At 43.9% G+C, this 124,074-nt stretch overlaps 2 protein-coding genes across 5 annotated transcripts; both read right to left on the bottom strand.

Annotated features, from left to right (window-relative positions):
- Positions 1-18,153: 18,153 nt before the first annotated feature.
- On the bottom strand, positions 18,154-66,587 carry ADGRG7 (adhesion G protein-coupled receptor G7). Of its 3 annotated transcripts, XM_040338683.1 has the most exons (16): positions 66,390-66,587; positions 61,491-61,607; positions 59,756-59,875; positions 57,497-57,606; positions 53,309-53,455; positions 50,576-50,670; positions 43,409-43,545; positions 42,128-42,244; positions 40,296-40,453; positions 37,671-37,829; positions 35,905-36,014; positions 31,627-31,958; positions 28,096-28,180; positions 24,564-24,722; positions 21,322-21,481; positions 18,154-18,440 (listed from the first exon to the last, which is right to left on the bottom strand). In XM_040338683.1, exons 1-16 carry the CDS (start codon positions 66,499-66,501, stop codon positions 18,222-18,224), a joined length of 2,337 nt encoding a protein of 778 aa, XP_040194617.1. In that variant the 5' UTR covers positions 66,502-66,587; the 3' UTR covers positions 18,154-18,221. The 3 variants fall into 3 exon arrangements, with proteins under 3 accessions (XP_040194617.1, XP_040194618.1, XP_040194619.1); XM_040338684.1 differs by lacking the exon at positions 66,390-66,587 and having other exon boundaries at positions 61,480-61,566; XM_040338685.1 differs by lacking the exons at positions 28,096-28,180; positions 31,627-31,958 and having other exon boundaries at positions 66,390-66,584.
- A 15,346-nt stretch (positions 66,588-81,933) lies between these two features.
- Positions 81,934-119,494, bottom strand: TMEM45A (transmembrane protein 45A). Of its 2 annotated transcripts, none has more exons than XM_040338686.1 (6): positions 119,353-119,494; positions 101,129-101,337; positions 96,244-96,456; positions 86,719-86,903; positions 83,883-84,028; positions 81,934-82,586 (listed from the first exon to the last, which is right to left on the bottom strand). In XM_040338686.1, the coding sequence occupies exons 2-6, from the start codon at positions 101,316-101,318 to the stop codon at positions 82,493-82,495; spliced, it is 828 nt and encodes a 275-aa protein (XP_040194620.1). In that variant the 5' UTR covers positions 101,319-101,337; positions 119,353-119,494; the 3' UTR covers positions 81,934-82,492. The 2 variants fall into 2 exon arrangements, with proteins under 2 accessions (XP_040194620.1, XP_040194621.1); XM_040338687.1 differs by lacking the exon at positions 119,353-119,494 and adding an exon at positions 107,356-108,291.
- Positions 119,495-124,074: the final 4,580 nt, after the last annotated feature.

Below are 124,074 nucleotides of genomic sequence, written 5' to 3' on the forward strand. Positions count from 1 at the left end.
ATCAGAAAGCTAGACAACTATGATTCTTATACACGGTCGTTTTTTGTGATGAAAAAAAAACGAAATTTTTAAAAACGTCATTTAAAATGACCGTGTGTGGGAAAAACGTTGTTTTATGTCTTCTGAAAAACGTCCAAAAAAAATTCGAACATGCTTCAATTTTTTATGTCGTTTTTCAAAACGTAGTTTTTTGTGTCATAAAAAATGACCGTGTGTGGGCTAAAACGACGTTTAAAATGACGTTTTTAAACCCGCGCATGCTCAGAAGCAAGTTATGACGTGAGCTTGAATGGAACAGAGTGCCACCGTACGTGCTGAACGTAACCGCGCTTTGCTAGAGCATTTTGAAAAAACGATGGTGTGTAGGCAACGTCGTTTTTTAAAATGAAGTTTGAAAAACGTTGTTTTTTTTCATGAGAAAAAACAACGTTTTTTTACAAGACAAAAAACGACCGTGTACACGCGACATTAGGCCTCATGCACACTGGGGGCCAGATTCACAAAGAGATACGACGGTGTATCTCCTGATACACCGTCGTATCTCTGAGTTCTGCCGGTCGTATCTATGCGACTGATTCATAGAATCAGTTACGCATAGATAATGTGTTACACCATCGGATCTTAGGCTGCAATTCCAGGCCGGCCGCTAGGTGGCGTTTCAGTTTATTTACGCGACAGATATGCAAATGAGGAGATACACCGATTCAGAAACGAACGACCACTCGGCGCTTTTTTTTTACGTCGTTTGCGTTCGGCTTTTTCCGGCGGATAGTTACCCCTGGGTCTATGAGGCGCAGCCAATGTTAAGTATGGCCGTCGTTCCCGCATCGCGATTTAAACATTTTACGTCGTTTGCGTAACTCGTCCGTGAATGGTGCTGGACCCCATTTACGTTCATGTCGAAACCAATGACGTCCTTGCGACATCATTTAACGCAATGCATGCTGGGTAAATTTGCGGACGGCGCATGCGCTGTTCGATCGGCGTGGGAACGCGCCTGATTTGAATAGTACACTCCCCCTAGCCGCGGAATTTGAATTCCGCCGGGGGATTTACGATACGCCGCCGCAAGTTTTGAGGTAAGTGCTTTGTGAATTACCCACTTGCCTCAAAAACTTGCGGCGGCGGATCTTAAATCAGATAGGTTACGCGGATCTAAAGATCCGCTAACCTATGTGAATCTGGCCCTGGATGTTTTTAACGCTGCTCCTAGGGGTATTTGTGTCCATGCACACATAGGCATTTACAGGAGTTTAAACATGGAAGTGTTTAGAAGCAGAAAAAGAGACCCACTGCCAGCATGTCCAATAGCATCAGAGTTTAGGAGCAGAAAAAATTATTCTAAACACGCGTTAATGCTAGGCACGTTTGGCGCTTAAGTGTGAATTCATATCAATGGGCAGAATAAATTATTGTCCTAGCCAATGCAATGAATTGATGCCCAAGAACTTGACGCACCTAAGTGCGTTACACGTATTTACAAGCATTTTTTCTGCCAAAACGTTTTTTTACAAGACAAAAAACGACCGTGTACACGCGACATTAGGCCTCATGCACACTGGGGGCCAGATTCACAAAGAGATACGACGGTGTATCTCCTGATACACCGTCGTATCTCTGAGTTCTGCCGGTCGTATCTATGCGACTGATTCATAGAATCAGTTACGCATAGATAATGTGTTACACCATCGGATCTTAGGCTGCAATTCCAGGCCGGCCGCTAGGTGGCGTTTCAGTTTATTTACGCGACGGATATGCAAATGAGGAGATACACCGATTCAGAAACGAACGACCACTCGGCGCTTTTTTTTTACGTCGTTTGCGTTCGGCTTTTTCCGGCGGATAGTTACCCCTGGGTCTATGAGGCGCAGCCAATGTTAAGTATGGCCGTCGTTCCCGCATCGCGATTTAAACATTCGTTTAACTCTCAAATTGTAATGATCACCTGTGCACAATCCTGGCAGATCCACGCTGAGTACATGGCAGTGCCTCTCTCATACAGAGAGAGTTATCTATCATTGGATCAAATGACACACGGATCACCAATAGGAACAAATGAGATTTGTCCATCTATGCATGACTTTCACCCAAGCCCTATTCAAACTGTTAACTAAATGTACCACTCTCCACGCTTTACTATATAAGGCCATACAAAAAGATGATATCAAGGAAGGAGGAACGGATGTGCAGAAAATCAATTGTTTTGTCCCTGTTAAGCTCCCGCATGGATCTAAGACCTAGATCATTACCCCCTGTGTGCACAAGCAATATGTCAGGGACCCAGTCAAGGCACGGAAAGTAGTTCATAAAGGCCACCACAGACTACAAAAATTACATAAACAAGAACCACCCTCCAGGGTATTCACACCAGATGAGGATGGATATACAATCAATAACATAGAAATTCCCATCTGCCAATACACTAAACACCCCCCTCACCTAATCTAGCCACCTCCGTTGCTGCCCTAATATGAAAACAGTGAGATGGATGTGTAATCAGAGACAAAACACCCCAAGACCGACAAACATTTCCATTAAACAGAAATTAACTGATAACATGGGTCAAGGCTGACCCATTTGCATGAACAAGGAGAAGTCGCACCCCGTCGGACCAAAACAATTCCACCCTTGCCCCGCTACCCAGTTGATCTGTTCTTGAACACTAAATCCAAAAGACAATGAACCCGTTAGAACACTGAATATTTCAGAACTGAAAACCATCAGTACCACACGTATTGGTACTAACCAACTCACCAGGGCACCAAAGATGGCTAATGTGAAAGCTGCCCAGATCAACACTACTTCAAACGTTGAACCAATAGACAACAGCACCAGCAACAAAAAACACAACCAATCGAATGATACCGGCCCACACCCATCCAAGTGCTGCCAATCCCATCTGTACCAACGCATGGCATGCCTAACCTTCGTATGATTCAGGGAAGACACTGATACCCAGTCAGCTACATTACTACCAATAAAATAAGGAACCAGTAGCGGTTCCACTTCCTCCCCAACCACACCACCTACTCCTCTTGCAAAACTGAACCAGCCTTCCCACACCCAGGCATTAACCAAACACGTAGACTCGCTCACCAACCGACAAATAAGCTCCAATGGCAATCCAAAACAATCCACCACAGCCATTCCGGACAAGGAACTCCGCTCCTGACGCCAACATATGGAGCTTGTTCCACTGAAACTGAGAGAGTTAAATACAAAGCATAAACAAAAATATTGAGATGCAAACAAGACAGGACTAGATACTGCAGCATGCGTACAACCAGCGAAGAAGAAGTCAAAACACTGTTAATGGCTACCATCACGCCCAAATTATCACAATTAAAATGGACCCTCTTATTACAGAAATACTTACCCCACAGCTCCACCACAAGCACAATGGGGAACAATTTCAGGAGAACCAAGTTTCTTGAAAAAACCTGCCACTAAGCACTCCACAGGCCAGGGGCCAGAATTGTAATGACCTTGAAAATATGCACCATAGGCTGCTGAACCTGCAGCATCTGTTACCAGCTCTAAGTTAAAACCGGAAGTCACTTGCTCCATCCACACTGACCTACCATTTTAAGAATCCAAGAACCTTTTTTCACACCAAAATATCCTCCTTGTGCGTCAGGTTCAACCTAATGTGGTGACTTGATGTCCACACGCCCACAATGGCCACCATCAAATAACGGTTAAACACTCTGCTCATAGTCATGACACTAATGAAAAGTAAAATTAAGCATTCCCAATAGAGGCAGCAGCTGTCTCAAGGTAACTTTTCTACTGCAGAGTGGCCTTCATCGTATATATCTCAAGGCCACAAGCTTATCCTCTGAGAGTCAACATTCCATGACCACAGTGTTGTAAAATATCCCCAGAAAGCTGAGAACCATAGACGGACCTTCCATCTTGTCAGGAGTCAAGGGAACTCTGAAAATCTCAGCCACATGCTGAACTTTGACCAACAAGATGGCTCACTGATTAAAGTCCACCAGACCTATACAGAGAAAGTCATCCAGGTAATGCATAATCAAAACAATCCCAGATGCATCACGAACAACCCATTCCAGAAAGGAACTGAAGGTTTCAAACAATGAACATGAAATTGGCTACCCCATCAGCACATCAGCCACTGTCAGGATAAGAATCCTGACAGTGGCACCCCAATAAATTAAAACTCGGGGGATGAACAGGCAACAACCGAAAAGTGCATTCAACATCCATTTTTACCAAGAGGGCATCCCGAACATAACAGCGAACCCACCAACTGCTGCATCAAAAAAGACATATGCCATACTGAACACAACCCAAGGTCAATAGCTTTAATATCTGATCTGCCCTTCAGGTAAGACAAATAATGAAGCAAACAGCTTTTCAGCTTAGCAGAAATCACTGCAGGGTGTAATACTGCCAACCATAAATTGTCAGCCAGGGGAGGAACACAATCAAGCCAACAAGGAATTACAAAACCCTCCAAAAAATCCCTCACAAGCAACAGGGCCACCCTGCAATGCGGATATCTACTTAGAAAAATATGCATCCCTTCCACCTTCACTGACATCCTCCTTTTTTTCCTCAAGACTCCCCTGAACATCCCTTTCCTTTGTTATAGAACCTACTGAATGAATGGGAGCCCCCGCAGCCGAAGCACTCATTTCTAAAACAGTTGGAAGTCCTCTTGTTGAACTGCCAGAAATACTCGTTCCTTTTAGTGGCCAGTTGTCCAGAAGTAGCAAGACCCCCGGCCCCAGCCTGAAAAAAATGGTTTCTAGCCCACACGGACGCCATGAGTTTTGTTCAAAGACTGATGTCTTTCTGATCCCAGTGCAAGGACAGCTGCACCGCCTTACTCTGCCAGAATGGCTCATCACAAGCAAGCCAATCCACCGTAAACCTGATGAGCCTCTCGAATAACATCCAAATTACAGAACATGTGCAGTCTACTTTCCCCACTGTAGGTAGTGCTGAACTGCAATGGCCTTGCAAAGGAAGCGGCAGTCAAGAGGAACATGGTTCCTCTATGGTTTCCTGGGTCACTGGGGAAGCTATCCAATTGGATGCTGCTGCCCCATTTTACTCTGGTGGCCATATTGGGTCAGGCAGAGTCTATTAAAGACCCTGGCTCCCAGGCTTGGCGTTCATTTCACGCGTGGGTAGTATAGGTACAGGTCACCCATCTGTCACTGACAGTATTAGCGATAGGGAAGGGTTACAGATGAGTAGAGAAACAGAAAGGACACACTATCCTTCCTGGAAAGCTCCCAATTTGGACACTGACCAGCCAGGCTGCATTTTATCCCTTTGAGACAGACACTGTTTGTCAGGAAAGGTTCCATCCGGTGGTGAAATATATTATTATTGTTTGGCTCGCAGTACTGCGTTTCACCAGCAGGTGTCTCCTGGCAGTTTGGAACTGTCAGGAGAACTTTTTCCTGCTGGTGTTATATCACCTTTGGGACACAGTCCTGGCCTCCACCAGCGGATGGATCCTGGCAGTGTGGAGCGTAAGGCTCTTGCTGCGCTCAGGTGTGACTTGAACCTAATCACTGACATCTCTACTTATACCCGGCGAGTACAAGCATACCTCGCCTTAGTATCTATCTATCTTCCTGACCCTGCAATCCTGACCCTGAGCCTGCTTCTGACCCAACTAGATCCAATCTGATCCTTATCCCAAGCCCTTCCTGGACCTGTACCGTCTGCATCCTGGTTTCCTTTGGATCCCTGACCCACAGCCTATCCATCCTTGCTCTGCCTGTCCGTCTGGCTCCTTCCTGCTGATATCCCCTGGTGTATGACCTTGGCCTGGCTTGTTACGTTAATGGTATCTCCCTTGCATTTGTATATATTATTTGTTGTGGGTTGTGCACTGGTTGTTTTCACTTGTTTGTCACCTTTTTAATAAATACCTTTTTCTTTCACTTATATGTGTTTCTGGTCTCCTCTATGCAGTCACACAGTCTGGTCTACTAGCTTCCCTGACAGTATACCAAGGCCACTCCTTGACCAGATGTGCCTGCATTGAGGAACCAATGGTGTGGTGCGTTTTTCTAAATATGGATTTCAATGATATTGTTTACTTTTCTCTGCTGGCAGAACAGGATTAGGAATATTGTCGCCAGGTTTTAGAAGGGTGGACTAGTGACCAGCTGATGGAAACCATCTGATCAGCTCATTCCTTGGTGGATCAGGGCTATATGTCTTTTAATGATGTTCAGCCGTTAATCCGGTTATGAGTAAAGCCGGCCCTGTCGTTTATTCCCGATGGTAGTGATGATTTCTCTCCCCCCTTTAGTCGTGACCAAGTTGAATCCCTGGTATGGTTAATAGAGGATGATCCGGCTTCTTTCAATGAACATTATTTCTCTTGTCCCCAGCAGAAGTTATCTGATTGTATTGGTTCAGTGCAGTCTCTTATTAGACATGGTGTGTGTGTGTGAACCAGCTTTTGTTCAACCTGTGCTGCAGGCATGGTCAGATCTCCTGAATTCAGCCAAGCCACTACATTCCAGCCCTGCCTCTAATCACCTGCCTTCCCAAGAATCTATCCGTCCATTGCCTATGGCAACCCCAGCTACAGCCCAGTTTACCCAGCTTCCTGACAAATAATATTACCCAGTATCTACTGGTTGCACCTACCCCGCCTTCAATCCACCTGCTTCTTCCCTTCCACCTGTAACAACTCCTCAAAAACCTCCTCCAGTCACGGTTCCTGTGTCTCTACCACATTCCAGCCCTTCCTCTTACTCAATTCCATCCTTTTCATACATCCCTCCCGTTATTAACAAATCTGCAGTGACTAAACCTAAAAAGAAGCGGAAGTACTTCCCGACCCACACAATCTTGCCAGCTACCGAGCCTGACGTCCCAGTGCCAGCTACCCAGCCTGACATCCCAGTGCCAGCTACCCAGCCTGACGTTTCAGTCCCAGCTACCCAGCCTTACGTTTCAGTGCCAGCTACCCAGCCTGACGTTTCAGTGCCAGCTACCCAGCCTGACGTTTCAGTGCCAGCTATCCAGCCTGACGTTTCAGTGCCAGCCACCCAGCCTGGCGTTTCAGTGCCAGCTATCCAGCCTGATGTTTCAGTGCCAGCTGCCCAGCCTGATGAGCCACTGTCTGCTGCCCAGCCTAATGAGCCACTCTCTGCTGCCCAGCCTGATGAGCCACTGTCTGCTGCCCAGCCTGATGAGCCACTGTCTGCTGCCCAGCCTGATGAGCCACTGACTGCTGCCCAGCCTGTTGAGCCACTGTCTGCTGCCCAGCTTGATGAGCCACTGTCTGCTGCCCAGCTTGATGAGCCACTGTCTGCTGCCCAGCTTGATGAGCCACTGTCTGCTTGCCCGGCTTGATGAGCCACTGTCTGCTGCCCAGCTTAATGAGCCACTGTCTGCTGCCCAGCTTGATGAGCCACTGTCTGCTGCCCAGCTTGATGAGCAACTGTCTGCTGCCCAGCTTAATGAGCCACTGTCTGCTGCCCAGCTTGATGAGCCACTGTCTGCTGCCCAGCTTGATGAGCAACTGTCTGCTGCCCAGCTTGATGAACCACTGTCTGCTGCCCAGCTTGACGAACCACTGTCTGCTGCCCAGCTTGATGAGCCACTGTCTGCTGCCCAGCCTGAGGTGTTCCAGTCTGCTGCCCAGCCTGAGGTGTTCCGGTCTGCTGCCCAGCCTGAGGTGTTCCTGTCTGCTGCCCAACCTGAGGTGTTCCTGCCTGTCTTCCAGCCTGGTGTCCCAGTGCCTGTCTTCCAGCCTGGTGTCCTGGTGCCTGTCTTCCAGCCTGGCATCCCGGTGCCTGTCTTCCAGCCTGGCGTCCCGGTGCCTGTCTTCCAGCCTGGCGTCCCGGTGCCAGTCTTCCAGCCTGGCGTCCCAGTGCCTGCCTACCAGCCTGGTGTCCTGCCTTCCAGCCTGGTGTACTGGTTCCTGCCTTCCAGTCTGATGTGCCCGCTTTCCAGTCTGATGTGCCCGCTTTCCAGTCTGATGTGCCCGCTTTCCAGTCTGATTTGCCCGCTTTCCAGTCTGATGTGCCCGCTTCCCAGTCTGATGTGCCCGCTGTCTGCCCTGATGTGCCTACTTTCCAGTTGGATGTGCCCGCTGTCTGCCCGGATGTGCCCGCTGTCTGCCCGGATGTGTCTGTACTCGCTGCTCAGCTCAAGCCTCTTTTTGTTCGGTTTAAAGCCATGAGCCTTCCTTATATCCAACCTGATGTGACTTTACCTGTTGCCTAGTTTGTCACCATAGACTTTCCCCGGCAACAGATAGTTGGAGCGTCCAGAGGCTGCTCCTTTGAGGGGGGGTACTGTCAGGAAAGGTTCCATCCGCTGGTGATATTTATTATTATTGCTTGGCTCGCAGTACTGCGTTTCACCAGCAGGTGTCTCCTGGCAGTTTGGAACTGTCAGGTGAACTTCTCCCTGCTGGTGTTGTATCACCTTTGAGACGCAGTACTGGTCTCCACCAGCGGATGGATCCTAGCAGTGTGGAGCGTACGGCTCTTGCTGCGCTCAGGTGTGACTTGAACCTAATTACTAACACCTCTACTTATACCCGGCGAGTACAAACATACCTCACCTTGGTATCTATCTATCTTCCTGACCCTGAGCCTGCAATCCTGACCCTGAGCCCGCTTCTGACCCAACTCGATCCAATCTGATCCTTATCCCAAGCCCTTCCTGGGCCTGTACAGTCTGCATCCTGGTTTCCTTTGGATCCCTGCCCCACAGCCTATCCATCCTTGCTCTCCCTGTCCATCTGGCTCCTTGTCCCCCATCCTGCTGATATCCCCTGGTGTATGACCTCGGCCTGGCTTGTTACGTTAACCGTATCTCCCCTGCATTTGTATATATTATTTGTTGTGGATTGTGCACTGGATGTTTTTACTTGTTTGTCACCTTTTTAATAAATACCTTTTTCTTTCACTTATATGTGTTTCTGGTCTCCTCTATGCAGTCACACAGTCTGGTCTACTAGCTTCCCTGACTTCCCTGTTGGTGCTTCAGAGACCTGTTGCTCCACCCCCCGCCACCGATGGCATCGCCACGCCACTCCTGTTGCCTCCCGCTGCTGCTGGCACTGCCCCCCACGCCACTCGCATCGCCTCCCGCCGCCGCTGGCAGCGCCCCCCCCCCCCCCCGCCAATGGCACCACCCCCCCACGCCACTTGCATCGGGATCGCCTCCCGCCGCCACTGGCAACGTCCCCTGCTACCAATGGCACCGCCCCCCGCACCACTTGCATCGCCTTCCGCCGCCGCTGACAACGCCCCCCCTCACTGTTCCATCAAACGTCACTACTGTGCCCAGCAATTGTCACCACTGCACTGTGCCCAGCAATTGTCACCACTGCACTGTGCCCAGCAATTGTCACCACTGTGCCCAGCAATTGTCACCACTGCACTGTGCCCAGCAATTGTCACCACTGTGCCCAGCAATTGACGCCAGATTGCTTCCCGTCCCCCAGCACTTACCTTTCTCGGGTCAGCCATCCTCCCTCGAGGTCTTCTCCCAAGTCCCGCCCTAAATGTCGCTTTAGCCAATCAGGTTACCGGTAACCAGACCCGGTGAACCAGGCTGGCTCTGATAGGCACTTCCAAACACCAACAAACTGCTGTTATTCAGATGGCCGGCGCTCACCAGGGGGCAGGTCATCTGAATAGTGGGCGGCAGCAGAGTCAATACATAGAGATTCATGCATTGCATGAATCTCTATGTATTGTACACCTGACAGCGCAGGGGAGAGAGGGCGGCGCTCCTGCGCCCACTATGGACACACCGGCACTGCAAGTTTCTATTTCTCTTAATTTCAATATTAACAAATGGGCTTATTGTCACAATACTTTTCAGACATATAATCAATTCTTTCTATATTTAACCTTGTACAATAGTCTAACATGACTTTGTATGCTGCAGCATGCCCAGCCTTCCCTGAAAACATCTTAATGCAATCTTTTGGAGGGTGCTCACATAGTGTTGGCCATATAGGAAAGCTTATTGGTAAAGTGTCAACTTGATCATATAGTGTACAGTTATAAAAATACAGGAAAGCAAACACAAAAGGTAAAAGTCACATCCAAAAATTCTCTTAGGTGCTGGTGCAGTGAGGCTCTGGAGTTAGATGCTGAAGACTGGGAGGACATCTGGAAGTACCCTATACAACAGTTGGTCTTTACTTGGGACCGGGTAATACAATATAAAACTCTTCATAGAATATACTTCACTCCCCCAAAATTGCATACAATTTTTCCATCATACTAACTGTCCGGAAGACCTGGCAACATTTATGCATGTCTTCTGGGAATGTACTGTCATCCTGTCCTTTTGGGCAGCCTTGTCCAAGTGTATATGTTCTGTAGGCTCTATATCTGTATCCTGGGTCTGGTTCACCTTTTGGCTATGTCTGGAGCCATTAAAACATTGCTAGGCTTGCTCCTGTTTTACGCACGTAAGGCCATCCTTTTCAATGGTCTGGGATCTTTGGATGGATTGTACTGATACAGTCGCGTCTAATGATACACTGGATTTGTTATAATGATTATGATAAGCTCCCCCCCCCCTTTTCTTTTCCTTAATGTTTCTATTTTTTTCTGTTGGAAAATGTGTCACTTTACCTATGACAATTTTTTTTCACTACTAAACGTGAAAGAGGTTTTTATTGTATGTTTTTCCTTTTACATTGTTACTTATGCCAGGGTATGCCCAATAGGCTTTGTTTTATAATATATATCTAAATACTGAATAAAGAGAATTTGCACACAAAAAAAATACTCTAAGGCCGAGTACTTAGGAGCAGACATGTCCGATGAAACCGGTCCGCGGACCGTTTTCATCGGACATGTCTGCCCGGGGACTGTCCGGGGACTTCTGTTCGATGGCTGTACACACCATCGAACAGAGGTCCGTGCGTAAACAATACGCGGGGCGTGTCCGCGGTGTCGCCGCGTTGATGACGCGGTGTCGCCGCGACAATGACGCGGCGACGTGGGCGGCCTGCCTTTAAAATGCTTCCACGCATGCGTCTAAGTTATTCGACGCATGCGAGGGATGGCGGGCGGCAGGACATGTACGGTAGGTCTGTACAGACGACCGTACATGTCCGGCCGGACAGGTTTCCAGCGGACTGTTTTAAAGCAAGTCCAGGAAACAGTTGTCCGCTGGAAACCTGTCCGATCCGCCCGAAAATGGTCCGCTCGGGCCTACACACGGCCAAACATGTCTGCTGAAACTGGTCCGCGGACCAGTTTTAGCAGACATGTTTGGTCGTGAGTACGGGGCCTTAGGCCTTGTACACACGACCAGTCTAAACCGATGAAAACGGACTGAAGGACCGTTTCATCGGTCCAAACCGACCGTGTGTGGGCTCCATCGGTCAGTTATCCTTCGGTCCAAAAAAATAGAACTTGCTTTAAAATTGAACCGATGGACGCCTAACCGATAGGTCAAAACCGACGGTTAGTATGCAAAAGCATTGGTTAAAAACCTGCGCATGCTCAGAATCAAGTCGACGCATGCTTGGAAGCATTGAACTTCATTTTTCTCAGCACGTTGTTGTGTTTTACGTCACCGCGTTGGCCTCGATCGGTTTTTTAACTGATGGTATGTACGCACATCAGACCATCAGTCAGCTTCATCGGTTAACCGATGAAACGGTCCTTCAGTCAGTTTTCATCGGATGGACTGATCGTGTGTACAGGGCTTTAGGTGAACATTACAAAATAATATTTTTAAAATGGATTTATAGTGTAAAAAAAGCTGGCTTTTCCCCTTTTAAACACAAATACTCTTCATAGACTGTCTTTTATGCAGCAGGGATTATTTAAGAACATCAGAAAAGTCTGCCGTCCATTTTTACATAATACACCTGTGTGTTTTCTAACCCCGTTAAGACAACATTCACAAACACTCCGTCTCCCAACTGCATTCTGCAGCATAACAGAGATCAAGGCTGAGGATCTATTAGTGTTAACAAGTGCTTCAGCTGTCAGGCCCATAGTGCCTCATACCGTTGCTGTAAGACTTGAAAAGTTCACATACAAAATGACCACATAAGGTCCAAAAGACTGATGCAATATTTTCACCTGATATGCCATCCAATACTGAAATAAAAACACTATCCATTACCATCTCCTGTCTACTTGATGTTACATTGTCTTCTTTTTTTTACTGAAAGCTTACAGATAACTCTGTTCTGCAATGTAGGAGTTACTGTACCAAGAGCGACTGCCAAAGATCGTTATGTCCTGTGTACCTGCAAGGCTGGTTTTCTTGCTGGGATAAACTCAGAGAAGCATGAAGGTTACATGCTGACCTAAATTGTACATGCAAGCAAGACAAACCTTAGGCAGATCATGACACAAAGCACTGTGATCTATTGTCTGAAAAAATTATCGCGTTCAGACAGCAGATAGGATGTATTGTTCCATTTTAGGATTATGGATGTTATGCAAGTAATGCAGAAAACAGTAACCCTGGAGGAAAATACATTTTTTAAATCAATTGTTTCACTCATGTTACTTGTCATATTATGCACCTTCTCTGAGCACTGTGAGCAGTAGTAACAACTCATTAGTCAGGCAGCTATGGGTCCTGCCATTTTGTATATGGTACAATAATATACAATAAAATTGAATAAACTGTCTCTCTTCATATACAGATGGATTGTAGCTCTTGCCAACTTGACCTCAGCAACTCAAAATGATACAAAGATGTATAACCACACTTAAGCTGGGAGTTTGGATAAACAGAAGTAGAGTGCCAAAGCTCAGATCAGCTCAAAGGTCCAAATAAATGTATTCTTAACAGTAACAACCAGTATAAAAACAGTAAGGCCGTGTACACACAGGCAAACATGTACGATGAAACCGGTCAGCCGGACCGTTTTCACCGTACATGTCTGCCCGGGGATTTCTGTACGATGGCTGTACTAACCATCATACAGAAATCCGCGCGTAAACAATACGCGGGCGTGTCCGCGGTGTCGCCGCGACGATGACGCGGCGACGTGGGCGGGCCTGCCAGTTAAATGCTTCCACGCATGCGTCTAAGTCATTCGACGCATGCGAGGGATGGCGGGCGCTCGGACATGTACGGTAGGTCTGTACAGACGATCGAACATGTCCGAGCGGGCAGGATTCCAGCGGACTGTTTTAAAACAAGTCCAGAAATATTTGTCCGCTGGGAAAAGGCCTGGCGGGCAAATGTTTGCTGGAATTCTGTCCGCTCGGTCCTACACATGACCGAACATGTCTGCTGAAACTGGCCGGCGGACCAGTTTCAGCAGACATGTTTGGTCGTGTGTACGGGGCCTAAAGAGTTAATAAGACAGCACTAAAACCACTAATGCATCAAAAATAATAATAAAAAAAAGGAAACAAAATATGTGCTATGAAATAGATAAAGAATGTATCCTCATAATGTGACCTATTGCTAAGCACATATTTTGTTTGTTATTTTTTATTACTTTTGAGGCATTATTGGTTTTAGCACTCTCTTATTAATTCTTTACTTTTATTATGGGTATTGCATCCTAGAGAGAGCAGCTATGCCAATTTGTGAGAATATTATCCGTGCGCACTTCAATTTTAAAGTAGGCAACACTTTATTTATTTTTATTTGGATAGAAAAAGGGAGGGTTATAAACCCAGTAAGGTTTATTTTTGCCATCTTCGTCTTACCGGTGAGATTTACCTGTGCCATAGCCAAACAGGATGTGAGAGGAAATCCCTGCAAATTAAGGAAATTTCTTGGGGACCCCAGATCAGATGAGATTTAGTATAAAAAAAAGTCTCCAATGTGTTTCAGGGGCAACAAAATTCCCCTTCATCAGGGCTTGATCTATGTTGCTGGAGTTCTTTTATGGACCGTGGTGAAATCTCCTGAATAGGGATCTTGGTCTGAGAATAGGGAAATGTAGAGGTCTCAGTGTAATTGTGTTAGGAATAGGAGAACCCTACTTGTGGGAGTCTGGGGCTCTGGTAAGCATGTTTATTTGGTGGTGGCTGGAGCAGTTGGTGAAGGCGATTTAATATGCTGAGTTTCACAACTTTTTGAAATGACATTTGGACATTTTCTGTGGACTTTTATTACCACTTCTTGAACATGTATTGTAAAATATGTTAACTAGGAGTACCTGTATGTATGCAGTTGACTAGAATTTATGGGTCATTTGAGGGTCTCAGGTGTTAACCTCCTACGTTAGATATCTGATGTTGTTTGGATTTCAGACATAACCTTGTTAAAGCCATGAAATGGCATCCTAATTCCAACAATGATCCTCTAATACAAAATTCACAAATAACTGAGCAGTCCAGTTGCAAAAAAAGGTAGCAACGCAATTATGGTCTGGTGGGAAGGGAAAATACATAAACTACTGTCTTACAAACATACTATTGGAGTCTGAGAGAGGAATATGAAGACAGAAAATACTTAAACTCACATTGTACCCACCTAAAACTGAAATATCAATTTGAGCTGCTAAGTAAACCTTTACCTTGTAAAACAAATGGGCTCGTAAACAAAGAAAATTTGCATCTGCAGTAATGTATGAATGTGAGCTCAAGACTCTCAGTAATGGGCAAACACAATTAAACAAATTATGGAAACTATCAGGGGGAACCAGAAGGAAAAAGGATAAGAAAAGAAAAATGATGATAGTAGGTTCGAGAGCCAGGGTTCTATAATTGTTTTCGTTAAGCATAATCCATGTTAATTTGTGCTTTAACAAAGATAGCTCACCCACTGCACTCTTCCGGGCCATAGCAAATGCTATTTTAGCCGCTAAGAATATAAAGTGTATCAGTGTTTACGTATGCCTGGGCATATTGTTGACTGGTTCATTTAAAAGGGCAACCCAGGAGTTCTGGGTGATATCTACCATGCTTACTGAATGTATCAGGGAATGAACTTGTATCCAGAATTGCCTGACCTTTGGGCAGTTTCACCATATATGCAGAACTGTTTGCACTCTGTGACATCTACGGTAGCAAGAGGAAGCAGATCCATGGTACATTTTCGAGAGCCTCTCTGGGACTAAGTACCATCTGGAATAAACTTTAAAGTAAGGTGACCAGATTTTTAAAATGAAATCCGGGGACATATTTTTTTTATACTAGTAATGGCAACAATCAGCAACTCTCTGCCCGTCTCCGCCCCCCTCACAGCCTCTCAAGTCTTACTCTTCGGGCCCCCGGCTACTTCTGGATGGGCAGCGGAGGAAGATCAATCCGCCAGGGAAGGAAGGGAGATCGGCAGGTGACTGGCCAGGATTTGAGCCAAGGCAGAAGAACATGCGAGCGACGCTAAATGGGCATGCACCCGAAACTGAAGAAATATTCCCTCCGCTCCGACCAGCACATAATTATCAGAAAGGAGCACAGATAATGGGAAAATACAACCCCCCTATGCTAGTAGGCACGGCGGAGCGCGGGGGGGGGGGGGGGTGTCATTCTATTTTTTTTATTTTAATTCTGCATTCTGATTGTCTTTGAAATTGCCCCTGCCCCTATTAAATCCAATCTGGGGACAAAACCAGGGACAGACTTGGTCCGGGGACAGTGTCCTCAATCAGGGGACTGTCCCCTGAAACTGGGGATGTCTGGTCACCCTACTTTAAAGCCATTCTAGCTTCAATCAGAGCCACATTCATTATTCCTATATAAATATGAGAGGTCCAGGCTTTTCAATCCTCCTCTGCTTCTTCACCTAGATCTCTTTTCCATGCTAACGGACAAGACAGCTTGGTAGGCCAACCAACAAACATCTTGTACAATATTGAGATACCACCCCTCTGCTTCCAAAGCATCTATTTTTAAAAGCTGTTCTCAATCTAATATCAGGAGCCACATTCCTTATACCTTTATGAATACGAATGTTCCTGGCCCTCCCACCCTCCTCTTCTATTTTTCAGCTAGATCTCTTTACCATAGCTTGGCAGGCAAGCTAAACATCTGTTCCTGTGACTACTAAAAGAATTTGTCCGTGCCATGCCAAAGTTTCTGATACAGAACACAGGCAGCAAAAATAAAAAAGAAGCACATTTCAACCAAGATTTTAACCATTTTCATTTTGGCAATACTTTAATTGTTCACGTTCCATTAGGCCATGTTTATGATGCCCCTATATAGAAGAACATATTTTTCTGGTCACACAGAATTGTACTGTATATTAGATGAAAAAAATATACCTGTTAAAGTAATTCAATGGTAATGTTTAAAAAAAAATGAGAGGGCACAACATAATGAATCTAGGAGCAGCATGCTACCCTGTATAATGCTGACACCCTAAAGACCAGTGGTTGTCAACTTATGAGCTAAAAGGAGCCTCAAATGCGGCCCCTGACGTTACCAACTGGCCGCACATAATGTTCAATATACAATATCTCACAAAAGTGAGTACACCCGTCACATTTCTGTAAATATTTTATCATATTTTTTAATGTGACAACACTGAAGAAATTATACTTTGCTACAATGTAAAGTAGTGAGTGTACAGCTTGTATAACTGTGTCAATTTTCTGTCCCCTCAAAATAACTCAACACACAGCCATTAATGTTTAAACCGCTGGCAACAAAAGGGAGTACACCCCTATGTGAAAATGTCCAGATTGTGCCCAATTAGCCATTTTCCCTCCCCGGTATAATGTGACTTGCTAGTTTTACAAGGTTTGAATGGGGAGCAGGTGTGTTAAATTTGGTGTTATTGCTCTCACTCTCTTATACTGGGCACTGGAAGTTCAACATGGCACCTCATGGCAAAGAACTCTCTGAGGGTCTGAAAAAAAGAATTGTTGCTCTACACCCGTAGGCTATAAAAAGATTGTCAAGACCCTGAATCTGAGCTGCAGTATCGTGGCCAAAACCATACAGCAGTTTAACAAGACAGGTTCCACTCAGAACAGGCCTTGCCATGGTCAACCAAAGAAATTGAGTGCATGTGCTCAGCATCATATCCAGAGGTTGTGTTTGGGAAATAGACACATGAGTGCTGTCAGCATTGTTGCAGAGGTTGAAGAGGTGAGGGGTCAGCCTGTCAGTACTCAGACCATACGCCGCACACTGCATCAAATTGGTCAACATGATAACAACCCAAAACACCTCCAAGACGACCACTGACTTGCTAAAGAAGCTGAGGGTAAAGGTGAAGGATTGGCCAAGCAAGTCTTTAGACCTAAACCCTATTGAGCATCTGTGGGGCATCCTCAAACGGAATGTGGAGGAGTGCAAGGTCTCTAACAATCACCAGCTCCGTGATGTCCTCATGGAGGAGTGGAAGAGTGGCAGCCTGTGAACCTCTGGTGAACTCCATGCCGAAGAGGGTTAAAGGGGTTGTCAAGGAAAATTTATTTTTTTCATAATTAGCATCCTTTACCTGCAGACATTCCTCTTTTCACTTCCTCATTGTTAGTTTTTGCTCAGAAGTTGCTCTATTTCTTCTCTGTTCTGTTCACTTCCTGCTTGTCTGATTTTACTGACCACCGTAAAGGGAGGCTTTACTGCGGTGGTCAGTAACGCGCTCACCCCCTCCTGGGAACTACATCTGTGTGGTAGACTTCAAGGAGGTGTTAATTACTGGGCGTGCCGCAATTCATACTGGGAAATGTAGTTCTTACATTAACGAGCGATGCAAACCAGGAAGTGAATGAGAGAACAGAATCTAGAATGCCGGAGGTGATATAGATGAAGGATTTTAATAGGTATTTACTCGTTTTTTAACAGAATCATTACACTATTCTGTCTGTCTACCTTGCAGACATTAATTTTAGGCAAAAAAACTCCTTTAAGGCAGTGCTGGAAAATAATGGTGGCCACACAAAATATTGACACTTTGGGCATTTTCACTTACATGTGAGGGAGTGTTTTCCTTGATTCCCTGTTCTTAGTCTCTCCTCTGTTAAAGGTTACTACCGTAGCCAAAATCATATAGCAAAAATAGGTTATATCTCTTGGGGAACATCAATGCTATTACCCCAACAAACTTCACACTAAAGACTGCTGAAGTCCGATGGCTGCATATCATATACCAAAGGGCCGCAGGTTGGGCCCCAGGGCTATAGATGATGATCTATATGATTTTATCATTATTCTAGGCCTGACTGCACTTAGCAATTTAATCCCACATTGAAAAGTTGCATATATTTTCCATACATCAGACTTTACATTAAAGTATTTTCTATTTTTTATTTTTCCAGAAACAAAATATAAATGAACTCGTATGAAAGACACGTCTCATTCTTTTTTGCTATCAGAAAATAATTGAGCTGTTGACTCTGAGACGTTCCTGAATTGTTCATTATATAACTGTGTTTTTTCCTTTTGGATCCTGTTCACCCAGTATTTATCCGAATGCATGTAAAGCTTGCAAGAGTTAAACAAGCGAATACCCACAGCAACCTTCTCCAGAAACAAGGGAGACTTGAGGGTGTAGAAAATGAAGATTTGAAGTCCCTGGAAGGAAGGAAACATGTCATGTCATGTTGATGCACAAGCAATATACAATAAAGAGATTATAAAGGAAGGGCAATCAAATCTGGTAAAAAGTACATCTATAAAGTATTCCAAGTGGGAAGCACCAGTCAAAAAATTACATTCAGCCCCAAATTGCATATTAGTTATAAGTCCAAGGGTTCTTTTCATCATCTAGGCATAGCTATGAGGAGCATATTGCTTACAATAATCTTTTTTTTTATCAATAATGTGGTGTTCAGGAACACAATATGAGTGTGCAGGCCAAAAATATTGTCTCTTATGATAATTAAGTGTAGTTGTGTCCAGCAACATGTGAGAACATCTAAAGTAAAAGTTTAATAGCATTTCAAATTTAAAAATTATATGTACTGCTTTGTTTGTTTTAAAATGGACCTATCACAGTGGCCATAGTGGGCGCAGGAGCGCCGCCCCCTCTCTCCCCTGCACCCGTCACTGCACCCGTCACTCAAGTCAACAATACATAGATTCATGCATTGCATGAATTCGGAAATTCGAACATTCGGAATTCGGAAATTCAAACATTCGGAATTCGGGAATTCGGAAATTCGAAGATTCGAAGATTCGGAAATTCTAAAATTCGGAATTCGGAAATTCAAGCATTTGGAATTTGGAAATTCGGGAATTCGGAAATCCGAAGATTCGGAAATTCTAAAATTCGGAATGCGGAAATTTGAAAATTCAAACATTTTCTAATTCTAAATTTTTGAATTTCCGAATTCAGAATTTTCGAATTTCCTATTTCCAATTTTCGAATTGACGATTTTTTTAATTTTCTAATTTTCGATTTTCGAATTTTCAAATTCTGAATTTTCGAATGTCCGATTTTAGAATTTTCGAATGTCCGATTTTAGAATTTTAGAAATTCCGATTTTCGAAATTTCCGAAATTCAGAATATCCGAATTTCGATATTTCGTAAATTCAGAATATCCGAATTTCGATATTTCGTAAATTCGTAATTTCGTAAATCCGAAAATTCGGAAATTAAAAAATTCGGGAATTTCCGAATTAACTAATTTTTTAAAATTTGTTAAAAAATTAATTCGGAACTAAACGAATTGAACATGTCTACCGTTGTCCACGGAAAATTTTAAAGCCTGCCATATAACATTTGTCTGCGGAAAATCCGACAACAATTGTCCGATGGAGGATACAAGCGGTCGGATTTTCCCCCAACAGCCTCTCATCACACAATTCCCATGTGTACGAGGCTTAAAGGGTCACTAAAGGAATTTTCTTTTTTAGCTAAATAGCTTCCTTTACCTTACTGCAGTACTGGTTTCATGTCCTCATTGCTCGTTTTTGCTTTGATGTTGCTGTAAAACTGCTCTGATCTCCACAATTCCTGGTTGTCTGGCTCTTTATAACCATCATACTGGGAGCTTTTCACGATAGTCTAAGCCAGTGATGGCGAACCTTGGCACCCCAGATGTTTTGGAACTACATTTCCCATGCTTTTCAACTATACTGCAGAGTGCATGAGCATCATGGGAAATGTAGTTCCAAAACATCTGGGGTGCCAAGGTTCGCCATCACTGGTCTAAGCTGTCATTACTGTGTGTCTAAAACTTAACAGAACCAATCAGATTCATTTTAAAAACAAAACACTGCCCTGGATTTGTTTGTTTTTGTTCTGTGGGTCTCTTTACTTCACATAAACATGAAACCAGTTTAAAAACGAAAGTGAAACTAGAGGCACATTATATGATTGAATTCAATCTATTTTTAATCATTTTTAAAAGGAATCAGTTAACTTTTATGTCTCTATACCCTGTAAACAGTCATTTCAGCAAAAAAAAATGTTTCCTTTAGTGATCCTTTAAGTTTCTTATTCGTATCCAAAAATGTAAAAACTTCCTGGCTAGGAAGCCTTAATCACATGATCTCTGGTGACCAATCTTTACTGTAGAGAGTCTATATTTTAGTCTGCAGTTAGATTACAGGATAAAAAAGGCTGGCAATGAATGATTAAATGGCTTTCCAAAAAATAACGCCATTCTTATGCCTCATACACATTTTTGATTGGTCGTGTGTATGCTCCATAGCAGTTTTCCCGACGAGAAAACTGCCCGCAAAAAAAATAGAACCTGCTCTATTTTTTCCCGTCGTGTTTCCTGGCAGTCTTTTTCTCGTTGTGAAAACCGCTTGTGTGTATGCTTTTTTCGTGGGGGGAAAAAAACGCGAATGCTCAGAATCAAGTATGAGATGGGAGCGCTCGTTCTGGTAAAACTAGCGTTTGTAATGGAGATAGCACATTCGTCACGCTGTAACAGACTGAAAAGCGTGAAGACTGAAAAGCACGTATCGTCTCTCACCAAACTTTTACTAACATGAGGATCAGCAAAAGCAGCCCAAAGGGTGGCGCCATATGAATGGAACGTTCCCTTTATAGTCCCGTCGTACGCGTTGGACGTCACCGCGCTTTGGTTGAACGTTTTTTGACTTAACGTGTGTAAGCAAGGCAGGCTTGAGAGGAATCACATCGGGAAAAACGTCGGGTTTTGGTATGTCAGGAAAACCGGTCGTGTGTACAGGGCATTATAGTAGCACAGGGGGGACGTCACTTCCCGCAACAGTGTGCCCCCATCCTGCTGCTGTCTGCAATGCTTCCTGGAGGAGATCTGACCATAAAATTGCAGTTGTTTACCACAGATGTATTATATCACTGTGTTGCTATACTAGAGTTCTCAGCCAGGCACTGGCGATAATATCTGGAAATGATAGCTTTGAGTTCAGGTAGAACACAAGAACTGCTGGGATCCCTTCCACATATAAACAGGACAAGCAAAAATCGAATTGTTTCTGACACTCTACTAAACGATGTTAGCTCATGCACCATACCTGAGTTGCACAGCATAAGCAGAAGATGTAGCTGAAAATAATCTGTGTGGACTCTCTGGTCTCTATAAGCATTAAGAAGCCAACAATCCAGGTGACACCAAGTAAAGTTGAAACAGAGACTGTAGCCAATGTCTTCTTTAACACTGAATGTTTTTTTGTGCTGAAAATGGCATAGTAATATACAATTTAGAAACAAATTAAACACACAAGCTGTGACAAGAGCGGGGTCAGATGCCAGCCGCTACCACCAGTATAAATATAGGGTAACAATACTTCACTGCCACACTTACCTTAATAGGTGAGTAAATACATAGTGATACACTCTGTCACACCAGACAGGGATATAACAGAGATTGAAAGAAAGTAGTGCTCTTCAAAGAGCAAAGATTAATTTAGTCCTTCAGAACAACAGAGATAAGGCTTAAAGTGGCATTAAAGTCCATTTTTCTCAGCATGTCGTAGTGTTTTACGTCACCGCGTTGGACACGATCGGATTTTTAACCGATGGTGTGTAGGCAAGACTGATGAAAGTCGGCTTCATTGGATATCTGATGAAAAAATCCATCGGATTAAATTCCATCAGATATCCGATCGTCTGTACAGGGCTTTAGACTTTGGCTCAGCAGTGATACATAAACAGCCAGGAAAGTCACCATAAAGCTAATATCTGCTAATAGGCTGATGGCTTTGGAGACATAGACCTTAATCACATCAGTGACAGCATAAACTGGAAAGTTTTCATGACTAATTTACAATATACTCATTCCAACCCCTCAGCGTTTCAGTGTGATTATCTACTGTAAGAACTGATAATGACTGTGTAGATTTCTGTTAAAAGACTTAATAGTTTAATAGTAGTAAAGCTTCAAGCGTTTGTTAACCCAAAGAAATAAAATAAAGATCCTGTTCCTTTAACCACTTAAGGACCCCTTCACGCCAATATACGTCGGCAGAAGGGCACGGCTGGGCACAAGCATGTACCTGTACGTCGCCTTTAAGAGCCCCCTTTAAGAGCCCAGCCGTGGGTCGCGAGTAATCAGTGCATTTTTATAGCACTTTTCGATGTATAAATGACAATGGCCTCAAAATAGTGTCAAAAGTGTCCGATGTGTCCACCATAATGTTGCAGTCACGAAAAAATCACAATAATTTGGTAAAAAAAATCGCAATAAGCGTTTATCGATTGGTTTGCGCAAATTTTTATTTTTTTATTTATTTTTTACTACTAATGGCGGCGATCAGCGATTTTTTTCATGACTGCGACATTATGGCGGACACTTCGGACAATTTTGACACATTTTTGGGACCATTGTCATTTTCACAGCAAAAAATGCATTAAAAATGCATTGTTTACTGTGAAAATGACAATTGCAGTTTGGGAGTTAACCACAAGGGGGCGCTGGAGGGGTTAAGTGTGACCTCATCTGTGTTTCTAACTGTAGGGGGTGTGGCTGTAGGTGTGACGTCATTGATTGTGGTTCCCTATATTAGGGAACATACGATCAATGACGGCGCCACAGTGAAGAACGGGGAAGCTGTGTTTACACACAGCTCTCCCCGTTCTTCAGCTCTGGGGACCGATCGCGGGACTCCAGCGGCGATCGGGTCCGCGGGTCCCGCGGCCACGGTCACGGAGTTTTGGAACGGGTCGCGGGCGCGCACCCGCTACCTACGGCTGGGCAATTAAAGAGGACGTACCTGCAATTGTCAGTTAAAGCGACGCAGTGCCGAATCGCAAAAAAGGGGCCTGGTCCTTTGGTTGCATATTGGTCCGGGGCTTAAGTGGTAAAAGCATGTTATACAGCACAGTGCTTGTGCTGTGTATTTGGCCCCATATATCACCTGAAATACCTGGCTAATCCTGCCAGTTAATACACAGTTTAGGGGTTCTTGGGTTATTCATTCCATAATATTAATAGCTCTTGTGGCTCAAGTGACCAGAGAAAAGTTTATGCACTGTACTATAAGTTGTTGCTTATTTACGGTAGCAAACCTGCAAACTTTGTGGCAAAATTTGTAATTTGCTGCAAATCCATGGTAGCAGCCAACACAAACCTCATACCTATCCAGATACAGACAGCAAACACAAATAAACTGGTGACCATTTTAAACCCTTTCCTACTCCATCCAGAACAATAGAAAAAATGGCTATATGTAATGGATTGTGAAGCATCAATATGTATGTTATAAAAATTTAAAATAAAGACAATTATTTCTTGATAAGCTGGGTCTCTGGTTTAGAGCGCTATTTCTCCTAGGGATCTCTACCCTGCAACCAGGGCCGATCCTAGGCAGGGTGCACAGGGTGCATTGCACCCAGGCGCCTGCAGAGGTGGGGGCACCGAACATCTAACAGACTCTCTAACAGAAGCCCCCTCTCCATCACAGAGGCCCCGCTTCCAGGTCCAAATAAAGTACTCTGCTTCTCATCCTGTATTTTGTTTATTGCTAAGAGATCATGTAAGGATCCCAGGGTAATGAAGACTTTGAGGGGGAGCATCTCTGTGGTTGAGTCATTGCCATAGAAACATTTGTAAAGGGGAGAAGTTAGTAGAATGACAACGCCCATGTGGGGGCGCCAGAAATATTTCTGCACCCAGGTGCCTGTGACCCTAGGATCGGCCCTGCCTGCAACAGCCTTGGATGTACTTGTAAGGTTACTAGAACCATTATCTACCCAGCTGCAAAACTGGATACTAATCGATCAAAAAAATAGATAGCAGAAAGTGAGTTTATTGCATTTTTTTGTGGTGCAGCACTACCAGATACTTTTATAAGTGTTGCAATGGTTAACACGTTTTAACATCCACCTGTATTTTATTATAATAGGAATATATTTATAATTGTTTTTATGCTTTTGGAATGGTTAGTAATTCTTATGCGTTTTTGCAAGCTTTGTTTGAATTTTACAGTATTTAGGGATGGTTCACACCTGAAGCACACAGAGGCCCGGATTCAGATACAATGGCATATCAGGAGATACGCCGTCGTATCTCTTTCTGAATCCGGCCCAGTGCGTTTTAAACTTGGCGCAGGAGATGCATGTGGAACATGGGTTGTGAACAAGCCCTTACTCCTTTTGTTACTAAACTTGTGAAGAATTTGTCTAATTCAGTTTAGCTGCTGGCATTTTGCTTTCAGGGTTATTTTTCCTCTTTGTGTGGTAGGAATACCCCCTTTTTTAAAGAAAATTTAAAAACGTAATTATTCATTTATTTACATTTCTATCATTATTTACACACCTGGTTACATTTGGATTCTTCTTCCAAATTGACACTGCAACTGCTATAAATATGCAAATATTTGCTATAAGGATGATTCCCACTGGCAACAGAAAAGACCACAACAGGGGCTTCGAGAGATCCAATTTGAGTTGCTCGTTTACACCAGCAAGCCAACAGCTACAATGAAATAAATGTGTGAGTTTGTGTTTATCATGTTTTAATTAATACCAAAAGTAGAAATTATTTATTATTATTAATAATTTATTATTATTTAAGTGGCAAACACATTATCATCAAACAAAAAATTCTACTTACCTTGACAAGATAAGTAAGTTTGGTTCAAGAGACAAAAATCAGGATCAGTCAAACTGAGTCATTATCATATACAGTAAAACCTTGGATTTAATCCATAATTAGTTCCGGAAGCATGTTTGTAATCCAAAGCACTTGTATAGCAAAGCAATAAGAAATAATGGAAAAACAAATGATTCGTTCCACAACCATTTATTCATAAGTCCTTCAGTCTATAGTCCATATAAAAAGATTATAGCAATGTGACAGGTTGTGTAACCATAAAATGCCCATCCACAAATGGAAGCCTCCACAAGGGGATTAGAAGCTAAATCCAGCAGGAGCTACAGAGTATAAAAGAGAAGAGAGGCGCCTCTAAGTGTAGCAATATGGTTACATTTAATGAAGGTACAACATTTGGCAACTCACATGGTGGATGATTAAAAAAGGCACATCTAAGTATGCAGGGATCCGGGGTAAAGTTGTCTACATAGACCGTCCTCCTCACCACCGGCTCTCACCGCTGCCAGTCTGCAATCGTGACCAGGGAGACTACCCTGCAGTAGACCGATCTGAAAGCGAGGCTTGAACCGCTCGTGGAAGGGACGACATCAATGGTGGTGCAGAGGATGGTCTATGTGGACAGCTTTACCCCGGATGCCTGCATACTTAGATGTTACTGTTTTAATCATCAACCATGTGAGTTTTTAAATGTGTACAACATTCATTAAATGTAACCATATTTCTACACTTAGAGGCGCCTCTCTTCTCTTTTATACCAAGTCGTGATATGACGCTACTCTTATATCAAGACATCGCTTGTATATCAAGTCAAAATGTATTTAAAAATGTAGCTTGTCTTGCAAAACGCTTTTAAATGAAGTTACTCTAAAAACAAGGTTTTAATGTATGTTCAAATCTGTTAAATATTGTTCCTTTCTTGTCTAGACTCCAATATTTAAAAAAATTTCTACCCTGAGAAAGCCCACCATGTCTTATCTTACAGCTGCTCTATTCTCTGAGTTGTATCTGCTAACTATGAAGATTTTTCGTTTTAAGAGGGTGGACAGACATGAAGGCATATTATTGACCACCACCAAACACAATAGTCGACTGGTGTGCATAGAATTCATGTTTTTACATGGGGAAAAGGAGGGAGGAAGAATATGCCCCAGTACAATGCTGGTACAGTTGCAAATTCACATAAAGCCATATTGGCATACCAAGGCAACGACAGAAAATGGTGGTCCCTAACTCTAATGCCGCGTACACACGGTCGTTTTTTGTGATGAAAAAAACAACATTTTTAAAAATGTCATTTAAAATGACCGTGTGTGGGGAAAACGTTGTTTTATGTCTTCTGAAAAACGACAAAACGGTTAACCGATGAAATGGACCTTCAGTCTGTTTTCATCAGTTTGGACTGATCGTGTGTACAAGGCCTTAGGATCTATTCACACCAGCACACCTTGCTTCAGCATAGCACAGTCTGACACAATTCACTGCATCACACCGGACAGCAGTAGAACTGAATGAAATTAAATGGCACAAAGTTAAATTGCAAATAAAGTTTAAGAAAAAAAAAACTGGCCATGCAATGTTCTGTTTACAGCACATCGGCACTGCAACCTTCTCACCCCACATTCTAATGCAGCTGTTGCTGTGAACCGACACTAAAACTGGAACATACAGTATACAACAATGAATAAAGTGAGAGCTGGCTTACTTTGGGTGTAGCTCAGTACCACCCAGTAACCACTTAGTGACATGAGACTAAAAACTCTTTGTAGTGTAGACCAAAACACGCCTAATGTTTCTGAGGCAGTTGTAGTCATTCAGCAAGCCATACTTTCTCCCCCTGAATGGCTGTTTTTTTTTGGGGGGGTGGGGTTTCCAGTCGAAGAGGGATTTTGCATTGACATTCTGCAACCGAGAGCCAAGTGCTTGGCTCACAATTGCAGTGCACTCCCCATTGACTTTGACAAGCTGTGTTAAAAGCCTCATGGCTTCAGCAATGTGTATGCACCCCAGCAACCAGTATATTCTTGTGGAGATGGGCAGTCGGGGGGGTTGTAAAAATGCTGATTAATACCTGTTTTTTCCTGTCCTTCTGCTGGCCGTGTGAACCCAGTCAAAATAATTGTAATTATAGCAATATATGTACATACAGTAAGAGCCTGTGTTGATGGCCTTTTGTTTGCTTTAAGTGGCTTTTGCATACTCGTACAAGTCAAAGGGAATGCAAAACCTGCTTAAAGCAGGTCAAATGCAAGTCAGAAGGACAACTGCAGGTCAAGCATACTTGTTAATAAATTCTGAATGATCTTACAACAGTCTCAAATGGGTGACAAACTGATGCCATTAACACAAGCCGATAGCCTCTTTATACGTGCCCCAAGGATAGTTGTAAACATAACATGGAAATGTTCTTTATGTTCTTTATGAATTTTGAAATAAACATGCACAATTTTTTTTATCTAAACTTGCATGTATATGCTTCAAACCGACATGGTATTGTACTTATTTTGAGAAAACAATTGTGGGGTTTCATCTGATAAAATCCAGTTTATATAGTCAAGAACAGAGGGCCAGATTCAGGTAGAAGTGCGGCGGCGTAACGTATCGTAGATACGTTACACCGCCGCAAGTTTTCATCGCAAGTGCCTGATTCACAAAGCACTTGCAATGAAAACTACCCCGGCGGCCTCCGGCGTAAGCCCGCGTAATTTAAATGGGCGTGTAGCGTAATTCCGTATTCCCGGACGGCTTACGCAAACGACGTGAATTTTTAAATTTCGACGCGGGAACGACGGCCATACTTTATACAGCAATACGTTTGCTGTGTAAAGTTAAGGCACCAAAAACGACAACTAACTTTGCGACGGGAAACTAGACTAGTGGCGACGTAGCGAACACGAAAATCCATTGTGGATCGCCGTAACTCCTAATTTGCATAACCGACGCTGGTTTACGATGCAAACTCCCCCCAGCGGCGGCCGCGGTACTGCATCCTAAGATCCGACAGTGTAAAACAATTACACCTGTCGGATCTTAGGGATATCTATGCGTAACTGATTCTATGAATCAGTCGCATAGATACTCCGTAGTATCTCCTTTGTGAATCTGGGCCAGAATGTCTGCAGAGGTCACAGTCTGCTCAGGGACATACAAATGCATCCTGATCTGACTGCTATTAGCTGGATTAAGCAATGGTCATGGAATATGCATGGGTAGGCTAAAGGTTAAAAAAGTGACTCACAAATCTTCTCGGTGATAATTGTTTTTTTGTTTCCCAGTTTTATATGTTGATCCAAATGTTATTAAGACAATTATAATTGGAAGCCCTAGTGACAAAACACAAAACAGATTCAAATCAGAAAAACAAAAACTTTTCATGATGCTATTAAAAAATAAATAAAATCTAAGAACTTTTGGATGTGGCTTACGTAGGTTTAACAAAATACAATAGAATGATTTATTAATTCAGTTTTCTTTAATCCATGTTCTCCCACTCTAATAACCATCAATCAACAGTAGTTAGAAGATGTTATTGAGTATTCTAGATGCTTGTTGTGTTTGATTGATTTGGTCTGTTCTGGGTTCTGCAGCTGCACGTTTGCCTGTCTCTCCATCTTACCAGAATGCGCTGGAACATGGTTTCAGCACAACCGCTATGCATGTCTGCTGCGCAGGATTTTTATCATTAGTGATCATTAGCTGAAGTTGGAATGTATTGTACAGGAGAAGATGACAGCAGCAGTAGACAAAGTAACAAGGGAGAGCGCAGTCCTCACAGGGCTAGACAAGGACACACAAATATTCTGTACTAAGAGCTGGGGGAATTTACAGTGGATAAAATTCTGTTTTGTCACTAAAATCACCAGGTTATTATCATAATCATTTTTTTTTCCAACACAAAATACTTCAAGTGGTTGTAACCCCACTCTTGCAACTTGCACCTACAGGTAAGCCTAGATCAGTGATTCTCAACCTGGGGGTCGGGACCCCCTCGGGGGTCAAATGATGATTTGCCAGGGGTCACCAAATCCTGGGCTGTTCCTGAAGCCCGCACTATTCTCCCGGGAAGGGAGATGATAGGAGGGGAAGGAACAAAGAAAAAGGGAGAGAAAGGGAAAAAAAGAGAGAGCAAGTAAAACAGTTAGAGGGAGGGATGTGGGAAAAAACAAGGAGTTAGGATAGAGAGAGATGAAAGGGAAAGAAAGGAGAACAAAGAGAAAGTGGTACATTCTAAAATGTACTATAAGGGGTTTTAATACTGTACAAGTGGAAGGCACTCAGGGAGTGCTAAATGTCCGCGGGTTAGGGGTGCAAATGACTTGTCTTGCCTTGAAAATAATTTTACTGTTAGGGGCCCCCACAACTTGGGAAATTTTATCAAGGGGTCATGGCACTAGAGGGTTGAGAGCCACTGGCCTAGATTAAGGCTTACCTGTAGGTGCAAGAAATAGCTTCTTAACCTACACGGTTAAGGAGATATTTTCACAGAAACGGACACTGCTGTCTACGGTGCATGTGAATGGCTTTAACTGGGTTAATGCCGTGTTTTCACGCATGCGCGGGGACCTGCCGGTCCCGCACATGCGTGGGAGTGACGTCATCTCCGCTCCGGCCAATCACAGCGCCGGAGCGACGATAACAGGAAATAGCGACGAGGGGACATGGCGGTGGACGGGACAGAGGCAGACTTCGGGGGCTTCGATCTCTGGTAAGTAACACACAATTAGCTAGTATGCTGTGCATACTAGCTCATTATGACTTTCTCTTGCAGGTGCAAGAGGACACGGCAGTAGTGGTTGGAACTATCATCAACTCACGACTCGACTACGCAAATTCCCTCTATTTAGGACTACCAAAATACCAGATTTCACGTCTACAAGTCGTCCAGAACACGGCTGCCAGACTGGTAACAGGTAAAAAGCCGTGGGAATCAGTCTCCCCGGTCTTGAGGTACCTCCACTGGCTGCCCGTACAGGACAGGGTGACATTCAAGACACTCTGCCTCACCCACAAATGTATACAGGGGAATGCTCCCCAATACTTAAGCGAGAAAATAAAACCCTACGTCACCAAGCGCGTGCTCCGGTCAGCCAACCAAAACCTTCTCCAAGTTCCTAAATCCCGCTACAAATCGAAGGGAGAACGTAGATTTTCGGTCCAAGGACCATGGCTCTGGAATGCTCTACCCACTGCCATCCGCTTGGAGGAAAACCATCAGGCCTTTAGGAAAAAACTAAAGACTCACCTCTTCTGAAGGACCGGTACGACTCTGGATGTTAAGCGTCTTGAGGCGATTAAGTTCGCATTTGTTGCGCTATACAAGTTACTCACTCACTCACTCACTCACTCTTGCAGGTGCATTTAAAAAAAAAAAAAAGGAAAAACCGAGGGTTTACTTCCTCTTTAACACCAACATCTCAACTCTTAGGCCCCGTACACACGACCAAACATGTATGCTGAAACTGGTCCGCGGACCAGTTTCAGCATACATGTTCGGTCGTGTGTAGGCGCGAGCGGGCCGAATTCCAGCAAACATTTGCCCGCCGGGCCTTTTCCCAGCAGACAAATATTCCTGGACGTGTTTTAAAACCGTCCGCTGGAATCCTGCCCGCTCGGACATGTACGGTCGTCAGTACAGACCTACCGTACATGTCCGAGCGCCCGCCGTCCCTCGCATGCGTCGAATGACTTCGACGCATGCGTGGAAGCCTTTAAATGGCAGGCCCGCCCACGTCGCTGCGTCGTCGCCGCGTCATCGTCGCGGCGACGACGCGGACACGCCCCACGTATTGTTTACGCGCGGACTTCTGTACGATGGTTAGTACAGCCATCGTACAGAAGCCCTCTGGCAGGCATGTACGGTGAAAACGGTCCGACGGACCGCTTTCATCGTACATGTTTGCCCGTGTGTACCGGGCCTTAACGTTCTTCCTAAGAAAGTAATTGCAGAGCTGGCACTGACACTCATTGAAGGCAGACACCCTTATTACTGCAAGTAATATCATCTTTGGGATATGTAAAGGGGTTCATAAATAATTTCAGGGCAGTATTGCTACCCCTTACCTCACCAATATGCTACAAAATAGCTGGGTAGGGAAGTTTGGACTGGCTCTTGTTCCTATCAAAAGGTTTTGGATTTTTTTCAAGTTCTCTACAATGGTCACCATGAACAATAGTAGTTGAATCTCCCCAGCAGGGATAAAGACAACATTAAAAGCCAGACAGAGGTTTTGACCCTTCTGCATTCTGTCTAAAACTAAAATAAAACATTTTGGCTTCACATGCACTCTAAAGTGACTCTGTTATGAGAATAGTGTGGCAACTGTTATTACTGGCCCTTGAAAATGCCAGTTGCCTTGCTATGTCTTTCTTGAATAACTTATGCCTCGTACACACGGTCGGACTTCTGACAAAAAAAGTCTGGAGGCTGCACACGGCCAGACTTTCCAAGAAAAAAAGCCCATCAGACTTTTTTTCTCGTAAAGTCTGGTCGTGTGTACGAGGCATAAGTCACAAACCTGGAACAAGCATGCTGTAAATGAGTGTCAGAAAAGTATCATAATTCCTTTTCCCTTTGTTTGTTTCAGGTCAGAGATAAAGAAAGTAATAAAGTCAAAGTGTCAGCATGGCAGTCATGGAATGTTCTAAGAGGTCAGCAAAAGCAGCAGCCATACTTTTCCTATTGTGTACATTATATGAATATTTTACAGTAACTACTGTTTTGTGTGTGGGTTAAGTTCAGAGACCTCCAAAAGAGACTAAAGGACATTACCCCATCCAATGACAAGTGCACTCCTTGTAAAGCCTTTTGGGGTAAAACGGTAGACAAGAACCAGACGAACATACAGCTCTGCTGCATGCATTGCAGTCAATGTGAACGTTGTAAGGAGGAAATAGTGTAATAGAACAGCCAAGGCTGCACATACAGGTTGTGGAGGATCATCATTTTCATATGGTATAAATGTATTGCTTGAATTGCCAGTGTTTGAATCTTCATCCTTAAAAATTGGGTATTCCATTGTACCAATAAATATAATATAGAAGATTAGCATGGCTGAACAAAGGCTCATCAGTATCCATGATGTTTTCTGTTTCTTTCTAAATCTGAAAGACAGTCACAATGTAAACCATAGCATCCAATCACCATTTACTGCAGACCTCAGAAGTACCCTGTGCTCAAAAAAAATAAGATCTACTTTAAAGAGATCCTGTAACCTCCCCATTCCTAACCAGATAAACATACTACGTGAAGTCAGGGCTATATTAGCGCTTGCAGTTGCAGGCCAGCAGCTACAGCAGCAGAGTTACAGAAGACAGCACCAAGCCTGATGCGGCGTACACACGACCGTTTTTCATGACGTGAAAAATGCAATGTCATTAAAAACAGTCGTGTGTAGGCTCCGGAGCGTTTTTCTCGACGTGAAAAATGAACATACTCTAAATTTTCTCGTTGTTTTTCACGTTGTAGTTTTTCACGTCGTGAAAAAATGGTCGTGTGTAGACGGGAAAAAAACGTGCATGCTCAGAAGCAAGTTATGAGACGAAGCACTCGTTCTGGTAAAACTAGCATTTGTAATGGAGATAGCACATTCGTCACGCTGTAACAGACTGAAAAGCACGAAGACTGAAAAGCGCAAATCGTCTCTCACCAAACTTTGTTTTTTTCTAGGACATTTAAAACTGTCGTGTGTATGCGGCATCAGACTTAACTTTTTTGTGACTATTAGCCAGATTCAGGTAGGCGGGCGCAACGTTAGGCAGGCGTAGCATATGTCATATACGCTACGCCGCCATAAGTTAGAGAGGCAAGTGCTGTATTCACAAAGCACTTGCCTCCTAAGTTACGGCGGCGTAGCGTAAATGGGGCCAGGGTAAGCGCGCTTAATTCAAATGAGGATGGGGGGGGCGTGTTTTATGTAAATGATTGGTGACCCGACGTGATTGATGCGCATGCGCCGTCCGTGTACATATCCCAGTGTGCATTGCTCCAAAGTACGCCGCAAGGACGTATTGGTTTTGACGTGAACGTAAATTACGTCCAGCCCCATTCACGGACGACTTATGCAAACGACGTAAAAAAAAATAATTTTGACGCGGGAACAACGGCATTGGCTAGGCCAGATATTTGTTGGAATAACTTTACGCCGGAAAACGCCTTACGTAAACGGCATATCTTTACTGCAACGGGCGCACGTACGTTCGTGAATCGGCGTATCTAGTCATTTGCATATTCTACGCCGAACTCAATGGAAGTGCTACCTAGCGGCCAGCGTAAATATGCACCCTAAGATACGACGGCGTAGGAGACTTACGCCGCTCGTATCTTAGCCTAATTTAAGCGTATCTGGTTTCCAGAATACGCTTAAATTTACGACGGAGTAGATTCAGAGTTACGACGGCGTATCTACTGATACGCCAGCGTAACTGTTTCTGAATCTGGCCAAATATATTCCTTTCATTTGTTTCCACTTTCTGGACATCCCCAGGCATTTGTGATTACATTCAGCAACAAAAACAATGAAGGAGGTGCAGGGAACATTGAGAGGGGCCACAAGAATCATTACAGTTCAAGAAATGTGATATCATCTCTCCTTTCTCATGTTTGGTGGTCTAATAAATTAAAAGTTAGTTCTGCAAGTATAACAGACCACATGCTGTATTCAATAACTCATTATAGTACTACTAGTAATTTTCTTGCCAAAATAATATAATAACGCAAGGCAAAATTTGTAAAAAAGATGCCACCCTTCATGTGTACCTAGGGCAGCATGATGTCTTAATAAGGCGCTAAGTAAAGGAACTTACATAAAGAAATAATTAAACTCAAAACAATAATCCAACACATTTTGGGGGGCTGGGCTGTGTGGCATAGAATGCTGTGGAGGAACATCACTCAATCTCATGAAAGTTTTTTGATGGACAAATCTCTTTGAATCACTACTGGAAAAATCCCAACTCCAGTGCTGGAGACTTTTAAAAATAAATCAGTGATGGTCGATAGCATAGGCTAACTGGCAGAGTTATCTCAGTGAAAGGTAATGCTAGGATCAATCAAGCATTTAGGATACATTTAGGGTACAATTACTTGCTGGTGCATTGCTCTGTTCACTGTTTTCCTCTTTCTAAACTAACTTTTTTGAAATGTCACTCTGTGACATTTCATTACGTTCTATTGGTCTATGCACAATGCGGGGCAATGGATTGCCTTGCACTGCACTGAACCATTATCCAGTTTCCCTCCCCGGTGTCATGTGACTCGTCAGTGTCAAGGTCTCAGGTGTGAATGGGGAGCAGGTGTGTTAAATTTGGTGTTATCGCTCTCACTCTCTCATACCGGTCACTGAAAGTTCAACATGGCATCTCATGGCAAAGAACTCTGAGGATCTGAAAAAAAAATTTGTTGCTCTACATAAAGATGGCATTGGCTATAAGGAAATTACCAAGACCCTGAAACTGAGCTTCAGCACAGTGGCCACGACCATACAGCTGCTTAACAGGACAGGTTCCACTCAGAACAGGCCTCACCATGGTCGACCAAAGAAGTTGAGGGCATGTGCTCAGCATCATATCCAGAGGTTGTCTTTGGGAAATAGACGTATGAGTGCTGCCAGCATTGCTGCAGAGGTTGAAGGGGTCAGCCTGTCAGTGGTCAGACCATATGCCGCACACTGCATCAAATTGGTCTGCATGGCTATCATCCCAGAAAGAAGCCTCTTCTAAAGATGATGCAAACAGTTTGCTGAAGACAAGCAGACTAAGGACATGGATTACTGGAACCATGTCCTGTGGGCTGATGACACCAAGATAAAGTTATTTGGTTCAGGTGTACCAGGTGAGTAGTACAAAGGCAAGTGTGTCTTGCCTACAGTCAAGCATTGTGGTGGGAGTGTCATGGTCTGGGGCTGCATAAGTGCTGCCAACACTGGGGAGCTACAGTTTATTGAGGGAAACATGAATGCCAACATGTATTGTGACATACTAAAGCAGAGCATGATCCCCCTCCCTTTGGAGACTGGCAGTATTCCAACATAATAACGACCCCAAACACACCTCCAAGACGACCACTGCCTTGCTAAAGAAGTTAAGTTTAAGGTGATGGACTGGCCAAGCATGTCTCCAGACCTAAACCCTATTGAGCATCTGTGGGGCATACTCAAACGGAAGGTGTAGGAGCGCAAGGTCTCTAACATCCACCAGCTCTGTGATGTCATCATGGAGGAGTGCAAGAGGACTCCAGTGACAACCTGGCAGAGGACTCCAGTAGCTGTGAAAATGTGGAATAGACTTCCTGCAGAGGTGGTTCTGGCCCGCTCAGTAGAGTGCTTTAAGAAAAGCCTGGATACTTTCCTTAATGTACATAATATAACTGGGTACTAACATTTATAGGTAAAGTTGATCTGGGGAACATCCGATTGCCTCATGGGGGATCAGGAAGGAATTTTTTCCCCTGCTGTAGCAAATTGGATCATGCTTTGCTGGGGGTTTTTTTTGCCTTCCTCTGGATCAACTGTGAGTATAGAATTGGGTATATGTGATTGTATGATATTATTATTTTATTTCTTATGGTTGAACTTGATGGACGTGTGTCGTTTTTCAACCTGACTAACTATGTAGCTATGTAACCTGTGAAGCTCTGGTGAACTCCATGCACAAGAGGGTTCAGGCAGTGCTGGAAAATAATGGTGGCCGCACAAAATATTGACACTTTGGGCCAAATTTGGACATTTGTACTTAGAGGTGTACTCACTTTTGTTGCTAGAGGTTTAGACATTAACGGCTGTGTGTTGAGTTATTTTGAGGGGACAGAAAATTTACACTGTTATACAAGCTGTACACTCACTACTTTACATTGTCAAAGTGTAATTTCTTCAGTGTTGTCACATGAAAAGATATAATAAAATATTTACAAAAATGTGAGGGGTGTACTCACTTTTGTGAAATACTGTAAGATCTAAAGACCTACTAAAGTATTCAGCAGCACGTATAACCATGACTGAATCACTCTTAAAAAATGATCACAATGAAAGTAATATGTAGTCATGTATCTCACCTGGCATACAACAGAAATACTACCGTGACAGTTAATCCCACCATAGAAAGTACACAGCCAGCGGTTGACACTGTACCAAGCTCTGGATGCGTAATATTTTCTCTGAAATTCTGAAAACAGGAACATAAAGCATTTAGAATGTAAAGAGAAGACCTGCATCAGTGTAAGGCCACCTTTAGATGGAAAAAATGTAGGGCAAAGGAAAGGAGGAAAAGGGGAGAGGTAAATCATCCTGACCTATGGTCTATGTTGAATGTTCTATGCTTCTAATCCAAAGCAGAAAATTCCTTTACAAATAATGCATATTTTAAAATGTTATTAGTAATAACATTTTAAAATATGAATTATTTGTAAAGGAATTTTGTAGTGCAGTTATACAGTATAGTACAGTACAGTATATGGCAGGCCCAGCAAATGCAATACTGTGTACAATTATTAATATCATCATCACACTCCACCTGCCGAGGCAGCAATACTGTACAATATAGATTCAGTGTGCACTGCAGCAGTGTCACTCACACTGCACACTGAATCTATATTGTACAGTATTGCTGGGCAGGTGAAGTGTGATGATGCTGGGCCTGCCTGGGCATGTGGAGCGGTCTGGTGGAGTGTCCCGTGTACTGTGCGGGCGTACCTGTGTGCCTCTCCATCCCCGACTGTCATGTTGATGATCTCCTCAGCGGGCTCCAACGCCACTGTTCCATCCGGGCGGTCCCACTCCCATCTCACTGTCGCCATTCGCCGGGCAGCCCGGGCAGACTCTGCCTCCTCCCGTGACGCTGCTCCCACCCCAAGGTGTCCAGACGCGAGTGTCACGTCTGCGGCCGCGGGCGGGAGACTCCAGGGGCACGTGCATGCGCCGCGCCAGCGCCACCCACCGAGTCAGTCCGACACTGAGAGACAGTCACATGCCCCCCGGCGACCAATCATTAACTTTGGCATCATGTGATGATGACAGACAGTCACCCACCCAATCACAAGTACAATGCCATAATCATGCTCCACCCCGCCGGACCTGCGGTGAGGGGAACTAAGTTAGAACAGACTGAGACATTAACCCCGGAGTCCCGACTGCCCCCACCTGCGCCGCGTGCTCACTGTAACATGGTAACGCCGCCAATGTAATGGCAATGGCGTTCCCGCTGGGGTAAAAGTAATCAGGTAGATTACTAGTTACCCCTTGGTAGACAATCGTTACGTAACGGTGTTTATTTAAACGCCGTTACTTACAACACTGCCCATATATGGTATAAATGAGCCACAATGACCCAGAGGCACTGTCTGCACAGCTGGTTTGTGTGCCCATGTTCTCATACATTTATTAGCAGATAACCTTTATAATCCATATGCGTCCGTATTACAGGAAATAAATTGGCAGTTCTGGTGGAGTTAGTCATTTTTAGAAATGTCTTCTAAGTGCATTATAGAGGTAGTGCTCTGAAGCTCTTACAATTTTACAGGATTACTGATGATACCACCAGAATGATTGGGCTCACTAGGAGAATCATACATGTTTTACCGGGCTCCACAGATATTACGATGTGGCCACCAAAGCATCAAGTTGGAAACTATCCCTGAATGATGATAACAAAGGTATCTGATTGCTTGAGGTGCTATTGCTTCTTTTTCGGACATAAGCAACAGCCAAATTATCTCAATCAATGGTTAAAAACAGGGGTATTATTTCCTTTCATGGCCAGCTGGAACCTTTTCCTTTCCTTTGCATATATGACACATGAGCATGTGAGGATTATGTTTTTTACCATTAACACAGCAAAGTTAGTAGTATGATTGCAAGCACATCGCAGTGCTGAGGCGTCATTCACTGTGGATAGCTTCTTACAGCCTTCGGTATTCCATTCACTCTTATCATAGTCCCAGTAAACACAGGCATATTGTACCAGGATGAACGATGGATCAGACTATAAAGAGAAAAGCAAAATGACATCCTATTGTAGTAGATGTATTCTATTTATATTTTCCTGGTATGAAATTATAAAAAGTATACAGTGTATGTTTGTTGATGCAATGTTTGGAATTCCATCTAGCTTAAAGGGGTTGGAAAGGTTCGTTTTTTTTTTCCCAAATAGGTTCCTTTAACCACTTCCCTACCGCACTTTGCTAATATGACGGTGGCAGGAACCCTTTTTTTCCAAAACCTCAAGGGGGCGCGTCCCCACCGCGTCACTCGGCACCCGATGCCCGTGCACGGCGGCCGCAATGTCTGCCGGGCACCCACGATTGCCCGTGAACACGGCCGGACTGTGGATCTGTGTGTGTAAACACACAGATCCACGTCCTGTCAAAGGAATGGAGACCAATGTGTGTTCCCAATACAGAGGAACACAGATCGGTCTCCTTCCCTTGTGAGTCCCCTCCCCCTACAGTTAGAATTACTCCCTAGGATACACAGTTAACCCCTTCTTTGCCTCTTAGTGTTAACCCCTTCCCTACCAGTCACATTTATACAGTAATCAATTTCATTTTTTATAGCAGGGATCGCTGTATAAATGTGAATGGTCCCAAAATAGTGTCAAAAGTGTCCAATGTGTCTGCCGCAATATTGCAGTAAAGATAAAAATCTCAGATCGCCGCCATTACTATTGAAAAAAAAAATAACAATAAAAATGCCATAAATGTATCCCCTATTTTGTAGACGCTATAACTTTTGTGGAAACCAATCGATAAACGCTTATTGCGAAAAAAATGTAGAAGTATACATATCGACCTAAACTGTGGAAAAAAAAAATGTTTTATACATTTTGGGGGATATTTATTATAGCAAAAATTAAAAAATATTTGTGTTTTTTTCAAAATTGTCGCTCTTTTTTTGTTTATAGCGCAAAAAAAAAAAATGCAGAGGTGATCAAATACCACAAAAAGAAAGCTCTATTTGTGGGGACATTTTTTTAATCAAAATTTCAAATGGGTGTCATTCAAAGTGTAACAGCACTGAAAGCTGAAACTTGGTCTGGGCAGGAAGGGGGTGAAAATGCCCTGTATTGAAGTGGTTAAGCTAGTGCATTGTTGGTTCACTTACCCTTTCCTTCGATTTCCCTTCTAAATGTGTTCACAGCGTCTCCCCGCAGGGATATAGTCCCAAGGGAGGGGGCGAGCACGCTGACTAACCCCCAGCCAGAACGACACGGATGATGGGGGCAAGCTTACTGAGGAGGAATAGGACGTGAGAAATTCAAACAAAGGAAAAAAACATTTAGAAGGGAAATTGAAGGAAAAGGTAAGTGAACTAACAATGCACTAGCTTAAAGGAACCTATTTAGAACCTTTACAACCCCTTTAATCTGTAATAGTCTGTAATAGTTTTAGATCAATTATATTTGAATACAGTATATGACTACATACAATCTTTGATTTACAAATAAACAATTAAAGCCTAAGTTTCCTAATGCATTATTATGAAGGGAAAACCTTAAAGGGAAACTCCAAGCAGCAAGGGAAATCAACAAGGCAACACGCAGCCTGTGATAACATCAGCAAATTCCTTCAAATTCCCACATGTGCTTATGGTTAAGTCTGTAATCTCTTGATTCTGTATAGTTCAGCCTCCTCCCTCACTATATCTTAAAGCGGTTGTAAACCGCATATATAATTTTTTTTTTTTTTTAAACCTGCAAGGCAAAAGGCATAATCAGCTAGTATGCATCGCATAATAGCTGATTATGAAATACTTACCTCGGAACGAGGTGAAGAACACTTACCTGGTCCACGCCGAGCGAGATGTCATCTTGCTCCGGCGTGTCTTCCGGGTATCGCCGCTCCAGCGCTGTTATTGGCTGGAGCGGCGATGACGTCACTCCCGCGCGTGCGTGCGGGAGATTTAAAATCGGCAAGGTCCGGCGGCTGCCGGTCCTTTCGCCCTGCAATCAGCGGCGCATTGCGTGGGGAATATCTCCTAAACCGTACAGGTTTAGGAGATATTCTTTATACCTACAGGTAAGCCTTATTATAGGCTTACCTGTAGGTAAAAGTGAAAAATAAGGGTTTACAACCACTTTAAGGCTCCTTTCACACTGGGGCGGTGGGTGCGTCGGCGGTAAAGTGCTGATTTACCGTCAATTTCGCGGCACTATTCGGCCGCTAGCGGGGTGCTTTTAACCACCGATAGTGGCCGAAAAAGGGTTAAAACCACCCGCAAATCAGCGCTTTGCCCGTGGTAAAGCCGCGGTGCCCATTCATTTCAAACAGTTCAGTTGCAATACAATTCAATACAGGGGGGATCAGAGGGCCCTGCTCATTAGAGTTACAGTCTAGAATATAGAGAGTATGCACCCTACAATCATTGCAAGGTATATTTTTTCAGATTTGATTTGAATGTAGCTTTCAGGCAATGGGACTGTCCATATTTTTTTTACAGTACATAAACATACCCTTTGACTGAAGCTAAACTCTACATTGGCATGTATTCCACTGGAAATGTTGGCAGAGATAACTCGTTTTCTATAGGTAAGGGCTCTTTTATGGATAGACTTAAAAAGATTATCATTCTGGTAGAGAACAAAGCCAACAGCTATGTTAATATCCACACCTGTAAGGGAAAAACAAAGGGTTGTGACGGCATTTTGGAGAACACATTTTATTTATTAATTAAAAATATAAATCCATCATGCAGATCATTTCATGTTCTCTGCTCTGTACAGGCCACTCGAGTTTCTCCATGCTAGTGATGAGCTAAGGGAAACTGTCACATGATAGCATACCTACAGCCCAATCATCTGCAGATGAACTCTCCACCCCACTAGCATTGTTGAAGTATGGCTAAGTGGCTATATTAGGTAAATGATGTCACCAGCATTCCCACCTCTTTGTTACATGCCACTGCAAGGGGAAAAAATTCCCAGCTGCAGCTGATGTGGCCGGTAGCTTTTTTTTTAATTCAGTATTTTTTTTTTATTGTTTCCAACAACATCATATACAAATTAGAGCATTCTACATTCAAAATACATTCGGGGAAAAAAATCCAGATACAGTAGGCATACGCATATTACATCATCCATTAACCCCCCTATACAAAAAAAAAACAAAAAAACTCCTAAAGTAATAAGAGAAATTATTCTCTTCTCTTTCTTCCTTCTTTATTCGATACTCAATATTTTTACATTTCTCTATCCTACCCCCTCCCCCTCTCCCCCATCTCACCACGTCCTCATTTAGCAAGGTCGTTCAATGCTCAAGGTCCCAAACCTCCAACCAATCTTTCCGAATAGCTTCAAATTTCCCTTGATTGTTTCTATGTAGGTAAATATATATCTCCTTTACTAAAGTTTCCCTTAGTTGTGTTCTCCATTCCTCTACCGTCGGGGGATATACGGAGATCCATTTCAACTTACATGCCAAAAACAGGCTTCTCGCCATTGCACTATAAATTGCACTATAAATGTTAGTTGATATATTATGTTTATTTACTATATTTAACAAACATATTCTTGGATTTAATATTAATTTTATACCTAGTGTATTATATTTTGAATTATACCTTCCCAATATCTTTGGAGTTTGGGACACCTCCAAAGCATGTATATAAGATTGGCTGGGGTGCCCCTACACCGAGGATATAGGGGAAATTCCCTATGTTTACACTTAAAAAAAAATTCCGGGGTATAATATGATCTGTGTAAAATAAACAGTTAATTTTTAGGTTGCGAAGAGTGAGATCGCTAAGAGAGTCTCCGACCACTGTGCATCTGACAGTGGGCCAAGGTCTCGTTCCCATTGAATCCTTGCCGATACCACTACTTTTTTTAAAACGTACTATTCAGTATGTCATAAATTTTGGATATTAAGCCCCGTCTTTTTCCCTCCCCTTTAAGCAATAATATTATTTTGGAATACTTTAAATTGAATTCCAACGTACGTGCCTGAGCCTGTACAGCGTGTCTAAGTTGCAGAAATTGGAAGAACCTCTGTCTTGGAATCCCAAACTCCTCAGACAACTGAGAAAATGATTTTATATTACCATTCCAAAACAGTTGCTCAATATATCTAATACCTCGAGTCTGCCAAAACTCAAATCCCTCCAATGGATGGTAGTTTGATATCATGGTACAGTTTTCCATCTGTTTGGATCAACCAAAAAAATGTTTACAAATTTGCTTGATTAGGAACCCAGGACAACATGGGAATTAAACATAGGCCAAATCAGCTGGTGACCATGATTTTAATAGATCTTGTGATCTAACCAGGATAATTATGTAGAACTTACTTTCAGATGGTTTTATGAAAAGTTGAACATCTGCTGTTTCATTATGCACAAACTCTGAAGTATTGTTGTCTACTATGACCCTGTTGGATATTAAGTCTTCTTCACCTCCTGGTAGGCCTGAACACAAAAATAAATGTTGTAAAGTATAGATTTTCATGTTAGATAAAATATTTATATAGTACCCTCCTAGTTAGGTTGTTAGAATGTTAGGCAAAGTTAGTTATGTTTGGCTCCCCTATAATCAGTGGAGCAGTTGTTGAATGCCTTCTAGAGATGTCTGGAACAAAGGAGGTTGAGCCAAGCAAATAGGCAATATGAATATGTATTGTTCTTCAGCCAATCCTTGGGAAGTTGTGTCCAGTAGGAGACTGAAGAGCACATAATTACTCTAAGGCCTGGAGCAGCCATATTCTAGTCCTTGGGTCTAATCCTGCAGGAGGTGTTTACAATCTCAGGGGCTCTTCGTAGAAGATTTGTCTCTGGAGATTGCAACATAGAGACATACTGTGTCCTCTTGTTATTTTTAGTGGTCCTGGAGTATCCCATATCACCCTACACCCTCTCCAAGATTATTCAGCAATAAATCACAAAAATACATTCCCTAGACTGTTCCTTGTGTTAGTGTGCTTGATCTGTGCTCTGTTTGTGCTGGCAGCCTCTGCATTAGTGAGAAAGAACTCTGGACATCATCATCATCTGTGAAGCAGCTATCAGGATGTATGCAGTGACTGTAATCATCATCCAGTGGCCCTTGCAGTGGTACCACTACATTTACATTATCATTGATAGGAATGTTTCATTCATTGTTGGACTAGCCATGATATCTACTAAGGGTTCTTCTGTTGGGTTTTCTGGTCCAGTATCCTTCAGCTGGGTTTCCTGGTTTGGGATCATCCAGCTTTTCAATGAGAGCAACAAATAACAGTCACATGACTGAAAAACTCTCGTGGAAATAATACATGTACTAAATCTTTTGGAATCTAACTAAATGTGTAACACTTTTCATAGCAATCTATGTAGCTGCTATGGAGCCTGGAGGAAGGGGGGCCTGTTGGGGTCTGCAAAGCGTTTCAAAACTCACCTTTAGATGAAATAAAAAAAATATCAAAGTTGGCTTAAAAAGGAATGACTACTTTATTGGCATCTATTCGTCTAACCAAGCCACCTTAGCTGACTTGACAAGTTACTAGTATAATAAAATGGACCATTACTTGGTGTGTTTTGGAATATCGCAGACATTTAAAATGCATGTGTCTTCTATGTAGTACTCATCTACTAGACCTTTTAGTGACATGAACTGGATTCCATTTTGATTCCTTGCAGACAGGGTACGTTTTTCAACTGCAACGCTTCGCTGCACCATTGACACGGTGTCATTAACGACATTCAGAGAATATGCTTCCATTTGTCTTGTTAGACTGTTGTGAGGGAAAAATCACAGAAAGAAAAAGTAAATCTCAAAGCCTAAAAAAAATAAAACAAACTACAAATCATACAGGCTTCCTAAATAAAGCAACTCAAAGCCCAATTTTCATATGAAAAGTGCAGAAAACCATACAGGAGCAATCAATCAGGTTTGATCGTTCTTCAGTTTAGATCAGCTCATTGACCCCTTCAAAGTTTGAAGTGGGCGAGCATGCTTGGCACAAGAGGTGAACACGTATGCATATTATTCCCAGAAGGGAAAGAGTGGAAGGTCACAGACACACAACGCAAAGCACACTGGTAAATGAGGCCAGTAGCAACTAACAACACATAACTTATGGTGGCTGATCATAACAACCCTAGGTAACACTGGCCGCTAGCCACCTCACCTTCAGGACTAGAGTAGAGCTCTACAGAGACCTTAAAAGGTGAATTGACTCAAAGGACCTTTCATCATTTAATGACCACCCCCAGACATTCACTGACCCCCAGACATTTTATGAAACCCTTGGATAGCCCCATTGACCACTTTATGGAACCCTGGTTTGAAGCAATCAAATCAATGGAAGATGGTTGCTAATTTGCTGATATAGATTATTATATTTTGCATAATAATAGAATGTTGTTTTTCTTTATATACTATACAGTGGAACTTAATTCATAAAACAATTGCGTTTCACGAACCAAATTGGTTTTGAACAGAGGCAAATTTTCCCATAGGGTTCAATGTAAATCAGGTTAATCCGTTCTGAAGTATTTTTTTGTTGTTGATTAGAGTTGAGCGGACACCTGGATGTTCGGGGTTCGGCGGGTTTGGCCGAACTTCGGAAAAAAGTCCAGGTTCGGGACCCGAACTTGACCCGAACCCGAACCACATAAAAATAAACATAGAACTGTCCCTGCGCAAAGTGTCATTTCTGAAAGGAAAAAAAGTCATTTAAAACCGGCTTTGCGGCTATAATGAATTGTCGGCTTTGGCAATTCAGAGAGGATTCATTCATAAAAAATAAAAAAAGTAGCATGGGGGTTCCCCCAAATTCAATTACCAGGCCCTTCAGGTCTGGAATGGATATTAAGGGGAACCCCGCCATCAATTTAAAAAAAAAATTACGCGGGGTTCCCCCCAAATATCCATTCCAGACCCTTCAGGTCTGGTGTGGATTTTAAGGGGAACTCCACCCCAAATTTAAAAAAAAAATGGCGTGGAGTTCCCCCCAAAATCCACACCAGACCCTTATCCGAGCACGTTAACCTGGCCGGCCGCAGAAAAGAGGGGGGGACAGAGTGCGGGCCTTCCCCTCTCCTGAACCGTACCAGGCCACATGCCCTCAACATGGGGAGGATGTCCCCATGTTGATGGGGACAAGGGCCTCATCCCCACAACCCTTGCCGGTGGTTGTGGGGGTCTGCGGGCGGGGGGCTTATCAGTATGTGAATTGGTAATGGGGTACACTGTACCCCTACCATTTCACGAAGGAAGTGTAAATTCTTGTAAAAAAAAAACACACAGACACCGTCGAAAAAAGTCCTTTATTAATAAAAAAGAAAAAGAAAAAAACTCCAGCGGTGATAATCCACTCGTTCCCGGCTTCCTGCTCCAACGTTGTCCTGATCCAGCGAGGGGTGCGGGTGATCTCCAGCGATGAGAAGATCCATCCATCCAGAGCGCAGCATCGCCGACCTCCTCTCACCGCTGGACACAGCCCAGCGAATGACGCGACTGAAGCTGTGACATTTCTTATATAGGGGAGGCAGGGCCACCCGTCACGTGACCCCACCCCCTCTGACGCACCCTCTGCTACGTCACTGGGGAAGCCCAGGAAGGGGGAAGACTGGGCTTAGGAAAGGCATTGATCTAATAAGCATGGACGCATTACAACATGCGACCAGAGCTTTCAAGGTCAATATCCCAATACACCACTACATGCAAGTGATTATCAGTAAGCTACCCCAGGCGTCACTCCTAGCAACAGGAGTTTGGGGGTTCTCTAATTCATATCAACCTTAGCATGTAGAGATGTATTAGGCCACTAGGGGAGATGCTATGAAATAGCATCAACCCCTAGCATAGAAAAGTTAGAGCGAACATGTTCAAACAATTAGGACAAGGCCTATAAGGAATTGTACTTATGTCGAGCTCGTAGTAAATAGAAGTTGTAGTGACAACTCTTACTTGCATATGACAGGTACTTTAGTTGAGTAATAGTACTTGCGTATGAGAGTCAATATAGCTCAGGTAATTGTAGTAGTATACTTGAGGTAAATATTGTAGATATAACTATTTGCATATGAGAGGCAGTATAGCTCAGGAATTTATAGATGTAGATGTAATTATAGATGTAGCAATGGTTACATATGAGAGGCAATATAGTTCAGGAATTTATAGAAGCATACGTGAAGCATACGTGAGCTAACTATTGCTGTAGTAATTTAGAGGTAGATGCCCCTTTAAGGTACTCCTTTGCAACAAGCTTTAGCACAATAGTATCTCCCAGAAGATATGTTAATATCCACACTGTATTTGTAATACTACAATTGTAATAGATGATACATTAGCATTAGATCTTCCTATAGAACTACAAATGAAGGAATGACTACTTATCCGTTTGTAGGTATCTTTTTGCAGGAGATGGAATGTCCATGGTGCAAGGTGTTCAAGGCATGAAGGTAGTTCCCAGCAATACTGTTATTGTAGAGGAAGTCTTAGCAGCAAAGTAGTAGTTGTTTCCTGGAGCGGTGTTCCGGCAAAGGGAGCAAAGGCAGCTGCATGTGTAAGGTAGTTGAGCTACAGCTGACAGGCTACGCCTGACAATAATAGAACAAGGCTTGGAAGCCAAGTGAATGCCTTTATAGGGAGCAGATGAGTAGTGCAGGTGCAGTGCATAAGCACTGATTCAAGCAAAGGCTGGAACGCATTACGGCGCCGGGCGATGATGTCATCGCATGAGCGCCATATGCGTTCCAGCATGGAATGCATTACGGCGCCAAAAGCGCCTATTTTGAAAAAGGAACAGCCAGCGAAAGCGGCTGTTACACTCCCAAACGTAACACTTCTTAGCACCACTCCCGCCGGAATGGGTTTAGTGTACCCGGACAGGCCTCTCTCACTGACCTGGCAGCCGGAGTATCACTCGGACAATTGTAGGATAAAGTCTCTGCCACAGACCCTCCTTGGTGAACTTGGGAGAAAGTCTCTGCCACAGACCCCTTTCAATGAGCCTCAGAAAGATACCTCTGCCACAGGTCCCCTCTGGGTTTGATCATTGGAGATATGCTTCCTTAAATGAGTTACGTCTGGATCTCCTTCAACTTGTCGCCCAGGTACCGACCGACAGGTGATCAATCCCTCGGTGTCCGTCTACCTCTATCCCAGGTGGTTTGTCCAGGCCCTTTTGGACTCTCAATGGCGCTCCTCAGACTGACTCCCCACCGAACAGCAGTACAGCTTGGGATCCTTAAAGTGGGAACCCAGTCACTCACTGGGTCCCTGTCGCTGTTCAGACGCTCTGGGTCAGCATGGCCCCAGAACCAGGAACACTGCATGGCACGCACGCCCCGGCCAGGTAGGCCATAACGCCAGGGCGCCGTGATGTGGCCACCCTAAAGGTGGGTGCCACACTGGACGAAGAAGACCCAGAACCAACGGCATCTGCCCCATAAATAACCCTCCCAGCATGCCCAGTGAGGACAAACCCTCTTGATTGGCTGCTGGGAAAGAGCACCCAAACCTTGACTCCACTGCTGCCACCTGCAGCACCGGGGCTGGAAGAACACCCCAGCACAGCAGAATGGGCTCACAGCACAGCCAAGCTAAGACAAAGACCGCATTTAGCTACTAACAATCTGGATCAGAGTTCATCTACTCTTAAATTTAACTAGCACCAGTACTGTAAAGTACATAGGTGCTACACCTGCTTTTACGAGCTTACAATCTAAGAGGGAGGGGCTGGTGAAACAAAAAGTTAGGGACTGTGAGGGAAGAAATGGTGAGGGGAGTAGAAGATTTGGTTGTTAGCAGGAGGCAGTATGGGCCTCCCTGAAGAGATGAGTTTTTAGGGATCGCCTAAAAGTGGACAGGAGAGTAGGAGAGAACGGGACAGATTTGGGTAGTGAGTTCCAGAGGATTGGAGAGGCTCTTAAGAAGTCCTGGAGATGAGCATGGGAGGAGGAGACAAGGGAGCAAGAGAGCAGAAGGTTTTGGGAGGAGCCCGAGAGGATGGTTTGGGTGATATTTAGAGATAAGATCGGTGATGTAGCTCAGGGCAAAATTGTGAATGGCTTTTTACGTTATTGTTTTGAGTGTTTTGAATTCTATTCATTGGGCAATGGGAAGTCAGTGGAGGAATTGGTAGAGAGGAGTGGCGACACTGAATGATTAGTAAGGTGGATGAGTCTGGCAGCGCCATTCATGATAGACTGAAGAGGGTATAGCTTGTGGAGAGGTAGGCCTATGAGGAGGGAGTTACCATAGTCAAGGCAAGAGATAACAAGGAAGTGAATAAGTTGCTTAGTGGTGTTAACGGTTAGAAAGGGGCATATTTTGGAGATGTTTCGGAGGTGAAGTCTGGACGATTTGTATAGTGATTGGATTTAGGGCTGAAAGCACAGGTCAGAGTCTAGGATTACACCTAATACCTTGGCATGAGGGGAGGGACTGATGGTTGTATTATTGATCTCTTGGCTTCTAGCAGTCATCTATGGGTTTCTGATATTTAATACTGTTATGCACTCAAATGCCTTGTACACACGACCGGTTTTCACGATGAGAAAACTGCAATTTTTTATATTGGTCGTGAAAACGGTCATGTGTATGCTCCGTAGCAGTAATGTCGACGAAAAAATGTCTCTCTTTTTTTCTCGTCGTGTTTCCCGTCAGTCTTTTTCTCGTTGCAAAAACGGTCATGTGTATGCTTTTCAGAGGGAAAGAAAACAGGCATGCTCAGAATGCAGCCCAAAAGCAGCCCAAAGGGTGGCGCCATTTAACTGCTTGCCGACCAGCCGCCGCAGTAATACGGCAGCAGGTCGGCTCTGCTGGGCGAGATCACGTAGCTATACGTCATCTCTCTCAGCAGCCATGCGCGCCCCCGCTCATCCCCGATCCCGGCGCGCGTGCCCGGCGGGCGCGATCGCCGCCAGGCACCCGCGATCGCTCGTTACAGAGCGAGAACCGGGAGCTGTGTGTGTAAACACACAGCTCCCGGTCCTGTCAGGGGAGAAATGCCTGACCGTCTGTTCATACAATGTATGAACAGCGATCAGTCATTTCCCCCAGTCAGTCCACCCCCCCTTCAGTTAGAACACACCCAGGGAACATACTTAACCCCTTCCCCGCCCCCTAGTGTTAACCCCTTCCCTGCCAGTGTCATTTTTATAGTAATCAATGCATTTTTATAGCACTGATCGCTATAAAAATGCCAATGGTCCCAAAAATGTGTCAAAAGTGTCCGAAGTGTCCGCCATAATGTCGCAGTACTGAAAAAAATCGCTGATCGCCGCCATTACTAGTAAAAAAAAAAATATTAAGAAAAATGCCATAAAACTATCCCCTATTTTGTAAACGCTATAACTTTTGCGCAAACCAATCAATAAACGCTTATTGCGATTTTTTTTACGAGAAATATGTAGACGAATACGTATCGGCCTAAACTGAGGAAAAAAAAATTTTTTTTATATATTTTGGGGGATATTTATTATAGCAAAAAGTAAAAAATATAATTTTTTTAAAAAATTATAGCGCAAAAACTAAAAACCACAGAGGTGATCAAATACCACCAAAAGAAAGCTCTATTTGTGGGAAAAAAAGGATGCCAATTTTGTTTGGGAGCCACGTTGCACGACCGCGCAATTGTCAGTTAAAGCGACGCAGTGCCAAATCGCAAGAAGTGGCCTGGTCTTTGACCAGCAATATGGTCCGGGGGTTAAGTGGTTAAAAGGAACTTCCCCTTTATTGTCCCGTTGTACGTGTTGTATGTCACCGCACTTTGGCCTGACTTTTTTTGCATGAACTTGTATATGCAAGTCAGGCTTGAGAGGAATCACGTCGGGAAAAACTTTGTTTTTTTTCCTGCCGAGAAAAAAAGGCATTAGGAGCTGGGGGTTAGCAGCTTGAGGTCTAGCAGCTGAGGCTCCAAGCACACAGGGCCCTCAAAAAAGTCGTTCTGGACGTCGGATTGCTGGCAGGAAATGCTGCTATAAAAACACACTTTTAGCAGCATTTTTTAAAAGCGTTTTTGTGTGTTTTTCAGCTTCAGCATTTTTGGGGTGTTTTTTTTTTTTTCACCAGCTTACAGTAAGCTCAAAAAACGATGAACGCTGATATAAGCGCGTTTATGCACGTTTCTTGTGGTCAGAACTGCTCTTAAATGCGATTTTAGGACGTTCAGACAACAGCCCATAAACCCTTGCTGTTAAGCGTCAAAAAACTTCCATGTGTGCATGGACACATAGGATAACATAGAGGGGAGTTTAAGGGCTGTTTAAAAAAAAAAAACTCCTAAACTCCCAAAAACTTCTGTTTATCAGCTTCAGTGTGTATGAGGCTTGAGATTGCAACAACTCAGGGCACCTCAGCCCCCATTGAGTTCTGAGAAACTGTCTTATGCTCAGTAAGTACAAAGTAAATGGAATGTATCAATATTTCATAGATAAGCCCATGCAATTATAATAATTTAATAGTATTAAAATTCTTGCAAAAACCTAATTGTGGAATGTTCTCATAAACAGTTGTATTATTCTAGGTTCCCAGGAGGTGGCAGAAGGTTTCATGCAACTAATTAATCTCTGCTATCACATGGCCATGTAACTGGTTTTACAAACAAATAACTACTTTCTATAGTTTACACTCAGCCTGAACCACCTGATCAAAGGGATCCAATATTTTTTGGGGGGAAATTTCAAGTCAGATAGATATACATCTCACTAATCTTTACAACTGTCGGAACTCTGGCACAGGCTGATCCATTAACTTTAAGTAGACATTCAGATAAGGGGTACTGGCAACACAAACTTTTGATGATTTCATACCTTTCCGCTTCATTTACTTGTACTTCATCATCTTTAAATTCTGTTTCATTAGCACTTAAAATTTGACTAACAGTGGCAACTGCAGACTGGCCCACCTGGGGAATAGAACGAAAGTGTTATATTTGTACACATAACTGGAAATGAGTTAGGAACTGGGAAAATGTGGTCTGGGAGGCTCAAGCAGCTGGAGATATCGCCCACATGTGGGCAACATGGGCAACTAAGCAATATAGAAGCAGAAGAAAAAGCTACAATTGCAATTTACAATATGGGTCATATGACCCATGTTCTGGCGGCTAAAGAGCACACTGTAAGATTTGTGGGATACATAAAAAAAATCATCAAAGCTGTATAATATTGTGTTTTCATAGTTAGGACAGGCGGATCACAGAGATACGACGGTGTATCAGGAGATACGCCGTCGTATCTCTTTTGTGAATCTGGCCCAAAGAGCCTGAAAACTGACAGGTGTTCTAATCCCTCTCCCCTTTATGAGAAACTTTAAATCTTTGTAAACCATATCTTTTAATTGAAATACAAAATGACAACCTACTGACAACACCTTATTTTTTAAATTTCTCAAGTGACTTTTAGGTCCCCTAACTCCAGTTCCAATGGCAGAGACTGAATATGACTTGGTGACTTCTGCTAAGTCGGCAGAATGGCACGGGCAGGCAAAGCAACGTATATATACATTGCTTTGAACCTGCCCCCTAGCGGGCGCACGCGCGTACCCGCCGTGGTCTCAGTGACCGTGCCCATGGGACCCGCCAACTCAATGTCCCGCGATCAGGTCACAGAATGGCAGAATGGGGGGATGCCTTTGTAAACAAGGCATCTTCCTGTTCTGCCTGGTGACATGTCACTGATCGTCTGCTTCCTCTCATCGGAAGCAGAGATCAGTGATGCGTCACACATAGCCATGCCCCTAACAGTTAGAATCACTCCCTAGGACACACTTAACCCATTCCCGCTCCCTAGTGGTTAACCCCTTCACTGCCAGTAACATTTATACAGTAATCAGTGCATTTTTATAGCACTGATTGCTGTATAAATGTGAATGGTCCCAAAAAAGTGTCCGATGTGTCTGCCATAATGTTCGAGTCACGAAAAAATTACTGCCATAACTAGTAAAAAAAATAATAATAATAAAAATGCCATAAAACTACCCCCTATTTTTTAGACGCTATGGGCCAGATCCACAAAAACGGGCGTATATTTAGGCGGACGTAGCGCATCTCATATGCGCTACGCCGCCTTAAATCTGAGTGGCTCGTAGGGTATCCTCAAAGAACTTGCTCCCATTTATGCGCCGGCGTAACATAAATCTACCAGCATAAGGCCGCGTAATTCAAAGTAGGTTTGGAGTGGGCGTGTTGTATGCTAATCTAGTATGACCCCACGTAATTGACGCTTTTTACGAACGGCGCATGCGCCGCCCATGGACGTATCCCAGTGCGCATGCGCGAAATCACAAATTGTCAATGCTTTCGACGTGAACTTACGCAAAGCCCTATTCGCGAACGATTTACGCAAACGACGTAAACAACGGAAAATTCGACGCTGTCCCGACGTCCATACTTAACATTGCGTACGCCTCATAGAGCCAGGGGTAACTTTACGCCGGAAAAAGCCTTACGTAAACGACGCAAAAATGCGCCGGGCGGACGTACGTTTGAGGATCGGCGTATCTAGCTAATTTGCATACTCGACGCGGAAATCAACGGAAGCGCCACCTAGCGGCCAGCGTAAATATGCACCTAAGATCTGACGGCGTACTAAGACGTACGTCAGTCGGATCTAGCCCACATTCAGGCGTATCTTGTTTTGTGGTTACAAAACAAAGATACGACGGCGCATCGATGGAACTTACGCGGCGTATCAATAGATACGCCGACGCAACTCTTTGTGGATCTGGCCCTATAACTTTTTTGCAAAACAATCATCAATATACACTTATTAGGTTTTTTTTTTACCAAAGATATGTAGAAGAATACATATCGGCCTAAACTGAGAAAGAAATTTGCTTTTTTTTTTTTTTTATTGGGGATATTTATTATAGCAAAAAGTACAAAATGTTGCTTTTTTTTCAAAATTGTCGCTCTATTTTTGTTGATACCGCAAAAAATGAAAAACCGCAGAGGTAATCAAATACCACCAAAGAAAGCTCTATTTGTGGGAAAAAAAGGATGTAAATTTTGTGTGGGAGCCACGTCGCACGACCGCGCAATTGTCAGTTAAAGCGATGCAGTGCCGAATCGCAAAAAGTGACCTGGTCTTTGGCCAGCCAAATGGTCCGGGACTGAAGTGGTTAATGAGTCACCATCACTCAAGCGGCAGTAGGGCTGGGTGGAGAGCATAGCAGCATCAATCTGACTATGGGTCAACAGGAATTCCATGCATTGCATCCTGCAGTTCCTAAGTTAGAAGAGATGCAAACTGACAAGGCTAGGATGGATCTGTTTCTGTTCCTAGCATGGTTATAAAGAAACACAAAGGGGATTATAAAGAAGACTGACAGCCTGATCACAGGATTTTGATTTCTCTCCAGTGAGAAAATCTGATGCTAGAGCCTCTCCTGTTTGCTACAGTTTTAACTTTTGACATGTTATCGAGGGCTTGGGTTTAGTGGCAGAAGGCTATGGATCCTAACTGTGACCTGGAAAGAAGAATTTTTATAAAATCAGATCAGGTTAGCTTTAGAAGGAACTCTAGAAAGCAAAACATACATACCTCTTCTGTAGCATTCGATAGAGTCAGTAACCTATTCACAATCCTAATTGCATTTGTGATATCCTCTGCCTGTAGACTTGTAGGCTCTGAAGTCAGGATCTGAGCCGTGGCTGCAACACTTTCGGCATTTTCTGTGTCTATATGTGTCTAAGTGATGGAGCCATGCAGGTTAAAAGATTATATCACATTGTAATCACATTGTAAACACATTGAACAACAAAGTCATGAGCAAGATAGACTTCTTCAAACAGCAGTTTCATTTGTAGTAAAAAAAAAAAAAATAATAAAAATGCAATAAAACTATCCCCTATTTTGTAAACGCTATAAATTTTGCGCAAACCAATCGATAAACGCTTATTGCGATTTTTTTCCAAAAATAGGTAGAAGAATACGTATCGGCCTAAACTGAGGAAAAAAACATTTTTTATATATGTTTTTGGGGGATATTTATTATAGCAAAAAGTAAAAAATATTTAATTTTTTTCAAAATTGTCGCACTATTTTTGTTAATAGCGCAAAAAATAAAAACCGCATAGGTGATCAAATACCACCAAAAGAAAGCTCTATTTGTGGGGAAAAAAGGACGCCAATTTTGTTTGGGAGCCACGTCGCACGACCGCGCAATTGTCTGTTAAAGCGACGCAGTGCCGAATCGCAAAACCTGGCCTGGGCATTTAGCTGCCTAAAAGTCCGGGGATTAAGTGGTTAAATGACCGTGTGTGGGGGAAAACGTTGTTTTATGTCTTCTGAAAAACGACAAAAAAAATTGAAGCATGCGTCGTTTTTCAAAACGTCGTTTTTTACTTCACAGAAATTGACCGTGTGTAGTTTACGACGTTTTTACACCCGCGCATGCCCAGAAGCTAGTTATGAAGCGAGCTTCAATGGAAAAACGTGGTGAACGTAACCTCGCTTTGCTAGAACATTGTGAAAAAACGATGGTGTGTAGGCAACTTCGTCTTTGAAAATTGAAGTTTCAAAAACGTTGTTTTTTACTTCACAGAAAATTTCGTTTTTTTTCATCACATAAAGTGATGGTGTGTATGCGGCATCATGTCCTTCAAAGACTCACAGATAATAATTTATATTTTAGTTAGAAAACAGCAAGTTTATTATGTAATTTCATAGCTTTTCTCCCTGGGAACTCAAGGTGCTTTGGGGATGAGGCATCTTGGGCACACTCAGTTGAGACAGTAAATCTTCAGGCATGTCTTTGGAGCATGGGAGGAAACCAGATGGAACACATGCAAGCACAGGGAGAACATGCAAACCCACACAGATAATGTTCTGGTCAGGGTTCAAACCAAGAGCCCCAGTGCTGCAAAGCAGAAGTGATAACCACTAAGCCAGTGTACTTTGTGTACTAACAGTCACGGGAAGGTCAGACAAGCCAGCCACTGATGTGAAATACCCCTTCACCCTTAAAGCGGGGGTTCACCCGAAATTTATTTTTTTAACATTACATCCAGCATACTAAGCATACTAAGGACATTTCCTGTATGCAGGTCATTTTTTTTTCTCCGTACATACCGTTATATTGTCATTTTTTCCAGGGCCTTCCGGGTTCTGATGACTGCGGAGGCGCCGTATAGTGCAGACTCGCAGCTCGGCTATTTCCGGAAATCTGGTGACGCGCGTTGTGCGACAGGGGAACTGTTTCACAAGCCATCAATCATCTAACCCAAGGATAGGAACGCCCAGTCCCGCAGTCATCAGAACCCGGAAGCCCTGGACAAAATCAGAATATAACGGTATGTACGAAAAAAAAAAAAAAAGACCTGCATAAAGTAAATGTCCTTAGTATGCTGGCTCTAATTTTAGAAATGTGTCTCTAGAGTGAACCCCCGCTTTAAGGAGAAATTGGCTGCCTCCATTATACCTTTTATTATCTATTGCTATAAATTCTTAAATATGGAGGTTCTTATAAAGTAGATCTCAAACCACATTATACAGAGGGGCCTTGATAAGGCAATGTGCTTTCCATACATATACAGTGTCCCAAATATGTATACACAATTTGAATGATTATAAAGTCAGTATTTTTTATAATTTTTTATAATTTTCAAATAAAATACATAAATCTACTTTTTTATACACAGTGCCTGTTCTCAAAATGATGACTATTCTGGTCAAAGCGTTGCTGATAATGCGAAGGGATATCATTACAAACACTGAGAATTTTTTTTTTTGCTATTTCGGCACATTCTCTTTCATTCATTCTCTTAATGCATCAACAGTTGCCGCTCTTTTAGAATACCCCATAAGAAAAAGTTTAGTGGCATGAGGTCTGGTGAGCGCAGAAAATATTCTACTGAAGTCTACTGAACCTCTTTTCCCAATCCATCTGTTTAGTAGATTATCATCAAGATAGACCATTACATCACAATGGAAGTGTGGGGGTGCCCCATCTTGTTGCAATAAAAATTCTAATCTCCAAAATCTTCTTGAATATGTGGCATGGCAGATTCCAGTAGCAAGTTCAAGCAAACGGCACCAGTTACAGTACCATAAAAAAAACAATGGTTTAATTAATCCATGCACTGACAAGCCACACCACACTGTCACTCCTGGTAAATTAACATATTCAACCATAATGCCCAGTGTAACGGAATGACCCGTGACACCCAGAGACTTTTGAAGGATGGGGGGTACTCCTGTGCCAGCGTCACTAATGACTCTTGGGTCTAGGGTCACCCTGTGCCCCTTTTGGGCATAGGGTGACTGATAAATGATAATTAATGTTTTGCAGGATATCTTGGAATATTACAATTGGTAAAGTCTGACTCCAAATGGAGTGTTTTCATTCAATGGGGGGGACACATGCTTTTGAGGTGTTAATTGCGTCTGCTCCTAGACATTCCATTGTGTGATGCTAATACTGTTTTGTGTCCATTGTGCTAATTAGGTCTGCTCCTAAGACCTGTCATTATGTATGCTAACAACACTGTTTTGTATGTGGAATGTACTTGTCAACTGTAGCAATTAGACCAGTGCCAAAACGTCTGACATAGGAAAGTGTATTATGTAGGTGAATCACTTAGTATGGGAGTCCGGACGTCTGGGGGATAATTAACTCCTCTGAATGTCATTATCTAAAAGAATGTGTATGAAGCCCCATTGTGTGATGTTTTGGGGGTGGAGAGTTTCTTTGTTCATTTGATTAACTGTAACATGTTGTACTGTATATAAGAAAGCTAAGGAACCATTAAAGGAGTCATTCATACATTTTGGAACCAGTAACAGAGCTGTGGATCGTGTCTGCTGGATGGTTGGAGTGTCGGATAAGCTGTCTTGGGTTAGTGGAATGGAAGATCGTGAACGGTGTTAACCCCTGACCGTTACACCCAGTAAGTGCAATTGTGGTGGTTAATTGAACCAGCTGCTATGTACAGAAAAAGTATGTATGTATTTTATTTTAAAAAAATGACAGTAAACTGCATTGTAAAAACATACTGACTTTATAATCATTCAATTTGTGTATACATTTTTTGGGACACCCTACATATGTCCAAATGTGCAACTTAATCCTCAGTTTTAATGCAAATTGTTAGACACTAATTCGTTTTTTTCTTTTTGGCTAGCTAGCAAGTGTGGCGGGAAACATATTTTGTTTTATTTTGCTGTCTAAAGACCTTCTTCGATGTGCACCCTACACTAAAAGCTCATTATAATTGGGTTAGTTACCAATTTTTTGTTAGTAACATAGATACAGTAAAACTATAATCAATATCTTTCCAGAAGGCTTGGGAGTGTGAGCTAGTATGCATCAAATGACAACTTTTTACTTCCAGTCTAATCCTGAGTAATTTAGGGTACAAATTTGTATCCATTATCTTAGCTTCTATATCCTCCTTGCAGATGTCAGTGAATAAAAAATTACTGTTGAAAAGAAAAATGATGTCTGTGTGTGCCGCTGCTGCTTGAGCAAACCAAAAGAAGTGTAATGGTACATTAAAAAAAAACATTCAACATCCAGGCTATCTGTGATGTAGACAGCTGTTTAAATGCAAAGATGATAACATTATATCTATTCCTGCTTTTTCATATGCCAGACAAAATTCTTAAATCAAATCCCAGCTTGAAAAAGACCTTTAAAGCTCCAAGTGAAAAACAAACAAACTGAATTAGCAATGGAAATACTCCATGTATATGTTATTTCAGCCTAGTATGTTGCTTTTGGACATTTACCTTGTTAGCAAGTGTCTCCAGATTTTCATCACAATTTTGAAGTCTGATAGGTCCGAAACTTAAAATACCACCATTGTTCACACACTGAACAGTAGCCTGTGGAGTATTCGCTATAGGGACAATAGAAATGTTAGCATTCGACATTAGTTATGGTGAACAGATAAGTGAAATATAGAGATGAATGTGTTTAATGGTAGATACATCTACCACTTCTCTAAATAATTTTTCAAGGCCAGCTCCACAAAAAGGATATATATATATATATATATATATATATATATATATATATATCCTTTTTGTGGAGCTGGCCTTGAAAAATTATTTATATATATATATAACAATTATATATATATATATATATATATATATATATATATATATATATATGTATATGAAGGCCAGAATGGTGGCCTGAGTTTATGGGAGAACCCGGAGGGTATTTAAGCAGCCCACTCGCACATGCTCTTTTTCGGTTCAGTGTGCGGTATTACACGTCACTGGGCCGACTCTTCCCAGCTCACCTCATGTCCGTGAGTCTGCACATTCAATCGCATTCGACACCCTCCCGCCCTTCCCTTTTTCAGGGCACTTCTCAGCATATCCTTCTTCAATTAACTACCCATTACTTACTTTGGGTATGCCCCCTTTTCTTGGCATACTGACCAGACCACCAAGGCACACTTCAGGTCTATATATGTTGTAAGTCTTGTTGCGTGTTTATGTGATCCACATCACTCTTGGTCAGAGGGTAACGACCATAAATATATATATATATATATATATATATATATATATATATATATATATATATATATATATATATATATATACATATATATATATTTAGCTATGCTTTAATTTTGAACACCCTTTGGTGACTTCAGTTTTAACTGCCCAAAACATTACAATGCCTAATGATAGGAAAGTAGCACCTGCATAAGTGAAAACTGTGCATGACCTTCTGGTGAAACAAAAACTGCTGCTAGGAGTCCTGGAGCTTAATAATCAGCTAAACTTTTAAGCCCAGAAGTGGTTCAACTTTTCCCTTATTTCTGAGGCTTTTACCATACCTGAGCTCAATGCTTGGTGCCAATACCCTTTATCCTATGTCCTTCACTCTCTCCCTAAACCATACCAATTTTGGAGAAAATTTTCATCTTTTGAAGAAGTTTGTTAGGACCCGAAGCCATGACACTTTTTATCCTTTTCTTCCCAACTTCTTGTGACTGCACAGTAACAAGCTGGCCCTGGATTTATTACTAAATTATCGGGTGACATTGACAGACGATCAAAAGAGTAGAATACTGTTGTACACCAATAAAGCCTTCATCTGCAATAAATATCTCATATCTTGATCTCATACAAGATGGTGGCGGGGTGGAATAGAACCCAGTCAGTCCTCGCAAAGCTTTTTCTATTTCCATTTTCAATATGATGGCCGTATGGAACGCATACAGGCTCCCTTTTACATATATTCTGGGACTGTTCAATTCTAAAACCCCCGGATACTAAGGCAACTTACAGGATTCTATTGGACTGATAACACGGCCCTCATCCTTCTCAAACTTACGCCCATGCCATGGAAAAGATACAAAAATCTTTGTTACTCCATCTATTAAATGCTGCCAGGGCATGCCTTCCTAGTACCTGGAAACAATCTATACCACTGACACTTCAACAGTGGTTTGCCAGGGTCAATGATATCTAAACTATAGAAAACTTTACTGCAGCCCTCAGGGATGAATCAGTAGACCAGACTAAGAAATAGTATTAATGGGAAGAATTGAAATGCTCCTCCAAATATCAACGAATGTAGTTAAGAGTCTAGTCCCCCCCCCCCTTTTCCATTTTAACCCATGGCTCTTTAGGTTGGAGTCCTGACCTCCACCCCCTTCCTCCATTCCCAAACCCAATTCCCATACCCTAAGCCTTTGGCTTTTTCGCCACTTATAAAATGTAAAAATTTGAGTAGCTTCACTGAAAACTATACACCAAAGTATACAGCTACTCTTTGCTGTATTATCTGTCATTGCATCCTGCACACTGGGATTATAGCATGGTGTCAGCTGTCTTGTGTATTTTCATAGCTTGTTTCAAATATGTTGTTATTTTATGTGGTTCTTAACAGTTCTTTTCTTGTTCTGATGAAACTTTCAACTAAAAGAATGTTTAAAAAAAATATCTGCTAAATAGGTATAAGAACTAATGCCCACCCAAATCTGAATTAGTTGGTCTTTATAAAGAACAAGCAATACTTGCCATTTACAGTTGTATTTTCACAAAGCTCTTTGGAATAGCTATACATGCCAACCAGGATGCTATCAAATTCATAACATTTACTGCTGTTATCACAAATAGAATCGGGTTTGCAAAAATTTTCTGAAAAGGAAAAGTACATTGAAATTATCATTTTTAGATAAAGGGGTCTCTATAAGAGTAATATGTAGCAGATATATATACATTTTTTATTAGGATTTATAAGAATTAAACATTTAAAAACATACCTTCTTTACAGGGGTCCATTTAAAATTCAGCAGGGAAACTTAAATTAATGGAATTTAAAAAAAAAATTGCATATGAATATTTTGTATTTTCATATACAGCCAAAAGATGGAGCGTCCCAGTGAATTCAGCAGGGAACCCAGGGGAGTCGTCTCTCTTGTACCTTAAAACTGTTTGTAGTAGGTATTCTCCTTCATTCTTGAGTTGGAGTTGGAGCATGAATTGAGACCAGGATCGGGGGATTTTGCGCCCGATATGAATTGACAGCACAAGGGGGGCATTAAAGAACATAATTTTAAATAATTAAAAAAATAGAAACAGATTATTTTTTACCAAAATCTGCTAATATGCTCTAAACAAAAAATGTAACATGGTAGGGAGTAATAAATATGTTTACTTCCATAGGCTAAGGAATGAAAGTGCCCTCAGCCTTATTGGTGTTATTAATGCTTGTAAGTCTCAAGCCTCGTACACACGGCCGAGTTTCTCGGCAAAAACCAGCAAGAAACTTGCTGGGAGATATTTTTTTGCCGAGGAAACTGGTCATGTGTACATTTTCGTCAAGGAAACTGTCGAGAAACTCGACGAGCCAAAAAGAGAGCATGTTCCCTATTTCCTTGACGGGAATGGAGAAAATTGGCTTGTCGAGTTCCTCGACAGCCTAACAAGGAACTCGACGAGGAAAACAATGTGTTTTTTGCCCGTCGAGTTCCTCGGTCGTGTGTACGAGGCTTCAGAAGCGCATTCTCTGGGATTACCTGTGATATCACTTAGGTCTAATACCATACTGGGTATTCACATAATTATTACTCTGTGTTACATCACTGAAGTCTACCTCTATGCCCAATAACTCCATAAAATTCAGGAACGTTAAAAGGAACCCCATGCCCAAAGTTCCCTGCATCTACAAAACGTCCAAAAAATTTTTTAAAGTGGAAGATTTCATTTTTTTCACATTTAATAATTTGCTATTAAAGTCTATGTCAAGCAAAACAACGTTTTTGTAGTTTAGGGTAGAACGGGGAAGGATTAGAATCATTGTTAGTTTTTTAACTTCCACCTGGGACTCCATTAAAGAGATTTACCCTCACTCACTGATAATGATTTCATGAGACATGAAGTGAGGAGAAATCTGCAACAGGTACACCGACAGCAGTAAAAACCTCATGGGGTTCTGGTCTTCCCATTTTGCCATGTTGCTTTTATAGAGTTCCCCTCACTCCCTGTCTGGTGAAACATTGCCCGGGTACAGTAAATGACTCTAACAGAGCCAAGGTTAGCAGTAAAAATGGCGGGGGTTCTAATCCTTCCAATGCTTTCCAAAACTAAGAACAATTTTTGGCTGGACATGCACTTAACATCTGTCTGCCCTTAAATCTGAATACTTTTTAGGCAGCCACTCCGAATAAAACATGTAAAAAAAAATTCTGCATGGTTTTCGCTTGAATTGTCAAAGTATAATAAGCATGGGATATACATACTGTAGATATACCTATTGTGCAGAGCTCCCCTGTGTAGTATTCTGAGCAGCGGCAATGATTATTGATACATATTCCTCCATTTTTACATTCCAGAAGGCAGGGAGGTGGAGGTGATGGATCAGTTGGTTCTATAAAAACATAACCATTTTTAGTGAATTAGAAAGACATCATATGCTATAGAACCCTTGGTGTGAATATACCATTGCAGCTTTTTTTTTTATTGCAGCGCCCCCCCCCCCCTTTTTTTTAGTTAGTGGGGCGCTACGCTAAAGTTAGTGGAATGGGAGATTTAAGTTGCTCCCACTCGCAGATGTTTAGTTTGTGCTGTTGCCAGTTTGGAACTGCCTCCTAGGTCGGTCTGCGTGCCAGGGGTGTGTTATCACCCCTGGACGACAGTTGGCGCTAGAGGGGTTCTGATGGACCTATCTGTCCCCAGCAGCCAATCAGAAGGGTTTTTCAATCTTTTGGGCATGCTGGCAGGGGGTATATCTGTGGCAGCTGCCATGGGTAGATGTGCTATCCACCTTCAGGGTGCGCGCATCCATGGGCCCCGCCATCGAGGCTCGCCTGACCGGAGCTGCATACCAGGCAGAGTCTCACTTTGATGCTGAGAGGGACCCCAGCGGCTTGCTGGGTTCCAGATCCTAAGCTGGGAGCTGTACGATGAGAAGTCTGCTCGGGAGAACCTAGATACAGAGGTTGTCTGCGAGGTTGGGACATACCATTGGGGATCCGGTCACTGCTCCACACGACAGGTATATTGCAACTGTCCATGGGTGACCTTAAATTGTGCTTACTGGGAGGATTCGTCAGTCCTAATCTTTAACCATTTTTTTAATACCTATCGGGCCTGTCCAGAGGCCCTGTTTCCTCCCAGTGACTTTAGTTGCAAGTGATCCACCGGCTGCCAGGCTAAAGTTAACTACCTGTCCGGGGACACTTTACCCACTCCGGCGGGAGTGGCGACGTTTGAGCTATCTGTACTGAGAGCATGGTTGCTCTCCATGCTTTGATATCCAAGGCCTGATACCACAGTTTCCTCTATCCAGCGGCTCCTTCGGGGGTGAGCGCTACATTATTAAAAATGATTAGCTGCGATTCCGGGTCAGATGTCCGAGCCTGGACATAGTCTTTTTCTTGTAAATTTAAGTTTTCCAGCCAACCTGTGATAATAGCTCAGTCTCTCTTGTGTACTATACTCAGGGCCGCCATCAGGGGGGTACAGGCAGTACACCTGTAAGGGGCCCGGATGGCAACCCCCTTTTTTTTTTTTTTTTAGGGATCCGGTGGTCCCCAGGGGCCCGGAGGCCCACAGGGCCCCGGATGGCAAACCCCCCTTTTTTTATTTATTTTTTATTAAAAAAACATTTTTTTTCTAATATATTTTTATTTTATTTTTTATTAAAGGGCCAATTTTTTTTTTTTTAGGGGTACGGGGGGCCCGGAGATCCCCAGGGCCCCGGATGACAACCCCCCTTTTTTTATAAAAAATATAATAATTTATATTATTTTATTTCTTTTTTTTCCTTTATATATATATATATATATATATATATATATATATATATATATATATATATATATATATATTTGTATTAAAGGGCTCAGAGGTCCCCAGGGCCCCATGTGGCAGACCCCCTTTTTTTTTATATAAATGTTTATTTTTGTTTATATATATTTATTTTTAATTTTTTTATTAAAGGGCCCAGAGGTCCCCAGGGCCCTGGATGGCAACCCCCCTTTTTTTTTTATAAATGTTTATTTTATTTTTTTTTATATATATTTTTTATTAAAGGGCCCAGAGGTTTCTTTTTTGTTTATTATTAAAGGGCCCAGAGGTCCCGGATGGCAACCCCCCTTTTTTGTAATTTATTTTTATAAAAAAAAAAATGGTATATATATTTATATATATATTTATTTAATTTTTATTAAAGGGCCCAGAGGTCCCCAGGGCCCCCGGATGGCTACCCCCCTTTTTTTATATATATTTTTCTTTATTTCTTCTTTTCAATTCGCGGCGCCCCCCCCCCCCCCCGCTTCTCAATTTCAGACGGCAGCACCCCCCCCCCCCCCCCAGTTCTCTGCTCCAGGGGGCCCATGCCTGAAGCTGTGTAAGGGGCCCCATAATTCCTGATGGCTGCCCTGACTATACTTCCCACAATCCTCTCTTGTACTCCATGTTCCCAGGTGCCCTCTAGTTGATGCAGGAAGAAATAACACTGGCTGTATCTATGTAGAAGTATTTTGTGGATACAGTCACATAGAAGCAGCAAATCACAATGAGACTGCAGCTGCTCCTCTGCTGCCAGCTAAAATCCAGGGTGCAGAGCTTCCAACGAACAAAAACATCCCAATTTTTGTAATGCACAGTGGATTTGCTGTTAGTCTTTGCTTTTGATTGCCGATGAAAGGAAAAGGGAAAGTTATGTTGTAGAGTACATAAAACAAGGGCCACTTAGTATTTAGTGGGAATGCTCTCCAAGCATTCCCAGTATTGTTATTCGTTTTTTATTATTCTTAATTGTATTATTCCATACGTTTTTTGGCTCTGCGTAATTTATGCATACTTTAAGCTATTAAAACCATTCAACTTTTAAAATGTTCAGCTCGTTCAGCTAATGATGGGACTTCTTCGATTTTTTTGTACTATTTATACTTTTCAAAATATTAAACTTTTTAACACTTTTTTTAGCATTGAAGTCAATGAGAGCATGCTTCAAATCCTTAAAATCTTCTTCCGCTCCCAAAAGTTTCAGCTCCTTCATTCTTTCACCTACAGACGCCAAACAAACTTTAAAATGTTCATAAAATATTCAGCTATCCGAAAATATATTTTCAGTTTGAAATCAATACAGTTTTTGTGAAAAAGCTGTTTAAGTTTTGTGATCATTTCAGGAAATGTTATTAATTAAACAGAGTGTGTATTGGGCTGCTTAGAGTGGATGATGTCACAGCTAGAGCACAGAGCCTTAAAAAAATTATCTTAGTTCTTTCTCTATAAATTGCTCTCACATCCACAAGATCTACTTGTCATACACAATTTATACATCAAAACGTAGGTATTTTTGTCTAGTTTCAGGCAATGTTTTGTGATACGCCTTTTACTTCTGGCTGGTTGAGCTTCCAAATGACAAGGGTTCTACACGTTCTTCCATTGACTGTCCTATATGAAAAAAAAATTGAAGACATTTTTTTTAAATATAATTTTTGGGGAAAAGAATTGGGGGAAAAATAATAATTTAATTTGTTTTTAATAATCTTTTTTTGAATTTTTGAAAAAACAATTCAGTTTAGTGTCAGCTTTTCAAAAAACCTTTAAATATTACACATCGTTCATACATTAGTGGTGTTAAACTTTTTTAATTTAATGCATGTTTATGTAAAACCATTCCTACTTTTCCAACTATTCTCACTTCTTCAACTTTTTCTTACAGATTTAAGCTATTCATCCAGTTAGCTTTAGCAATTCAGCATTCCCACACATTTACTGCAGGAAATGCATTTTCTAGTTTTAGTATTTAAAAGAAGTAAAGAAGTGTGGTTGGTGCATCACAGGATGTGCAGTAAAAATGGGAAATTGAGGGAAGTTTAATCCAGTAGGCACTGACATGAGATTGGAAAGCTGAAATGAATAATTATTTATACAGGCTTTGCATAGTTTGCTCTTTTAAACATTATTTTTTATTAATTTACTTCAGTACTATTTTAAAGCAAGAGCATGAAAAGCTGGCGGGCAATGAAAAAGCAAATTCAAAAAGCAGTGCAGAGAGACATTATGTAATGTTGTTCAACAAATCAGACAGTTGATATCAGCTAATTATATGTAACAATTTTCGATCAAGAAGGAAAATAATTACCTTTTCAAGCTAGGCAACCAGATAAAGGTAATGGAAGAAAACATTGTTAACCAGAAGAAAGCAGATAGTCAGCCCCCTGCATTAGCAGCTGCAACATGGCAAGGCCAGATTTGAAAAGATGACAATACAGAAAGACAAGGAGAAGGCGAACATCAAAGATCTAATTTTCCCCAAAAAGTATTTTACAGGCTCCATCAAAGAATGCTGCATTGGCTAAGGAAAGTCATTAAAAAAATAATAGACTAAACAATTATATTACAGAAAAATGGAAAGCAAATGATGACAAGCATCAATGCTCTAAGAACAGGCAGCTAAAGAATTCATAGACTCTGAGTTAGATACTAACATGACCATCAGAAAGTCCGACCATGATGTAAGGCTCTGCCCAACATAAACCTCTGCTTATGTGGTTTTCAACTTTTATGGTTCTTATAGTGGATGTATAAGATATTCTTTCTTTTGATAGTACTTAATTGGGCAGAGGAATACCATAGGAATACTTGGAGACTTGCTGGGTGATGTTTATTTGTAACTTCCATTCAGGGGCAGACTGACAACTCATGGGGCCCCGGGCAATAGGAGATTATGGGGCCCCCAGGCAATAGGAGATTATGGGGCCCCCGGGCAATAGGAGATTTTGGGGCCCCCAGGCAATAGATTATGTGGCCACACAGTATATACACACACACAGTATACATACACAGTATACACACACAGACACACAATATACACACACAGTATTCATACACACAGAATACATACACATACACACACTGAAAAGGTACTGGAGAGGCAGGGCAGCTATAATCCTGGGATTTTTTTAAAAAACACAGATTTTTAGATACTGTCCCTGGTTTTACTGAGGCTGGCAACCCTGATGGGGCCCCCTAGTGGCATGGGGCCCTCGGGCAGTATATAGTAAGCGTTCCTAGTTAATAAATCTGTCACTATGCTTCGTTAAAGGTTCTAGAAACGTGCCTTGTTGTGGTATGAAAAAGCTCTTCTACACCAACATATTTTGCTAATGGAAAATGAATAGTAAACTCCACATACCTTCATAAAACTTCCGAATTAAAAACGTGGTCAGAATTGTGATAGAAGCAGCTATAAGAAAGCAAGCAATAACCTTGAGAAAAATCTTCACATACGGGTGTTTTTCTAACATCCTGGAAAGGTTGATGCATCAGACACAATCACACACATGCCTCTTTCGGTTCAGGCTAATATTTAATCCAACAGCTTTGCTTATCTGACTTGGACGTAATAATAAAATAAAAAAAATGGACTGAAGAGCTGAAGGTTTATTCCCCAGGAGAGAATCACCAGTTATATATATACAGTGGGTATAGAAAATAATCACCCCCCATTAAAATAATCAAATGTTGCTGCTTTGCAGCCTGAAATGAAGACAGGCACGGTTTTTGTTTTATTCAGCTGTACATACTTAGTGTAACTAATAACATCCAAGTGGAATATATAACACCAACATGTCAGAAAAAAATCAAAAACAGAATCATTAGGTTGGAGGATCACCCCCCTCCTAAAAATCCTCAATCAGGTGTAGCTAATCACCATCTTAATGGCACACAAAGCCATTTGACTTCCAACTGTGATCATATGTGGTCATTTTTATTAGCTCAGCATACAAAAAGCTTTTCTGGAGCACTGGAGCATTCAGTCCCTGGTAGTGCAACTGAAGCAAACAATCAAGTATGGGTGGCAAGGCACTGTCAAAAGATCTCTGGATAAAGTTGTGGACAGGCACAACTTTACCGATGCCTAGTAGCTCAGTGAAGTCTATTATTAAGAAGTAGAAGTTATTTGGTACAACACAGACCCTCCCTGGATTAGGATGTCGCTCCAAACTGGATGAAAGTGCCAGAAGGAAACTGGTCAGAGAGGCTACCAAGAGGCCTACAGCAACTCTGAAGCAGTTGCAGGAATGTATGACAAAGAGTAATCATTGTGTGCATCTGACAACAATATCACATATTCTCTACAAATATGGCTTGTATGGGAGGATTGCACCTTGAAGAGGCCACATGGAAATAGGTGAGACTAAAATTGAATTATTTGGTCTCAATACCAAACTATGGCCCGGATTCACAGACAGCGGCGCACCATTTATGCCGCCGTAGAGTATCTCCTTTACGCTACGCCGACGCAGCGCAGAGAGGCAAGCATGGAATTTTACAAAGCACTTCCTCAGGGTTTCCTAGGCGTAAGCCGGCGTAGGTGGAAGTGGGCATGAGCCATGCAAATGAGGCGTGACCCCATGCAAATGATAGGCCGAACGCCAGACAGATACGTAAAACGAATGGCGAATGCGACGTCCCGTGGACGCATCTCAGTGCGCATGCTCACAGTCACGTCGGAACAACTGCCTAAGATACGTGTGATAGGTACAGCGCTAAAAATTATGATGAAGAAACCTCAATGAAAGGTTAGTATGACCCCAATAATGAAGTTAGTAATTGACTTAGTAAGTGAAAACAATTAAGACAATAAACAACAATACATTTGAAACTACAACATTTAATGCCCCGTACACACCATCACTTTATGTGATGAAAAAAAAACGACATTTTCTGTGAAGTAAAAAATGAAGTTTTTGAAACTTCAATTTTCAAAGACGAAGTTGCCTACACACCATCGTTTTTCTCACAATGTTCTAGCAAAGCGAGGTTACGTTCCACCACGTTTTTCCATTGAAGCTCGCTTCATAAGTAGCTTCTGGGCATGCGCGGGTGTAAAAACGTCTTTTTAAACAACGTTTTTTGCTACACACGGTCAATTTCTGTGAAGTAAAAAACAACGTTTTGAAAAACGACACATAAAATTGAAGCATGCTTCAATTTTTTTGGTCGTTTTTTAGAAGACATAAAACAACGTTTTCCCCCACACACGGTCAATTAAAGTGACGTTTTTAAAAACGTCATTTTTTTTTCATCACATAGTGATGGTGTGTACGGGGCATTAGAGTATGTGCAACTCCGTAATATAACGTGTATGTCTAAAATACGGTTTGTGAAGAAATAAATAAAGATGCAAATTATAGAGGTGCAAATTATAAGTCCCAAAATCGCAAATGAATGCGTGCTTATAGATCAATCCTAAAAGTTCATTCATAAGCTGAATCACTCTTTATAGGTTAAAATAGAAAAGACTTCCTTCCACCAATGGAGGAACCCAAAGTGCTGGTAATGTAATGTGTCTTCTTACCCCAAAAAGTGACCACTATCACGGCGGTCAGTCAAGGCGCAGGGTTTTAAGGTCTCCCTATAGACCCACAGCTGGTACCGGTATAAGCAGATGGAAAGGCAATAACTGGTATCTTACTCAGCGATGTTTGTGGATGATCTGTTGAATTTTAATTTTCCATCCAAAGCTTTAATAAATGGTGTTTATAGGTCGGAAACGATCTTCACCCCATAGAATCAGAGAATGCTTTGTAGTATTTTAGATACACACGTTTTCTTATATTACGGAGTTGCACATACTCTCATGCCGCGTACAGACGGTCGTTTTTTGTGATGAAAAAAAACAACGTTTTAAATCATGAAATAAAACAACGTTTTTGAAACTTCATTTTCAAAAACGACGTTGCCTACACACCATCGTTTTTTCAAAATGCTCTAGCAAAGCGCGGTTACGTTCAGCACGTACGACGGCACTCTGTTCCATTGAAGCTCGCTTCATAACTTGCTTCTGAGCATGCGCAGGTTTAAAAAATGTCGTTTTCAACGCCGTTTTGCCCACACACTATCATTTTAATTGACACAAAAAACGACGTTTTGAAAAACGACACAAAAAATTATGTTCAAATTTTTTTTTTGTCGTTTTTCAGACGGTCGTTTTTTGTGATGAAAAAAAACAACGTTTTAAATCATGAAATAAAACAACGTTTTTGAAACTTCATTTTCAAAAACGACGTTGCCTACACACCATCGTTTTTTCAAAATGCTCTAGCAAAGCGCGGTTACGTTCAGCACGTACGACGGCACTCTGTTCCATTGAAGCTCGCTTCATAACTTGCTTCTGAGCATGCGCAGGTTTAAAAAATGTCGTTTTCAACGCCGTTTTGCCCACACACTATCATTTTAATTGACACAAAAAACGATTCCCCCACTCTACTAAAATGTTTTTATTTCTCAGTTTCATAGTAAAGTTTTATCCCTGATTTCCAGTTCTATATCTGTCAGAGGGACAGAAGTGTAGGAAAACCCCTCCAATCAGGACATGAATAGCAATAAAAATGTACAGAGCTTCTAATCCATTCCCACTCTTTCCACTATTGGCCATTAACAATACAATTGCATATAATCTCCGTGTAATCTCCTTTAGATTTGCTAAAAAGATCAAATCTAAACAATCCATTTAATTGGAATCAAATTATTATCAAATGCACCACATAGTTGAAGAAAGATCTAAAGAGGTTTGTACAACCAGACTGTATATTGTGTATTCAGTCTAACACCTATTCTATGATTAGAAACTCTATAATCCAAGTCTGTGTGGCTTATTCAGTAAGGCAGTACAAACACATAAATAATAGCATGCAGCGTGCTGTAACCAACCAACTGGAAATCATAAATAATATGTGTTGCAAAAACCGAAGTGTGGCCGCTATTGATTACCGCTCTCTAGACTTCCTGCTGCTCTTTGCATTACCATTTTCCAGTTTAGATGTTAGTAGAGACATCCCAACAGACTAAAGGCTGTAATTAAAGCAAAAAGGGGTTCAACAAAATAGTGAAACAAGATGGTAATCCTTTTTCCAACTCAGTGATAGTGAATTTTCATATATATATAAAGATCAAACTAAAATGAGGGACAGATAAGGAAGAAAGAGGGACAAAGGGACTTTGAGCTATGACTACAAGGGTTAAATGCTTGTTTTGTCCACAGGGATATCCTCATACCCCTAGGGCTTTCTTCACACTGTAAGACTGGTCCACAAAAGACACCTGACCAGTCACAACTTTTCTACATCATATATAGTGCAGGATTGGCAGTTCTGCATTGCATTGTACGCTGGAATTCCAAGGGCCCACTTACATTCGAAAAGCACCCACTGCCGGGGGGGCCAAGAAATAATTCTATCCTAAACATCACCCCTTCAATTAAATTAACCCTTGCACTGTGGGGGAATGGGGGAAAGAGGAGGGGTGGATTGAAAGGTGAATTTTTCAATACAACACTTAGCTGCCTACTGTATTTATAAAGTCTGGAAGTTCCTGAACTTTAACCATGTTTTATTGCTGAGTGCTATAAACTTCTATAATTATTAGCAGCTTCAAAAGGCAGTTATCATTAGTGATTCATAACCTAAAGAGGTCTGATCCAAATATTAACACAGAAGTAGCTCATTACATTTTAAATAGATTCTGTACTGTTGAGCCTGTACCCAGAAAACACAAAGAAAGGGCACAAGGAGGGCAAAGGATTAATCACCAGTATTGTCTGTAGTCTCCCCGCAGCTGATGCTTTCCCCTTACCATGCCTTGTTTTACAATGCACGTCTGTGTGAAGGTGTAATTCTTGTTATTGTGCAGGGTTTTGTTTCCTCCTGTCAGAGCTGCCACTTGGATTACCTGCAAGGAAATATTTAAAGTGGAGGTCCACACAAAAATGAAGTATTTGTAGCTGCTGGCTTTTAATATTTTTTTTTAGGCGGACCTCCGCTTTAAGAAAGAGCAAGAGAGGTGCAACACATGCAGATCCACACACAATATACAAAGCAAGGAGATCCTATCACTGCAGTTTCCCGCAGGTGCAGATTCCTCTCCAGCACCTCTTAAGAAGCACTGAGAAGATTAGTGACATCACCAAATTTCACACAAAATTTCATGACCTTAGCAGTTAAAGGTAGCAGTGCCTAAAGTCGGCTATCAGTATCTAAGCTATTTATTATCATAGAGTTGTTTGGCTCCTTTATAAACCCTAATGATAACAGAAATCCTCCAAATGTCCCTGATGAAAAGTCCCCCCCCCCCCCTGGAATGTTTGGCCTTGGTACAGACACACAAGGTGACACACACTGGAGGTTCATTTCCCACATCAGTGGTGTCTGTGTCTAAACAGTCAATGGGCCAGATTCACAAAGAGATACGACGGTGTATCTCCTGATACACCGTCGTATCTCTGACTTAGGCCCGTCGTATCAATGCGACTGATTCATAGAATCAGTTACGCATAGATATGCCTAAGATCCGACAGGTGTAACTGTGTTACACCATCGGATCTTAACTGCAATTTAAAAATGGCCGCGGGGGGCGTTCTCGCTGATTTACGTTGAGAAATATGTAAATCAGCGAGATACGCCAATTCACGAACGTACGTGGGCCCGACGCCGTGTTGTTACGACGTTTACGTAGCGGTTTTCCCGGCGTATACTTACCCCTGCTTCTATGAGACGCAGCCAATGTTAAGTATAGCCGTCGTTCCCGCGTCAAATTTGTTTTTTTTTATGTCGTTTGCGTACGCCGATTCTCGAACCCGCTCGTCGCAAGTTACGCTCACGCAGAAACCACTGACGTCCTAGCGACGTCAGTGGGAGCAATGCACGCCGGGAAAAATCGCGGACGGCGCATGCGCATTTAAATCGGCGCGGGGACGCACCTGATTTAAATAGTACACTCCCCCTAGTCGCGGAATTTGAATTCCGCCAGGGGATTTACGATCCGCCGCCGCAAGTTTGGAGGTAAGTGTTTTGTGAATTACCCACTTCTCAAACTTGCGGCAGCGGATCTTAAATCACATAGATCACGCGGATCTAAAGATCCGCTGATCTATGTGAATCTAGCCCAATGAGTTTGTTAGCTCTCATGTAAATGCACTGCGCAGGCTAGATACTGAGCCATGGGGATCAGAAAAGAACTGTCAAAAGACCTGCATAACAAGGTAATTGAGCTTTATAAAAATGAAAAAGGATATAAAAAGATATCAAAAGCATTGAATATGACAGTCAGTACTGTTCAATCACTTAAGTGGAAAATTTGGGGATCTCTTGATACCAAACCAAGATCAGGTAGCCCAGGAAAGAAAATAACTGTCAAAGCCACAGCAGCCACAAATCAACTCTCAGAAAACTTTTTGGGATACAAAGAAAATCCCACAGGTAACCTCAGGAGGAATACAGGCTTCTCTGGAAAAAGCCAATGTGGTTGTTTCAAGGAGCACAATATGACGATACTTGAACAAAAATTAGCTGCATGGTCGAGTTGCCAGAAAGAGGCCTTTAATGAGCCAATGCCACAAAAAAGACAGTTTAAAATATGTCCGACAACACCTTGACACGCCTCACAGCTTCTGGCAAACTGAAATCTGGAGTGACGAGACCAAGATGGAGCTTTATGGTCACAACCATCAGCGCTGCATTTGGAGGGGGGTCAACAAGGCCTATAGCAACAAGAAGACTATCCCCACTGTGAAGCATGGTGGTGGCTCACTCAAGTTTTTTGAGGGGGAATCTTGTGAAAATGTATGGAAGATGGATCCAGCATGTTATCAGAAAATACTAGCAGACATTTTGCATTCTTCTGCAGGAAAGCTGCGTATGGGACGCTCTTGGACATTCCAGCATGACAATGACTCTATGCACAAGGCCAAGGCCAAGGTGACCCTCCAGTGGTTACAGAAGAAAAGGTGAAGGTTCTGGAGTGGCTCCTGGCCTTCATATCTTCGAGCCGCTCTGGGGAGATCTCAGACATGCGTTTTATGCAAGACAACCAAAGACTTTGAATGACCTGGAGGCATTGTGGGCAGCTCTACCACCTGCAAGAATTTGGGGCCTCATAGACAAATATTACAGAAGACTGACTGCTGTCATTGATGCTGAAGGGGGCAATACATATGATTAAGAACTAAGAACCCTTTCACACTGCCAGCATTAGCTAGTTAATTAGCTAGTTTTCGCAGCACTTTTAATCCCCGCTAGCGGCCGAAGAAAGGGTTAAATGCGCCCGAAAAGCACTGCTACCGAAGCATTTGCAGGCACTTCAAAGGGCCTCTGATGACACTGTTTTGTGGATCTTGGAGGCTTCCCATACCTATTGATGGACCCCACCATTCAGCTTTCCTGTGTCACTGCTGACATCTGAATCTCCGTGTGCTTCCCTGCCCCCTTTCTCTTCTGGCTCTGATCACCAATGGAGTGCATGGGCTGGGCTGTAAATAATTTGGTATGAACTAATAATGCATGTCTCTCACCAATGGTGTTTCATTCTCCCCCTTTAAAAGAGGGAACACAAACCGTGTTGGGCATATAAATTTATATATAAATGTTCCATTATACTTGGGGTCTAATTTTCAACCAGCACACTGTGATATGAAAGCGACACCATAATGGATGAGAGCAAATTCGTAATGCTGGATAATCAGCCAATTTCTTTTATTCATTTTAATGTTATATAAAACACAGTTTGTATTACAAATATGTGTTTGTGTTGGTGCCGTAAAAGTCCCATACATCCACTCTAGATTTTCTCTTTGGATATAGGCATTACAGATCAGCTCCCAGTTTCTACCACTGCTATGCTGTATATGACAGCTTTCCTCTTCCTGTCAATGGTTCTTATGGAAACAGCAGATGCCGTCTCCCACAGAATCATTAGCAACCAGTGATGTCACCTGGCCCCCAGGGATAGTTATATTGCCTATTAGACTAGAAAGTGTATAACTGATTTTTAACATTCCAGTTGACTCCCAAGTGGTTCAGATTCCCCTCCTGAACTTTAGCCATGTTTGTCCAACCTGCTCAAACCAAACCCAGGTATGTTCAGCTCATCACTAGTAATGATTAGCCAATACAATACGACCAGCCGCCGCAGTTTTACCCTGCAGAAGACTCTGGGGATGTTTGACACAGGTGCCAGGCTCTAGCAATGCCCATGCCATGTTGTGTAATGTGGCTGCACACTAACTAGATGAAAGCAGATCTCTGCAACTGTAACTCAATATTATTATTAAGGTACTTATATAGCGCCATCAATTTACGCAGCACTTTACATATACTATGTACATTCACATCAGTCCCTACCCTCAAGGAGCTTACAATCTAAGGTCCCTAACTCACATTCATATACTAGGGCCAATTTAGGCAGAAGCCAATTAACCTATCAGCATGTCTTTGGAGTGTGTGAGGAAACCGGAGTACCCGGAGGAAACCCACGCAGGCACAGGGAGAACATACAAAATCCAGGCAGGTAGTGTCGTGGTCAGGATACAAACCAGCAACCCGTTTTACTGCTAGGCGAGAGTGCTACTCACTACACCACCACTACCACCACAGGACAATGAAATATGGTAACATGCAAGGAGGGAAATCATTTTTTTTATAGACAATGTAGATACCATATAACATATATACACCAAATAACTGCACAATGTATCAATAAATTCATGTATTTATTTAATTTGCTGCATCATATAAAAATATTACATTATACATTATCAAGGTACAAATCATAGCACACAAAAAGCAGCAAAATTACTGAAAGTTTACAAAAGGACATCTAAAAATAAATATATTGTGTGTATTAAATAGAATTTGCATCTTAGAAAGTGTGTGGAATGGTGTGGGTGCCCACGTCTGGGCAATCTCTGCAAGAGCCAGACTGTGTGATACACAGCAACATTTAGTCTACTTTGCCAAAATAACGAGCACTTCCAAGAGTGTTCATGTTGGATTTTTTAGCAACTATCCTTTATTCTGCTTTTAGACCATAAAACAGTGGATATTCATATACGAAACCAGAAATCACTGATGTACAAGTATTTGTATTGCCTATAGTAATCAGTTAAATGTTTCCTGCCTCCACTAGAAAGTCTCTCCTGGAATATGTTTGGTTGTTCTAGTTAGCACCAGTCATTTTCCCCCTTCTTCCATTTTTGCTTAGGAGACCTCATGATCTAAATGGAGGCTTTCTCCCTGGTGTGGAAAAAGCCTCTTGAGGGTGGAGGGAGCGAGCGGTCAAGTCAGGACACTCCCTGCTTTGCAGATAGAGAAAGAAGCTGTGTGTTAGTGGGCATCCTGACACTCCTGCTCGCCCCCTCCCCCCTTAAGAGGCTCTCTCCACACCAGGAAGAAAGCCTCGCATTACAGTGGTGAGTTACAGACCGAAGAACAGGAAGTGAGCATTTCTCAGAAGAAATAAGGACATTTAAAAGCAAAATCGAAGGATGATGTAAGTAATGGAGGAATACACTAAGGTAAAGGAAGCTATTTAGGGGAAAAAAAATTTCCTTTACAACCCCTTTAAGGTTGGCTTGCAGGAGAGAAAGTGCATAGGGTGACAATCACTAGTCTGTGGATGTTTAACAATAATCCTCAAGACATGCAGGAGAAAGAGGCATGTCAGAGGCAGGATCTGAAGAACCATATAGCTCAGCAGAACTGTGCAGATTCCTGTGTGTTCAGGAACAAAAGGCACATCAAGCATGTGTTAAAGTGGAACTTCACTCTCTCAATCAACATTGACCATTTTTAATCCTTATGCCGATAGCATTAGCAAATAGATAGGAAAGCATATCATATTTACAAGACAGGCGCCTTCAGGAGGGTAGGAGGGGTTTTCTCAGCTAAGCACACCCACTTGTATGCATGCCTGAGCTAGGGGCAGATGAATTCCAGGAAGTAAATGCTACATGAATTATCCGCCCTTGTTCAAGATGGCCATGACCAGCAATGTTAGGAGGTGTTTTTTCTCTAAAAAATAAAGCATGGAGATGTGGATGGAGGAATGAATTTACTTAAAACGTATTTACCTAAAAATGAATTAAATCGCATTTAGTGTTTGGGGTGCTCATATGAAGCATGATTCCACTTTAAGCATATTGCACATTATGTCATCAAAACAAATATTTTAAAATATGACATCACCATTTCTATAACGCAGTAAACATACTTAGAGGAAACTAAAGCTGAGCCATTTGAAAAAAAGCTGTAAACATTAAAGTGTTTCAAGGCATTCATTATCAAATTAATTAGCATATCCAATATAACAATTTATATATATCCCATTTATACAATCTCACAAAATATACATTGCACTCCCATACACTGTAGCCCTAATTCAATAAACAAAATGCTAAATAAATATCTGAGTTACATTACGATGTCAGCATTTATTCTCACGTTATGGCACATGAAAAAATAATAATAAAGTGTACCCAATATTTGAAGGGAATTCATCTTCAAAAATATATATACTTCTGACTATTCTTTGGCTAGATTTTCCAGCATAAAAAGTGTCTCACGTTAAGGTATTTACAGTAGAAACTATTATGAAATGGTTCCCATATAAGTTATTGATGTACATTTCCTGAAAATGCTTTGTAACGTAAAGACTTAAGACCCTTTAAGCTGTTGTCCAGTTAATGCATTTCAAACTAGAAGAATACAAATAGATTATGATCAGAGCCCAGCCTCACCTCACGTACCATTTAAACTCTAGTAGACAGGCTGCACATTGATTGTTATAAGCATCCAAATGGTCTTATTAGACAAGTAAGTAAATGACAGTACACACTATAAAACCTTCCAATGCATTTCCAACGTTGACATATATATTTTTTTTTAGCAGAGACCCTAGCCATCCTATGCTGATAAATGTGCCCTGAGCAGGGAAATGCCACAGACCACAGACTATAGACCCCCTTCATATGGGTGTCATCCAGTCCATTCAACAGGAGGGATCAGATGTCCTGCTGAATTGGAGCAGAATGGGCCAGATGTCACTTTTGCCCATTAATTTTTTTCCACATTTTAAAATCTGAGGCCTCAACACACGATAGGTTAACCAGAGGACAACGGTCTGAAGGACCGTTTTCATCGGTCAAAACCGATCGTGTGTGGGCCCCATAGGTTATTTAACCATAGGTTAAAAAAAAAGCCAACTTGCTTTAAAATTAACCTATGGATTCCTAACTGATAGGTCAAAACCAATCGTTAGTAGGCACGACCATCGGTTAAAAACCTGCGCATGCTCAGAATCAAGTCGACGCATGCTTGGAAGCATTGAACTTCGTTTTTTTCAGCACGTCGTTGTGTTTTACTTCACCGCGTTCTGAAACGATCGGTTATGGTGTGTAGTCGTGAAGGACCATCAGTCAGCTTCATCGGTTAACCTATGACAAAGGTCCTTCAGACCGTTGTCCTCTGGTTAACCTATCGTGTGTACGAGGCCTAAGACTTTCCAGGCCCTTGTTGAATCTAAGGCCTTGTACACACGACCCAGTTTCTCGGCAAAAACCAGCAAGAAACTTGCTGGGAGATATTTTTTTGCCGAGGAAACCGGTCGTGTGTACATTTTCGTCGAGGAAACTGTCGAGAAACTCGACGAGCCAAAAAGAGAGCAAGTTCTCTATTTCCTTGACGGGAATGGAGAAAATTGGCTTGTCGAGTTCCTCGACAGCCTAACAAGGAACTCGACGAGCAAAACGATGTTTTTTTCGCCCGTCGAGTTCCTCAGTCGTGTGTACGATGCTTAAGGGTGGCTGGGTGAAAACGGACTTGGTCTGTTTACATCAGGCTACCTCAAATCTATTAGTTTAGGTCTGAAAAAATGGAAAGAGCCACAAACCATTTCCATTTTTTCCAGACCTGGAGGTAAGCAGATGTAAACTGATGCACATCTGTTTACATACGCTTGCCCATAGATTTCCATGGAGCTTCCGATCAGGTGACAAACTGGCTGTATCGCCCGTATGAAAGGGGGAAAATTTTGTCTAAATAAAAATATTTATATATCTGCATTATATTGTATATAAAAAGTAAAAAAACATGTTGAAATCAGTTTAAAAAACATATTTGTTTCTCTTAAAATGAAAGGGGTTATAAACCCTCATGTTTTTTCACTCTTATGCACCCTATGCATTAAGGTGAAAAAAATTCAGTTAACAGCCCCCCCAGTCTTTCTCACCTGTAATTCCCACGCCAGAGATGCGCTCTTCCCCTCTGGCCGTTGTGTCGGCTCTTGATTGGATAGTTTGATAGCAGCGCAGCCATTGGCTCCTGTTGCTGTCAATCCAATCCAATGACGGGGGCGCCAGGTCTATGGACGCAAATTATGGACTCGGGAGCGCTTCTCCCAGGGGGTTATATTATGCAGAGTGGAGCTACCAGCGCCGCTGAGGGACCCCAGAAGTCAAGAATCAGGGCCACTCTGTGCAAAACGAACTGCACAGTGGAGGCAAGTATGACAAGTTTGTTATAAAAAAAACAAGCCTTACAATCACTTTAAGATATTGAATTTAGGACAGTACTGTAGTCTGGCAGGGCACAGAGTACTCTTGTTATCTTCTATGCTTTGGTCCTTCAGTGCCAACACTGGTCATCCATAGTCACCCACCCATCCTATATTAATGCAGCTATTAATTCTAATGTAACCAACTATAATGAGCTTAGCATGCAATAGTATATCTTCTCAAGAAGAAAACTACCCCATAGGACCTTGCAGAAAGTTTATTGTTAACTTGAGTTATTGAAGATGCAAACGTTCAAGATGTCTTACATCCCTTCTTCAGAATGTATTAATTTAAAGAAAGTACACTGAGGTGTGGCTTCTATTGATGCATTTCAAAATGTCTAAAGCCTGAAGAAGGGCTCTAAGGTGTCCTGAAAGTGTGCATATTTAATAACTTAAAGGGGTCGTAAACCCTTGTGTTTTTTCACCTTAATGCATCCTATGCCCCCCCCCCCCATTTTACTCACCCGAGCCCCCAATTTCCGTGGGCTTGTCCCTGCCGTCCTTCTCTCCACAGAGTCCTGGCTTTGATTGGATAGATTGATAGCAGCACAACCATTGGCTTCCGCTGCTGTCAGTCAAATCCAATGATATGGGGGGAGCAGGGCCGAGTCATACACTTGGTGTCTATGGACACCTAGTGTATGACTCAGGAGCGCGTCCGCAAGGTAACCCCCTTGGGAGAGCACTTCTCCTAGAGGCTTATCTAATGTGAGGAGGATCCCCCGAGGGCCCCCAGAAGAGGAGGATCGGGGCCACTCTGTGCAAAACAAGCTGCACAGTGGAGGTAAGTATGACATGTTTGTTATTTTTTTTTTATAACAGAGGTTCTATCATTCCCCCACTCTACTAAAATGTTTTTATTTCTCAGTTTCATAGTAAAGTTTTATCCCTGATTTCCAGTTCTATATCTGTCAGAGGGACAGAAGTGTAGGAAAACCCCTCCAATCAGGACATGAATAGCAATAAAAATGTACAGAGCTTCTAATCCATTCCCACTCTTTCCACTATTGGCCATTAACAATACAATTGCATATAATCTCCGTGTAATCTCCTTTAGATTTGCTAAAAAGATCAAATCTAAACAATCCATTTAATTGGAATCAAATTATTATCAAATGCACCACATAGTTGAAGAAAGATCTAAAGAGGTTTGTACAACCAGACTGTATATTGTGTATTCAGTCTAACACCTATTCTATGATTAGAAACTCTATAATCCAAGTCTGTGTGGCTTATTCAGTAAGGCAGTACAAACACATAAATAATAGCATGCAGCGTGCTGTAACCAACCAACTGGAAATCATAAATAATATGTGTTGCAAAAACCGAAGTGTGGCCGCTATTGATTACCGCTCTCTAGACTTCCTGCTGCTCTTTGCATTACCATTTTCCAGTTTTTGCCCAAAAATGTATAAAGATATAAATGATCACATTCTACTTCTGAGACGGAAAAAAAAGTTGTTTGTGAAAAGATTACAAGGAGGTGGGGGGCTCTCCCTAATATTTAATTGCATTATCCACAACATTTGGTAAGAGATTTTTATACTGGGGCATGAACTGTATACTCCTATATCTACCACTCACCAGCATTGCCTCCAATTCATTCACATGGATAAGCAAGGTGGTACATTGAGGAAATACAGCATGTATAGTGGTGCTACATTACTAAAACGGGAGAGTGTAAAATGTTGTGCTTCTGAGTTTTTTCGTCAAAGCATAATTGAACAAGATGAAGTTAGAAGCGGATTGTTACCATGTACAGCTGCACCAGATTTTGCGCCGATTTTGGCAATATAGTGTATCTAGGAATTTGTCAATGTATTGTCACTGCTCCATTCTATGAAAAAATGTGGGTAGTAAGCCTGTGTTACTTCAAAAAACGAGGGCCATAGTGAAAACTCTTTTAGCCCAGGTTCACACTGGGCTGCGGGAGTGTAGCCCATCTGAACTCGCACGATTTCACTCCCGCTGGCAGTCCCGATTTCAGCCGCGATTTAAGAGACATCTGTGCAGGTTTCTGCACAGATGTCAATGTAAATCGCGGCCCGAAATCGCAAACAGTAGTACAGGAACTACTTTTTGAAATCGGTGCAGCGCCACAGATGCGGCGTCGCACCGATTAGGACGGTGCCATTGCCGACAATTGCCGGCAAATGCCGCCGATTTGAGATGCGATTTGACATGTGAAATCGCATCTCAAATCGTACCCAGTGTGAACCTGGGCTAAAGGGGACCATTCACTTTTGAAACGTCAGCCACCAGTTTGTTGCAAATTAACCGATTCTCAAATACACCATAATGTATTTTTTGCCACAAATAGCTACTTTCAGAACTACCCAATTCCATAGGAACAGCTTGACTCTCAGGCCTCGTACACACGACTGAGTTTCTCGGCAAAAACCAGCAAGAAACTTGCTGGGAGATATTTTTTTGCCAAGGAAACCGGTCGTGTGTACATTTTCGTTGAGGAAACTGTCGAGAAACTCGATGAGCCAAAAAGAGAGCATGTTCTCTATTTCCTTGACGGGAATGGAGAAAATTGCCTTGTCGACAGCCTAACAAGGAACTCGACGAGGAAAACGATGTGTTTCGGCCGGTCGAATTCCTCGGTCGTGTGTACGAGGCTTCAGGAGTCCGACCATGCCATCTGTTTTAGGACATTCTTCTTAAATGGCATTTTTCTCCTTTGTAACTAAAGTGGTAATTTCTTAAGTAATGTTAGGCCCCTTTCACACTGGGGCGTTTTTCGAGCATTTTTCGGGGGTTATTCAAGCGTTTTTCAGGCGAAGCCTCATCTGCAATCCCAATGTGAAAGCCGAGTGCTTTCAGAACCCTTTTTTATACTGCCAGCGCCCGAAAAACGCTGGTAAAGCACCGCTAAGACCCTAACGTTTTAGGGTGTTTTTGCAGTGCCTCAGTGTGAAAGGGCAAGGTATTTTTACAGCACTTTCAATTCATTTCAATGGAGAGGGGTGTTTTTGGAGCGTTTTTTTCAGCGCCCAAAAGCTGCTCCAAAGATGCTGCTTGCAGGACTTTTCTCAACGCCCCGCCAGTCCAACGCCTCAGTGTGAAAGGGCAAGGCGTTTTTACAGCGCTTTCAATTCATTTCAATGGAGAGGGGCCTTTTTGGAGCGTTTTTTTCAGCGCTCAAAAGCTGCTCCAAAGATGCTGCTTGCAGGACTCAGTGTGAAAGGGTCCATTGAGATGCATGGAGAGCGTTTTATGAGCGTTTTAATAGCGCTATTTTAATGCTAAAACGCTGTAAAAACGCTTCAGTGTGAAAGGGGTCTTAGTGAGGCGATGAGCAGAGAGATTAAGATTTGAACCCGGAAGGTAGTTTCTTTGCCAGGAATGTTGAGAGAAGTTAGTAAAATGACTGATGTACAACATAGGTTAGAAAAAGGGGTCTCCTAAAACTGATACTCTAGGCCAGACTCTCCCCTGAGAATCCAAGCCATTTGCTTTTTTTGGAACGATATACTCCTAAAAAAAAAAAAAAATTAATAAAACATTTTATAACCTAAATTAAGCTGATTAAAAAAATAATTTTCCAAAAACAGTAATTCTACTTTAAAAATGAGATTGAGAATGTTCAAATATTACCACTGACGGATGTCTAATCATCCAACAATCACAACGTTTTTTGCCGCAGAAGATGTACACGGTAAGATCTAGGATAGTCTTGTTTTACCATTAAAATTATAATCCCTAATCCCCAGATATATGTTATCCAGACGTGTGATACCATTATCTGAGTATTATATACAGTGGGTGGAGTCAAAATGTTACCATTATTATAGTTACTTTTTTACATTATTACATGTCAATTTGGTCTATTATACAATACAGTACAATTGATAGGAAACAGGATGTTGAAATCATCATAACCCAAAAGAGAATGGTGTACTAGAAGTCATCCTCAGAGTCTTGATCTCTTTGCTGGGATTTTAATAGCTCCATCTCCATTGTCTGAGCGCCCTTCAGCTTTTTGTTAACCACCCTGCAAGAAATACACAGACCAGGATTTATAAAAAGGTAACACTAAAACCGTTTTGGAAATTTATAATACAAGCAGAAGTAAAACGTTAGCCATAGACATCAGATGGTGATCAAACATGCATGCGCAATCCAACCACTAGACTGGAGTCGGCAACCAGTGGATCGCGGACAGGTGACTGGTAGATCACGTTCTGGGCTTGCTGACCCGCCATTCCAGAGCATCAAAGTGCAACGCAGAGGGACTACTTGTAAAGTTGGAGCTGCTGTAGTAGGGAGCAAGAGCCACATAAGCCGATGTCTCCTCTGTAGTGCCGCCTCCTGTCCCATCCAGAGTGGTGCCAGTAGCAGGAAATAAGAGATCAGGGCAGTGTGAAGCAATACACTGGGCATAATAGTATAGGGCTGCTTTCACACTGATTTGCTGTGGTTCACCCACACCGCAGGTGCAGTGCAGAGTACCTGCAGCTTTCATGTGGGTTTAGCTGACTGTTTACATCACAGGTGTCAACACACAAGGCCCATGGGCCGAATCCGGCCCTCCAGGCCATTTCATGTGGCCCTCAAACCTCTCCTGCAGCTGCAGGTCCTACTCCAGACCCCTACTTTCTGCTTTCAAGCAATGCATCCAGCTTCTTCCCAGCAGCAGCATAAGGAAAGGGGGGTGCACTGTGATGTAAGGGAGAGTAGGGGCCTCAACTTCTGATGGTGGGGTGGCTCTTGACATCTAATGTAAGGGGAGGGCATGCACTGGAATCTAATCTTACAGATACAACCGGCCATCATAATGCTGATGCGGCCCACAATGAAATTGAGTTTGACACTCCTGATTTACATGGTACACCAGCCCTAAAGAGCTGAGCATAATGGGGACACACATACATACTGTACCGTTGTGGTCACTGAACCAACACATACACTGAAACCAATATACATTTGTAAACGATACGTTTACTAATTGCACTACAATGTGTTTGCTTTTATTGATCATAGTTTTAATTAGCTTTGGAACAAATGAGAAAGTTAGAGAGCTAATGTGGAATCAATATATTGAGAGCTCTACTAGCTCATTTCAAGTACACGTATGTCCTTCTAACAAATGCACACCGCAAGGCAAAACAGTGTAATGGTGGACTTTGTACATAGCACTTCTTACTTATACCTACAGAGTATTATACAGAGTACCTAGGTATTATAAGACGTTTTATTATCTATTACATTCAAGGAAGTTTTTAGACCATTGCTAATTAATAAGCAATTCAAGTCTTCCATTAAAACAATGTAAAGGAATACTGCTTACCACATAACTACTCCATAATTCACACCCACGATCAGAAGAGCAAAGGCGAAATGCCAGCAGTAGCACATTGTAATAAACATTATATTGCTGTGATCGTTCTGATTCCACTCAGGGCCACCACCAGGAGGGAACAGCACAAATCCAATCTGAAACACATAAAAACAATGCTGATTAGTGACATAAAATACAATTTTTCTTTTAAACAAACTAGCTACCCTATAATCTGGATCACTCGCATGAAAACAGTAAAGCAGATCTCCCATAGCCAACTCACCCTATTGGCCCACAAAGTACCAAATCACACTTTCTGGCCAATAGGAAGGTTAGGGGAGAAGAAATGGATAGACCACATTGAATAGCAAAAAAAACAGCAATATCAAGTGGGAATAAAATCTTCTTCTTCTCTATTCCCTAAAGAACCTAGACAGCACCTGATCCTCGCAGCTCCAATATTCTATAGACTCTAGAGAATGGGCTTTGAAGAATGTTGAAGAACTGTTAGCACAGATACTGTTGCATTCTTTCTAGAAGTAGGTGCTACTTGTGTGGAGGCAGATGACTTTATGAGACCGCAAACATTGTAATGACCACATGGTGGCAGCAGCGCTCCAACCAAAGTGAACACCAAGCTTTGCAATTCAACAAATTTGGATAGGCTGATGACTACATGAAATGTGATGACCATCTATGTTTACTGAAAACGTAACTACTCAGAAAGCAGCTGTTTTTTTGTTTTGTTTTTTACCAATAAAACTCTATCTACAAAAGCACACGACCCATTTTGAGGGGGAACTGTGAAAAAACAAACAAATGCGAGCCGGCAGGCTCTTTATTGCGCGACAGACAGGCAATGGGGTTTATTTACTAAAGGCAAATCCACTGTGCACTACAAGTACACTTGGAAGTGCATTCACTGTAGATCTGAGATCTGAAATGAGGGGAAGCTCTGCTGATTTCTATCATCCAATCAGGTGCAAGCAAAAAATGCTGTTTTTTATTTTCCTTGCATGTCCCCCTCCGATCTACAGCGACTGCACTTCCAAGTGTACTGGTAGTGCACAGTGGATTTGCCTTTAGTAAATAAACCCCAATGTCGTTCTTGCAATAAAACAAGCTTGCCTGCCTGTTCTCAATCTGCTATAGAATGTACACTGAGCTGCGCATGAGCAGCACAACATGGTGCCGGCGAGAGGAGGAGAGTTATTTATGCTTTAAAGGAAATTGATACTGAAAGAAATACAAAGGGGGCCAATGCTGACCTCCTTCTCAAAACGCTGGTTTCCTAGACGTGAAAAAACGATTGTGTGTACGGGACATTAGCCTTATAATAACCGGGATAATTCGTTACTCGGCAAAGCTTGAAGATTCCATTAAAGTGTTACTAAACCCAGACCCTGTTATAGATTCACTATATCTGGTCTCGCACAGTACACAGAAACGTGGAAATGCAAGTATTTTAGTAAATATAAACTGCTAAATACCTTTTCTCATCAGCAGTATATAGCAGTCTTGTGACTTCTATCAGTGTCCAGCCAAGCACTGGTTTAAGCTTGTATGAGGATTTTTCATTATCATTTGACTGTCCTATGATGCTGCCTAACCCCCCTGCTGACCCTCTGTCTGGACAGTCCTTTTTGGCCCAGTGCTGATTACATACAGGGCTCAAGTCCTGCGGGAACGTGTGGGAACAGAGTTCCTGCACTTTTTTTACAGCAGGAACTCAGTTCCCTTTGCAGGACTAGAGCAGCCGAGCCGCCCGAGCCGCCAATCCTTCACTAAGCGCCGATGCCCAGCTCTAGTCACTGTCAGGGGCAGGCGAACCTTAGTAATCCTTTATGCTACTGGCCGCTTCCTATATATGGATTCAACGGGTAGTGTGCGAGTATTCCGTCACTTCCTCGATGCCGCAATGTCTCCTGGGAGCTTTTGTCATTGTTCCCAGGAGACATTGCGGAGGTCTGCCGCGAGTTATCGCGGGATTTAGAAAGAACTTGCTTCTTTCTAAGCAAGCGGTTTAGTAATTATGCATATGAGCGTATCATTTTTTTGGTGGGGGAGTGGATCTTGGGTGGGAGTTCCCACACTTTTTTTCCCCAGGACTTGACCCCTGATTACATACACCCTCCCAAAAAACACTATCTAGTAATACACACCAAACTGAGCATGTGCAGAGTGCACCCAAGGCACCATGCTATCAGCAGATGGATTGGGGACGTGAAAGGGGGGGGGGGATCAGAAAAGACAGGATCAAACAGCATTTTTACACAATGTGGAGGATTAACCCCTGAGGCTCCACTTTACTGCATATACAGACTAATTTTACTGTTGTGGGTTTAGTAACACTTTGGGGTTGATTTACTTTAGGGGAAATATACTGTGCACGCTGCAAGTGCGTTTGCTCCAGAGCTTAATAAATGAGGTAAAGATTCACTTTGCAAAGAATACCTAATCGTGCGGAAGGAAAATAAATTAAAAAAACAGAATTTTTGCTTGCACATGATTGGTTGATGGAAGCCAGCAGAGCTTCTGCTCATTTACCAATCTCTGGAGCAACTGCACTTTGCAAACAGTCCCCAGTCCATTTGCCTTTAGTAAATCAACCCCTTTAATTCATTCATTACATCAGGGATCCTCAAACTACGGCCCTCCAGCTGTTGCGGAACTACACATCCCATGAGGCATTGTAAAAACTCTGACATTCACAGAAATGACTGGGCATGATGGGAATTGTAGTTCCAGAACAACTGGAGGGCCGTAGTTTGAAGACCCCTGCCTTACATGGCTGTAAAGAGCCGCTTTAAGCCACAAGGTGTAGCCCCGCCCACCCCACACTTACCTGCCAGAACCAACTGCCTTGTAATATACACAGACTGCATCGGAAGAGCTCCAGGATGATATTTCCACGAAAGAAGACCTCTAGAAATATACACAGCGCTCCACCAAATACCGCGAACAAGAGGAGCAGATGAATGTGAAGGTCCAGCTCCTGCCTGCCATGGACATGATAGTAGAACAGGAATCCTAAATGATAGAGAAAAAGTCTCTTTGATTAGAATGCATTTCACCACTACAGCTCTTCAAGAAATATATACCGTATTTATCGGCGTATACCGCACACTTTTTTCCCCTTAAAATAAGGGGGAAATCGTTGGTGCGCGATATACGCCGATACCCGTTTCCCACGCTGTGTTTGAACGCCGCCGCCGACATATACCGAGCGCAGTACACTCAGCCAGGCTCGGCTCCCCTTGCGGTCTTGCGCTGTGCGGCACAGGGCGTGACCGCGAGGGGAGCCGAGCCTGGCCGAGTGTACCTGAGTGTACTGCGCTCAGTATATGTCGTCGGCGGCGTTCAAACACAGCGCGGTAAGCGGGGATCGACTCAGAAACATCGCGGGAGAAGCAGGGAGGACACCACCAGGGCCGCCGATGGACGCCGGGCAAGACACCGACGAGGGGCATTCAAACTGAGTATTTTCTTTTTTTCCTGAAATTTCCCTTCCAGGTTGGGGGTGCGCGCTATACGCCGGGGGCGCGTTATATGAAGATAAATACGGTACATGCTGCAATCACTAGGAGATAATACCATATTTATAAACAACCCAACTCAACCATTGACAATTTAATCACAGAAAATAGCATTCTTACAATAATCCTGTTATCCTAAACTTTGTTATTTCAAATTAAAGTGTGTTTTAACCACTTCCGTACCGTATGATGTCATATGACGTCCTGGACTTCAGTGGGGGTATCTGAATGATGGGTGCAGCTACAGGCATCATTTAGATATCCTTCTTTTCAGGCGGCGATTCTGCGCACCATAAGAACGATCATATCGGCAGTTCCGCCACTTGATCGTTCTTACAGGCGGCGGAAGGGGACATTTCCCCCCCTCCCGCCGCCACCCGATGCTTCTCCGGGCTCTCCCGTGCCATCGGAGTCCCGGAGAACGAATTGGCCGGCGCCGAATGAAGAGCATAGAGATTTGCGGTGACCAGATGGTCACCGGTCATCTCTATGACCGTCGGAGGCCCGTGCGCGACGTTACGCCCGAGTACCCGGAAGTAAACAAAGCCGCAAAAGCCAGCATGAGATCGTGATTTTTTTTTTGTCCTGATCTCATGCTTTTCAGCCTGGAGGAGAGATGTGGGGTCTTTTTGACCCCGCATCTCTCCATAAAGCGGACCTGTCACACACATTTCTATTACAAGGGATCAAAAAAAAAAAAAGTGCAAAAATAAAAAGAATTAAGTAAAAAAATATATATATATATATATATATATATATATATATATATATATATATATATATATATATAAAAATAATTTAAAACACCCCTGTCCCCAGTAGCTCGTGCTCAGAAGCGAACACGCATGTAAGTCCCGCCAACATATGTAAACGCTGTTCAAACCACACTTGCAAAGTATCGCCGCGTGCATTAGAGCGAGAGCAATAATTCTAGCACTAGACCTCCTCTGTGACTCTAAACTGGTAACCTGTAAAAAAAATTAAAGCGTCACCTATGGAGATTTTTAAGTACCGAAGTTTGGCGCTATTCCATGAGTGTACACAATTTTTTAAAGTGCGACATGTTAGGTATCTATGTACTCGGCGTAACATCATCTTTCACATTATACAAAAAAATTGGGCTAACTTTACTATTTTGTTATTTTTCATTCAATGGAAACAAAGATAATGGGCCATATTCTCGTAGATCGGCGCATATTTACTCAGGTGTAGCGCATCATAGTTGCGCTACGCCGGCTTAACTTGGAGAGAGCTCTCCCATATTCCCGTACCACATGCGTCCTACGTTGCGCTCGCGGAGCTGAAATGTGTCGGCGTAAGTAGGCGCAAGTGACGGTAGGAGGGATGTGGGCGTGAAGAATGCTAATGAACCGTGACCCCATGCAAATGATGTCCAGACCGAACGGAGCATGCGCCGGACGTGCCCCGCCCTCTGCGCATGCGCAAAACAACAGTAGGCGTAAATCCCTGCTGAGTTGGGCCGGCCCAGTGTATAAATGCGTCACCACATGCGCCCAACGAGTGCAAAGTGACTCCATTGATTCTGTTGGTGGAGATTTTTCTCTTTAGCTTTGCAATGCCTGGACCCAGGAAGGAAAGGAGAAAAAAGAATTTCAGCCAAGATGAGAGGGCCATCGTAGTCTCTGCCATGGAGAGATACGATTCAAGACTCCATGGTGCTGACAGTGGCAGCACAAGTAAAACCAAAAAGGAGGAGATCCTTAGGAAAGTGACTGCCCAGGTCAATGCCTTAGGCCATGAGGCAAGGACCCCCCAGGAAATTCAGAAAAAAATGAATGACCTGCGTGGTGTGGTCAGGAACAAGATGGCCATCATTGCAAAGCATGCCAGGGGCACAGGAGGGGGGCCACCCTGTTCTACCCGGCTCACTCAAGAGGAGGAAGTGATTGCCCACTGCCTTCGGAGGGAGCAGGTGGAGGGCCTGGAGGGCCATGACTCAAGTGAGCCACCCATGAGGACAGGTAAGTGTGTTTTATCTTCTGGTGTGTTGCATGTGTGGTGGGGGTGGTGGGTTATGTGACAAGTGTGTTGGTCCACCAACATGTGACTGTTTTGTGTCATCCACAGGTGAGCAGGATGAAGCGGGGCCATCCAATGCTGCCAGTGGCCGTCACAGACCATCATCCACTGAGCAGTCTGCTTCTGTGACTGACCTCCTGGGAAGCCAACAGGCCTTGGTGGAGGGGAGTGGTCAGTCCTCCGCGCAGGAGGTTGTTGAGGAGGAGGTCCATGAAGAGGAGGTCCAGGAAGAGGTGGTCCAGGAAGAGGTGGTCCACAGCGAGCAGGAGGTCTTCCTTTTTTTGGAGGAGTCGCATGTGGTGGCAGGACCATCACAAAGCCCCCGCATATCCAGCCCCTCAGGGTCCTCCAACACCCTCTCCAGTCCCTCCCGTCCCATCCCCCTCATCTCCAGCCCCTCCAGGTCCTCACTCTATGCAAGGGGCCCAGCCACTCCTGTCCCCAGGAGGGCTACCCACAGGACAAGGGGTGCGGCAGAAATGCTTCATGAGAATCTGGCCAGGCAGCAGGACCAGCAAACCCGTCATATGGGTGAAATCTTGGTGGAGTTGAGGCGCCTGTCCGACAGCTTGGCCTCCTTGGGAGCAGTACCAGATGCTCTGCAAGATGTGGCTGGAAACTGCGCAGCCACAATCACCAGCCTGGGTGAGCTGCAGACTACAACTGCCGAACTTGTGGGGGAGGTCAGGTGCCTGCGAAGGGCTGTTCAGGCCCAGACAGCTACCCAGGAGTCATTGCTCACCCGCATAGCACTAGCTTTGGAGGGCAGACAGGCAGGCAGGGAGGCACCTGGGAATGTTCCTCCACCTGGAGATGTTCCTCCACCTGATGCCCCAGCTCCCCCCAGGCAAGTGAGGGCCAGGAACCTGGGCACCAGGCGTAGCCCGCGCCGGGGCAAGTGATTATTTATTGTTCATTTGCTCTGGTTAAGAGCTTATTTTATTATTTGCTCTGGTTAAGAGCTTATTTTATTATTTGCTCTGGTTAAGAGCTTTTTTTTTTAGTTTGGGTGCTGCACACAGGCAGTGTTGCAGAGTACAGTGTGAATGGTGTGTGAATGTGGGGTGGTGACATTCCTGCCAGTAAGGGGTGTCACCCTCGGGCGCTGGTGATAAGTTCTCCCCAGGTCCGTATGAATGACGTATGAATGGACAGCAACATCATTGGGGCCTTGACGCGGCGTTGCTGCTCCTTAGTACCGTGCGGTGTACTTCGGTCTAATCCAATGTTCTGTGCATGTGGGGTGTGTGTTAGGGACCACAGTGGTGTGCATGCGTGCATTTTCTGTGTGCCATGTTTAATGTTTGTGTTTAACGTTCAAAGATTCGCTCCACGAGACATCTCCTGACTGCTGTACCATCAGCAGACGGGGTAGCCTCGGTTAGGGGGGGACATGGTGGTTGGGGGGTCAGGTCATCACGTAGGTCAATCTGCAGGCCCTTTCTCACTGCGAAGTTGTGCAGCACGCAACATGCAGCGATGATTTGGCACACGAAGTTGGGGGAATACAGCAGGGTACCCCCAGTCTTATCCAGGCATCGAAATCGTGACTTAAGGAGGCCAAATGTTCGCTCAACCACTGCACGGGTGCGTGCGTGTGCTTCGTTATATCTTCTCTCTCCTGGTGTTTGCGGATTGCGGAATGGAGTCATGAGATGAGGTCCCAGGGCATATGCAGAGTCACCTGGAAGGGAAAAGACAGGAGGATGTTAGTCATGCATGTGCCCCTCGTGATGTCTGCATCATGGGGGGGGACAGTCATACCTGACACCCATGTCACTCACCAACCAGCCAACTGTCCCCATACACATTCTGCTCAAATTGTCTTGGGATGTCACTTTGCCTGAATATAAAGCTGTCATGGCTGGATCCGGGGTGTTTTGCACGGACGTGCCATATGAGGCCATGTGCATCCACGATCACTTGGACATTGATAGAATGCCAATGTTTTCTGTTGCGGTATATGTGCTCGGTCTCGTGGGGGGGCTGTATTGCCACATGGGTACAATCAATTGCACCCACAGTGCGTGGGAAACCATCAATTAGGCAGAAATCTGTCATTGCCTTCAGCCGCATGTCCTCCTGGGTGGGTCTGATTATGTGGTGCGACATGCGTCGGAGTATTGCGGGGACAACTTGGTGCACGCATCTACTCATGCTGGTTTGGGATATCCCAACCACGTCTCCACTGGTTCTTTGAAAAGAGCCTGTGGCAAGAAAATGCAATGTTGCCAGGACCTTCACCAGTGGCTGCACTGCATGGGATCGTTGTGTTGGGCTGCTGATGTCATTCTTCAGGGCTCTGGTAATTTCAAGTATGGCATCAGGGCTGAATCTATAACGGTGAAACACATCCACATCAGCCATGCCAAAGAGGCTAATGCGCTGTGGGTAGATCCTCTCACGTGCCCTCCTCCGTGCCCTCCTCCTTCTAAGTGCCTCTTCCTCCTCACACACTAGCAGTGCTAAGACCACGCCTGCCCCTGGCATGTTGGCATACGAATGTGTTGTCCGCAAAATTTGGTTGCTCAGCTCGTCCGGGATGGTGCTGCTGTATTTGCTTTTTTCAAGCTAACTTACTCAGGTCTGGAGCAAAGTTAACCGAGCTTTATAAGGGGTAACTTTCAGCCGGACAATCGTCTTACGCGCACAGCGCGTAGCCTAAGCCGATCGCGCGTAGGTTCGGGAATCAGCGCATCTACATCATTTGCATATTTGAATACTAATTCTATGGCAGCCTAGGATGCCATCAGCTGAAATATACGCCTACGCTGCGTAAACTTAAACTAGTTAAGACGGACAGGAGTAGCCTGGTTTCTGGCGGATCTGGTTCTGTGACTACGGCGCATAGATAGGACGGCGCATCTTTACACTTACGCCGCGCATCTCCATATACGCCGGTGTAACTTGTTTGAGAATATGGCCCAATGTGTTCCGCATTAACTTTCTATGGCATGCAATAACGCATCTGGCCAGAGCTGGGGGCACCGGAGAGCTTCGGAAACACTCGGGGACAGCTCAGCTGAACCCGGAAACACTCGGGAGCGGAGTATTTCTGAGTGATTCTGAACGACTCCGAACCGTTACGAGTTTCACCGGTGACCCCTCCACCTCTGGCCAAATGCGGTACTGCACACCCCATTGGCTTAAATCCTGCCCCTTTTGCGAGACAACACTCGCAAACCGAGTCAGGCTTTTAAAAAAAAGTTGCTCACCTTTCAAAACGCTTGTTAACCGTGGCGTTACTCATTAACCAAGGTTCCACTGTACCTTTAATTAAAACTGCATGTTGGAACAATCAATGGATCAAACCAGAGATAGAGGCAGCTAACTCATATTTCCTTTGAAGGATATCTAAAACCAAACATGTAATATATTGCAGCTCTCCAGGTCTTAGATGTGGTGGCTGCATTAGTTTTCTTTTTCCAAGCAAAGCACAATTTCTGCCAGTACAGATACATTCACGTTTATCTTATCAGAATTCCAGTGCCCTTGTCACCTCCTGTGTACTGTACTGAAATATCAAACAATGTTATCAGCTTTCCCAGCCATCTTCTGTGAACTACAAAAATAATGCAAATCAGGAAAGCAGCCTTGGGTGACAACACTGATCTTCCATAGATACAGTGCAGCAAGCGAGCAATGTCACCCTAGCACAGAAAGTGTTCGTTTCAGGATCACCAGGAGAAAATAGAAGGAACAAAGCCTAAAAAAGGGAAACAAATGCAGCCACCACATCAGGATAACAGATAAACTGCACACATTTAATTTTTTTATTTTTGGGTTCAGACTTTACTTTTAGGCCTCATTAGGGGTGCAACGGATCAAAAAAACTCACGGTTCGGATCGTTCCTCGGATCAGAGTCACGGATCGGATAATTTTTCGGATCACCACCATATAGTCCCCACTGTAATGTCCACATCTCCCCCCCCCCCACTGTAATGTCCACAGACATATCCCCCACTGTAATATCCACAGACATCTCCCCACTGTAATGTCCACATCTCCCCCACTGTAATATCCACAGACATCTCCCCACTGTAATGTCCACGTCATCTCCCCACTGTAATGTCCACATCTCCCCACTGTAATGTCCACGTCATCTCCCCACTGTAATGTCCACGTCATCTCCCCACTGTAATGTCCACATCTCCCCACTGTAATGTCCACGTCATCTCCGCACTGTAATGTCCACGTCATCTCCCCACTGTAATGTCCACGTCATCTCCCCACTGTAATGTCCACAGACATCTCCCTACTGTAATAGACACGTCATCTCCCCCACTGTAATGTCCACGTCATCTCCCCACTGTAATGTCCACGTCATCTCGCCACTGTAATATCCACGTCATCTCCCCACTGTAATGTCCACAGACATCTCCCTACTGTAATAGACACGTCATCTCCCCCACTGTAATGTCCACGTCATCTCCCCACTGTAATGTCCACAGACATCTCCCTACTGTAATAGACACGTCATCTCCCCCACTGTAATGTCCACGTCATCTCCCCACTGTAATGTCCACGTCATCTCCCTACTGTAATGTCCACAGACATCTCCCCCACTGCAATATCCACAGACATCTCCCCCACTGTAATATCCACAGACATCTCCCCCACTGTAATGTCCACATCTCCCTACTGTAATGTCCACGTCATCTCCCCACTGTAATGTCCACGTCATCTCCCCACTGTTATGTCCACGTCATCTCCCCCACTGTAATGTCCACGTCATCTCCCCCACTGTAATGTCCACAGACATCTCCCTACTGTAATGTCCACGTCATCTCCCCCACTGTAATGTCCACGTCATCTCCCCCACTGTAATGTCCACGTCATCTCCCCACTGTAATGTCCACGTCATCTCCCCCACTGTAATATCCACAGACATCTCCCTACTGTAATGTCCACGTCATCTCCCCACTGTAATGTCCACGTCATCTCCCTACTGTTATGTCCACGTCATCTCCCCCACTGTAATATCCACAGACATCTCCCCACTGTAATGTCCACGTCATCTCCCTACTGTAATGTCCACGTCATCTCCCCCACTGTAATGTCCACGTCATCTCCCCCACTGTAATGTCCACAGACATCTCCCCCACTGTAATATCCACAGACATCTCCCCACTGTAATGTCAACGTCATCTCCCTACTGTAATGTCCACGTCATCTCCCCCACTGTAATGTCCACAGACATCTCCCTACTGTAATATCCACAGACATCTCCCCACTGTAATGTCCACGTCATCTCCCTACTGTAATGTCCACGTCATCTCCCCCACTGTAATGTCCACAGACATCTCCCTACTGTAATGTCCACGTCATCTCCGCACTGTAATGTCCACGTCATCTCCGCACTGTAATGTCCACGTCATCTCCCCACTGTAATGTCCACGTCATCTCCGCACTGTAATGTCCACGTCATCTCCGCACTGTAACTGTAATGTCCACGTCATCTCCGCACTGTAGACAGCGGCGCAGGCGCACCAACCGTGCCGTTTTTGTGAATGGCATTATTGGGGTTAATGCCGTATTTTCCCGCATTCGCAGGGACCTGCTGGTCCCACGAGCATGCGTGGTAGTGACATCATCGCCGCTCTGGCCAATAACAGCGCCGATAACAGGAAGAATGCCACATAATGAGCTAGTATGCTAGGCGTTTGAAAACTTTAAGAGTTCCATTTTTATATGCAATCAGGCAGGCCCTTGCACTACATGGCTTTGGTAAATCTGAAGACAAAAATCTGCAGAAAATCTAACAGTGTGTATGGGGCCTAACTTAATCACAGGGCTATGACTAGTTTGTGCTGAAAAGTCTTCACTAGAGTGAAGCATGGGGCATTCAGTTATCCCCTGTCTAGTATAAAGGGAAAGGGAGGTAACTGCTCCAGGTGGATATGCTTAGGTAATCAACCTCCTCTCAAAGACCAAGGGTGCTGGCAATGCGTATAGCAAAGAACAAAAAAGGTGTTTGGACAGCCGCACTCCAGAAAAATCCCTAAGTTGCTTTTATTGGTAAAATTGGAAAAAAAGCACTACAAGCCACAGCAAGAAAAATAGGACACACAGCTGATGCGTTTCGCACTAGTACTTAGTCATAGCTTAAAGGATCACTAAAGGAATTTTTTTTTTTTTAGCTAAATAGCTTCCTTTATCTTACTGCAGTCCTGGTTTCATGTCCTTATTGTTCGTTTTTGCTTTGAAGTTGCTGTAATTCTGCTGTGATCTCCACACTTCCTGGTTGTCTGTTTCCTTATAACCACAGTACTGGAAGCTTTTCACAGTGGTCTAAGCTGTCATTACTGTGTGTCTAAAACGTAACAGAACCAATCAGATTAATTTTAAAAACAAAACACTGCCCTGGATTTGTATGTTTTTGTTCTGTGTGTCTCTCTAGTTCACAGGAACATGAAAACAGTTTAAAAGTGAAACTAACCTGCAGGCACATTATAGGATTGATTTTTATCTATTTGTAATCATTTTTAAAAGGAATCAGTTAACTTTTATGTCTCTATACCCTGTAAACAGTTATTTCAGCAAAAAAAATGTTTTCCTTTAGTGACTCTTTAAGCTATGACTAAGCACTAAGTACTAGTGCGAAACGTGTCAACTGTGTGTCCTATTTTTCTTGCTGTGGCTTGTAGTGCTTTTTATCCAATTTTACCAATAAAAGCAACTTAAGGAATTTTTCTGGAGTGCGGCTGTCCAAACACCTTTTTTGTTCTCTGTCTAGTATATAACTGGAAGTATGTTCATATTACAAAAAATAGACAAGACTAGTGTAAAATACCTTCAACAAATACAGCAATGGCGAGCATCATTCTATCCATGGCAACGGGAACAGCTTTCGTAGTGTGGGTGATGATATCCACCACACCGGAGATGCCATAGAAGAAATACATGGTGGCATGCTGCCAGTTCATAAGGTGGTCCCACTGCTTCTCTTCATGATTGTACAGCTTGAGGTGTGGACCATCCGGCACAAACTGTTCAGCTAAAATTCCTGAGGGCAAAAAAAAAAGGGTTTTCATTTACAGACAAGCAGCGAGTATTATTATTTATAGTAGAATATAGCATATAAAGTACATTAGTACAATCAATTATTTTTATGGATAGGCTTATGTATTAATAAGTTCTTTGGTTTGTCCGGGACCCTCCCTCCTGATTAGCTGAGACACAGCAGCGGCGCTATTGGCTCCCGCTGCTGTCAATCAGTCAGTTTGAAAATCAGGAGAGAGAGGGGGTGGGGTCAAACCGCAGCTCCGTGTGTTAATGGACACACAGAGCTGCAGCTTGGCTCGGATGCACCAATAGCAAACTACTTGCTGTGGGGGCACTCAAAAGGAGGGAGGGGCCAGGAGCGCTGGCGATTTACTGCACAGAGCAGGGAAGTATAACATGTTTGTTATTTAAAAAAAAAAAAAAAACAAGACTTTACAATCACTTTAACCACTTGCCGACCAGCGCACGCTGATATACGTCGGAAAAATGCTGCTAGCTCTATGACCGCACCCACTGGACCCACGGACCCGATCGCCGCCAGTGTCCCACGATCGGGTCACAGAGCTCAAGAACGGGGAGATGTTGTTCTGCTTAGTGACACTGTCACTGATCGTGTTCCTTGTCATCGGGAACAATGATCAGTGACGTGTCACGTGTAGCCATGCCCCCCTACAGTAAGAATCACTTCCTAGGGAACACTTAACCCCTACAGCGCCACCTAGTGGTTAACCCCTTCACTGCCAGTGTCATTTTTACAGTTATTAGTGCATTTTTATAGCACTGATCGCTGTAAAAATGACAATGGTCCCAAAATGGTGTCAAAAGTGTCCGATGTGTCTGCCATAATTTCGCAGTCACTATAAAAATCGCTGATCGCCGCCATTACTAGTAAAAAAAAAAAAAGTTAATAAAAATGCCATAAAACTATCCCCTATTTTGTAGACACTATAACTTTTGCGCAAACAGATCAATAAACGCTTATTGCGATTTTTACCAAAAATATGTAGAAGAATATGTATAGGCCTAAACTGAGGACATTTTTTTTTATATATGTTGGAAGGCGGACCGCAGGTCTGCCTGAATTTGTAGGAGGAGTCAGGAGGTATTTTAACACACCCGATATCCTCCTTTCTGTCGTCAGTTTCTCACGTGTGGTCGGCAGTTGGCGCCACTTCAGGTTTCAAGGTTGTCGTGGCCGTAGCACGTCACGTCGGACCTCCCTACAGAGTGGCGGTCGGCCGCAGCAATGGTGTCGGTTCCTCTTTGTGAGGCCTCTCTTTCATCCCCCCCTTTTCATCCCAGTGTCCCATCCAGCTTGCCGGGGCTGCCTCGCCCGTCCTCCCGGTCATCCCTGTGTCACATCCAGCTTGTGGGGGCCGCCCGGCCTACCTTTCATCCCGTGTTCCGTCCTACTCGTTTGGGCCGCCCGCTTCTCCCAGCGCTCGTGCAGGGGGGGGTTGCAACAATCCTCCACTATCCCCAGGGCTCCAGCGGGACACCCACCTGTCTCCGCCGTGTGCGATCACCAGCGGGGGAGGGTTGGGGGGGAGCGAGAGTCGTTGAGACTAACACGTTTTCAGTCTTCAGTCTATTGCTACGTATACGTTACTGCGTCTTTAGTCTCGGTCAGCTGCATAAGTAGTGGTAAGGGAGGTAGAGGTTTTCCTTTACCTAAGGCAAGTTGGGGCTCGTGGGTTATTTCTTGTGTATAACGATGTTGTTCTTGTTTGCAGACGTCATGTCACGGGCAGCATATATTGAAGACTTTCCCGCCATCCGTCCTTCTCCGGTTAGGGGTTTCTGTCGTCTCTCTGGCAGTGGATTAGGGTCAGGTGGAAGGATCTGGGTCCTTAACCACTTAAGGACCGCCTAACGCCGATATACGTCGGCAGAATGGCATGGCTGGGCACAATCACGCACCTGTACGTGATTGTATAATGCCCAGCCGTGGGTCGCGGGCGCGCGCACCTGCGACCCGCACCCCGGTCCGAAGCTCCGTGACCACTGCCGCAGGACTCGCGGACCCGATCGCCGCTGGATTCCCGCGATCGGTCCCCGGAGCTGAAGAACGGGGAGAGTGTAAACACAGCTTCCCCGTTCTTCACTGTGGCGCTGACATCGATCGTGTGTTCCCTTTTATAGGGAATCACAATCGATGACATCACACCTACAGCCACACCCCCCTACAGTTGTAAACACACATGAGGTCACACATAACCCCTTCAGCGCCCCCTTGTGGTTAACTCCCAAACTGCAACTGTCATTTTCACAGTAAACAATGCATTTTAAATGCATTTTTTTTGCTGTGAAGTGTCCGCCATAATGTCGCAGTCACGAAAAAAATCACTGATCGCCGCCATTAGTAGTAAAAAAAAATACAATTAATAAAAATGCAATAAAACTATCCCCTTTTTTGTAAACGCTATAAATTTTGCGCAAACCAATCGATAAACGCTTATTGCGATTTTTTTACCAAAAATAGGTAGAAGAATACGTATCGGCATAAACTGAGGAAAAAAAATAATGTTTTATATATTTTTGGGGGATATTTATTATAGAAAAAAGTAAAAGATATTAAATTATTTTCAAAATTGTCGCTCTATTTTTGTTTATAGCGCAAAAAATAAAAACCGCAGAGGTAATCAAATACCACCAAAAGAAAGCTCTATTCGTGAGAAAAAAAGGACGCCAATTTTGTTTGGGAGCCACGTGGCACGACCGCGCAATTGTCAGTTAAAGCGTTGCAGTGCCGAATCGCAAAAACTGGCCTGGTCCTTTAGCTGCCTAAAGATCCGGGTCTTAAGTGGTTAAGCAGCATTTGGATACCTACATACTGGCACTCGGCTGGATGCTCTCCCATGTAGTAGGCTGTCAGGTCCACTGTCAGGTCAAGTTCTTCCTCGTGGAAGTTTCCAAACAGAGTCTTGCCGATCCACGGGTACTGGCGTCACTTTTTTCTGTGCTCAACGTCCTGACGGCTAGGGATATGGTAGGCCCGGTTATGGCACGAGTAATCGTTCTACCTCGGGGTTTGTTCTTAAACAAGTTCTATGTCTTAACTCTTTGTTGCGTGTTGTCTGGTTTGGCTGTCCTTTTTAGTTCCTCTTTCATTCTCATCATATGTCATCAGTGGGGTAGAGAATACAACAAGGGATGCTCTGACCTGTTTTAGTTGCCAGCCTTTTACCAGTAGGTCCCAGGCTCATACACCTGTGCCACACCGTCCCCGTTTTCCTGCTACAGATGAAGCTGGGTCAACTAGTCATGTTCATTTTAGCCTAGGAAGCTTGTGACTCCTGAGATACCTTCCAGGTTTTTTTCATATCGGTATCCTGGGTTCTTTTGTCGCATTCAAAATCTACTTGCGTTCGTTGTTTGTTTTGTTTTTTTTGGCCACTCTCGGCTCAAGCGATCCTACAAGCTGGTGCGCGGTCAGTCTTAGACCGTCTCTTAGTGGCTACTGCGGATGTACCCAGGGATAGGCCACTTTCCTTTCCCTAGTGATCCCTTCTTCGATAGCACAGTACAAGACAAATTGCCGTTCCCTGCTGGCTAGGGTTGCACTTCATGCTTGTACCGGCCCTGGTTTCAGTATTGACGCAGTTGCGGCTGCTTCTCGCCGGGGGATCCGCATTCAAGTTGTTGAGGAGTTTTGTTGGTGGGTTTGTTTCCACTTCTGGATATATCGCAGGTCCACATATTGGGTTGTCACGGGCTTCCTTGCATTGGCTGATCAAGGTTGCATACGGCTACTTTCATTTCAATCTCTTATGAGCTCATCCTACCGTCTTATTTTTTTAGGCATATCAACCACGTGACCCCGGCACACCCCAGGTCACTTTCCGTGTTTTCGTCCCAGACCTTTCCCTAGCACGATTACCTGAGACTCTGAGTACAAGTTGGAAGGCGGACCGCAGGTCTGCCTGAATTTGTAGGAGGAGTCGGGAGGTATTTAAACCCGCCCGATATTCTCCTTCCTGTCGGCAGTTTCTCACGTGTCCCACCCATCCTTCCCTTTTTTCTTGCATTTCTTCTCTTCTACTTCTACTTGGGTATGCCTCCTTTTAGGCATATCGAGCACGTGACCCCGGCACACCCCAGGTTTTCGTCCCAGACCTTTCCCTAGCACGATTACCTGAGACTCTGAGTACAAATATTTTTGTGGGATATTTATTATAGCAAAAAGTAAAAAATATTGTTTTTTTTCAAAATTGTCGCTCTATTTTTGTTTATAGCGCAAAAAAATAAAAACCGCAGAGGTGATCAAATGTCCCCAAAAGAAAGCTCTATTTCTGGGGAAAAAAGGACGCCAATTTTGTTTGGGAGCCACGTCGTACGACCGCGCAATTGTCAGTTAAAGCAACGCAGTGCCGAATCGCAAAAAGTGGATGAAGTGGTTAAAGTGAAATGTCATGAGTTTCCTCTACACAATATCATTATGAGTGCCGAGTACAAAGTACAAAACTGAACAGAAAGAGACGTCACTAGGAGTTCAGTATACAGCCAGACAGTACAGGTAAGGGAAAATGGCAGTGCCGCTCCCTGTCACGACGTACACACTGCCCTTATCACATGACAATACAATGACTTAACAAGTCAGATTTATAGGCCCAAATCCGGTCACAGTGACACAAGCACCTCACAGAAAGCACAAACACAATGACTTGACTTACCAATCAACGCAAAGATTGCTTTCACTGCTCCTTCGATCACCTCCACACGCTGGAAACCAACTTTGGAACCAAACCAGCAAATCTTTTTATGTTTTCGGCAGGCATATTTCAGGGGGTATTTCACAGACCACCACAGGCCGAAGAGGAGGAAGAAACTTCCTGGAAGTGCATGGCCCTTAAAATTAGCCATCAATTCGGTAGTTCAATTTCTGTAAAGGGAATAAAAAGGATTATGAAAGGAAATCTGAAAACAGGATTTTGTTCCAGGGTGGATAAATATCAATGATCAAAAAAAAAAAAGGAGAGAGATCGAATTTTTGTATTTTATTTAAATTAATTTTTTTGATTTAAAATAGATTTGTTTTATTTTTTTATTAATGCGGAGGTTCACCCTAATTTACAAATCATCGTTAATCCCACCGGCTCAGTTTCAAAGTTAAAGTTGGCTATCATTTTTTTTTTCAAATAAATCCTATACCTTGTTTATGATGTCTGAACCAGGCACTTCCTGGTTTAGCTCCCGTGGAAGTGGGCGTGTCAGTCTAGCTGTGTTCCCCCCAGTGATTCTTGGGATTACTTTGCAATGTCTTCTGGGAGCACAGCGTGACGCTGCCCAGGAGACGATTCTCTAGCTAACAAGACGAACTATCGCGTGATTTCACACGTCACTTGACTCTTGCAGCCAGTCACGTGACGAGGGCGAATACAATTCCGCCATTTTAATTCAGGGCAAACAGGAGAAATCGCCAATACTGTGTAGTGTTGACAGCGCTGCTCGCCGTCAACACTGCACATGCGCGGGATAGAGCGGTGAATGCTGGAACATCAGCATTCACCATATTCCCGGAAGGATTTGCTTGTGGGCTTCAGAGTGCCCACAAACAAGATGGAAGCGTTCAGGAAATGTTTTTATAAATTATCTTTTATGGCGGGAATAACAATGCGGACGGCTATTAAAACAGGACACGTGAGTACACTATTAAGTATATAAAGTGCGGCAGATGCATATAAAAAAAATGAATTCCCGCGGAACCTCCGCTTTAAATTTATTTTAACCACTTGGTTACTGGGCACTTAAACCCCCCTCCTGCCCAGACCAATTTTCAGCGCTGACGCACTTTGAATGACAATTGTGCGGTCATACAACACTGTACCCAAATTACATTTTTACCATTTTCTTCCCACACATAAAGCTTTCTTTTGGCGGTATTTGATCACCTCTGCGGTTTTTATTTTTTGTGAATTTAAAAAAAAAAAATTATATTTTGTTATAAATTTTTGCAAACGGTTAATTTTTCTCCTTCATTGATGTACGCTAATAAGGCTGGACTGATGGGCACCGATAAGGCGGCACTGGTGGGCACTGATAGGCGGCACTGGTGGATAGCACTGAAGGGCATTGATAGGTGGCACTGAGAACTGTCACCCTGGATAGGTGGCACTGATGGGCACTGATGGTTGGCAGTGATATGCACTGATGGATGGCAGTAATAGGCACTGATGGACAGCACTGCTAGGTGGCACTGGTGGGCATTGATAGGTGGCACTGGTGGGCATTGATAGGTGGCACTTGTGGGCATTGATAGGTGGCACTAGCAGGGGGTACTGGCAGGTGGTAATTGTGGCACAGGTGCCTCCTTCCTCTTCGGGACCGATGTCCCTTTCACATAAGCCGGTGACCGGCTTTTTTTTCTCCTCACGCTGTCAGGGCATTTGAATTCTTAGGGCTCATTCACATGTGAGGTTGAGAGGGCCAACCACTACCCTCTTAGCCTACAGAGTCAACAGGCGGAGGGGGGGGGAACACATGCAGCGGCCATGATGCTTTGTGGCTACAGCAGTGCTTATACCCCCAGTGGCTTCAAGTGATTGCAATACGCATGGCACATTCGTGGCACGTTAGTGTGGCAATCAAGAGGTTAGAGCAGGTGGTGAGGAAGCAATCTGAATGTGGATGGACAATAAGGGTGCTCTTATCAGACCGGGGACGTCCGGTCTAGAAGGAAGGGGATTTAAAAAACAAAAACAAAAACAAAACACAGTATTCCATAGCAACCAATCTGAATTTGGTTCCCTGAAATCAGACCAGTACAAGGTGGATTGTGATTGGCTGCTGCTGACGTTTCCATGCTATTACTACCCTTGCATTGGTAAATGAAAAAGCTTTGCATGTCAAAAGGGGTTGTAGCAAATGATTGCTTTTCCCTCACAAAACAAAGGAGTTCCTCTTCTGAGCTAACAGCACAGGCGATAACAAAATAACTGTTGCTTTACGATTCTATATAATCAAATGTAAACTCTGAACATAAATTAGGATCTAAAGCTTATCTCGTGCCCATAAAACAGGAAATCCACATTGTCTCATCCCTTTTACTGCTACAAATGGCCTATACATGTGATGATCAAAGAGCAGCTGGGAACTCGGGAAGACGGTTTCTCAGTAATGAGGTGCAAACATCACTTGGGGAATACTGAGGGAGAGTGCAATCAGAATGTGTTTAGTCCCTTGGGGTCATGGACACCACCCACTGACAACCCCCCGGGGATGAAAAGGGCGCTGAACATAAATTACAAGCTGAAGATATATTTTATTACAATTTAATGTTAATATCTGCAAAGTATGATACAGAACTGAATATAAAGCATTGTGCATTGTCATCTGGCATTGAGGAACACTGCACTATACAATCTGATTGTACAATCTCCTTTAGATGATCTGCCATCAAATACTAAGGATGAGCTCCAGCGTGTTCGCATGGTACACGTGCAGAGCCCGCCAGGAAGTCTGCACGGCGCTAATCACAGCCAGGGAGACATTGTCCCGATGCTTGGCTGCAGAGATCGGGAAATGTGTCCCTGGCTGCGATTAGCGCAGCGCCGTGCACACTTCCTGGCGGGCTCTGCACGTGTACCATGCGAACACGCTGGAGCTCATCTTTATCAAATACGTAGTGCAAGGGCCTGCCTGATTGGATATACAGTGGAACCTCAGATTACGAGCATAATCCGTTCCAGGAAAATGCTCGTAATCCAAAGTACTCACATATCAAAGCGAGTTTCCCCATAGAAGTCAATAATAACGAAAATAATTTGTTCCACATTGACTTCAATGGCAAGCAATACCGCATGCGGCCAGAGGCAGGGGGGCACCGGAGAGTCTCGGAAACGGCCGGAAAGGCCTGAGGACACCTCGGTAAACCTCAGGATCCGTTCCTAAGGTTTGCAGAGGTCAGCCGAGCTGTCCTCTGGCCTTTATGTGCATTTCCGAATGGCGCCGTTCGCTCTACACGGCTCAGGCGCTCCCCCACCACAGGCCACTTTGGCCTGAATCCTGTTTGTGTTGCGAGACAAATCGTTACTTGCAATCCGAGGTTCCACTGTAGTTGCTGGCTGGATTACCAGATGAAAATAGAAGAAAAAAGAAACACGTGGCCACTCACTAAAATTAGAAGAAAAGAGGTTTAACCTTAAACTGCGCCAGAGAGCCTCGGAAACGGCCGGAAAGGCCCAAGGACAGTTCGGCTGACCTCGGCAAACCTCGGAAAGACTCCGTTCTCGAGCCTTTCCGAGGTTTGCCGAGGTCAGCCTTTCCGTGCATTTCCAAATGGCACAGATCGGCACCGTTCGGCTCCGGCACTGCCCCCCCCCCCCCCCAGGCCAAACGTGGTACTGCACACCACTTTGGCCTAAATCCTGCTCGTTTTGCGAGACAACACTTACAAACCGAGGCAGATGTACAAGGAAGTCTATCCTGTGGCCACCAGGAAGTCGGTTGGGTCCAGCGTGGAACACAGACGATGACGTCACCGGAAACGGAACCAGGAGAGGCACCGAGGGAGAGCCCGGATCCAGTGCTCTGTGTGGCTGGAGACAAGGCTGGAACAGGCAGCCCAACGGGCCTGCACCAAGCGATGCCACTGGGAGGAATAAGCGGGGATGACACTGTCTGGAGGGGAGGAGGAGGCGGTCAGCTCCCACGCAACGTCACTTCCGATATCGGAGCATTTTCGCTAGTACAGATACTCGCGAAAATGGCTAGTATCGGTCCCGATACCGATACCAGTACTGGTGCATCTCTAGTTTTTACTGAACTTTCCCATCGGCTCTAGGACTGGCTGGGAAAAAGATATCGGTTCTATCCCCGAGGAGGTCTGGGATGATATTCTCTGTTCCTCTCCCCGTTTTTTCTCTTTCTCCATCACACAGACTGACAATGATCTTTATTCTCCATGGAGTCTATAGAACTCCCCAATTGTTATATGCAATTGGACTGAAATCTGAGCCAGCCGGTGCCCGAAACGTCAAAAATACTGCGAGGAGGTGATTGGTACCCTAAACGGCTATTGGATATTAACATTCTGATTGAACCACTTATATGTCTTCTGGGCTACTGGGATACGTCTATTTATACCTCCTCCATCTGTAATACAATAAGACACGCACTTTTTGTAGCTCGTAGACAGATTGCTCTTAAGTGGACCTCTCCCTACTCGCCGACTGTACCCGAGTAGATTTTAGATCTCTTATTCTTTTTGAAAAACATATATACTCCCTAAGGAATTCCATGAGTAAGTATGATGCTACCTGGTCAAGATGGCTCCAGTCCAAGACCTAGGTACCATGTAAACCAATAGGTACTATATAATATTGGATACTGTTTTTTGTCTTTTTTTTTGTTCTTTTTTTCCATATATACTCCAAGAGCGGGGTGGGGGTTGGGGGATTTATTTTTTTTTTGCTTTTATTTATTTATTTTGGGTTATGTTTGGTTTGACCACTTCACAGCTATCCCGGCTATAGTAGTATGACAGCCACAAGGTGGCTCTGCCATCCTGGGTGGCCGTCATATGACATCTTCGGGCCTCCCGGCCGCGCGCATGCGATGCCTTGTCACTCGGGTGCCGATGTGCGTGCCTGGAGGCCGCAATGTCAGCCAGGTACCCGCGATCGCCAGTTACAGAGCCAGGGATGTGGATCTGTGTGTATAAATACACAGATCCACATCCTGTCAGAGAGAGGAGACCGATGGTGTGTCCCTTGTACATAGGGACACCGATCGGTCACCTCCCCCAGTCAGTCCTCTCCCCCCAGTTAGAATCACTCACTAGGGAACATATTTAACCCCTTGATCGCCCCCTAGTGTTAACCGCTTCCATGCCAGTCAGATTTATACAGTAATCAGTGCATATTTATAGCACTGTTGGTTGTATAAATGTGAATGGTTCCAAAATAGTGTCAAAAGTGTCCGATCTGTCCGCCGCAATATCGCAGTCCTGACAAAAATCGCAGATAACCGCCATTGCTAGTAAAAAAAATTAATTAAAAAAATGTCATAAATCTATCCCCCATTTTATAGGCGCTATAACTTTTGCGCAATCACTATACGCTTATTTTTTTTACCAAAAATATGTAGAATACATATCGGCCTAAACTGAACATTCTTTTTTTTTTTTTAAATATAGCAAAAAGTAAAAAATATTGTGTTTTTTTTTAAATTGTCAGTCTTTTTTTGTTTACAGCGCAAAAAATAAAAAGCGCAGCGATGATCAAATACCACCAAATGAAAGCTCTATTTGTGGAAAAAAAGGAGGTCAATTTTGTTGGCGAGTCACGTCGCACGACCGCGCAATTGTCATTCAAAGCGTGACAGTGCTGAAAGCTGAAAATTGACCTGGGCAGGAAGGGGGTGAAAATGCCCGGTATTGAAGTGGTTAATGTGATTTTGTTTGTACAAATTTGTATTGTCTCAATGTTGTTTGCATATAAAAAAGGATCTGATTCAAAGAAAGAAAGCCGTGTACTAATGTTTAGATTATAGAAATAGCTTTCGGATAATCTGATGGTGTGTGTGCGGCATTAGACGGTCACTAGAGACGCCTCCAATGTGTGGTGTTTGCTGAGCCTTCCACCGGTGGGGGAGGGAAGTTGGTGAAAGTTTAAGGAGTGGAGGCTGAGCTGAATACATCACACAGGGAGCCGGCATTGTGTACGTGACGGAGATCACTGGCTCTACAGAGGGGACATATCTTCACCATCACTCACCATCTGTACACCGGGGACAGGCACAGCTTTCCTGTCACTCATACAAGTCATCAGCAATGGGACTACAGAGGAGTCCCAAGACTCACAAAAAAGAAGGTTTCAATGACACCGAATAATAAGATCACTGTGATGTGTGGATTGGAAGAGTGAAAATACAATTATTGATCTCTGCAGGATTTACTCACCTGATAGAAGCCGAGAAGTGTGGAGATGTGTGATCAGAGCTGAACACGTCACCACCTCCCAACACACACATAGATCCGACCATAGATCACCACCTCCCAACACACACATAGATCCGACCATAGGTCACCACCTCCCAACACACACATAGATCCGACCATAGATCACCACCTCCCAACACACACATAGATCCAACCATAGATCACCACCTCCCAACACACACATAGATCCGACCATAGGTCACCACCTCCCAACACACACATAGATCCGACCATAGGTCACCACCTCCCAACACACACATAGATCCGACCATAGGTCACCACCTCCCAACACACACATAGATCCGACCATAGATCACCACCTCCCAACACACACATAGATCCAACCATAGATCACCACCTCCCAACACACACATAGATCCGACCATAGGTCACCACCTCCCAACACACACATAGATCCGACCATAGGTCACCACCTCCCAACACACACATAGATCCGACCATAGGTCACCACCTCCCAACACACACATAGATCCGACCATAGGTCACCACCTCCCAACACACACATAGATCCGACCATAGGTCACCACCTCCCAACACACACATAGATCCGACCATAGGTCACCACCTCCCAACACACACATAGATCCGACCATAGGTCACCACCTCCCAACACACACATAGATCCGACCATAGGTCACCACCTCCCAACACACACATAGATCCGACCATAGATCACCACCTCCCAACACACACATAGATCCGACCATAGGTCACCACCTCCCAACACACACATAGATCCGACCATAGATCACCACCTCCCAACACACACATAGATCCGACCATAGATCACCACCTCCCAACACACACATAGATCCGACCATAGGTCACCACCTCCCAACACACACATAGATCCGACCATAGGTCACCACCTCCCAACACACAAATAGATCCGACCATAGGTCACCACCTCCCAACACACACATAGATCCGACCATAGGTCACCACCTCCCAACACACACATAGATCCGACCATAGGTCACCACCTCCCAACACACACATAGATCCGACCATAGGTCACCACCTCCCAACACACACATAGATCCGACCATAGGTCACCACCTCCCAACACACACATAGATCCGACCATAGGTCGCCACCTCCCAACACACACATAGATCCGACCCTAGATCACCACCTCCCAACACACACATAGATCCAACCATAGGTCACCACCTCCCAACACACACATAGATCCGACCATAGGTCACCACCTCCCAACACACACATAGATCCGACCATAGGTCACCACCTCCCAACACACACATAGATCCGACCCTAGATCACCACCTCCCAACACACACATAGATCCGACCATAGGTCACCACCTCCCAACACACACATAGATCCGACCATAGGTCACCACCTCCCAACACACACATAGATCCGACCCTAGATCACCACCTCCCAACACACACATAGATCCGACCATAGATCACCACCTCCCAACACACACATAGATCCGACCATAGGTTCCCACCTCCCAACACACACATAGATCCGACCATAGATCACCACCTCCCAACACACACATAGATCCGACCATAGGTCACCACCTCCCAACACAAACATAGATCCGACTATAGATCACCACCTCCCAACACACACATAGATCCGACCATAGGTCACCACCTCCCAACACACACATAGATCCGACCATAGGTCACCACCTCCCAACACACACATAGATCCGACCATAGGTCACCACCTCCCAACACACACATAGATCCGACCATAGGTCACCACCTCCCAACACACACATAGATCCGACCATAGGTCACCACCTCCCAACACACACATAGATCCGACCATAGGTCACCACCTCCCAACACACACATAGATCCGACCATAGGTCACCACCTCCCAACACACACATAGATCCGACCATAGGTCACCACCTCCCAACACACACATAGATCCGACCATAGGTCACCACCTCCCAACACACACATAGATCCGACCATAGGTCACCACCTCCCAACACACACATAGATCCGACCATAGGTCACCACCTCCCAACACACACATAGATCCGACCATAGGTCACCACCTCCCAACACACACATAGATCCGACCATAGGTCACCACCTCCCAACACACACATAGATCCGGCCCTAGATCACCACCTCCCAACACACACATAGATCCGACCATAGGTCACCACCTCCCAACACATACGTAGATCCGACCATAGGTCACCACCTCCCAACACACACATAGATCCGACCATAGATCACCACCTCCCAACACACACATAGATCCGACCATAGGTCACCACCTCCCAACACACACATAGATCCGACCATAGGTCACCACCTCCCAACACACACATAGATCCGACCATAGGTCACCACCTCCCAACACACACATAGATCCGACCATAGGTCACCACCTCCCAACACACACATAGATCCGACCATAGGTCACCACCTCCCAACACACACATAGATCCGGCCCTAGATCACCACCTCCCAACACACACATAGATCCGACCATAGGTCACCACCTCCCAACACATACGTAGATCCGACCATAGGTCACCACCTCCCAACACACACATAGATCCGACCATAGATCACCACCTCCCAACACACACATTTAATCTATTCAATCCCTGGTGCCTACACGTGATTAACCCTTTCATTACTAGAGAATCCTTGGTGCCTACATGTCAGTAACCCTTTCATTACTACACAGGCATGGCTTCAAATTGCATCAAATTGCGGTAAAAATTTGGGCAAAATCACACGACTTTCAGGTTGCAATAATGGAAACCTAGGCTGATACTACCCTTTCCGGAGATTGCTGCTGGCCAAGGGTGGATAGAGGAACCACCCTTAAGCCGGTCATAGATTTTCATTTCCCCATCAACAGTCGGTATTGATGGGAGAATCCCTACCCCTGAGCTATTGTGTTCTCTCAGCGGGGGAGGGGGGTTTGTTGGAGAAGCGAGGAGAGCCGTCCCTGTCGGGAGAACATTTGACCGCATATAAAAATTCAACATGCTGGATGAATCGACTTGGGTACAATCAACCTGCCAATAGATGGCTCGAATCTCAGCCGCTTCAGTAGGGTCCCTGCTAAACTGGCCGTGATTCAAACCATCTATTGCCTGGCTTAAAGGGGTTGTAAAGGTTCGTTTTTTATTTTCTAAATAGGTTCCTGTAAGCTAGTGCATTGTTGGTTCACTTACCTTTTCCTTCAATTTCCCTTCTAAATGTTTTTTTTCTTTGTCTGAATTACTCACTTCCTGTTTCTTCTCAGTAAGCTTGCCCCCATCATCTAAACCGTTCTGGCTGGGGGTTAGTCATCCAGAACAGCTTACTGAGGAGGAACAGGAAGTGAGAAATTCAGACAAGGAAATGGAAGGAAAAGGTAAGTGAACCAACAATGCACTAGCTTACAGGAACCTATTTAGAAAATAAAAAACAAACCTTTACAACCCCCTGAGGAAGTATGTTACTGGCCGGATCACCAGATAAAAAAAAGGAAGAAAACAAATAAAAGTGCTTTTCAACATGTTTCAAGTAGAGCTGAAGGCTACAAGGTTTGTTAGAAACGAGTTTAAAGTGGAACTCCACCCTAAAACTAAGATCCCCACATCTGCAAACACCCGCAATCTAACACTAACCTATCTAGCCCTATAAAGAAGAAATCAGTATACATACCTTTTCTGCAGCCAATCGGACTCGAATCCCATGCTGAGCTGTCAGCCGCAGCTCTACTTTGTGGGCGGGTGCAGAGGACACAGCCGACAACGGAAGCCCCATAGTAAGTCTATGGGTTATGTCACTTCCCATTCATTTCACAGCCCTTGTCGGCTGTGTCCTCTGCAGAGCTTCAGCCACTGGAGACCGGATCGGCTTAAAAATAAGGTATGTATACTGATTTCTTCTTTATAGGGTTAGTGTAAGATCGTGGGTGACTGTAGATGTAGCAATTTTAGTGTTAGGGTGGACTTCCCCTTTAACCACCTCTTGAGGGGTGGAGTTACTCGGGGAGGGTGGGAAGTTTTTGCCCCATGTGCGGGTATTATTCTGTGATAGTGTAGAATACTTGGGGTCTAGCACATAGTTGGGTGGGAGAAGCACATAGGATCAGCTGGTAATGAAAATGTGAAAGATCCATGGAAAGCAGAGAGCCTGGGCCAGATTCACAAAGAGATACGACGGTGCATCTCCAGATACGCCGTCGTATCTATGCGCCTGATTCTTAGTTACACATAGATATCCATTAGATCCGACAGGCGTAAGTCTCTTACGCCGTCAGATCTAAACTGCTTTTTTTTTTTACCGCTAGGTGGCGCTTCCGTCGAATTCCGCGTTGAGTATGCAAATTAGCTAGATACGCAAATTCCCGAACGTACGCACGGCCGACGCAGTAAAGTTACGATGTTTACGTTAGGCTTTTCCCGGCGTAAAGTTGCCCCTGCTATATGAGGCGCAGCCAATGTTAAGTATGGCCGTCGTTCCCGCGTCGAAATTTTAAAAAGTTACGTCGTTTGCGTAAGTCGTCCGTGAATGGGGCTGGACGTCATTTACGTTCACGTCGAAACCAATGACGTCCTTGCGACGTCATTTGGAGCAATGCACACTGGGATATTTTACGGACGGCGCATGCGCAGTTTGTTCGGCGCTTGATTTAAATGATACACGCCCCCTACCCGCCGAATTTGAATTCCGCCGGGTGATTTACGCTACGCCGCCGCAACTTACGGAGCAAGTGCTTTGAGAATACAGCACTTGCCCGTGTAAGTTGCGGATACGTAACGTAAATCAGATACGTTACGCCCGCACAATTTTGCGCGGCTGTACGTGAATCTGCCCCCCTGTGTCTAGGGGAAAGGTGAATTATGCAGACAGGAAGCGGGATGAAGAGGGTACATTATTGCAGCAGGAATCACGTTTGTTTTAGCTGAGTATGAACAGAGCCGAGGCAAACGTCAACCCCGGAGCTTCGGCATCATGTACGTGACGGAGATCAGATCCCGCACTGATGAGTAGACGGAACATACCTTCACCTACAACTCATTACATCTAGATTTACACTGCTGACTGTGCAACTGACAGCTTAACCATGTGATGTCCATCATTGCTTCATATGTACTGCGAAGGAGGATACTTCCAACAAGTAGTAAAGTGTGTGTAAACCCGAACAATGAACTTCTTTTAAGCTGGGTACAGACTAGAACGAGTTGGCTAAATGAAAAAAAAAAAACAAGAGGTCGCCGTACTAACACAAGTGATGTTAGTGCTGCAATCTCCCCCAAAGTGCTGCTCTATTCCCCCCACACACACACCAGAACCTTGCGGTTTACGAGCGATTCAAAATACAAGCAATTTTTTTTAAAATCCTGACTCCCTTTGAGAGCATTATCTTGCAAGACGAGCAGGATTCAAGCCACGGGGGTGTGGAGTACCGCATTTGGCCAGAGGGGCGGGGGCGCCGGTGCTGCTTGGAGGCGTTTGGAGACCACTCAGAAACACTCGGTTACCATGTGTCTCCGAGTTTTCCCGAGCGTCTCTGGCTCCCCTGCACCTCCGGTGACATGCAGTACTGCCTAGACCAGCAGTGGCTGTGGAACAGATTATCTGAGTTTCCATTGTTTCCTATGGGGACATTTTCTTTGATATACGAGTGCTTTGGATTACAAGCATGCTTCTGGAACGAATTATGCTCGCAATCCAAGGCATTACTGTACACTGATTAGCGCACAGCCAGAGCCGAGACAAGGGGTGGGCAGGAGGGCCGGCTGCCCTGGGCACAGTGGAATCATGTGAGGTGCAGGGGCATTACCAGGACATTTGGGGAGGGGATTTGTGTTGGGAGGGGGGATTTATGGGGCAGCAGGAGGGGAAATGTGAGAGGTAGAGGAATTGTGCTAGGGAAGGGAATATTGTGCTGGGAGAATATGCAGAATGAGAGGATTTGAGCTGGGAGGGAGGCTGTCAGCAGGGGGTGGATTTGTACTGGGGGAGGGGGGATTATTTGCTGACACACAACACAATGCTCATACATCTGGCATGTTTGCCCTGGCCTTTAGATGACACTGCGGCCAGCACTGGTTGGACGCTGGTTTTCCAGCATGCCCGATCGACAAAAGGCAGTTGTGAAAAGTCAACTGATTTCAGCCGGTGTGTAACAGGCTTCACTTGTTCCATTTAGACCAGGGGTCTCCAAACTTTCCAAACAAAGGGCCAGTTTACTGTCCTTCAGATTTAAGGGGGGCCGGACTGTGGGCATTGGGAATAGAAAAGGTCCTGATGTCAGTGGGAATAAAACAATGCCCCATCTTTAGTGTCTGTGGGAGGAATTGTGCCCCACCATTGGTGTCCGTGGGAGGAATTGTGCCCCACCATTGGTGTCTGTGGGAGGAATTGTGCCCCATCATTGGTGTCCGTGGCAGGAATTGTGCCCCACCATTGGTGTCCGTGGCAGGAATTGTGCCCCACCATTGGTGTCTGTGGGAGGAATTGTATTGGTGTCCGTGGGAGGAATTGTGCCCCACCATTGGTGTCTGTGGGAGGAATTGTATTGGGTCCGTGGGAGGAATTGTGCCCCACCATTGGTGTCTGTGGGAGGAATTGTATTGGTGTCCGTGGGAGGAATTGTGCCCCACCATTGGTGTCCGTGGGAGGAATTGTGCCCCACCATTGGTGTCTGTGGGAGGAATTGTGCCCCATCATTGGTATCCGTGGCAGGAATTGTGCCCCACCATTGGTGTCCGTGGCAGGAATTGTGCCCCACCATTGGTGTCCGTGGCAGGAATTGTGCCCCACCATTGGTGTCTGTGGGAGGAATTGTATTGATGTCCATGGGAGGAATTGTGCCCCACCATTGGTGTCTGTGGGAGGAATTGTATTGTGTCCGTGGGAGGAATTGTGCCCCACCACTGGTGTCCGTGGGAGGAATTGTATTGTGTCCGTGGGAGGAATTGTGCCCCACCACTGGTGTCCGTGGGAGGAACTGTTCCCCATCATTGGTGTCCGTGGGAGGAATTGTGCCCCATCATTGGTGTCCGTGGAAGGAATTGTGCCCCATCATTGGTGTCCGTGGAAGGAATTGTGCCCCATCATTGGTGTCCGTGGAAGGAATTGTGCCCCATCATTGGTGTCCGTGGAAGGAATTGTGCCCCATCATTGGTGTCCGTGGGAGGAATTGTGCCCCATCATTGGTGTCTGTGGGAGGAATTGTGCCCCATCATTGGTGTCCGTGGGAGGAATTGTGCCCCATCCATGGTGTTCGTGGGAGGAATAGCTCTTCATTGTTAGTGTCATTGGGAGAAATTGTGCCCTATTTTGGGTGTCATTGAGAGAAATTCTGCTCCTTCTTTGGTGTCAGTAGGGACAATCATGCCCCATGTTGGTATTAGTGAATAAAAATAGTGCCCCAAGGGCCAGATAAAAGCAAGCAAAGGGCCACATCAGGCCCCTGGGCCACAGTTTGGACTTTGAATGCCCAGCCTGTCACAAATCCGGTTCTGTCCCGTTTATTGCAAGAACTGTTTATTGTCACCCGGTGATCCTGTCAATAACACACTTCCTGTCCTATGGTGACAACACTCACACACTGTACAGTAGTTCATCTATAGAGAAGCAGTGTCCCCCTAGGACAGGATGTATGTTAGGTCTACAGAACACCTCCTCCTATGGTATGGAGGTAGTAAGAGGGAGGTGTGCTGTAGTCCTAACACACTTCCTGTCTTAGGAGGTGACACTGCTCCATAGTACAGTGCAGTGAGTGAGCATTGTCACCATAGGTCAGGAAATGTGTTATAGGCAGGATCCACTGGTGAAAATGAAACAAAGTATAAAAGCTGAAGAAAGGAAAACTAGGACAAGTAGTGGGACTTTTTGTATCCTAATGCAGAGAATGAAATAAAGGAAAACTGAAACAAAAATCCTCATCTCCACACTGCAGCACTAAGCCCCAGAACTGAGCAATTACATCACTGCTGAGGCCCCAGTCACACTTGTGCAACTTGTCATGCGACTTTTGACCCCATGTTTCCCCGGCATGGGGTTGACCCCAAAATCCATGCTCATCCCCCCTCCCTTTCTGGGCTTGCATGCTCTGGTATGGACTCTGGGGGGACCCCACACCGTTTGTTTGTTTTCTACATTTTGGTGTGGGGTTCCCCTTTAAAATTCATACCAGTTCTGAAGGGTTTGCTATGCATTAGGGGGGGGGGGGGGCACGCCATTTTTTTAAATTGCTGCAATTCTTTCTTTTTACATTCAGCTGTCAGTGGGGAAACCCGCTGACAGCTAATGAGTCATCGGTTGTTCAGGACACGTCCCGGCCCGCCCGCTCCTTAACAACCAGCTGATTCTTTACACAGAATTTGAATCAGTCGATCGATTTTTAACCGATGCAATTTCAAATCGTTCTGAAAATTTTGAATTCGTTAGAGAAAAAAACAAAGACAAATGAAACGAATCAAATGTTTCCGTTGTGCACATGTCTAACGATTTCGTAGAGCACAAACAAAACAATCACATTGGTCAAAGCTAAAGTCGTAACAAAGTCGCGCTCATCCAAAGTTGCATCAAAGACGCATCAAGTCGCAGGGTAAAGTCGCAATGGAAATCATATGATTTTTAAGTGTGAATGGACTCCGATTGGACTCTTAGGGCCAGATCCACGAAGCAGTTACGCTGGTTTGCTGCAGCGTATTTTTGTTTTGTATCCACAAAACAAGATACGCCTGAAGCTGGGCTAGATCCGACTGGCGTACATCTTAGTACGCCGTCGGATTTAAGGTGCATATTTACGCTGGCCGCTAGGTGGCGCTTCCGTCGATTTCCGCATCGAGTATGCAAATTAGCTAGATACGCGAATCCACAAACGTACGTCCGCCCGGCGCATTTTTTTACGTTGTTTCCGTAAGGCTTTTTTCGGCGTAAAGTTACCCCTGCTATATGAGGCGTACTCAAAGTTAAGTATGGACGTCGTTCCCGCGTCGAAATTTGAAAATTTTACGTTGTTTGCGTAAGTTGTTCGCGAATAGGGCTTTGCGTAGAATTATGTTCACGTCGAAAGCATTGGCTTGTTGCGGGTTAATTTGGAGCATGTGCACTGGGATACCCCCACGGACGGCGCATGTGCTGTTAAAAAAAAAAACGTAATTTACGTCGGGTCAAGACGTATTAACATAAAACACGCCCCCATCTCATCCATTTGAATTGCGCGCCCTTCCGCCGACAAAGTTACACTACGTCGCCGTAACTTACGGCGCAAATTCTTTCAGGATACAGAAAATACGCTGTAAGTTACGACGGCGTAGTGTATCAGAGATACGCTACGCCGGACGGAAAGATGCGCTGAGGTACGTGGATCTGGCTCTTGGTCTTCCCATGCTCTAATTTTTCTCGTCGTTTTTCACGCCGTCGTGTGCACGCTTTAGCGACAGCAAAAAAAAAACGTGCAAGTTATGAGACGAGAGCGCTCGTTCTGGTAAAACTAGCGTTTGTAATGGAGATAGCACATTCGTCACGCTGTAACAGACTGAAAAGCACGAAGACTGAAAAGCGTGAATCGTCTCTCACCAAACTTTTACTAACACAAAATCAGCAAAAGCCGCCCAAAGGGTGGCGCCATCCGAATGGAACTTCCCCTTTATAGTGCCGTCGTACGTGTTGTATGTCACGTGCTTTGCTCGAGCATTTTTTTTTCACGATCGTGTGTATGTAAGGCAGGCTTGAGAGGAATCACGTCAAGAAAAACTTTGTTTTTTCCATGACATTAAAAACGGTCGTGTGTACGCGACATTCGACTCGGAGGTGGAGTATGGCCAAATAAACTTTAGCCAAACTGCTCTTTTAAAGGGTTAGTTTACCTTTTCAGAAAAAGATGAAAGGGTGAGCGAACACCCTATACAGCAGTGATGGCGAACCTTGGCACCCCAACTGTTTTGGAACTACATTTCCCATGATGCACTGTTCATTGTAGCTGAGCAACATGGGAAATATAGGGCCAGATTCACGTAGGTGAGCGGCGGCGTAACGTATCGTAGATACGTTACACCGCCGCAAGTTTTCATCGCAAGTGCCTGATTCACAGAGCACTTGCAATGAAAACCTACGCCGGCGTCCTCCGGCACAAGGCGGGCCAATTCAAATGGGCGTGTGCCATTTAAATTAGGCGCGCTCCCGCGCCGGACCTACTGCGCATGCTCAGTTTCGCAATTCCCGTTGTGCTTTGCGCGCCGTGACGTCATTTTTTCGAACGGCGACGCGCATAGCGTACTTCCGTATTCCCGGACATGTTACGCAAACGACGTTAAATTTTAAATTTCGACGCGGGAACGACGGCCATACTTTAAACAGCAATATGATTGCTGAGTAAAGTTAGGGCAGGTCAAACGACGACTAACTTTGCGACGGGAAACTAGACTAGCAGCGACGTAGCGAACGCGAAAATCCGTCGGGAATCGCCGTAACTCCTAATTTGCATACCCGACGTTGGTTAACGACGCGAACTCCCCCCAGCGGCGGCCGCGGTACTGCATCCTAAGATCCGACAGTGTAAAACAATTACACCTGTCGGATCTTATGGATATCTATGCGTAACTGATTCTATGAATCAGTCGCATAGATAGAAACAGAGATACGACGGCGTATCTCTTTGGTGAATCTGGCCCATAGTTCCAAAACATCTGTGGTGCCAAGGTTCTCCACCACTGCCCTACAGCCTCCGTGCCCCCCTGTACTTACCTTTGTAGGTGATGAGCTGTCAGTGCGCGCCCAGCTGGTCCAGGATTTGAACCCCCCACTCTTCTGCCTCTTCTTTCTGCCGTGCTTCCAGGACAGATCAGAACAATGCTCTGTGCCAGCACTGGCCAATCAGAACTGCTCTGATCTGTCCCAGAAGCCCTGTATAAAAAAAAGAGGGAGAAGAGAAGGGTTTTTAAATCCCAGGACCACTACACGGGTACTGACCGCTCATCACCTATGGAGGAAAGTACAGCGAGGACCGTGGGGGTGGGGCGGGTATCCAGTAGTAGGTCACCTTTTAATTTCTTCTGAAAAAGTGAACATAAACTTTAAAGGGGTTGTAAAGGAAAAAAATGTCCCTAAATAGCTTCCTTTACCTTAGTGCAGTCCTCCTTCACTTACCTCATCCCTCGATTTTGCTTTTAAATGTCCTTATTTCTTCTGAGAAATCCTCACTTCTTGTTCTTCTGTCTGTAACTCCACACAGTAATGAGAGGCTTTCTCCCTGGTGTGAAGAAAGCCTCTTGAGGGGGCAAGCAGGAGTGTCAGGACACTCTTCCTTTGCAGATAGAGAAAGGAGCTGTGTGTTAGTGGGCGTCCTGACCCTCCTGCTCGCCCCCTCAAGAAGCTTTCTCCACACCAGGGAGAAAGCCCCGCATTACAGTTACAGACAGAAGAACAGGAAGTGAGGATTTCTCAGAAGAAATAAGGACATTTAAAAGCAAAATGGAAGGATGAGGTAAGTGAAGGAGGACTGCACTAAGGTAAAGGAAGCTATTTAGGGAAAAAAACCCTTTAAGGCAAAAAATCCTTTGTATTTTTAGAAGTACTTTAGCGCACGTAAATACATGACACAACACACAGCAATGAAGAAGATCGAATCCAAACTCATCGTTCATGGAGAATTTCTAAAAATCATCATTAGGACTCGTTCCCACCAATCCGATCGATAGAAATGCGTGCAGGATGGTGTCGGTTTTTGTAGCGGCGGCGCGATCGGTTGTTACATTACTCGTTTTATAATCGCCATTGCGCTGATTTCTGACGATCCATGCAGATGTGAATGAGCCCTAAATGTATGGAAGCTACAAAACCTAAAGAAAGGAAAACTTTTCCATACATTGAGCCAGGAAATCAGAAAGTGACTCCAGAGGATAATGAGATATAGAAGACACTAGACTGACTGTCATCTATTGTAATCTGTGACATGCAATCATTTACTTACCAACTCTGAGCTGAGTGTTGGGGAGATCTGTGATCAGAGATGGAATTCTCACCACCATACACACACGATCCTCCAGGAGATCAAATCACACATCTCAAAGCATCGCTTCTACACTACAGTAGCTCTATATGGGATCGGCACCGGACATTGGTAGAAGCATCCCAGGGCGGGGCACGGCTCTAGTCACTGATTGGCTCTCTCTGCTGTCAGTTGTATTGTCCATACATTCCACGTGTACGTCTTTCACCTCCCAGTGGCAGATATTAGGTACTGCAGGTGAGCTAAAGTTTAAAAAGAGCTGCAAAAATACTATTTTCAGGATAGAGAAGTTTCTGCAATGGAGAGGAAGGCTGGACTACGCCTAGGAAGGGGATAAGCATTCCTCTCTGGTCTTTGACATGGGAGAGAGGAACCGCTGTTCCCAAAATGTAGTGGATGTCAAGGGAAATAAAGTTATTACATCCTTCTGGAACATGTGCACATTTGTCCATCCTTCTGGAATATGTGCACATTTGTCCATCCTTCTGGAACATGTGCACATTTGTCCATCCCTCTGGAACATGTGCACATTGTCCATCCCTCTGGAACATGTGCACATTTGTCCATCCCTCTGGAACATGTGCACATTTGTCCATCCCTCTGAAATATGTGCACATTTGTCCATCCCTCTGGAACATGTGCACATTGTCCATCCCTCTGGAACATGTGCACATTTGTCCATCCCTCTGGAACATGTGCACATTTGTCCATCCCTCTGGAACATGTGCACATTTGTCCATCCCTCTGGAACATGTGCACATTTGTCCATCCCTCTGGAACATGTGCACATTTGTCCATCCTTCTGGAACATGTGCACATTTGTCCATCCCTCTGAAATATGTGCACATTTGTCCATCCCTCTGGAACATGTGCACATTGTCCATCCCTCTGGAACATGTGCACATTTGTCCATCCCTCTGGAACATGTGCACATTTGTCCATCCCTCTGGAACATGTGCACATTTGTCCATCTCTCTGGAACATGTGCACATTTGTCCATCCCTCTGGAACATGTGCACATTTGTCCATCCTTCTGGAACATGTGCACATTTGTCCATCCCTCTGGAACATGTGCACATTTGTCCATCCCTCTGGAACATGTGCACATTTGTCCATCCCTCTGGAACATGTGCACATTTGTCCATCCCTCTGGAACATGTGCACATTTGTCCATCCCTCTGGAACATGTGCACATTTGTCCATCCCTCTGGAACATGTGCACATTTGTCCATCCCTCTGGAACATGTGCACATTTGTCCATCCCTCTGGAACATGTGCACATTTGTCCATCCCTCTGGAACATGTGCAAATTTGTCCATCCCTCTGGAATATGTGCACATTTGTCCATCCCTCTGGAATATGTGCACATTTGTCCATCCTTCTGGAACATGTGCACATTTGTCCATCCTTCTGGAACATGTGCACATTTGTCCATCCTTCTGGAACATGTGCACATTTGTCCATCCCTCTGGAACATGTGCACATTTGTCCATCCTTCTGGAACATGTGCACATTTGTCCATCCTTCTGGAACATGTGCACATTTGTCCATCCTTCTGGAACATGTGCACATTTGTCCATCCTTCTGGAACATGTGCACATTTGTCCATCCTTCTGGAACATGTGCACATTTGTCCATCCTTCTGGAACATGTGCACATTTGTCCATCCTTCTGGAACATGTGCACATTTGTCCATCCTTCTGGAACATGTGCACATTTGTCCATCCTTCTGGAACATGTGCACATTTGTCCAACCCTCTGGAACATGTGCACATTTGTCCATCCCTCTGGAACGTGTGCACATTTGTCCATCCCTCTGGAACGTGTGCACATTTGTCCATCCTTCTGGAACATGTGCACATTTGTCCATGATTTATCCCTAAAAAGACAGAAAAGTACCTGTTTTGTGGGCTGACAACACACAACTTTATGAACTGAGTGGTGTCAGCCCAGCCCAGTGTCTTCTGCTAAACTACTCAACAACTCCCACTTCAGATCTCCACAACATAAAGGCTATTCAGTCCAAGATAAGAACTGGGAGGGCTAAATAGTCTGTCTGAGAAAACACAGGAAGCATGTACAGGACAGCTCTGAATTTCTGAGACCCCCCCCGTCATCTCTCACCACGACTGCTGCAACTCCCTCTTCCACTTACATTTACATAGACTTTCCCTTCTTTAAGCTGGGTTCACACATATGCAAATTGGATGAGGGTTTATCTGCATCCACTTCACATGACAGGCAAGAGCTCTCTATGGAGCCAGTTCACACAGGTCCAGGGCGGCCGCAGTCCAGATTCAAAAAGGGTCCTGCGCGTCTTAGGCCCTGTACACACGATCAGTCCAAACTGATGAAAACGGACTGAAGTTCAGTTTCATCAGTCCAAACCTACCGTGTGTATGGCCCATCAGACTTTTGTCCTTCAGACCAAAGTTTTAAAACTTGCTTTAAAATCGGACTGATGGACTGATGACCGATCGGTCAAAACCGGTTAGTACGCAAAAGCATCGGTTCAAAACCCGCGCATGCTCAGAATCAAGTCGACGCATGCTTGGAAGCATTGAACTTCGTTTTTGTAGCACGTTGTTGTGTTTTACGTCACCACGTTCTGACCCGATCGGTTTTTGAACTGATGGTGTGTAGGCACATCAGACCATCAGACCATCAGTCCATAAGACTTCAGCCTTCAGTCCGTTTTCATCAGTTTGGACTGATTGTGTGTACAAGGCCTTAGGGTGCAAATTTAGGCCAAAATTTGGACCTGATTCGCACATGAACCGTTGAACAGGGATGCACCGGACCCCAGGCAGGAACCCATGGCCGCAGTGGGTTCCTGCCTGGGGTCCGATCCGATCCGTCAGACGAATGGAAAAGTAGGTTTTTCCTCCGTCACACTTTGGCGGATCGGAACGGGTCAGATGTCAGCGGGCATGTCACCGCTGACATCCGCGGCTCCATAGAGGAGCACGGAGCGCCCGTACAGGTCCGCCTAAAAAACTGACAGGCGGACCTGAACGGGCCGCCCGTGTGAATGAGCCCTAAGGTAACACTCTAATAAATGGATTTGGAAACAAAGCTCCTCCATTGAGACATACTCGATACATTTTATAATATAAACAATAACCAACATCTAGAAAATTACTGATTGTTAATATAACATCTTGCTTAAAATGTATCAGATTAACGATCCCTGTGATGTGTATCTTTTACTGCATATGTCCATATAAGTTGTTTGTACACTTTCATTTGTACTTTTTATTATATGGAAAATGGAAATACCTTTGAATAAACATATTGAACAAGTCCATCGTGAATGTTGTTCCCAAGCTCATCCATCTTACTAGCCACTCAGTGTCTGCTACCTCTCTCTGCCAATCCCTCCACTGGCTTCCGCTCACCCAACAAATTCAATTCAATATACTAACGACAACTTACAAAGCCATGCACAGCTCTGCCCCCAGCTACATCACTAAGCTAGTCTCACAATATCAACCAAATTGTTCTGTTCGTTCCTCCCAAGACCTCCTGCTCTCTAGCTCCCTTGTCACCTTATCCCACCCTCGCCTCCAGGACTTCTCCAGAGCCTCTCCCATCCTCTGGAATCCCCTACCCCAATCTGTCCACCTATCTCCTACTCTGTCCACTTTCAGACAATCCCTGAAAACTCATCTCTTATGAGAGAGCTATCCGGTCCCCACCTAACAACTGTACATTTAACCACTTACAGGTGTAGAGACATTTAGTCCTCCCATTATTTGAGGTGTCATACAAAATTGGTATCTGTTTGTTGTTATTGCCATTTTGTTTATTATCTTGTTCGGTGTGTTGCGCAAATATATATTCACTCTTCTGAAAAGGGTTTTCCAACTTGTCTGTTCAGCAGAAGTCGATCTAACAATCAACTTCTGTTGGACAGAGACAGCCACACACTGATCAAACTGAACTGGCAGAATTTTGCTCCATCTATGGCCAGCTTTAGCGTGTCAGTCTGTTAATGGTTAACAGTAGTTCTGTTTGGGTTTTAAAGGTTAGCGTTTATTCAGCATTATCATGTAACATGCTTACAGAAATATTAATGTGTGTGAATGTTTGTGACAATATTTACATGCACTCTATTGAAGCTGCCTGCATCCTAGCAACAGGAAGATGTTGGGTGGCAGAAGTTGTCTGAATCCTAGCAACAGGTCATTTACGATTAAACACTGTCCACATGTAAACGTTGTTCAAACGTTACACGTGCACAATGTACAGGGCCCTTTCGCACACAGAATCTTGCTGCTAGTTTCTACCAGCAAGATCTTGCATACTAGTTGATGTATTTTCATGCAGCCATGTGCCAGTACCTTTCTTAGCACACAAAAGTCAATTAGTTGCATCGAATTACAGTGGAGATCAGTACTTAGTATCCCTATTAAGAACATTTTGGATGGAAATTCTCCTGCTCCAGTTCCGGAATCTCTAATTTATGCCTTTTTTATGTTCTCTATGTCGGCATCTTGTCCTGTTAAATATTAGATTTTCCCATGATACACATCTTAAACCACTCTACTGGTTTCTTTTAGTTAAAGAATATAAGTAAATTTATTCTCCAAGATGGAAAATGATAAAAGAAGAATTCCAATAAAAAGGATGATGCAGTGCTGATATAACCTACCTGTTAAATCCGTTCATTTCCTGTGAAGC

Source organism: Rana temporaria, chromosome 2 (assembly GCF_905171775.1).
Source record: "Rana temporaria chromosome 2, aRanTem1.1, whole genome shotgun sequence".
NCBI lineage: Eukaryota > Metazoa > Chordata > Amphibia > Anura > Ranidae > Rana > Rana temporaria.

Coding starts and splice junctions, on each gene's coding strand:
- ADGRG7 (XM_040338683.1), bottom strand. CDS start 66,501: ATGTTAGAAAAACACCCGTATGTGAAGATTTTTCTCAAGGTTATTGCT. Junction 61,608..66,389: donor AATTCGGAAGTTTTATGAAG/GTATGTGGAGTT, acceptor ATGTTTTTATAG/AACCAACTGATCCATCACCT. Junction 18,441..21,321: donor GCTTATGCTGTGCAACTCAG/GTATGGTGCATG, acceptor CCTTCCTTCCAG/GGACTTCAAATCTTCATTTT.
- TMEM45A (XM_040338686.1), bottom strand. CDS start 101,318: ATGGCTAATTTTAAGGGCCATGCACTTCCAGGAAGTTTCTTCCTCCTC. Junction 96,457..101,128: donor AGCAATCTTTGCGTTGATTG/GTAAGTCAAGTC, acceptor TTTTGCCCTCAG/GAATTTTAGCTGAACAGTTT. Junction 82,587..83,882: donor AATTATGGAGTAGTTATGTG/GTAAGCAGTATT, acceptor TATTTCTTGCAG/GGTGGTTAACAAAAAGCTGA.